This window comes from Phascolarctos cinereus, unplaced genomic scaffold, assembly GCF_003287225.1.
Source record: "Phascolarctos cinereus isolate Bilbo 61053 unplaced genomic scaffold, phaCin_HiC Scaffold_4;HRSCAF=312, whole genome shotgun sequence".
NCBI lineage: Eukaryota > Metazoa > Chordata > Mammalia > Diprotodontia > Phascolarctidae > Phascolarctos > Phascolarctos cinereus.
In genome coordinates, this window is record NW_027555847.1 from 145778900 (window position 1) to 145917128 (window position 138229).

The following is a 138229-nucleotide window of genomic DNA, read 5'->3' on the forward strand; positions in this document are numbered from 1 at the left end:
TTTTTCCTGTCCACACTACCTGTGATTTTATTACTGTAGGGCAAGGGTCAGCAAACTATAGCCCTCTTGGCCAAATATGGTATAGACTCGTTTTTGTATGGCCTATGGCTATAGAAATAGGAATGGTTTTTACATAACCACAACAGGATTTGGTAGCAGTCATCTGCCTACCCTTGGCAGGGAATTTCTAGTAAGGAAACTTCCTCTAATAATGCAGATGAACAACTGCTCTACAAAATTGCCTCTAATATACAAAGATCAAGTAATTTGCCTATGGTCATATAGTCAGGTCTTCCTGACTCTGGAATGGGTCTCAATTAACAGTGACCCTGATCCATCTCTATTGTTGTTCAGTACTTTCAGACTTAAGGGTTTTCTTGGCAAAGATACTAGAGTGGTTTGCCATTTCCTTCTCCAGCTCATTTTACAGATGAGGAACTGAGGCCAACAGGGTTAAGTGATTTGCCCATGGTCGCACAGCTACTAAGTGTCTGAGGCCAAATTTGAACTCCAGAAGATGAATCTTCCTGACTCCAGGCCCGGCACTCTATCTACTATACCACCTAGCTGCTGATGCATCTCTATAATCAATATAGAACTAATTATTTTATTTTAAATTACTGATGGTGTTACCAGTCTGTAAAATTAGTGAATGTCTACACCTGGTAGAATGGGGCAACCTAAGCTCTCACACAAGTAAAAGCTATGACATAAAGCTAGTAAAGGTTATGTGTTTAGTGTATCCATTACTATGGATGACTATTGTTATAGAGAGAGCATTCCCACTTCTTTGTGAATAGTCTATATAGTTACATCCAACAGAGGCCAGCTAAATATGTTGCTAAAATTTAATTCAAATAATTAATTATAACACTTACCCTAAATGAGAACTCAAGATTTTCTCCTCCCCATACTTCCATTCCTGTATCATAGGATCCAAGATACTCAAAATATTTCTTATTCACAGCAAACAGTCCACCAGCCATGGTTGGGGACCTAGAAAATATTTCCATATTGATTCTAATACAGGCAGAAAAAAGCTATTGACAACTGTAAAAAGTCAATCATGGATACATCTTTGATTCTGTTAGCATAACAGGCTTAAGCTCAGATTTAGATTGGAAGCAAAAGGGAGACATTTCCACTTATTTGAGCTTTTCTTTGTCTTCTTATATACAAGTGCTATCCCTCTCTCTAGAGGAGCCACGTTTAACAGCTTCTGACCCTTCTTACAGCTATCCATTAGCTTCTATTATGACTAGGTTTATTTTTTTCTACCACATTTTAATCCAAATATAGGCTGCCCTGGATATTGGCAAATTAGATCTCTCTGAAATGGGAAAAAAAATTATGTATAGGTACTTAATCCTTCAGGGACTTATAATATTGTTAGCATGAGTACACCTTGTACTGGCACAGACTGCAACCCTTCTATGACTCAGTAAAGAGTCTCTGAGAATCATTGTAGCTAAAAAAAAAAAAATTTCATCACCCTACGGCCAGCCTAGGGATGGGCCTCTCCAACCTTGGTTAGGCTAGTCCTCAGATTAACAGATACACAGTTTGCCACTGGACCTGTATCTAAAATCCTTTTGGCCTAATATCACCTGTTAACATCTGTACTCCACTGAGGCTCTGCAGTAGTATTTAGTAGAAAAACAATATCAATTACCAGCTACAATCAGCTTATATACGAGTCAGATTTTGAGGGGAAAATGGCCCTTATTCAGTCCAATTTGAGTTTTGAGATGTAAAAATTATCCTCCAAAAATTTGATTACTGCACTGATGCCACTTAGAAGGGGCAGATTCTTCTGAGGTGCCTGGATCCTGTCCTGTTTTGTGTGTCTATCAGTGACTTCAGCATATCAGATTTGGAAACCTGATCAAGTTTACAGTTGACCCAAAGCTAGAAATCAAAATTCAAAAAAAAAATTCAAAAATTCAAAAGTAAAAAAAATGACAGGTCAGAATGATGTCTAAACTGTCATGGTCATCAAATTTAAGAGGGATAAATTTAGTCTTGTACTTAATTTAAAAAATTAATTTGTACAAGTACAGGCTACAGGAGATGTAGTTTGTCAGTTCATTTAAAAAAAAAAAACCCTGGAAGTTACCATTTAACAAAATCTTAATATAAATGAGCAATGAACAATGTGACACATAGCTGCTTTTAGAAAATATGGCTAATGCGATCTTGACTCCATTAATAGACCGTGGTGTTCAGACTAGTGGAAACATAACAGCCTATACTGGTCAGCCCACATCTGAAATACACGGGTTCATTTCTGAGAGCCATATTTTAGAAAGATGTTAACAAACCAGATTTCGTCCCCAAGGGAACAACCAGAACAGTGAGAGTTCTAGAAATCACATCATAAGGAAAAACTGAAGTAACTGGGGATCTTTAATAAGGAATCTTATGGGAAACGGGTAGGAACAATCACTATCTTCAACTAGTTAGAGTTTTTAATACCAGTTTACCCAAAAGAACCGAATGTTCTTTTGGCATGGTTTGTTCTTGGTGAAACCATCATGGCTCTTACATACCCAGAATTCCTGCCTTCTAGCCCCACCTTGATTGATTGCTGCTTCAGTCACCCACTACATCAAGGGTTCACTGCCCATGCCTACAAGACCAGAAACAAAGCTCCAGTGGACTTACCCCTTTTATCTCCAGAATTCCTACCCCAAGACTCCCATAGTACTTATAGGTATTTGTCCTAGTCACCTACTACAACTAGGCCCAGCTTCAACTAAGCTTTACCTCACTTTCCAGCCATCTACTTCTAAAACACTGTGGACAACCTCCCCATCCCCATCTACTTTCCAGTTCTAGAACCATACTCCAGAGTATGCCAGTCTACTTCTCCTTTGGCTTTATGTACTTTCCTTTTAACTTTCCAAATATAAATATCCCTCTTTGGTATCATTCTCCTATAGGTTGGAGAATATAAGCTCATAGAGTGTAGGGACTGTATAGACTTTCATAGTTATATATCCAGCACTTAGCACAGTGCTTGGCAAACAGTTACTGCTTAATAAATGCTTTTGCATTCATTAATGATCACCGATCTCTTTTAGAAGTTAACTTTTGCCTAGTAATCCCACATTTATAATTTTGTTAAGGTCCAACATTAAACTTACAATCAATAGTTTTCTGAAACTATTTTTTCTCCCTTTCTGAAAAGTGAGACATTACTTCACTGTCCACAGGCTTTTGGCACCCCTCATTCTCCATTATTCCTCAAAGATCATTAATAGGGTTGCTATGATCACTTTTACAAGTCTTTTCTGAGTATTCTGGGACAGCATTAGCCTGGAGACATAAAATAATTTAAAAGTGCTCCCTTTCTATAATAAATATAGCATCTAACATTTATATAACACTTTAAAGTTTTCAAGGACATTTATATATGTGTGTGTGTGTGTGTGTGTGTGTGTGTGTGTATGTATAATCTCATCTGACCTCACAACTGTGAGATAGACATTATTATTATGACTATTTTACAAATAAGGAAACTGTGGCCCAGAGACATTAAGTGATCAGATTAAACCCATGATCACACAGCTTATAAGGTTCAGAAAGGGGATTTAAATCCAGGCCCCTCCTGACTCTGAATCTAACACTCTTTCCACCATAACAGGATGCCAGTAGGCTTTAATTCCCCCTTTTATGATACTTACTTTGACCTTTCAAGTTTGACAAACACTTTCTTTCCAGGAAAAGACAAACCCTACAGAGCCAACAAAAGTCTTAATCAGGGGAAGTCACTTCTCAGGCCACTGCTTACTCCAGTATTAACTTGTCACCTTATGAACTGGAGTTTACACAATTTATCAACTTGCCAAAACAAAAAACTTGCCAGAACCCCATAATGGGGGCTGGGGTAAGAGTTCAATGAGAACCTAAGCAGTCTAATGGAAACTCAAAAGAACACATAGTTTTCTTAACCATTATTAACTTTTCTTCTGTACCTGTCCACAAGCTTACCCAATTAAATGGGGTTAAAAAGGGTTTAATTATGATTTAACTGGAGTTTCATAGGATTACAGGATTATAGATTCATAAATAGAAGGGACCTTATTAGGTTTTTATCCATCTTTGAAACTAACAGCTCTATCCAAGATATAATGTACCTGATTATTCAACAAACACATATGCACACACGCACGCGCACACACACACACACACACACACACACACACACACACACACACACACGGGAACAAGGATAGCTAAACAATAGGTAGCTCAAGAGCTTGCAACAATAATTTTTTCTCAAGGAGGTCAATGGAAATAGTAGTCCAGAAAGGGCTGACACCAAGGTGGCAGACAACTGAAGATTTTTCTCATGAAGTCCCCTGGGCATCCAAGTATCCAAGTCCAGGGGTTTGATACTCCAGGTCAAGAAGAAAGACACAGGTCCATGATAAGAGTCATAGTTACAGTTGATTTGTAAAATAATAAGCATGAAAAATCATGTAAAACAGAGATAAATGATTCCTGACCTGATGACATCAATCTTGGAACTCCTTCGTTTTTGCTCCTTCTCTGGCACTACGTTCCAAATGAACACCAGTCTCCAGTCAAAACCTCCAATCTGTGGCTCCCCTGAATTTCCCAAATACTCAAATGTATTCCAATCAATGACATCAATCACAGGACATACAACTGCTGATTCTTCTTCATGAATCCTGAAAATAGCAGATATTTGTCCCTTAGTAAATTCGAAAATTGAAGCTCTGTTTGCACTTCTATTTTGAAAGATAATTGTCCATAATTTTCAATAAAAACTTACACTTGGAATAGACTTGTCATGCTACCATGACCAAAAATGGAACTGGCCACCCACTAGCAGTGAATTTGCCATCACTGTCAGTGTTAGTGTAGAATTTTGTTGATAATGTTGGGGATATTGGAGACAGGATTCCTGTACTGGGTAGGTGAACTCCAAAGAGAACCCCAAAGTCTCCTTTGAGACTAAAATCCTACGAGAATATTGTTTAACCTTTAGTCCTTGCTGTAGGACATAAGAAAGCTAAACATATTTATTCATAGTCAATATTTAATTAAATATTAGCCATGACAATAGCATTGTAAACAGAACCCCAAAGTGATTTTTATCATTGCTTTTCCTGGCTACCATAGTCTAAGCTTGGTCTTTAGCTATTCGAATTAGTCACACACCAAGCATTTATGAAGCACCTACTGTTTGCCCCACAAATGTGCTAATGCTGCAAAAGATACAAAAGATATAAAAGATATTCCTCTTTTTGAGGCACTTATGGTTATATTAGGGAGCCAGTAAAACCACTCAAGAAAATTCAAGTCAGTCCAAGTGTGAATTCAGGCTACAAAAACATAACTGCCATATGGTAAGGAAAAGACCCTTGTGGACCAAGTATAAGCAGTCTAGAAAAAGTTCACGAAGAAAGTAAGCCTTGAGTTGGGTCCTGAAGGAAGCACAGAATTCAATTCAACCAGTATTTGAGTCCCTACTTTGTACAAAGTACTATGAAGAGGAGTAAGGCAGAATTTCTGCCTTACAGCGCTTAAAATCGAAAAGGGGGGTATAATACAAGTATGTAAATCACTTTAACACAGGGCACAACGTGGTAAGTGCCTTGGCAAAAGAACACTGTGTTGCGGTTTCAGAGGAGGAGAATCTGACATTTAGTTGGAAGATACAGAAGTTTGTAAAGGTAGAACTTGAGATAAACCTTGAAAAACAAATAAGAGTTTGGCAGGCTAGGATTGGGCAGAGGGAAAGCATGAGTAAAGCACAGCCTAGATGTCAGAAGAAAATGGGGTCATGAAGAGTCAGACACAACTGAAAACAACTAAACAGCAATAAACACCTCTAAATAAGAGATACGGTATGGATGATGACTTAGCAAAGAAGACTGAGAAGGAGCAGTCAGAGAGGTTAAGGAGCAGTGCCGCAAAAACCCAGATTGGGGAAAGTATCCAGGAGGAGATGGGGATCAATAGTGTCAAAGGTCACAGAGAGATCAAGAGGGTTGAGGACTGAGAAAAGGTCATCAGTTTTGGCAATTAAAAAAATCAATGGGAACTTTGGAAAAAGCAGCCTCATTTAAGCGATCAGGTCAGAAACCAGATTTATAAAGTGGGCATAATAGTGCCTTGCTTTGACTTTCTAATATTTTTATCATCTTGATCTTGTCATTAATATAATTCTCATGAAGCCCACCTGCCTATTTTTTATTGGTTATATTTCCATCTGGTATAGTAACAAAATAAAAGCTTATTGATGATTTTTCAAGTAACCATAACTGTGAATTTCCTAGGAGGGTAATCAGAAAATTAAGGTCTGGGGCAGCTAGGTGGCACAGTGGATAGGGCACTGGCCCTGGAGTCAGGAGGACCTGAGTTACAATCTGGCTTCAGACACTTGACACTTAACTAGCTGTGTGACCCTGGGCAAGTCACTTAACCCTACTGCATAGCCAAAAAGAGAGAGAGAGAGAGAGAGAGAGAGAGAGAGAGAGAGAGAGAGAGAGAGAGAGAGAGAGAGAGAGAGAGAGAAGAAAAAAAGAAGAAAATTAAGATGATAGGCTTCCTTGGATCCTGTTTAAAACTTGTTAAGCAGATTGTGTTTTATACTTCTGTTACTGATTGATAAGTTAATGTATGATTTAATACAAATAAAAAGTACAAAACCCTCTTTTGTTCAGCTCTGGAATCTAATCAAAGTCTATTTGTGTTGTTGACAGACATATATATTTCCTGGCCATTGCCCAGACCTTCATCACTTCGGGCTCAAATTGATGTAATAGTCTCTTAACTAGTCTCCTGTGCTCTATGGTCTTCTTCTGCATAATCCTGTCCAAAAATACTACTTTCATTATGTCTCTACCCTATTTAAGAATTTATAATGGCTTTGCTAGTGCTCATGTATAGGATCATATTTAAACTTGTTCACTTGACATTCAAGGACTGGTGTCTTCCTCTGTTAAATAGGGATAATAATATCTGCTTTACCTACCACAAATGGTTGATGAGAAGATCAAATGAAATCATGTATATGAAAGCATGTTGGACAGAACTATAGAACTTCACAGTTTACAAATATTCACACTGTGCTAGGCACTTTAATATAAGGAAATATAAAGCACGACTCTCGTCTTCAATGAGTTTATGATATAACTGAGAAATAACATATATAAGCATATATATGAGCTGTTAAGTAATAAAAGAGCTAAATACAATAATCATATCCTGCTTGTGGTCTACAGAATTAAAACTGAAACTAGAAAATGGGAGCATAGCTAAGGCACCCACAGGTTCTAGTATTTAGAAGGTCCTTTCTGCTTTATCTTCTATTTTGCACCATATTTTAGATAACAATGGATTATAAAGAATAAATACTAGCAGAATATAATAAGACAAACTTGACACAGGTAAGTGAAGTGGTGTGGCATAATGGATAAGAGTACTGGATTCAGTTTCAGGAAGATTTGGGTTTAAATTCTACCTAAACAATCACCAGTTCTATGACCCTGAGCAAGTCACTTTACCTCTCTTAATCTCAGTTTCCTCATCTGTAAAATGGGGATAATAAGAACAACCATCTTGAAGGGTTGTTGTGAGAATCACATGAAACATGTAAGGTGCATGACAAACTTTAAAGCATTAATTAAGTGTTCATTATGACTACCATAGCCAAGGCAGTTCTGATTCTGGTCAAACCCAATGGCTCAAATCTAGGCCACTGTGGTCTAGAATTATTGCCACATTAAGCAGATGTTAGGGAAACCAATTCAATTCCAAAGATATCCATGAGGGTTAGATTAATATTCTACAGGCTTCAAGTATACATAATAGTACAGAACCCCGAGGGCCAGTGCAAAAACTGTCATGGAGCCTTCTAAATGGACCTATTCTCTACAGAGAAAGCCTGCCTAAAGACTCCCCCTGAGCTTGGTCTAGTATGGCCTGGTCCAGATCCAAATTCTGATTCATGAATTTCCATCAGAAACAGAACATCCTCAACCTGCTAGATACTCAGCTTCTAAACTATTAACACATCTGATGAATTAACAGCAAATAGCTTTGCTTTGGATGTGCTTTACTGAGTTAGATTCCGAGGTCAACAGCACAGTGATTTGGCTCTGAGAACCTTCCAACCAGGGTCAAGGTTACTCTCAATGGTTACTCTCAATGTAATGGCACTGTCTGGCCAAAGTAGAGCTGTCCTTGGTACCCATCACCTTCCCAGTTCCTCTCAAGGTCTTAAGTAACTTTTTCCGCAGCAAAAAAATGTTACTCACATCACATCCCTACATTTCTTATTGCAGATGTTGTTGTTCAGAAGTTTCAGTCATGTCCAACTCTTTGTGACCCCATTTTTGGTTTTCTTGGCAAAGATAACTGGAGTGGTTTGCTATTTCCTTCTTGAGCTCATTTTACAGTTGAGGAAACTAAGGCAAACAGGGTTAAGTGACTTGCTCAGGATCACACAGCAAGTAAGTATCTGAGGCTGGATTTGAACTCAGGTCTTCCTGATGTCCTGATTTCCAGAGCTCTGTCTACTGTGCCACCTACCTGCTCATATCCCTATATAATATGCAACTATTTTCTTCCATTTGTGAAGTAGGAAACCAAGACATAGGATTAAAATACCTAGTTAAGATTACATAGTAAGATGAGGCCAACATGGCCAGTGTGGTTGTCCTAGGATATAGATTGATATGACATTAAAAAGCACTGAGAGTTACTGCTGGTAAGAGATATAATCCCAGTAGAGGCAGAGCCAAGATGGTGAAATAAAGGCTCTCCCCCAAATGCCTCCAAATACCTCCAAAAAATGACTTTAAACAAATTATAGAACAGCAAAACCCACAAAAAGATGAATTGAAACAAATTTCGAAACCCAAGACAACTTCAAAGGTCAGCAGGAAGTATCTGTTGCACCTTCGTGAGAGTGGAGCACAGTCCAGTGTAGGCCATGCTAGCACAACCCCAGCCCCTGCCCCAGGAAACCAGAAATAGGCCTTGGGAGATATTGAATCAGCAGCGGCAGCAGCTGCTTCCAGAGCTCTCAGCTTACAGACAGTAAGGAGGTCAAACAACTGGTCAGAAGGAGATGCCAGGGGCCTTTTTGCTGAGGCAGAACTCTGCTGCTTTGCCCATACTAGGATCCATGTCACACTCATGGTGGCAGTCCCAGGGCAAGGAGGAGCACCAGCATGCCAGAGTTTGCATCCTCAGTGGAACAGGACCCTCATCACAGTTCCAGGGCAGAAAACAGTGCTGTAGTTGCTCACAGACCAAAGCACAGGCCAGGAGAATAGTAAACACCTCTCCTTAGGTCACCTTAGAAAAATGCAGAACTTACAGGTCCCTAGAAGTATCTCTGAAAACAATTGCACAAAACCCCTGAAGCTTGGGACTGTATACCCTCCACTCTGGAAGCAGAGCCCTTATTTTAACAATCAGTTAAAACTCAAGTAATTGGCTGGGAACATGAGCAAACAACGGAAAACACCCTCTGACTATAGAAAGTTACTATGGTGACAAGGAAGATCAAAACGCACACACAAAAGAAGACAACAAAGTCAAAGCTCCTACATCCAAAGCCTCCAAGAAAAATACAAATTCATCTCAGGCCATGAAAGAGCTCAACAAGGATTTTGAAAGTCAAGGAAGAGAGGTAAAGTAAAAATTGAGAAGAGAAATGAGAGTGATAAAAGAAAATCATGAAAAATGAGTCAACAGCTTGGTAAATGAAACACAAAAAAATATTAAAGAAAATAACACATTAAAAGACAGACTAGGCAACTGAATCATGGGCAGCTGTGGAGGTTTCCAGACTTCTCAACCTCCAAAAACCAAAGACAACTTAGAGGGTCAGTAGGAAAAGTCTGTGACCATGGTCAGAGAGAAGCTCGGTCCCAGTCCCAGTTCAGGCACAGCCATGGGACAGCAGCTGCTTCCTGAGCTCGGCCCACAGACCGAGAGGGAATCTAGTGGCTGATCAGAAGGGAACTGCAGGGATCTTCTTGCTGGTGCTAAGGCAGGACTCTCTTGCTTTGCCCATGCTTGGATGTGGGCTGCAGTTCTGGGTGGTGATCCTGGGGTGAGGAAGAGTGCTGGCATGGTGGAGTTTGTGGTGGTAGGGAAGAGTAAATCCTTTTCACAGTTCCAAGGCAGAAAAGACTGCTTGTGGTCATTCATAGACCAGAGCCCAGGCCAAGAAAGGAGTAAACACCTTGCCCTTGATTGTACCACCTTGGAAGAACTGAAAATTTACAGGTCCCTAGAAGTATCTCTGAAAACAGCTGCACAAAACCCCTGAAGCTTGGGACAGTATATTCTCCACACTGGAAGCAGACCCCTACCTTAATAAAGAGTTTAAAACTCAAGTAACTGGCTGGGAACATGAGCAAACAGTGCAAAAAAAGTCAGACCATAGAATCTTTCTTTGGTGACAAAGAAGATCAAAACATACAACCAGAAGAAGACAACAAAGCTAAAGCTCCTACATCCAAAGCCTCCAAGAAAAATATGAATTGGTCCCAGGCCATGGAAGAGGTCAAAAAGGATTTTGAGAAGCAAGTAAGAGAAGTAGAGGAAAAACTGGGAAGAGAAGTGAGAGTGATGCAAGAAAATCATGAAAAACAAGTCAACAGCTTGCTAAAGGAGTCCCAAAAGAACACTGAAGAAAATAACAATTTAAAAAATAGGCTAACCCAAATGGCAAAAGAAGTCCAAAAAGCCAATGAGAAGTATGCCTTCAAAATCATATATAAATCTATCCTGCCCTACAGGAAAATAGAAGGGGAAGGGGATAAGAGAAGGGGGGAAGAGATAGAAGGAAGGGCAGATTAAGAGGAGTATTCAGAATGCATACTATCTCGGGGTGGGGGGAGAGATGAGGTGGGGAGAAAATTTGGAACTCAAAATGTTATGGAAGTGAATGTTGAAAACTAAAAATAAATAAATTTTAAAATAAATTTAAAAATTAAAAAAAAAGACTAGGCCAAATGATAAAAGAGGTCCAAAAAGCCAACGAGAAGAACGCCTTAAAAAGCAGAATTGGCCAAATGGGAAAAGCTCACTGAAGAAAATAATTCCTTAAAAATTAGAATGGAGCAATTGGAAGCTAATGACTTTATGAGAAATCAAGAAACAATAAAACAAAACCAAAAGAATGAAAAAAATGGAAGACAATGTAAAATATCTTATTGGAAAAACAACCGACCTGGAAAATAGATCCAGGAGAAATAATTTTTAAATTATTGGACTACCTAAAAGCCATGATCAAAAAAAGAGCCTGGATAACATTTTTCAATAAATTACCAAGGAAAACTGCCCCAACATTCTAGAACCAGATGGTAAAAGAGAAATTGAAAGAATCCACTGATCACCTCCTGAAAGAGATCCCAAAAGGAAAACTTCCAGGAATATTATAGCCAAATTCCAGAGTTCCCAAGTCAAGGAGAAACTATTGCAAGCAGCCATAAGGAAACAATGTAAGTATGGTGGAGCCACAGTCAAGATAACACAAGATTTAGCAGCTTCTACATTAAAGGATAAAAGGTCTTAGAATATGATATTCTGGAGCAGCTAAGATTACAACCAAGAATCACCTACCCAGCAAAACTGAGTATAATCCTCCAGGGGAAAAAATGGATATTGAATGACATAGAGGACTTTCAAGCATTCTTGATGAGAAGACCAGAGCTGAATAGAAAATTTGACTTTGAAATATAAAACTCAAGAGAAGCATAAAATGGTAAACAGGAAAGGGAAACCATAAGGGACTTAATAAGGTTAAACTTCATGGGAAGATGATATTTGTAGCTCATAAGACCTTTATCATTATGGTAGTTAGAAAGAATATATATATGGACAGAAGGTACAGGTGTGAGTTGACTATGAAGGGATGCCATCTAAAAAAATAAAATTAAGGAGTGAGAGAGGAAGGTACTGGGAGAAAGAGAAAGGTAGATGTAGAATGAGGTAAATTATCTCACATAAAAGAGGCAAGAACAAGCTTTTACAGTGGAGGGAAAGGGGGAGTAGGTGAGGGGAATAAGCGAACCTTACTCTCATCAGAATTGGCTCAAACAGGGAATAACATACACACTAAATTGGGTACAGAAATCAATCTTACCCTACAAAAAAAAGTAGGAGGGGAAGGAGATAAAAGAAAGTGGGTAATAGAATGGAGGACAGATTAGGAGAGAGGCTAGTCAGAAGCAAAACACTTTTGAGGAGGTATGCGGTGAAAGGAGAGAGAGAATAGAATAGTGGGGGTGGGAGACAGGATGGAGGGAAATCCAGTTAGCAACAGTAACTATGAAAAACATTTTGAAGCAAGTTTTTTTGATAAAGGCCTAATTTCTCAAACACATAGAGAAATGAGTCCAATTTATAAAAATAAGAGTCATTCCCCAAATGATAAATGGTCAAAAGATATGATCAGTTTTCAAGTGAATAATCAAAGCTATCTATAGACATATAAAAAAAAACATTCTCACCCACTACTGATTAGAGAAATACAAATTAAAACAATTCTGTGGTACCATCTCATACTTTTAGATTGGCTAATAGGACAGAAAAGGTAAATGACAATGTAGGAAGGCACTGGGGAAAAGAATAATGCATTGTTGGTGGAATTGTGAACTGATTCAACCATTCTGTAGAACAATTTGGAACTATACTCAAAGGGCTACAAAACTATCATACCCTTTGACCTAGCAATACTACTACTAGGTCTATATCCCCCAAAAAATAAAAAACAAAAATGAAAAGAGCCTATATGTACAAAAGTAATTATAACAGCTCACTTCTAGGGGATTGAGGGGGGAAACTGAGGCAATGCTCATCAATTGGGGAATGGCTAAACAAGTTGTGTTATGTGATTATGATAGAATACTATTGTACTATAAAAAATGATAAGCAGGATACTCTCAGAAAAACCTGGAAAGACTTGCATGGGCTGATGTAAAGTGAAATGTACTGTGTACCAAGTAACAGCAATATTGTAAGATGATCAGTTATGAATGACTTAGCTATTCTCAGCAATAAAATGATCCAAGACAATTCTGAAGGACTTGTGATGAAAAATGCTATCCATCCCCAGACAAAGAACTGATTGTGTTTGAACAGAAATTGAAGTATATTTTTTTAATTTTCCTTGTTTCTCTTCAATTTTTTGTCTATGTGTTCTTTCACAACATGACTATTATGGATATATTTTGCATGACTACACATATATAACCTATATCGAACTGCTTGCCTTCTCAATTAGGGGGTAGGGGCAGAGGGAGGAAGGGAGAGAATTCGGAACTCAAAGTTTTAGAAACAAAAGTTTAAAATTGTTATTACATGTAACTGGGAAAAAGAAAAAAGAAAGATCAAACAAAAAAAAAAAGAGAAACGGGGAAAAAAAAGAAATGTAATCCCAATATGGCGGTCAGAACTATGTAAGAGTGCCATTTTCCTGAGTGGCCAGGGAACACAGGAACAACCAGATATACAGATCACCAAAATTTTTCCTTGTACCCCCTGCCAGGGGCAGAGAACCGATAGCATTCTTTCCCTAGCACTGGCACTTATCACAGTTACAGATTTATTATGTAAAGGAAACCAGAAAGAGAATTTGACACATTGGTCACATTCCAAGATGCCATTACTTATTTTAAAGTTTTTTTCCTATGGAAAAAGTGGATCTTTTTATTTTAAAGGAACATAAGTAAACTCTAACTTGTTTCTTCTAATGTAAGTTTGTATTTATATAGTGTTTTTAAGAAGAGGCTAAATTTCCCCAGAAATTACAAAGTTCCTTTAATAACTCCAAGCTTTCCAAATGTCCTACTGTCTAATATGAACATCCTACCAGAGCTGCTGTATTGCAGTAAGACATGGAATACAACAATTTTCCAAGAATTAAAAATAAATATCACACAGAGGGTATGAGTAAACAAAACATATAACCATAAGCAACTTCCAAGATGAACAGCAGTAAAAGATGTCATCAAGGAAATCTGGGATAGGGTGAGAAGAGGTGTCAAGAGGTCAATAACTCAACAAGCATTTGGGAAACACCTGCTATTTGGTAGAAGAACAATGGGACTGTCATGTGGCAAGCGCAGGGGACAAGCGGACACAATTAACTTTGCAGAAGAAAACAAGGAGGGCCTTCAGTACTTTGGGGTGAACCTTTTATCATAAACTATTAGAGGATATGGACAAAAGTCCTACATAATGGACATGCATGGAATATCCAAACTGATGAGATTACACATCTATTTGTACATTTCAATGTTGAAAGTCCTTTCCAGTCATTTGATCTTCCTAATAATCCTATGAGTTAAATCTATCCCCATTTTACAAATAAGGAAACTGAGGCTAAGAAGGACTAAACTCAAGGTTACACAACTATTAAGTGGCAGAGCCAAGAACTGAACCTAGGGTTTTCTAACACCAAAACATGCATATAAGGCAATCCAGGACTATAGGCTTAGCAACTAATCAATCAAAAAGCATTGTTAAGAGTTTACTATGTGCCAGATATTGTTTTAAGCCCTAGGGACACAAATAAAGGCAAAAAGAGTCCTGCTCTCAAGAAACTGATATTCTAATAGGAAAGATAACATGTAAATAACTAGGAATATGTAAGATATACACAGAGTACATGGGAGGGGATCTCAGAAGAGTAGTTGGAGGGGCTTTGAAAACCCTCCTTCCAAAAGCAGGATTTAATCAGGGACTTGAAGGAAGCCAGGGAATCCAGCAGGCACAGGAGTTGAGAAAGAACATTCCTGGTATCAGGGACAGTCAGGGAAAAGGCACCAAGTCAAGAGACAGAGCCCCGAGTAAGAACGCAACCTGAATAAACCAGTGAAGCTGGATCATAGAATGTGTATAAAGGATGAGAATGGAAGAACACTGGAATGGTTGGAAGAGGCCACATTATGAGGAGCTACGAATGGCAAGCAGAAGATTTTTTCATCTTGGAATAGGGAGCCACTAGAATGTATTGAGTATCAAGGCTGACACGGTCAGAGCTATGTTTTAAGAAAATCAATTTGGCAGCTGAATAGAAAATGGATTAGAGTGAGGACAGAGAGAGGAGATGGGGAGAGGGAGGAGGAGGAAGCAGAGATGAGGAGGAGAAAGGGGGGATGAGGAAGAGGAGGAGACCAACCATGTAGAAAGCTATTATAATAGTCAAGACAAGAGGAAACCGAGGGCCTGAACTAGTAGGGTAGAAATGTGAATGTAAAGAAGGCCACAAATTGCCTAATAGCAAGGAATTCCAAGGTTCTCAAACTACTCTCAAATGTCCACCTAAAGACTAATTAAGTCCTTGTTGGTAGTGGTAAGTGCAAGTCAGTTTACTGATATGAGCACCTTAAATGAGCAACATTAAGGAAAGAAACAAAGATGAGAGTTTCTTGAAAGATTATTCTTGGTTCACTAAATTTCAAATCTTTTGACTAAAACAAATTCTCCTACCTTTCCAGCAGTGGCTCCAACCAGCCTTCGTGACATTCACAGTGACAGTCAAGGAAGGTCAGAATCTCCCCAGTAGCTATAGAAGCTCCCAGAAGTCGAGCTCGAACTAGTCCTTCCCTTTTATTTGCCCGGATTAAACGCACCTTATGCAGGCCAGACAAATGGTTTTCCAAAGGCTCCTTTAAATGTTCTAATAAGAATAAGAACAAAAATGACTAGAAGCTGAGCAAACTGCCTAACTCTAACGTAAATGGTTTCACATTTCAGAAAAATGAAAAAGTTTTCTAAATAGTTTTATTTTGTCTTAATTATTATATATCATTTCCTTCCAACTGAAATTTTAAGTGTTTTGCAAAATAAACTGAAAAATAACCTCAGTAGTTATAATATTTCCATATATCCTGTTGAAATAAAATGCCTTAGGAGAATAAAGGATCAAAGGATGACAGATCTAGGGTGGAAGAAACTTTGAAGATCATCCAGTTGAGCCTCCTTCGTTTTATAGATGAGAATTCTCAGATCCAAAGAGGTTGGTGACTTACCCAAGCTTACATGTGCTAAAATTAGTAGAGCCAGAATTTGAATCTAGATCCTCGGACTTCAAATCTATGTCCCTTTCCACTGAATCACATTGCCTCCTCCAGACCCAGTTGTTTCCTGTCTTTTGAACACAGCAAACCACATATACTATTCTCATCAGGTATTTTCAGTGATTTGAATTGTCTACTTTCTTCCCACATGGAATAATTCAGATGAATGCTGGACTTAGATTCAGAAACATCCAGGTTCAAAATCACCTGTGTGACCATAAGCAATCCCTTAACCTCTCTGAGCCACAAACCACTCAGAGATGTATCTGCTAAGTTATAGATCATTTGCAATATAAATTGGTAAAAGATATTTATTTTGATCCTTTGATGGACATCCAATTGACCCATGATGTATTGTCCTCCATGCCAATTTAAAGTTAATGGTACATCATGTACGTATAAGAAAAAAGCAATTCATCAACAACATTCAAATAAATGTACATTAACGTTCTTTGCAATCTTAAGTACCAATTTAGTCTCAATTTCCTCCACTAAAAAACAGGAATAATACCTTAGGATGCCAAGAATTCAATGAAAACCACTTCTCCTTGTGCATAGTAGGCATTCAATAAATATTTGTTAACTGATCTTATATAAGCTGTTAATAACAATTAGGTGTGGTACTTACACCTAATTGTAAAAGTTTGTAAAAAAAATTGTAAAACAAATTACGCATGGTATATATTCATACTATGTATTTACAATACAATACAATAACCATTACTAAGCTTCTACTATGTGGCAAGTACTGTGCTGAGTGCTGGGGATACAAATAAGAAAAATAATGACAATTCTTGCCTTCAAGGAGCTTACAATATAATGGGGGAAGACGACACAGAAGGAAGCTAAAAGCAGAGGGAAAATGCCAGAGGTACCAGGCACAGGGGCATAATGAAGAGGACAATGTACTTGAAACAAAGCAGAGCAGCTGGTGACAAATGAAGGATCTAATTACAAATATTATAATCTTTATATATATTGCTGTTGATGTCATATTACATTTTACATATGAAGATATTAAAACTCAGGTATAGTAATCTAATTCACTATATGTGTGTGTGTTCATGTGAACTGCATTATAATGTTATAATTGGCCAAAAGCTTAAAGATACTAAAAAAAAGATGTGGATCCCCCCCCAAAAAAAGCCATTAGCCCTTAAGACCAATTCTAGTAATGCTTTCTCGGTGTTTTGATCACAACTTGAAAAGGACGTCCTTTCCTCTTCAAACCAAAAGCTCCTATTGTCTTCTCCAGAATTGGATGGTTTTCTTCACTCTGAGATACACTGAGCTGCTTTTGAGCTAAAATATACTTGTAACACCAAAACTACCCTTTGTTATTCTCTCTGTACTCTCTTGACCCCTCCACTTTCTTGGGAGATTCTGAAACTTGAATCATGGTGCCTGACTAGGAAATGGTGGTTTTGATTTGTGGTCTCTCTCCTTATTTCTTTAATTGTGGATTTCAAGTAATTTATCAGCCAAGACAAATAAGATTCTATAACTGAATCTGTCATCAGAAAAACACTCAAGTAAATCTCTCTTTCACTGCTTTTCTTACTGATAGTAATATCTCATAATGATGCCATCCATGATTGTCTTTAATGTAGGATATAGAAGAGACAATGAAGCCAATCTCATTTCTGCAGACTGGTGTAGCACGGGTACATCCATCTCAGTGTAATGGCCAGCCCCAAGCTTTTCATTTGACTACAATATGTGGTTCTTTTTGCTAAGACCACTAAGCCACCTACTGCCTAATCTATTGATTTCTTTCTCTCCATTGAGGATACTCTGATATCAATCAACAAATATTTGCTGGTGATGAATGTGACCAACATTGTGTTGGATTCTATGGGAGATATAAAAGCTGCATAAGATATTTATTAATTAAGTGCTCACCATAGACTTGTTTCCTACTGCTGTCATCAATGAATTTACGACCTAATTCACTTTATGGACATTCATGTTTCATTGAAAACATCCTTACATAAGATTAAAGGATCCCAACTCTACAGGTAAGGATCTAAGGTAGGATTCGAAACCAGGTCCTCTGAGTGCAGAGGACTCTTTCTACTATCTAACACACTGTCTCTTCAAAATGTTCTCTTCCTCCTCTTTTGAGAAGATATCGGAAACAAAATGGGGAAATAAATCTTGCCCTGAAGACATAGTGTGTTTGCTATGCTACTGTTAGGTTACAAAAATTTGGTCCAGGTATATTTTTGTCTTTGAATCCCCAGAGTCTTCATAGGACATACCTGGCATATAGTAGGTGCTTAAAGAATAATTATTGATTGTTAATTTATTTTTGGATCATAGATTTAGAGTTGCAACAGACTTTAAAGGTTACCCAGTCCAATCCCCTTATCTGTAGGATGGAACTAAGTTCCAGAGAAGATAAGTGATTTGCCAGGGTCACAGATCCAGTAAGTAATTGAGGTAGGATTTGAACCCAGGTTTTCCTAACTCCTGACTAGCATTTCGTCTACTTTACCATACCGGCTTTTATCCAAGATGCTTCATCCACAGTTAAAGATTTCAAGTCAATTCAATAAACATTTCTTAAGTGCCTACTGTGTGCCAGACACTGTGGATACAAAAAGAAGCAAAAGACAGCCCATCCACTCAAGGAGCTTACAATCTAATGGGGGAGACAACATTCAAACAAATATATACAAAGCAAGCTATATACAACAGAGAAAAGCTCCCACAATGTGAGCAAGAAAGCTCAGGAGGGACCTATAGAAAAAGTTGTTTGTTTGTTTGTTTTTCCCTGCAATGACTTGAAAGGTGGATCTAGGAAAGGTACTGTGTATCTGTCATCTTGCCTTCCTGTTTTCACTGCCATAGTTCTGTTATTATTTATCAGTGCTTCAATATGAGTGGGAGGCAAGGAAAGGGTGGCACCATACAGGAATGTCCCAAATGACACTGCCCTAATAGAAGTCATTTTGCAATAAAATTCTTAAGACATTGGAAACAAGTGTGAAATGATTCTTCAGTGACTAGCGTAGTACAGCTGCCATGCCTACCTTCCTAGTTTAGGGATTCTTGCCATGGTTACTCTGCTCAGTTCTGTTTCTAAGGAATTTATTCCTCCTATAACATTGTTTTTACCTACCATTATATTCCCTTGGAGCCAGTTAATGACATTAGGGAGGCAAGTGAAGAACTGATATTCTGCCAACCTGTCTTTATCTCCTTTCTTAAAGACTGCCATTAGGACACGCCAGAGGCCAGATGGCATTCTGCCATACGCCAGATCCACAAGATAAAAAGTTAATACAACATGCTCTGTTTCCCTCCTCACCTGAGGTTTCTGGCAGGGCCTTGTGACGGTGATGGAAAGTTTACCTTATTTTACTGCTTCTTTTGATACTTTCCCTTGAGGATCAGAGGAATTCTGAGCTCATCTAATATACAGGTGGCATGATGTAACAAAGTCTGGCCTTGGAGTTAGGAGACTTGGATTTGAATCCCAGTTTTGACAGATATTAACTGGGTGACCACAGGCAAGTTATTTAACCTCTCTAAGACTCAGTTTCCTAACCTATGTAATGGAGATAGTAATACTTATAACTACCTTCCTCATCAGAGTTGTTGGGAAGGAAAAAAAATACATAAATCTTGAAGAATTAAACTTTTTTTTGTTTTTTTCTCTTCCTTCCCTTCTCTCTTCCTCCTTTCTTTCCTTCCTTCTTTCTTCTCTTCCTTCCTTCCTCTCTTTCTCCCTTTCATTTCTTCCTTCATAGACCTCCCCTACATCTCACCCAAGCTGAAAGTCCAGCCACCAGTCACAAGCACAACTCCATTGTTGATCAGCAAGGAAACTTTGGCCTGATCAGCTTCCAAACTAAGCCAGTTCACCCCCTCATTAAGCAGGCCAGTGGATACCTCCCCCCAACCCCCACTCACTATATTAGTGCTGGACTTAATATGGACAACTGATCAGCTTTCATGCTATTCCAGTACAGAATTCCCAAAGTCAAGCAATCCACCAGCCTCAGCCTCCTCAGTAGCAGGGATGACAAGTGTGTGCGTCATGCCAAGACACCTTATAAATTTGAGTTATTATAATTATGACTTTCTAATTATAGATGGTGCAATAGTGAATACTCTGAAAAGAGTCTCAGTTGAAGTCTTCTGAATAATGCTTCTAACATACACTGAAAGGTTTTCTCTTTGAGCAGATTCCTACTCTCCTTAGATTCCTAGGAGGACTGGTCTCAGAGTTCACACCACAGAATTCTTTTTCTGCCACAAAAAATCCCTGTGTATCCAAATGTGCTGTTTGCTTTGCCTTCCAGTTATTCTATGGAATAATCCTTCTGTGACTTACCAGTTTCATTTTTTTTCTACGGTTGATATTTTGCCAAGTGCTTAAAAAATTAATTTTACATTTACAACACTGTGTCTCTTCATCATTCTCTCTAAATGTATCTTGTTGTAGCTATTCAAGTATCTCAGAATTGTTCTAACTCTTGAGGAAAACCATCAAGAAAAGGAATAAAATACAGTTAACTTTTCTCATGTACGAGGATGATGGACTTCAATTTCCACTATGGAAATTGTTCCATTGTATCTGGTTATAATTGACCAGCTTGAGATTGACACATGGTGAAAAATGTCTTATTTCAATGAATTCTTGTGTTAGCAATCACAGCTGGGAATTTCAAGTTTGGCCTCTTATGACCTGACTTAGCAAGGTCATGCTCCCATAGCTGGGTTGGGGCAGTGGATAGATCATTGAGCCTGGAGGCAGGAAGACGTGAGTTCAAAGTTGGCCCAGACACTTACTAGCTGTGTGACACCCAGGCAAGTCACTTAACCTCTGTTGCCTCAGTTTCCTCAACTGTAAAATAGAGATAACAAAAGCACCAACCTCCCAGGGATGTTGTGAGGATCAAAGAAAGTAATATTTATAAAGCATTAGTATGTAGAAGGTGCTTAATAAATGCTTATTTACTTCCTTCCTTTCTTTCACAGCATCTAGTAACTAGTCCCTGCATCCCACAAAATGTGAGATGTGTATATCTTGCAGGTCAGGGCTGCCAGCACTTGTGTAGGGCAGGTATGCCTTTTCAACCATAAAAGTGGTTGCATTGTGCCTAGGTATTATATTTCTCTAAATTTTCCTTCCAATAGCATTTTCTCTTAATGTTTTTGTCATCATCATTCAGTCATTTTCAGTCCTGTCCAACTCTGTTACCTTATTTGGTATTTCCTTATCAAAGATACTCAAGCAGTTTGCCATTTCCTTCTCCAGCTCATTTTACAGAGGAGGAACTGAGGCAAATAGGATTAAGTGATTTACCCAGGGTCACACAGTAATAAGTGTCTGAGGCCAAATTTGAACTCAGGAACATGATTCTTTCTGACTTCAGATCTAGCACTCTATCCACTGTACCACCTAGCCACCCTCAAACTCTTCTCTTCCAATAAAAAGATTATCATCAAGATGAATAAATTATAGTCACATGTGCCCTTGGGGAAATTACAGTGTACTTGAGAATAGAAGTCCTGAATCCCTCCTCTTCATAATGCTCATTTCTCTTTCCAACACCTCCTTTATAATGAATAGATCGTTTACATTGTTAGACATCGTTACTAAAACAGCCCCAGAAATCTTTATAACTTCCATTCCGAATCTAAGATCAATTTTGAAAAAGTTATCTCTGTATATTTGTAAGCATAGTTTTAATATGAAAGAAATTTTTAGATGCCATTACGATGAAGTTTCCTTATAACTTTCGAAAAAAGTTGCCAGTCATCACAAATGCACACTCTGTTTATTACACAAAGTGAAGGATGGCTTTTCCCCATTGTCTTTTACCAATGGTTCCAACCCAGAGATTCATGTGTCTTCCAACTTTTTGGTTTAAGTCCTTCAGAAAAACAGAACAGCCTTGGGGCAAAGTGACATAGAATTCCTTCCTGCTTTAAGCAGTGACAAAAGTCAGACTACATACTCTATGCAACACACACACACACACACATATGCATATATCACCCCAGAGATGCAGGTACTAATCAAAAAAGTACTACCCTATTTTTTACAATATTTTTTCTCATTTCTGTGCCAAAAAAAAAACTATGTCTTCAAATAAAATTCATTCTAAAAAGTTGCTTACCTCTGTCACTATAATCATCCACAAGGATGATTTCCTTAAGCAGAATATCTGGAGATGTCTCAAGAACACTATAAACTGTTCGTAGAAGAGTTGACCAAGCTTCATTATAAAAAGCTATTATAACAGATGTTTTTGGCAAATTCTCATAATCATATTTCTTCTCTTTGCACCTGCAAATTAAAAAAAAACTCATTAATTCAGACTCCACTAATTTGTAAGTCAGAAATGGAGCTAGACTGAAAGTGATTTATAAATGGTAATAGTTCACATTATAGAGCATTATGGTTTACTAGTGTTTTCCTCAAAACAACTCTGGTGAGATAGATACTGAAAATTTTATTACTTCCATTTAACAGATGAGGAAACCTAGCTATAGGAAGTATAGGTACTTAAAGAGTACAGGCATACCTCATTTTATTGCACTTTGCTTTATTGTGCTTTGCAGATATTGCATTTTATACAATCTGAAGTTTGTGGCAACCTTGTGTCAAATAAGTCTATTGGCACCATTTTCCAAACAATATGTGCTCACATTGTGTCTGTGTCACATTTTGGTAACTCTCACGATTTTTTGAACTTTTTCATTATTTTTATCTGTTATGGTGATCTGTGATTGGTGGCCTTTGATGTTACTACTGTAATTGTTTTGAATTGTACTCATATAAGATGGAAAACTTATTGATAAATGTTGTGTGTTCTGACTGCTCCCCATCTCTCTCCCTCTCCTCCAATCTCCCCTATTCCCTGAGACCCAACAATATTGAAATCAGTCCAATTAATAACCCTAAAATGGCCTCTAAGTGTTCAAGTGAAAGGAAGAGTCAAACTACGAGGCAAACTTCATTGCTGTCTTATTTTAAGAAATAGCCTCAGCCATCCTAACCTTTAACAATTACCACCCTGATCAGTCAGCAGCCATCAACACTGAGGTAAGACCCTCCACCAGTAAAGATTGCAATTTACTAAAGGCTCAGATAATGGTTAACATTTTTTAGAAATAAAGTATTTTTTAAGTAAGGTATGTACATTGTTTTTTTGGGGGGGCGTTGTTTGTTTGTTTTAGACATAATACTACGGGCAGCTAGGTGGCACAATGGATAGTGGGCTAGGCCTGAAGTCAATAAGACTCATCTTTCTGAGTTCAAATCTGGCCTTAGACACGTACTAGCTGTGTGACCCTGGGCATGTCACTTAACCCCATTGCCTAGCCCAAAAAAAAAAAAAACAAAAACCCTAAATGCGGTCACAAGGAGTCAGACACAATTCAACATACTTACTAGACTACATTATAGTGTAAACATAACTTTTATATGCACTAGAAAACCAAAAAGTTCATGTGACTTCCTTTATTGTGATACTTGCTTTACTGTAGTAATCTGGAACCAAACCCACAATATCTCTGAGATATGCATGTCTTTGGCAACACTGTTCTCCTGGTTACATTATATACCTGAAGGTAACAAAATGGCATGTCTTCAAACATATTCTACATGTCAGACATTTCTCAAAAAATCAAGTTGGTCTGGGTAGTATTGGTATAAAAGTATCCTATCAGAGGTTCCCAAACTTATTTGGCCTACCACCCCTTTTCAAAAAAAAAAATTACTCAGTGCTCCCCACTAGGATCAAGTTAGGTTAACCCTTATTTTTATTCAATGCCCCCAATTGCACCTAAGGCTACCACCTCCCCCCATCATTCCAAGAAGCAGTATCACCTACTTTGGGAACCTATGGCAAACAGATACCAGAGATAACAGACTGAGTATCTGGAAATTAAATGTCTAAGAACCACATCGATGTTAACAACATTGGATAGAGGATTGCATAAAAAGGCAAATTAAGACTCTTCTGCTATCTATATACATTCACATATATCTATGTATATGTGTAGATAGATACTTTTTATACATACAGACTTCTGCTAACCATCTTTATGTGCATATATACATAAAGATGGTTAGCAGATAAGTCTATATATATATATATATACACACACATTTATATATATATATATGTATGTACATATATATATACACATACATACATACATACATACATATAATCTTATATGTACATGATGGTCAATCTATGCATCTAAACTTGTCCTATCATATATGTATGTATGTATGTATGAATACATACACATACACACATATGCACATATGTGTATATACCTCTTGATAAACCATAGCCACAAATGTTTTCAAAATCTAAGTGCTTTGGAGAAAATGAGGCAAATAAAAGGCATGTTATCAGATTTTTGTGGTTTCCTCTGGCCACAGAAGAAATCATAGGATCATATATCTAGTCCAACCTGCTCATTTGTAAAATGAGGAAACCAAATCCAGGGAGATTCATTGATCTGCCCATGATCACAGAGGTAGCAAGTGTCCAGGGGCTGGCTGGTAAAGATGACTCCTCCTCTCTATGGAATGAGATAGGAGAAAGCTGGCTAGCAAAGGATTAGCAGAGGTGGTTCACTTGGGTCAAATATTTCCAAAAATGGTAGGATTAAATGGCTAGGCTATCTGATTTTTATTCCTAACATCTAATACAGTTCGCTTGCAGGAAGAGTAAATGAACACTAGGTATATCTAAGGCAGTTGGACAAGAGTTAGAATTAAGCTAAATTAAGTTTGAAAGGGTACGGTCTTTTCAGAATGTATTGAGGATCATGGGATCATAGGATTTGGAGTCAGAAGGAGCTTTGGAGATCTCTCATCAAACTTCATTAAGAAGTCTTTTAATTAACTTAGCTGAACCTTCACCTCAGTGAGACAGAAAAATCAGTGTGCATCATTTTGTCTTTGAGACTAGCTTATTTGTCCTGTTTATCACTCAATACACTCACCTGAGCTTAGCAATTACAATTTTCAGAAAACAAGGACTGAAGACATATGTCATAATCAGGGCTCAGGCAGTATAGGATAAACTAGGATGGGCCAGGACTGGGAATTCTAAACGTGTACCCAATTAAAAGGCTTAGTTAAACCCTATATTCTAAACATAAGAGCAAGGCTGAGGGCCTGTTATTCTAGGGCAGTAGAGACATGAGTACAAAAGGCAGATGCCAACCCAGTAGATTAACCCAAAGGAGAACTAGACAGGAGGGACATAATACTATGATCCAAAGCCTAAACAGAGTCCAGGACCCAGGATGCCCATTCAAGTAGGGTAAGGGAATCAGGGAATGAAAGTGTAACTAGTTGGAAATTCAATCAGGACAGTCCATCCACCAAGTAATCTCCAGAAACCCAAAAGGGTAGAACATGAGTGGTAAGAGAGTTCTGGTTACAGGTTTTAAACATCCAGACTCTGGGAGACTGGTGTTCAGGAATAGGAAACCAGGGACTCATGGTTTACTCCCCAACATACTCTCCAATCCATTGGCCTCCTGGCTTTTCCGCTAAGAGGACACTCTATCTCTCAGCTCTGGACATTTTCTCTGGCCATCTCCCACACCTGGAATGCTCTCCTTTCTCCTCTACAAACTATTGACTTCCCCGGCTCCTTTAAGTTCCAGTTAAAATCCTATCTTCTACAGAAAGCCTTCCCTAACCCCTCTTAATTCCAGGCCCTTCCCTTTGTTCATTATTTCCTGTTTATCCTGCATACAGATTGCTTTGTATATATTTGTTTGCTTATTGTCTCCCCCATTAGATTATAAGACCCTTTAGGGCTGGAGCTGCCTTTTGCTTCTTTTTGTATCCTGAGAGCTTAGTACAGTGCCTGGCATATGATAGGCAGTTAATAAATGTTTATTGATTGATTGAGTTCAAAAGAAGGAAACCAGCCACTAAGGACTAGGATATCGAAATATCTTAATTTAAATTTGTACCTTGTTCAGCATGGATTTCTTTTCCCCCCCTTTTTAAATGTTTTATTGATCGTTTTTTCTTCTTTTCATTTTTCACTTCCCCATGATTCCCCACCACCACCATCACCACATTCCAAAAGAACCCTCCCTTGTAAGCAAAATAAATTACCACAATAGCCACGTCTGAAAAAGTATGCCTCCTTCCCCAACTACTGCCCACTCTCTCTGATACACAGAAGGTGATTTTGTATTCGGTCAGCTCTAGCAAGTTTTTCTACTTCATATTCTTAAGTTCCATTGTTATTTTCTTAGTGTGGTGAATCATAACCCTACCTCTGATGTGTGATCTATGGGACTATAAGCACCTCCATTAGCTTCCTCATCTGTAAAAGCAGGGAACTGGACCTCTGAGGTCCTTTCCAGTTTTGTTCCTATGAGTTGGGGATGTATAATATAAAAAGAAGAGACTTAGGGTAGATGTGATAGCTGTCTTCAATCAAATGAAGAGTTGTTACATGAAAGGCAGTAGATATGTTCTGCTTGGCCTCAGGACAGAACTAGGGGCAATAAGTAGAAGATGCCGATAAATATATTTAGGCTGGTCATATCAGAAAATGTACTAACAATTAGAACCATCCAAAAGTAAACTAGGCAGCCTCAGCAAGGACTGATTGAGTTCCTCGTCACTGGAGGTCCTCAAGCAGAGGTTAAACAACCACTAGGTGGGGCTGGTTACAGAAGGAATTCTTGGTCCAGTACAAGTTGGACTCGACACCTTCTGAGGTTTCTTGTAATTTTCAGATTCTGTATCATAGCTTTTTGATATTTCATCTCATAAGGTTACCTATAGCTAGCGCTGGAAGGGGTCATAAAAGCTATCTAATCCAATCCTCTCCTTTCATAGAGGAGAAAACTGAGGCACAGGGAGCTCTAGGGACTTGACCAAGATCATACAGCTAGTTAGCACCAGATGCAGAATTTGAACTCAGGTCCTCAGAATCCAGCCCTTTCTTACTCAAAGTTTATAGCATGCTATTCATTCCATAAAGTTGTCTCTCAATGAAAAGAGAGATTATAAGAGCTACCATCTGCCCTCCAAGGATTAAAATCACTAGTTTCAGGCAAGCTACTTTATATGGTAATAAAAGAACTAATAGATACTACCGCTGAGTGGTCAATGATCTTTGAAAAATAATAGAAAACAGGAGAGGTGCTGTGTTGCAGGATTGAAGAAAGGCAAACTTCATCTCACTTCTCAAACTATGGCTGATGAGCCTGACTTCAATTCCTGGCAAAATTCTAAAACATATTATTAGAGGGATTATTTGTGAGTGTTTAGAAAGGAAAGTACTGATCATTAAGAGTTACTGTGACTTCATCAAGAACAGGCCATTCCAGACTAACTTCATTTCCTCTTTTCACAGGGTTATTAGATCAGGGAAATGCTGTAGCTAGAATATAATGTGATTTCAGCAAAGCATCTGACAAAGTCCTTCATGTTATTCTTATATACAAAGATGTCAAGATATGAGCTAAATCAGTCCACTGGCTTTACAACCATTTGAATTAGCAGACCTGAAGACTAGTCAGTCATTAATTCATTAATTAATCAATGTCACCTTAGAGGAAGGAGGAGTGAGTGCTCTATGATGCTTCATATTTTTATCAGTGACTTGGAGAAAAACATAGATGCTAATCAAATCTTCAAATGATAAAAAGCTAAAAGAGAGAGAGAGAGAGAGAGAGAGAGAGAGAGAGAGAGAGAGAGGAGAGAGAGAGAGAGAGAGAAAGCTAATATTTGGAATGAAGGTCAGGATGCAAAAAGATTCTTAAAGGTCAGAATGATTGCCAAATCCTAATAGGATGAAATCTAACAGGATTAAATATGAAGTCCTATAATTGGGTTCATAAAATCAATTGCACAAGTACAAGATAGGGGAGACATGGGTGAATGACCATGTGGTTTTGATAACTGTTGTTGTCTGACTCTTCATGACCTATTTGAGGTTTTCTTGGTAAAGATACTAGAGCGATTTGCTATTTCCTTTTCCAGCTCATTTTACAGATGAGGAAACTGAGGCAAACAGGGTTAAGTGACTTGTCCAGGGTCATATAGCTAGTGTCTAAAGCCGCATTTGAACTCAGGTCCTCCTGACTCCAGACCCTGAGTTCTTTGCCATCTAGCTGTTTTGATAAAGTAAAGTTCAATAGTAATCAATCACATCAGATGATAGCCAAAAAAGCTTAGGCAAGAAAGACATAGTAATCACAAAGAGAGAAGTGAGGGTTCAGCTATATTCTGCCTTGACCAGATCTACATGAAATACACATTCTAGAAATGGAAATTAAGCTGAAATACTACCAGAAGAGGGTGACCTGAATAGTAAGAAATACAGAGCCATAGGAAAGTCCAGGAAATGGGGATAGTCTGGAAAAGAAAAAAAAAACTTTGAGAAGCCATAATTAGCTATCTTCAAATATATGACAGGACTATTGTGCAAAAGAACAATACAATCTTGTTTTTTTCTTGCTGTGCTTGGCCCCAAACAGCAGAGCCAAGACTACCAAGTGGATGTCATAAAGGTCTAAGGGAAATCTTTCACTTCAATTTCCTCATCTATAAAATGGAAATAAGTAATACAGTATTTATCTCTCTAGCAACTATGGAGGCCTCAGTATCATGTATCAGGAAACCCCCAAAGCCTCAAGGACACTTCTGAAGACTTATCTCATTCAGTAAACTTAAGTTTTTACTTTCTGGCATTGAGTATTAGATTTTTTGTTTTTTGAGCAAATACCTTCTTTGCTGCTAATGGTGCTAACCAGCTGCCTTTTCCAGCTTGGTTTCCTTTCCTGAACAATGAATATCATTCTGAGGTTGATATGTACAGTCTTGGAGTCGACCTTGTGAGTACAGAAGACTTGGATCCCATAAAGTCAGAGTTGACTGAGATCCCAGGGAGGATTCCCTCGCAATTATTCCAAATCTCTTGTAAAAGCCAACTACCAACAGGTTTGGCTCTAGTCTGGATGTTTTAACTGCAGGCTTGTACCAAGCTGTTTGATAAGTGCAGGGATATGGAAAAAATGCAGTGCCTAATTGGAAATCCCATAAAATGTATTATAGTCTAATAAGATTCAAGTATCAGCTTCCCGAATGATTGTTATCAGTGATTACAAGTTGAGTTATTGAATCCTGTTTTAAGTTTGTTTTTGTTCAAATGTGCCCTTGTAGCATTTAGCATTCCTTTTGTCTATTAGAGTAAAATACCAGTCCTATATCTGACTTATATTGTACAGTAGATACTTTATATTGCCCTCTTTAGGAAAACCCTAGATGTGAGCTAAACCTAAGCTTAAAATAATGTCACAGGATGTTGGGGCTTGACTAGGAGATCAGTGTGGAAAAAAAAAGGAGCCCTACCTAGACCTTTTGTGTGAAAAGTCAAAGGGATAGACAGAATGATAGAATGTTAGAGTCGGAAGGGAGAGATTAGCTGGCCCAACTCCACTCTCAGTTTTATGATTTCATCCATTATGAGAATGTCAAAATGGATATGGTTCATTTCTTCCACTAGTATATGGACTTGTTGATGGACCACAGACACACACGCAAACGCACACGCACGCGCGCGCGCGGTACTAACAGCTAAATTCAATCCATGTTCGTAGGGAAGGGAGCAGGATAAGCCCCAACGGGACGGGAAGACCGAGGCTGGGGAAGACCGAGGCTGAGGAAGCCAACGTGTCTTGTCCAAAGTCACAGCCAGGGCTAGCTAGGTAAGCAGCAAAGCCGGGCTGCCTTCAAAACCAGAGCTCTCCCCGCCACACCGGGGTCGCTGCCGCTCCCCTCACCACTAAACTTTCTGCAAAGGATATAGAGCCAGGGAGAAGGGCGTGACTTCGCCGCCGCGGTCACACCGTGAGCGCCTCGGTGGCAGGGCTAGCACTGGACCGGGTCCCTGGGCAGAGGGAGCCCCTGCGCCCGGGGCGCGTCACTCACAGCGGGTGCCACCGCTCAGGCAGGCGCCGGTGCAGCGAGATGCGGTCGCTGAGGTAGATGTTGATCTGGTGCCGCTGGATGCTCTCCTCCTGCAGTTTCTTGCCGGCTTCGTCCAACTCCAGGCGCACGGCGCGGCCCAGGTCCCCCAGAGCGCCGGGCTCGGGCGGCGGCCGCGGGTAGACGGGGCGGCGCAGCCGCTGCAACCGCTCCTCCGCGCTCTCGCCCGGCTGCGGGGCGCCGACCCTGGCCCCGGCTGGCTCAGGCTGCTGAGCGGGAAGCCGGGGCGCGAGCGCCTCCGGACCCCAGTCGGAGCTCCTCTGCAACACCAAGGCCAAGGCCACGGTGGCGGTGGCCGCGGCCAGCAGCGCCAGCAGCGGCAGCGAACAGGGGCAGCGCCGGGGGCCCCGCCAGAAGCGCCGCCGCGGCTTCCACCACATGGCCCGGGGCAGCGCTCTCACTCCGTGCCCCCGGCGGCCGCGGCAGCGGAGGGGGAGGAGGCTACTACCCGGATCCCGGAACCCCGCTCGGCCGCGGGTTCCCCGCCCCCACCTAGCCTGGGGCACCCCGCCCCACCTGCCCTCCTCCGGGCTCGCCCATCGGCGCTCGGCACTCCCGCAGAAGTCCCGCGCTTGCCCTGCCTTCCCTCGAGCCCACGCTCACTGGCACTCTCGCCCCGCTCCCTTTCCCCCGGCCCTCGCGGATGGCGAAACTGAGAAGTTCTCGGAAAGCTTGGACACGCAGAGCCTGGGCTGATTCTGCGGCTGCGGGAGATACTCCTCTCCCCAGAAAGGGGCGGGGGAGAAGGAAAGGAGGGAAGGGGGGGCTTTTGGAAGCGGGGTGCATCGAGGGGGTTCTAAAGCGACTCCGACCGAGGGTAACTTGTGGATTGAAACTCGAGTTGCCTTCATTTTTTTAAACTTTTATTTTTAAAAGTTACTGTATACAAAGTAGAGCGGAAAAAGGAATACAGTGGAACAAGGAATCGTCATTACAGTCAGTTTGCTTCAAGTGGCAAATAAATGTAATGTGTTGCTTTAAGGCTTTCTAATGTACGTTAAAAAAAATTTCAGTGACTTTCTTTTCTTTGTTGTTAAGATGAGGATAACTTTTCTTGTTCTTTTTTTGTTTGCAAAAAGTCGTCTTTATTTTTAATTTTAACAATGTCCACAGTTCCAGGCCTACCTTTTCTACTGGAAATGGAGTCCCAGTAATTTACTTTGAAAGGTGTGGAAGCACCCTGCCCATGCTTGTATTTGTGTTGAAGTACACACCCAGGATTTGTGGTTAGATTTGCGTACAGATGAATTTTACATTTTGTACCTCCTATATGCCAGCGCCAACGTTTTAATTTCTAGAAATTACTCATGGAATTTTTTTTAATGACTGTAATTCTTTATACCTCCTTGTATAGAATATACAACTCTCTTTCAAAGGCATATACAACTCCCACTCTATGGCAAAACTATTCAATAGCAACCACGTCCAGCGCCCACCCTATGGCAACCATATACAACTTCTGCTCAGTGACAACCACGTGCAACTCCCACTCAGTAACAAGAATAACAACTCCTACTAATCGAAAGCATGGTGAGGCCACATGGCACAAAGAAACTGAAAGACATAATCAACAATAAACACAAGCCTTTGGACACCCCTATTTCCATGAGTGTTGTTATCTGGCCTCCAGAGCTATTTTCTCCTTTTATAAGGAGGGATCCTACAAAAAGTAACTCTTGTAACTCAAAGTGTTACAGAATGACCTGGGCTCTTAACAGTAAGGGTTGAATTCCAGCAGGTCTTTCTAAGCCAGAAAGACTTTGAGTGGAGTCTTGGCAATAGAATGTTTGTCAAAGAAAAAAGTATTAATACTGTACTCTGTATTAATACTGTACTCTGCATTCAGACATAAGTTTGCCAGAAACAATTTTACTTAACATTAACCTAATACCTAAAATATCATTAGCATAGATACACAAACTGGTATTTTCCCCATGATCTTGGACATGACTCTGTGCCCTCCAAAATGATTTAAAGTAACATTTATAGGAATCTTGGAGAAATATTCAAAAAATACAATTTGGGGTTTATATTCCAAAATAAGTAACAAAAGTCACCATCCCATTTCTTCCTGGACCACCAACTTCAAGGTTTCAAAGAGATTGTTCCCTATGATAAATAGCAAGGATCTCTTTTGTATAAGAGAAGTCAGTGCTTCCCTTTGAATGGAATAAAGGGTACTTCTCTAGGGTGGATAAGCCACCACTGGTCAAACTTCAGTTTCTACCCTTAATCCATTTCCTTAAGAACAGCCCTTTTTGTCCTTGACAGATCACCTACTTTTCCAGTGGGGACAAGTCTGGAAAGAGTTTTTAGACCAGAGAAAATATTGTTTCTTATTATTTTCAGTCAAACTTAAAAAAAAAGGGGGTTTTAATATGATTCCACTCTACGAATGTAAAGTTTAGCCCAACACTAGACTGTTGGCTACCAATTGATTAATTGTTTTGGCCATAAAACAAGTGAAAATAGAAAATAGCCCTCAGTCCTTTACAATCCCCTGCTGCTTCCACAGTATTGATAGCAGTCACAGATAATGGGGACAGTGCTGAAATAAATATAGCTAATAAGGTCATGGACCTAGAACTGGAGGGGGACTGAGAGGCCATCTAGTCCATCTCCCTCTTCCTCCAGGAGAGGAAACTGAGGCTCGTGGGTGACTTGTCCAAGGTCACATACAGGGAAAAAGTCAGAAGTGAGATATGAGGCCATACATAGCCAATGCTCTGTTGCCTTCCTATAAACATGAATTTAATTCAGAGTACTCTTACTGTGTTGTGTCAATCAACCAAGTTGATATACACAAATGGTAGAAATAAATCATATCTATTTTGACATTCTCACAATGTATGAAACCATCAGATTTAAAATAACCATAAGATCATAGATTTACAGTGAGAAGAAACTTTAGCAGCCATCAATCCAACTTCCTCATTTTACAATTGAGGAAATTGAAGCTAGGAGAGTTCATATGACTTGACCAGCATTCTAAATCCAACAAGTAATGAGGGTAGAATTTGGACTCCAAGGCTAGTACCCTATCCAAGACACTACCTATTGGCTAATAGTTGGATTTAGAATCCTGGATGTAGAATTGGAAAGAGTATCAATGGATATCTAATCCACTCCCCTCATTTTACAGGTGAGGAAACTAGGCCCAGGAAGATTAAGTGACTTGCCCAAAGTTACAAATGTATAAAGCATCAGAGGAAGAATTTGAACCAAGTTCCTCAGAATCAAAAATCAAGTCTCTTTTCCATAAATAGCAAAGTGACAGCTAAATGGAAGTATATACCTCTTCAGAGAAGCAAATAAAGGTAATGGCAGAGTTGGTTACATCACATGTACAAAAGCAACATTAAACACCATTTCGTGGAACACTTGCTATGCATTGGTATCTGTTGCAAAGAATGAAGTAGAAAAATTCTATGATCAATTTAACAAGATCCTTCAAAACAAGTCAACATACAAGTTGTGGTTAGTTATGCACTATAAGAAGTCAGGCAAGTCCTTCCTCACTCTTCTATGGAAGGATTTGGGGGTACATGCTCAAAAGAGGAGTTGCTTCCTTCTCATTGGAGACACTTAAGCATGACAAGGAAGATACCTAGAGCAAAGCAAGTTCATTATGCAGAATTGAAGGACAGAGAGGCCAAGGTACATATAGACATGTAGCCCATATTGAAGGCGTTTGTGTCCGTATAGTCCTGAAGGGAAGTTACTGCCAGGAACCAAGTCCCAGATAAAGACACAAAGCCATACTCAGATCTAGAGAAGGGTTTACACCTTTTAGAAGCCACTACATCCACAAGAGCCCTAAGCAAAGCAACTGGCACCAGATAAAGCTATTGAGCCCCCAGTGTCACAGCGGAGAGCCATGAACCTGAAGACCAGAGGAAGGCCTAGAATACACTGAACTTTAGCATAGAGGAAGAAATGTGACTCTTGCCCTTTAATGGTACTCAGTCATGTGGACTTGTGCAGTTCTAGAGCAAGAGGAAAATTGATGCCTAAGAACTCCAAACAACCCAGGACAGTAATATTTGGAACTCAGAAGGATGGAAAGTAAGAGCATTTTCTTGATTGTTTATGCATAAAGGATCATTGATTTTAGAGTTGGAAAGGATCTTTTAGTCCATTAAGTTAAATTCCATTTTATAGATGAGGAAACTGAGGCACAGAGAGGTTAACTAACTTGCCAGGGTCACATAGCTAATAAGTGTCTGAGGCAGGATTTGAACTCAGGTTTTCCTGATTCCAAGTCTGGTGCCCTATCCATTTTCCCATCTTGTAGAAATAAAACATTTTCTATTTTAAATAACTTGTTAGCCTGAATGTCTACACAAGGGAGCCAAAGATTTTTTTGGGGGGAACAAAATGAGCCAGTCCTGAAGTTTCTAAAGTTTCCCTGGTGGGGGTCTAAGCTAGAGGGAAATTTTTCCGAGAGGTAACCTCAAAGTTCTAACTGGTTCCCCATTTCAGGAGATGCCATTTGGGATACAATCCTGATATCTGAGCTTGCCTTCTGATACAAATACCCAGATATGTTTTTAAAGGAGTCTCTTGCAAATCTTTAACAGTGCTTTATTGTTCAGCTATTATTTCAGCATCTCCATCTGTTGTCACCCTTCCTGCATGGATGTGATGTTCATCAGCCCAGGCCTCTCTCCAAATCCTCAAATGACTCCAGTTCTTTACCTTGTACCACCTTCTTCCTTCTGGATACAAAGACTGTTCTTGAGGTTAATGTATGCCTCAGAGTCTCCACTTCCTCTAGGCTGTTGGTGCAAGTCCATCAGGTGTGTGTTTATCTGTGTCTTCCCTCCCACACCCAATGTGCCAATTTCCCTGCAGGTTTTCCTCTGTGGGGTGCTTATCCCACACCTCTTTACAAATACCCTGAATTGGTACTCAGTGACTTCGATGTAAGAGGTGAACAAAGGGGAAGATAAAGAAAAAAAAATATGTTGGAAACTTGTTTTGGGATCAAGAAATAAGAGACCAAACCTTTTTGGATTCTTCTACAAGGCTTTATACCTATGTTGTAAATATTTTTTCAAGAAGAAAGCCAAATACAACTTAAAAGACTGAAGCACTCTGATCAGTGCAATGACCAGTTCCAATTCCAGAAGACCAATGACGAATCATCCTGCCCATCTCCTGACAGAGAGATGATGGACTCAAGAGACATAATTTTTCTAATATGTTCAAAGAGGGAATTTGTTTTACTTCACCACATCTATTTTTACAAGGGTTTTGTTTTTCTTTTCTTTTTTCAGTGGAGGAGGGGAGATGGGAAAGAAATAAAATAAATGCTTGTTAATTGAAAGAACAAAATTAAAAATTAAAAGGAAGAGTTGGAAACACCACACGCCACTCAAAAAATGAAATTGATCATATTTTTAGGCAAAAAATGACTGGTTACCCACATAATCATTTCACAATCATCTGAGTATGTCAATAAGACCCTTGCCAAAGCTAATCTGACAGGTGTCCTTGATCCCATTCCCTCCTGTTTTCTCCAGACTGCAATCTCAATCAACAGCTCCCCTTCATCTCTCTAATCTTTATCCTCTTCCTTTCTACTGATTCCTTCTCTGTTGTCTTCAAACATGCTCATCTTCCCCATTCAAAAACAAATGAATAAAAACCTTTTATTGCACTCTACCCTCCTCTCAAGCTACCATCTTGTATCTCTCCTGCATTTCTTAGCCAAATAGATAGCTTTCTTCATTCTCTTCCTCTTCTCTCACTTCCTCCTTGATTGCAACCTGGTTTCTGACCTAATCATTCAAATGAAACTTCTCTCTCCAAAGTTACCAATAAACTCTTTTAAAAATGTTTTTATCAATGAACAAAAATCTATTTTCTCTCTTTCCTACTTGTTTCCAACACCTCTTTGGAAAACAACAACAACAACAACAAAACCCTTATAACAACTGTGCATAATCAAGGAAAACAAATTCCTGCATTGGCAATGTCCAAAAAAATATGTTTTGTTCCTTAAACTGTGCCCATTGCCTCTCTGTAAGGAGGTGGGTAACATGCTTCATTGTGGGTCCTCTTAAATCACTGTCAGTCATTTCATTGATCAAACAACTTTCAAAATCATCATGACAACGTTGTTATTGTGCAAACTGTTTTCCTGATTATGCTCACTTCATTCTGCATCAGTTCATACAAATTTTCCCAGGTTTCTAATAATGATTTCTTAATTGCCAAATTTGATGTCCTAATTGATCCCTTCATTGACTTCCCTATCTCAAGTCTCTCGCCTCCAGTACATTCTCCACATTTCTGCCAAAGTGATTTTTCCTTAAGTGTACATCTGACAATATCTCTTCCCTAGTCTATTAACAAACTCCAGTCACTTCCTATTGGACAGCTAAGTGACACAGTGGATAGAGTGCCAGCCCTAAAGTCAAAAAGACTCATCTTCCTGAATTCAAATCCAGCCTCAGACACTTACTAGCTGTTTGACCCTGAGCAAGTCACTTCACCCTGTTTGTCACAGTTTCTTCATCTGTAAAATGAGCTGGAGAAGGAAATAGCAAACCACTCCAGTATCTTGCTAAAAAAAAAAACAAAAAAACAAAAAAACCCCAAAGAGGTCATGAAGAGTCAGACATGACTGAACAACAATATTTCCTATTACCTGTAGGATAAAATTGAAACTCCTCCCTTTAGTTTTTAAAGTTTTTCACAACTTTGCCCCAAACTATCTTTCCATCGTCATTGAACAGTATTCTCCATCCTACACTTTTTGATCCAACCAGCCAGTCCCCTGATAGTTTACATTCAATAACAGAACAAAATGAGAGACTCAGAGGTCATTTAACACTTAACAAAAAAAGTTTACTTAGCCAGAGCAGGAGGATATTTAACAACGATAGACATTGAGGACACTTTAATTTGATTCAACTGAATGAAGTTGCCTTGCTTGAGTTACCCATTGTGATTCACCAGCCAAGCATCAGAGTACCCCAGAGGTCCTTGTGGCTGTTTTTGTACTTAGATAATGAGGAAGAGACCTCAACAATCTGAGCCTTTAGTCCTCTGAGCCAAGAAGGCCTCAAGAAAGGTCTCAGTACCTTTTAAGTAAAATCTAGTTTAACTTGCATGGGAGCGAGGGGTTAGGATATTTCTCCTGCTAGACTCATACACAATACTCCATCTCCCATATCTGTGGCCACTCTCCAAGTCTAGAATTTACCTCTTCATCACCTTCACCTCCCAGAATCCTTCCCTTTTTTTCAAGACACAGCTCAAGCACCAATTTCTACCAGAAGCCTTTTCTGATCTCCTCAACTTCTGTCCTACCCTGTACTTAACTACTCTTCATTTATTTGAATTTATTCTCTTTGTGCTTATTTCATAAGTACACATTTACATATTTACTTTACAAATGTACTTACATACTTACATATGTACTTGTCTCCTCTGTTAGGACACAAGCTCCTTGGAATGGGAATTATTTCATTCTTTATAATTGTATCATCAGCACCTAACATAGTGCATGGCATCTAGCACGGACTTAATAAATGTTTGCTGATTGAGTGATTCATTGACTAGAACTAAGGTCAAAACAAATATCAAAATATAAGGGGAAAAATGTGGATTCATCTAATATATTATTGTAATTCCAACCCAAAATATTTGAGGGAACTATTAACTCCAAAAAGCTAAAAAATTAGTGAACACATTAACTCCAGGGGAAACCTTTCCACTGGCTTATGGATCTTGAGTTGGAAGGGAATTAAGAGACATCTACCTCTTAGCAATACCTTAAATACTTTCTAGGTCATCTTATCCCATCCTAGTTTTATAGATGGAGAAACTGAGCACTGTAAAGGTGAAGAGACTTGTGCCAACATCATACATGTAGTAAGTGGCACAACTGGGACTTGGCCCTTCTCCTCTGACTCCAAAGCTAATCTTCTTTCTGTTCCACCAGTTGCTTTTCCAAGAAAAGTTTAATTAATGCAAAGAAGACACCACAAAGAGAGCTAAGAATCAAGAAGCTAAAACACTTATTTGGAGTGGATGTGACTGCAGTCAAGAGATATTTTGAAGGATAAGCCAAAACTGCTAGAATTGAAAACTCAATTGACTTCTGTAGAAAATTGACTCATTTGCAAAAAATATTGAGACAGAGGATAACAGATTATGAGTAGTATCAAGTCACAAAGCAAGAAAAAGCAAAAATTGGGAAGATGGGGGTGGGAGAACCAATTTCTACCTTGATAACATCTCTTATAGGCTCCCTTCTCTTTTCTAATATTGTCACCACTCTGGTGCAGGCCATTTGCAATAGCCTATTGGCCATTTTTCTTGCCTCAGTCTTTTCCTTCTCCAGTCAATTATCCAAGGAGTTTGAACTTTATTCTCTAAGAAATGGGGAATCATTGTAAGTTTTTGAGTAGGGTAATGGTCTGTCCATAATTGCACGTTAGGTTGATCAATTTGAAAGTGGTGTGCAAAATAGATTGGAGGGAGTTTATTGCTAGAAGTAAAGACATACTTAGGGGGCTATTGCAATTCTCCAGGCAAGAGGTAATAAGCACCTTTACAGAAGGCCCTAAAAACAATAGCACTTGGACCCCAGATAATCAAGGAGGGACTAAAACCTGAAAGCATTGTGAGAACACACATACCATGAAAGGTAGAAGCCATTGGCAAGTAAATTAAGGTCAAGACCAAAAAGTAACTGACCACTGTCAAAGAAAAAGATAATAATACTGTCATTTTAGGGTTGTCTGCCAGAAACAATTTTATTTAATTTAGCATTAATCTAATAGCCAAGCTATTTCTGGCTTAGAGATAAAGATTCTAAACTGGCCTAGTTCTCCCATTTCTTCCAACATGACTCTCTACTGCAAGACAATTTGGGGTAACATTTATAAGAGTCTTGAACAAGGAAAAGATAGGTTAAAATACATTTTGGGGGTTAACATATCAGAAGAGTTGAGTAACAAAGTCACCATTTTATTCATTCCTGAGCCACCACCTCAAAGATTAAAGAAGATTTCCTCCCTGTAATCAATATTTTAACCTTGAATGCAAAAGCAGATACTGCCATTAGGTGGGTCTTGGGGCCAATTTTCTTAAAGGAAAAATCAAAAATGCATTTTATGATGGAGAAAATACTTTTTCTTAATATTTCTAGGGAAACTAAAAAGTTGTTGGGTTTTTTTGCTTTTTGTTTTTGTTTTTTGCTTCCATATCACCTTACTGAAGGGTTTGGGGACCCTGGCCCTGGCCCAAAGTCTCAAATCAGGAACTGAGACTAGAGATGTGAGGAAACAAAAGAAGACTATGAAGAAATATTATGGGTCAAGAGACACCCAAAGGGAAAACCCATTGAAAAAAAGAGCAACCCAGGGCAGCTAGGTGGTACAGTGGATAGAGCACCGGCCCTGGAGTCAGGAGGACCTGAGTTCAAATCCAGACTCAGACACATAACACTTACTAGCTGTGTGACTCAGGGCAAGTCACTTAACCCCAATTGCATCACTATAATAATAATAATAATAAAGATTATTTAAAAGAGTAACCTCAAAATTATAAGTAAAGGTCTAGAGAAAAATTTGGCATGGGAACAAAGATTACAAAAGAAAAACCATGGAAGACATGAAGCAACAGATTTAGAAAATGAAATCATCCATGAAATAAGAGCTCTGGAGAAAAGAATGAAGAAAAAACAACTAGAACAGAACATGGAAAGGCTTACTGAAGTCAAGGACTTCTTGAAAATTAGAATCAATTACACAGAATTCAATAACTCTCTGAGACAAAAAGAAATATTAGAATAAAGTTGAAAATGATTGGAAAAAAATAAAGAAAATGCCAAGTATTTACTATAAGAAACAACTGACCTGAAAAATAGGTCAAGGAGAGATAATTTAGGTATCACCAGAGTCCCTGAAAACTATGAATGATAAATGATATATGCACATTATGTATCAAGAAATTAGTAAAAAATGCCCAGTTCTATTAGAACTAAAGGGAAAAGTGGAAATAGAATCCATTGTAGATCACATTGTAAAAGAAATCTCAAAATGAAAACTCTTAGAAATATTATAAACAAAATACAGAGTTTCTAGGTCAAGAAAAAAGTTTGTTAGTTGCCCAAAGGAAAAAATTCAATTGCTAAGAAACCAGTGAAGATCACACAAAACTTGAAAGCAACTACTATCAAGGAGAGAAAATCTTGGAATATGATATTCCAAAAGCTAAAAGCTGAAGGCTTATAACTAAGAATAATTTACCAAGCAAATCTGCATATAACCAGAATTGTGGCAATATCGTAGTGTGTTAGAATGTAGGGGTCCTAGATGGCCCATAAATACCCACAATAAAATTCTAAAAATGCACCAGAAGGAATAACGATTAAGACAAAGAAAATCAGCTATAAACATTTCCATCCAGACCAGAACTGCACAAATTGCCAGAATACTGTGGAAGGGTGGAGTACAGACAAATGATGTGGAAGGCAATATAACCAATACTACAGCAGGAAACTGGATCATACCATCACCCAGCAGGAGTGACTCCGAGGCCCATATGTGGCAGAAGACAAGCCAGTCCAGTACACAGATTGTTTTTAAAAAAAAACTCCCTTCATATAATTCTATATCTTGATATATTGAGTATACTATATCTCAGCTGCTCCCTCTGCTACTAGATATGGTACATAAAGTCAGAATATACTCAGACATAAGTATATAGACCAAGGTGAAGTCAACTTTTATCAGTAGATACCAACCTTTTCCAAACTGACAAGCTCAGGACCTGCATCTAAATCCCTCTAGTTTCACAGTAAAGCTCATATAAAAGCAGAGCTTATCTCTTTTCTCTCCTCAAACAAAATGCACCACTTCCCTTCTGTAGCCCAAATCAAAGATCCTGCCTTAGGAAACAATAGAGAGATTTACAACACAGGGAAAAAGGAGAGATACAAGGTGGTTTTATTGTATGTTCAAATAGTACATTACCCAGGGGTTCTAAACCTTTCTGGGGGATCATAGACACTTTTGGGAAACCTAGATCCCTTCTCTGAATAATGCTTTTAAATGCATAAAATAAAATACATAGGTTTAAAAAGGTATAATCCCTCCCCTCACCCCCCAATTTCCTCATAACAGGATATAGTTTTCTCTAAAAGGCAGCAGAGCTGTCCTGGGATCTAATTGGCCCCTGGCCCCTTTGACAAAGCCCCTTGGTCTATTAAAGGAACTAAAAGTACAACTTACATGGAGTCAGGGTCCATTCAACTTGGTGGATGTTTGAAGACCATGCAAATAAGCATACCCTGCCCTGCTGAACAGATTTATTCCTATATGGAGAGCAGTGGGGACTGAAAGTGGTGGTTGAGGGGAAAATACATTTAAAGAAGCTAAGTACCTTCCTTTAAGCAACTTTCTTGTATGTCCTTATCATGTTAAAGCTAAGTAAACCTCTCTTTGTTAACTTTTCATTCACTTCTATTGGTGCCTCATTTCATCCCAAAATCAAACTTGAACTAAAAGCATGCTGGTGTCAAGCCTAGCCCTAACAAAAAGAAACTAATTATTTTGAAACACAGTTATCAAACAAGTTCACGGACCCCAGGTTAAGAATGCTTGACTTTACTTTTCAGAAATGCAGTTGGCAGCACAGGGTAGAAAATGATCACTATTTAAGTTAGTTCTTATAATTCTTGTAGCACTGTGATTCTTGCCTTTCCCAAAGTGTAGCAATAGACAATGGAGTGAAGAACAAACCTGCCTCTATCCAATACATTGGCTTAGGATTAGGATGGAAAGGAAACAACACACTCATAGAACATCTAACATTTAACAAAAAGAACTTTACCTAACAATAGCATGGAAGGGTTAATCAGCAAGGATACCATTTTGATCCAATTAGATGCAGCTCCCTTGACTCCGAATTTGCCATGGTCACTCAGAAGTTGGTCAGAAGCATGTATCAAGCCTGAGATGCTCCCAACTCCTTATGCACTGGGTTTTTGTACTTACATGACCAGGAAACTATGTCAGTGTCTCAAGCCTTAGTCTTTGGACCAAGTAAGTTGAGGATGGTTTCATTACCTTTAGGGAAAAACTGGTCTAGACTGCATGGGGTAGAAGTTGCTCTTGTCACAGAGTGAGAACCCTGGGCAGAGTATTAGTATTTACACAGGAAAGGAAACATAGAATATGTACAAAGTAAGTCCATCAATATATGAAAGTAAATAAAGATAAATTTATGTATTCTACTCTGTGTTTCAATCCAGGCACTAGTAGATAGATATAAAATCCTCAGGTGATTCCTGGAGAAGATATCTCATTGTTTCTTCACAAACAGATTTCATGAGGCAAGGGAGCTTGATTTTGTAAGGTTACTGGATTTATATGTAAATACTTGGGGTGTGAGGCTTCTTCTAAGGTGTGTTATGAATGAGGTAGGGAGAGGTCAGAAGGTACCCTAGCCTAAGTACTCTGGAATGAGTTGATAGGATGGACAATTAACTCATGATGACTGTGACCTTTAACCCTTCTTAGAGCTTTTCTTTCTAGGACCTGATCACAACTCAAGGAATCTAGAGTAATAAATACTTTTTGGAACAGGGGTTATTAATGTGCATGTGTGTGCATGCGTGTGTGTGTGTGTGTGTGTGTGTGTGTGTGTGTGTGTGTATTGGACTCCTTTGACACTCTAGTGAAGCCTACAGACCCTTTTTTAGAATGTTTTTAAATGCATAAAATAAGTACAGAGGATTATAAAGGAAACCACTCATCAACGTACTTTAAAAAACCCCAAAAAATAAAGCTCACAGACATCCAGGTTAAGAACCCCTGTCTTAGAGGCTAGGTGCTGTGGTAGTAGCAACCATCCTGTATTGATTTTGCTCATTTTAGCATGCCATATCTTAGGATAAATACTGAAAAGCTGAATCATGTCCAAAAGAAGACCAGGGTAGTGAATGAACTTAAAACTGTGTCATATGAGAAAAAAGTTGAGAGAACAAGGGCATGGTCAGCCTGAAGAAGAGAAGACTGGGGTAGAGAAGGTAGAGAAGAATGATAGATGTCTTCACATATTTTAAAGGCTGTTACATAGAAGAGTAAGACTACATATGTAGTTCTAATTTGAAAAGCTAGGACCAGTGGAGAAGATTTACATGGAAGCAGCTTTCAGCTGAATATAAAGAACTTTCTTTAAAAATATTTAAAAATTGATATCTTTTTCATATCACTATTATTATTCCCTTGCATCCTACCCCTATCAGGAAGCCATTCTTTATGACAAGGGATTTTTTAAAAAGAAAAAAAAATAGAAAGAGGGGGGGAAAACAGCAAAACACACACACACACACACACACACACACACACACACACACACACACACACACACACACTACAGTACATGCGAGTATTCCCTACCCATGGACCCCCTCCCTACCTCTGCAAAGGAGTAGGGTTAGAAGGAATAGCTTTTCATATCTTTTCTTTGGGTCCCAGCTGGTTCTTTGTAACTTTGTAACCTTCATTTTTGATGGTTTTCAATTACATGACTGCCGTCATTGTATATGTTTCTTGGCTCTGCTTCTGAAGAACTTTGCAATTATTGGAGTTGTCCAACAATGAAATGCCTTTGCCTTGAGAAATAGTAAATTCTTTGTCACTGACAGTATCCAAGCAGAGGCTAGCTAGATCACCACCTGTTAGGGACATTGTAGAGATAATTCCCACTTTTGAGAGCAAGATGGAGATAGGGGTGGGGAGTCTACGATATCATTTACTTAGAAGGACAGACTACACACATGTAAAAAGATAGGTCACAACAAAAGGTAATTTAATAAGTATCAAATGACTTGTTCAGAGGAAGAAGGGAGCACCATGGATAATCAAGTATAACCTCTCAGAGAAGGTAGGATTGAGGTAGGCCCTAAATAATAAGGAAGAATGGGAGGGCATTTTAAATACAGAGGTATGGAGGTGGAAAAGGGCAAGATCTTTCCTTTTTTTAAATTAATTAATTTATTTTTAGTTTTCAATATTCACTTTCATAAGCTTTTGAGTTGTAAATTTTCTCCCCTTCCCATTTTATAGATGATAACATTGAGGCAGAAAAGTTTAAGTAACTTCCTCAGGGTCAAATGGCTAGTATGATTTCAAGTTCAACATGCTAACCACTGTCCCTCACAGCTGCCTCACAAATCTAACAATAATATGTGACTATTTAAATAAAAAATGTCTTGAGAGTGGGTGTTTCTTTAAAAAAGTTTTTTGGAAATGATGCATAAAGCATCTCTTTTTGTATCAAATAGCCTGCTCCTTCTTAGCCCACCAATTAAGTCCCCTTTTCTGCCTGGAGGCATTCAGTTCTCATCTTTGTAAGGGTGTCTTTTATAGCTTATTGCTACATACCTGTTTAAAAAAATCAAGATGCATTTATTAAGTACCACCTCAAACATTAGATTCTGACTAGGTGCTGGATCTGCTCCACCATTTCACATATGCAATGTGTTTTAACGTGGAAAATTACACTTGCCATTTTCAAACAAAGCCTATTTCTGTGTGCTTCGAAATTCAAAAAGTAATTTAAGAGAAAAAGAAGCTAAAAGACACATTTGTGCATCAGGAAAATGATTGGTGGTTTTGTTGTTCAACAGGCAACAAAGTTGAGTTATTGCTCAACTTGAGACCTGTAGAAGTAGTTGGATCCTGCTTTTTCCTATGTTCCCATTTGTGATAATAGCATATGTCTGTGTGTGTGTGTATACATATATACATACATATACATACATACATATATGTCACTTTAAGGTTTGCAAAGCACTTTACAAATATTATTTCAGTTGACCCTCGAAATAACCTTGGGAAGTAGGTGCTATCTCCATTTTACAGTAAAGAAAACTGAGGCTGAGAGGGGTTAAGTAACTGGCCCCAGGGTCACTCAGCTCCTTAGTATCTGAGGCAGAATTTGAACTCAAATCCAGCACTAACCACTGTACCACCTAACTGCCTCTATTTGTATTTCTGAGTATGTTGTAAGCCACTTTCTTTCTATAAGCAACCTAAATATGAATGTCCTTCACTAAATTTGTGGAGAAAGTTATTCAGTATGACAAATTAACAAATAATATAAACCTGGGCTCCAACACCTCAGATTTCTATGTAGAAATATCTCAACTCTAAGGTTTGCTGGGCATTTTTCTTCACAAAAAGCTCATTAGGTAGACAATGCATGTTATAATAAGGTAGTAATAAGGCTTTTTTACAAATGGAAATTGAGGGTCAGAGACATCAGAGTAACCATACCTGATCATGGGGTATCAGAATAACTTTATTTGCATCTATTTTTATAACTGGCCAACGTGGAATTTTTTTCCTTGACTATGAATATTTGTTATTTTTTCCTTCCTTCCTTCCTTCCTTCCTTCCTTCCTTCCTTCCTTCCTTCCTTCCTCCCTCCCTCCCTCCCTCCCTCCCTCCCTTCTTTCTTTCTTTCTTTCTTTCTTTCTTTCTTCTTTTTTCTTTCTTTCTTTCTTTCTTCTTTCTTTCTTTCTTTCTTCTTTCTTTCTTTCTTTCTTTCTTTCTTTCTCCTTTTTCTTTCCTTCTTTCTTTCCTCCTTCTTTCTTCTTTCTTTCTTTCTTTCTTTCTTTCTTTCTTTCTTTTTTCTTCTTTCTTTCTTTCTTCTTTCTTCCTTCTTTCTTTCTTTCCTTCTTTCTTTCTTTCTTTCTTTCTTTCTTTCTTTCTTTCTTTCTTTCTTTCTTTCTTTCTTTCTTTCTTTCTTTCTTTCTTTCTTTCTTTCTTTCTTTCTTTCTTTCTTTCTTCCTTTCTCTCTTTTCCCCCAGTGGAGAGTATGTGGTAGGAAGCATAAATGCTTGTTAGTTGAAAAAATAATTTTATTTAAAAGGATAACTCTCTCTATACAGCGAAGGGATCGCAGGAAATCTTTTTTTGTGAGTCTAACAACTTCCACTCCTGAAACACGACCAGCCCACTGCAGGTCCGGAGAAGGGGTGAGGAAGGACAGAGGAATGGGCAAATGAGGATCCAAGGCTTGGGGGGGAAAGGGGGAGAGCCTGTAAGCGGGGAGGCCAGGAGGCTGGGCCAGGGCTGGGAGCCTGCTCCAGTAAGGACAAGAGGAGGAGGAGGAGGAAGGGCGAGTCCTGCTTGGTATCCGGGGGGCGGAGTCGGGGCTCCAGGAGCCAGGGGGCGCAGGAGGCGCGGAGGTCCGGGCCCTTCCGAGGCCGATGGTCCCGATGGGCGAGGGCGGGATCCCCCCAGCCTTCCAGCTCCTACTGCGCGCCTGCGATCAAGGCGACACGGAGACTGCGAGACGGCTGCTGGAGCCCGGGGCGGCGGCAACGGAGCCGGCCGAGCGCGGCGTCCCGGACGAGGAGGGGGGCGCTGGGCAGGCGGCGGTGCTGCTGGGGCCGGTGCCCGTGGACTGCACAGACGAAGCCGGCAACACGGCGTTGCAGTTCGCCGCGGCCGGCGGCTACGAGCCGCTTGTGAGGTTCCTGCTGCGGAAGGGGGCCTCGGTCAACAGCCGCAACCACTACGGCTGGAGCCCACTCATGCAGGCGGCGAGGTGAGCCCAGCCAGGGGCCGGGCCAGGGCGCTCAACGTCCGTGCCTGGGACCCCGGCGCCCAGGCGCCCGAGCGCAGCAGCGCAGCCCGGTCCGCATGTTTTGCCTTTCCATCCGCTGCTCCGTGGAGGATGAGAGGGGCCAACTGGTTCTGTGCTCCATCTAAGGGGACCTGCGTTGTGTGCAGGGTGTCTGCAGTGCTCACCCGTGTATGTGTGTGTGTGTGTGTGTGTGTGTGATGTCTGGGTGTCTGTGAGTCTATGTGTGTATGTCTGCATGTCTTTGGGTCTGTGTGTGGGTCTGTGTATCTGTGTTTCTGTCGGTCTGCTTATCTGTGTGTGTCTGTGTATTCATTTGTGTCTGTCCGTCTGTGGGTCTGTCTGTGTCTGTGTCTGTGTATCTGTCTGGGGATTCCACAATAGCAAAGTTGGTTTCAGAAGTGGTCAAAGGTCATAGTTGTCACGGGCACCACCTGTCCACTGCCCAGGTGGGGAATTTTGTTGGAAAGCATTTCACTTCTTTCATATCTGTCATATCACTTTGCTTGTGTGATGTTCAGTGGTGTATTTATTCACACAGAAAATTTAGACCCTGAAAGAAACGTGCCCAGTAGGTTCATAGGTACATACATAGATTCAATGCTGGAAAAGCAACTTAAAGGGGACCGAGTCCAATGCTCTATTTTTACAGATGAGGAAGTTGAGGCACAAAGATGTAGTAACATGCCAGTGGGATGTAAGGTCATGTAGGGCAAAGGCTGTTTTATTTTTGACAATGTATCCCTAGTCCCTGAAAGGAGAGGACCTGGGTTCAAGTACTACCTCTGATGCTGATTTCCTCTGATTTCCTGTGTGCCTTTCGACAAGTCACTTACCCTACCTTGAGCCTCAGTTTTCTCTGTACTAGATGGTTTCTAGTCCCTTCCAGCTTTAGAGATAGGCAACTATGATACATTGTAGGCTCTTAAATGCTAGTCGGATTGAATTGCCCAAGATTACCCAGACAGTAAGTAGCATGCGTGAACTTTTAACCCAGGTATTTTGACTCCCATCCCGGGTACTTTCCATTCTACAGCATTTCATCTGAAGAAACTGAATCCTAGAGACTTTGACTTGTTCAAGGTTATGCCTAATTGACATAAACAGCAGAATTCAGAATGACTCCCTGACCTCTAACTTCAAATCCAGTACTCTACATGCCATTATATGGGGACTATTAGGACAAGATAATTAGTAGTGAGGTACAATGAAAGGAGTGCCAATTTGGGGTCAGAGGATTGGGATTTGAGTCCAGACTCTGCTCCCTTGGTAACCTGTTTGACCTTGAATGAATCACTTCATTTCTGCAGATCTCAGTTGCCTCATCTGTAAAATAAAGAGATTGGACTAGATGATCAACACCTAAGGTCTTTTCCATCTCTTTGATCCTTGGATCTTCTGCTAAAGACTTCTCTGATATGTCATGTGAGAATAGAGGGAACCCTGGTGGATTCTTAAAGGCTAGGTCTCAGAGCAGAGTTCAGTGACTGGTAGGGCCTACCAACCTGGAAAGGCTTCCAGGAGGGGTCAGGTGACAGACTCATATGCCTGTTATCTGAGGGGCAACCTAGCTCAATTTGGAGAGGGTCATCACCAGGTTTTCTACAGTGTAAAGGATTTTTTTGGCCATTGCAACTCTGTTTACCAGGTCTTACTTTGGTAGAAGGAGTATCTATATAGCCACCAAAACCATGGATTGTTGACATATTGAGGTAAGGACAAGATTAATATGAATGATAGCCATTTGGAGTTAGGAGGGACCAGAGAGGTAATCTGAACTTATTTCCTATATAAGGCAACTCAGAACCAGAGACCTAGGAAATATACTCTCTAAGATAGTCTCTACTCCTCCCTTTTAAGTATTCACAACTTTAGTTGCCAATTAACTTTTAATAACAGATTCTCCGACAGGGATGCCCTTGCTTGCAATAGTTTTCCTTGGCATCTGAGTGGCAGCATCCATAGCGACTGAGATTGGTGGATCTCTTGAACTTGGGAGTTTTGCACTTAATAGCGAACTAAGCTGGGTGTCCATATTAAGCTCAGGAATGGGGGCTACCAGGCTTCCCTAAGGAGGAACAAATCTGCCCATGTCAGAAACTGAACAGGTCAGAGTTCCTGTGTCATGAGATCCGGCCTGTGCATAGCCCTTTTGCTTCCAGCCCCAGAGAAATAGGGAGATTCAGCCTTTTTTTTAAAAAAAAAAGTCTACTTGGAAACTGTCATACAGCTTATGATCAGCAGAACTGGGAATTAGAGCTGAGGTCCTCCAATGTTCTTTACTCTATAGTAGGCTACCTATCTTAGATAGACCAGAAAGAGAATGCTGAAGTTTGAAAAATGGACTAAAAATCAGTGCATCTTAAGCTGTGGGTCGTGAAAAAAATTTGGCAACACTAAAAGGTTTCTGAATGGGCAAGGCCCAAAATTTAATTAATTAATTAATTAATTTAATTAAACACTTAAATGTGTTTCTAGCAGCACTTGCCTGTGTTGCATCATGCAACTTCATTGCAGCCTTGGTTCTGAACACAAAGCATGCCCACTTTGCAATGCACATGCCCTCAGGCCACAGAACACCAGTGAACTGCTGCAGAGAAAAGGGGTCCTGAATGGAAAAAATTTAAGAAGCCCTAGACTAAATGGTACTATTTCTGATGGAATCTCCTATCCCCCTTGTCTTATGTCTCACATTGAAGCAGTGTTTGGGCTATCAAATGCAGCAGCCAGACTTCTGGTTTCAGTAGTAGCTTGGGAAGAAATACCATTATGTTCTTCATCTATTGATGGACAGCTAGGTAATGTAGTGAATAGAGAGCTAGACTTGTAGTCATGAAGACTTGTGTTCAAATCTTACCTCAGACATGTGGGACCCTAGACAAATCATTTAATGTCTCTGTGCCTCAGTTTCCTCATGTAAGATGGAAGGGTTGGGCTCAATGACTTGTAAATTTCCTTCTAGATCTAATTTGTGATCCTATGATCTTTAGGTGTGTGGCATATCAGAGTTATTTAATTTAACTGGAATTTGTTCTCTGTCTCCCTATACCAATGGGAGCCTATTGTGTACAAAATGTTTGAGCTTTTTAAATGTGGTGTTTCTATCTGCTTGGACTATTCTGGCTACAAAAATCTGTCTTGTATAGTTGGGCACATTTTTAGGTGCTTCTTAGACTCCTGGTTATACCAGAGACTTTTGCATGAGGAGAACCAATTAATTTCTCTTAACCTTAGTAGAAACGGTAACAGAGGTATACCAATCTGTACATCATTAATTGTACTAGACAAAGAATTAAAATTCATTTATTCATCAAACATTTTTTTCCTGCATCTACTGTGTGCAAGGCAACATGTTAAGTGTTGTCCTCACAGAGCTTACAATCAAATAGGGGTAATGAGACACATATGTGGATAAATATGAGATAAATTAGAATTTATAAGTGTATAAGTTTAAGGAGAGTACCAAGTGCTTTGAAATCAGATGATAAAGAGATCTTTCCAGTTGGGGGAATCAGGGAAAATTTCACAGATCAGATGGTTTTTGAGCTGGGTCTTAAAGGATGGGTAGGTTGTGTGACAGGAAAGGGAGAGTTTCAGGCGTCAAGAACTGCATGAACAAAGATTTGGAGGTGGGAAGATATAGGGGTGGTGCCAAACTTCTTTGATACTTCAAACCCTGTTCTAATCCAGGCTCAGCCCTTTCTTTAACAGGCACAGTTCATAACTTATGTATTAGCTTCTTCCTAGCTAGCTCCCCCATTCTGCCTGACTCTGCTCTTAGCAGGGGAAAGGGTCTTTGAATAAGCCATCTAATAATGTCCTTGTTTTTATGTGCACGGAAAAAACAATGGAGCTATTAAAATATGCAACTGGCTAAGAATCCCAAACTCTTGTTTTATAGGAATGTTAGAGGTCAAATGCTGGGGCAGATCGTAAATCTATTCAGAGAAGTGGGGATTCTACCTGAAGTATACAGCAACAGTCAGGGATAATATCCTTATAAGGATCTACTTATGCAAGGGTCTATGCCAGTGGTGAAGGATCTGCAATTTCATTAATGTAAAATTCTTTATCAACGTAGATCACAGCACATCTGTAACGTAGTTGAAGGTCTTAGTGTAGGCACATAGTAAGGCAGCTAAAAATTTTGTAAGGGAGGTGACAATGCAGAATATTATAGGAAATATTTAGAGAGGAAGAGCAATTGAGTGAATAAAGAGCTGGCCTTCAGGAAGCCCTGAGTTCAAATCCCTCTGGGTAAAAGAAGTCACTTAACCTCTCAGTGATCTAGGCTAGGCTAATATGCCAAGTCTTTAACACTGCCCCACTGCTTGATCAGATTAAAGCTAAATCAATAAGACCCCTGGAGGGATTCTAATGCATGGATTAGCCACCTCTATTTCTATTTGACTTTGACACTACTGTTCCAGGCAACTCTGAAAGACTAGAGGTGCCAACCTGTATTGGTAGAAGGAATATCTTTTATCTTTACCTAGAGGTTTCCTATTCAAGTGAATTCATATGTCTGGTTAGTATCCTCCAAAAAGGAGGCATGAGAAAGATTATTGAAAGCCATTGGGTATGGAGACTGAAAAAGATTGGGAACCTCTGGTCTAGAGCAAGCATCTGTTATCCAACAAGAAGAACCATTCACTGGTCCATGGAAGCCAGGCCACTTCCTCCAGTTAGTGCCTTTTCATAAGCAAAGGCCAAAGGATTAGTCTCTTTTCCTATTCAAAAACCAAAGTGTTTGTCTGGTAACTAAAGGTAACCTATTAAAGTTGTCTTGCTTTTTTTTCAGACATTTGTTCTTTCCTTAGTGGATACAGCCACTGCTGTGGTTTCTGTGGTCAAGAATGTAGGCATACATGGCCACATGAAGGCTGGGGTAAATAAGCTTACTCAGCTGTCAGTGTTAGAGCAATTAGCACAGGAAGTAAGCATGCTGGTGCAAAGTGAAATGCCAGCCAATAAATAGCCTGGGGTTAGCTGCTTGCAAATACAGCCCAGGGGCAGTGATTTTTAGTAATTACATAAAAGTTGACAGCAGAATCTTACTGCCACTGGATGTTGTTAGGGAAACCCCATGATTTTACTGAGACGCAATGATTTGAAGCATCATTGGGCTGCTTTTCAGGAATAAGCTATTGGGGCCAAGTCTAAGAAGAACTAAGTTGGACTTTTGCAGTCACAATGATGCTTGGGTCTTCTCTCTCTTTATTGCCTTTTGTGTGCATTGCATAGCAGTTGTCTGTGGATTCTGTTCCTTGGATCTGAACCACCAGGAATAAATAATGTCTATGTGTATCCTAGAAAAGTGAGGGTCTCTAGGGAGCTCCCACTAGTATTGACTATCTGTGTATTGTGGAAATAGACCAAGACCTAAATCAGTCAGGATCACTATGGGAATTCTCCATGGTAATAGCAGACCTTCAGCCTGGTTGGTTTGTATCTTCTTGAGAATGTTCTTGAAATATTTCTTTCTTTCACAGGTAGAATATAACTTTGGGAATATGTAGTAGCCAGCCTCAGTTGTCACTTCTGTGTACGTGTCCCCACACATACTTGGCCCTGATTTTTTTTAACCTGTCCTGTCATTCCACAGTTCTGTTTACAGTCTATCTGGCCTTGTATATCTCACTGTCATTTTAAGCTGAACTCACCCCTTTCTCTGCCCACCTGTTATCCCAACCCCCCAATGTCCCCACCTCCCAAAAAACAACACTAGCTTTCCAATTACTGGGTTTCTGTTGATGGCACCACCTGTCTGGATGCTGACTTGAAGAAGCCAGAGAGGATGTGGTCAGCCCTCACTGACTCATTGAAGAAAGTGTTGTGTGCTGCAAAGGTTTTTCTTCTTATTTTTTAAATGACAAACTTAAACTCTTTTATCTGAATATTCCTCGCCCACTCTTGGCTCTTTGTATCCTCTCTATGTGTGATATGATTCCTGATTTTCCATCCTCTTGACTATCTGATCATTTTATAGATTGGACATTTCTACTCTTTCTGTTCTAGCTGACCTTCTGGCTTCAAAGGATTTAGAGTATAGTGGGCAGCTGGAGACATAGTGGATATAGTGCTGGGCCTGAAGTCAGGAAGACTCATCTTCATGAGTTCAAATCCAGCCTCAGACCCTTACTAGCTATGTGACTCTAGGCAAGTCATTTCACCCTGTTTGCCTCAGTTTCCTCATCTGTAGAATGAGCTGGAGAAGGAAATGGCAAACCAAAGACTGCGTGGAAAGAGGTTAGAGTCAAGATTATTTTCCTATGAGGTTAGAGTCAAGGTTACTTGAGTTTAAATCTGCCATTTACTTCCTTGTGTGACCTTGAACAAATGACTTAAACCCTTCTGGGCTTCAGTTTCCTTATCTACAACCATGAGATCAAGGAGTATCTTTTGCCTCTTTTTGTATCCTCAGTTCTTAGCATAATGCCTGGCACATAGTAGGCACTTAATAAATGCTTATTGATTAATTGAAATGAAGTGGTTGGATTGGATGTCCTCCAAAGTACCTTGTAGATACTGGAATGGTTTGCCATTTCCTTCTTCAGCTCATTATACAGATGAGGAAACTGAGACAAACAGGGTTAAGGGGCTTGCTCAGGGTCACACAGCTAGTAAATGTCTGAGAGGCCAAATTTGAACTCAGGAAGATGAGTCTTCCTGACTCTAGACCCAGCACTCTATCCCCTGTGCTGCATAGCTGCCCTTTCCCTACTATATATACACTATGCTGCCTTCTTGCAGTACTGATTCTATCTTGAGCTGACCTTTATTTTATCACCACTCTCAGTTCTAGAATTCCAGTTCAGGCTTTGTCAACAGCTTTCTGCTGGGAATATGCACAGGCCCTCCCCAAGCTGCAAGCACTTGCTACTTACCCATTCCTCAAGTGTCATTACTCCCAATTTAAAAATGAGGAAACTGAGGGTTAGAAAAGTTAAATGACTTGCTTGTACAGGCTTTAACGTCAGGTAAGTATCAGAGTAGAGATCAGCATTTATGTCTTCTTACTACAAGACCTTTCTTCCTATAAAGGCTATGGAAGATATAAGGAAGAAAAATGTTAGTACCTACTGCAAAAAAGTTTACAATCTATGATAGAGACTGGATCTATTATTTTATTGATATATGAAACTCCCTCTATGTAGGTCAATGTTTATGCAACATAAAGTCATAAAACATTACTACTCTCAAGAGTAAATAACTTAACCAGGATGACACAACCTATAAGTTAGGGTGGTCTTAAACCCAGGTCTTCTTGGATAATAAGACAATTCTTTGTCCAATACACCTTGATGCATTCTAGCTGGCAACTAGCTAGACAAAGTATCATGACAAATTAGCATAATACATTTATAGAAGAAGAGAATTTCAGAATTAATAATTCATTTTATTTCTCATGATAGTTAGACAACCTCTTCTCATTGTTATGATATTTAAAGCACTCTTCACAGAGTAGGAATTGAATAAAGTCAACGAATTAATCCAATCATGTGTTGATAAGAATGCCAACTACAATATACTCCCAAAGTGGTCATCCAGTATTTCTTCTAAGACTTCCAATGGAAATGGAAAATCTAATCCCAAACTGATGCAGCCTATTCTACTAACAAGTGGCCAACTATTAGGGCATTTTCCTTACATTGAACCCCATCCGGCTTTCTATAACTTCCACCAATTGTATTTTGTCAGAGAGCTGAAGTAGAGTGAGCATCAATTCATTATTTCAAGGGGATGAAATTTAAAAGACACTGACAGAATTTCCCAGGGCATATTCCTTCCTGGCTAATCACTGAAGCAGTGGTAAACATTCTAGTTCTGTTTCTCCCTTTAAAATCATAGAAACTCTAGTGTATTTCAGAGTCCTCTTCCTTTACCACTTAATGGTATGTATGGTCTTACCTGTCCCCCTTCCCTAGAACTTCCTTAGCGTTAAAAAAAAAGTGGAGATCTTATACTCTACCCTAGTAGACTTCCAATTCCTTAGGCAGAACTTCAGAACTTTAGGGAGAATTTAGGACTCCCAGTCCATTCACTCCCAATCTCTTGCCTCATACAAATAAAAAATAACTTAAAAAAAGTTAGTTTCAGAATTCTTCCTAGTTCTTGCCTCCAGGGACTAAGAGAAGTCTAATCTCACTTCATCAAGACAGCCTTTCAATACTTGATGACAGCAATCATGTCATCCTGTCATCCTTTTTTTTTTTTCCTTTTCTCCAGGCTAAATATCCCATTGCCTTAATCCATCATTTTGTAGTTTGAATTCAAGGAGCTTCACCATCATGGCCTCCATCTTCTTAACTCTTATTAGTTTAGTAATGTTCTTCCCTAAATGTGGTACCCAGAACACAATGCCCTATGGATGGTCTAACTATAGATGAGTACAACAGAAACATCATATCATCCCCTCCTTTATATTGGCCAGTATATTTCTTTTCATTCCGCCTAAGATTACATTTCCTTTTTTGTCCCCCATATGACAGCACTTATAACCTGATAAATACCTCTGAATTCCCAAGTATGGGACATTACCATTCTTCAATAATGATAATAATAATAATAGCGTTTATATAGTGCTTACTACAATGCCAGGCCTGTGCTAAGCGCTTTGTAATTATTATCTCATTTGATCCTTACAACAACCCTGGGAAGTAGGTGCTATGATTTATCTTCATTTTACAGATTGGGAAACTGAGGCAAACAGAGGTTAAGTGACTTGATCAGGGTCACATAGCTAGTAAGTATCTGAGGCTGGATTTGAATCTAAGGTTTCCTGACTCCAGGCCCATTGCTCTGTCCACTGTATCTACTGGCCCCAGGCTAAATACCTCGGAGCATTTTTGATTCTGTCCTTCATTCTTTCTATCTTTTTAAAAAAATTCCTTCAAGGCACCATTTGAATCTTCCCTCCCTCTACCATTTTATTTTATTATTATTATTATTTTTGGTGAGGCAATCAGGGTTAAGTGACTTGCCCAGGGTCACACAGCTAATAAGTGTCAAGTGTCTGAGACTGGATTTAAACTTATGTCCTCTTGACTCCAAGGCCAGAGCTCTATCCACTGTGCCACCCAGCTGCCCCTTTCTGCTACCATTTTAATCAAGGCCCTAATACCTGGCTGATCTCACTGAGTCCAGTTTTTTCTCTCCAAACCATTCTGCACGTTACCAGGTTAATCTTCCCTGTAACCTGACTTTCATCATTGCTCAATGCATAAAGATCAAACCTCTCTGACTTTCAAGGCTTCTTACGATATGGCCTTACCTCAATCTATTCAACATTATTTCCCACCACTGCCTCAAATGTAACTTCTCCCCTGGGCAGTAAGGGCTACTTTAATGTTTCCTAAGCATGTCTCATTTTTTCCTATGCCTTTATTCATGTTGGCTGTCTTTCACTGGCCTGCCCCCCATACTGGCTTAGAAGGGTCTTTCTTCTCTCATTCATTTATTTAAATCTTATTCTTTGAGGCTTCACAACTCTGTCCCACACTGATCTCTCTTAGTTGAACTCTCTAGCACTTGGTACCATATTGGTTAGCATTTTTTCCCTGTAATTGTTTCATCGGTCTGACCTAACCTGATTTAATTACCTGTGGAAAACAGGGCAGAAATGTTCATCTTCAGTATGGTCCAAAATAATCCACGTGTTGTCATGTTGGTCTGGAGTGGCAAATGATGAGAAGAAGCTTGTGATCACCCAGTGCAAAGAAAATTAATGGGCAGATTTTTCTGGTCTGCTTATATTGCTGATGAAGAGCTTAGCAGAAGGGTACCCATTTACTGGAGGCAGTTTTTCACATGAAGAGTCATGAGTAGATCACATAGCAAGGATGACAGACAATAGATGGACTGTTCAATTGTACATTGACCCAACTTGGTAGGGTGAGCTACCAGGCTTGGTTGTTTGGAAATGATGAGCACAGAACTTCTCTAGTCTATTTAAGTAGCTAGCTGGCAGAGTGGATAGAGCACTGGACCTGGAGCCAGGAAGACCTGAGTTCAAATCTAGCCTTACCCTTAATAGATATGTGACCCTGGGCAAGTCATTTAACCCCTCTCATCTGAAGTTTCCTCATCTGTAAAATGGGGTTTCTGTAAAATGGGGTTAATAATAGCACCTACCTCCCAGGGTTGTTGTGAGGATGAAATGAGATATTTGTAAAGCACTTTGCAAACCTTAAAGCACTATGTAGATGCTAGCAGCAATTATTATTAAAAATTAACCTTAAATACATTAAAAAGGAAAAAAAGTAACAAAATTATAATGTGACATACTCTCTGGGCTCATTCCTTCAACTCACGCTGGCAGATTGGGTCTCTATGATGTTCAGGATTCTAGGAGATAATCCTGAGGGTTGCTATCCTAATGATATCTTGTGATTCCCCCCATTGCCATGCTGCTTCTTAAAAATCAGCCAGGAGACCAAGTATTCTTTGGACAAAGACATTTACACAAATGCCTAGCAAGAACAGTAGTTAAAAGCATTTCCCTCATAATCAGGGGTGCACCCTCCCACCACTACACACAGAGTCCATTGGGTGGGTAGGAGGGAGTGGGCACAAACTTAAAAGTACAATGTTAATGAGGTAGGGAAGGAACACACATGGCTAATGCAACTCAAAACTCAAGCTCCCTAGGGTCTTCATGTCATCACTTTCTCTGGACTGGTGTGGTATTAGTTGACTGACAAATTGCTCAGCTGGCTCTCCTCCTCAGAAGGGCTTTTTCATATGCCACTGAGCCTTTCTAGCCTAGGCCCCTTCCTAAGTGTGGAATGTTTATCTCTCACTATGTGCCCGGCACTGTGCTAAGCACTTTACAATTATCTCATTTGGACCTCACAATTATCCTAGGAGGAAGGTACTGTCATCATCTCCATTTTACAGATGAGAAAACTGAGGCTGACTGACTTGCTACTAAGTCACACAGCTACTAAGTGTCTGAGGCTATATTTGAACTCTGGTCTTCCTGACTTCAGGTCCAGTGCTCTATCCATTTTGCCACTCAGTTGCCTCTGTAATCTGCCTTACAATTGTCAGCCATTTTCAGTTTGTTGTGTGCTACATTTCTTGGGCCCAATTGGGTTTTTCTTGACAAAGATACTGGAGTGCTTTCTCCAGCTTATTTTAAAGATGAGGAAACTGAGGCAAGCAGGGTTAAGCGCTTTGCCCAGGGTCACACAACTAGTAAGTGTCTGAGGCTGGATTTGAACTCAGGATGAAGAGTCTTCCAGACTCCAGACCTGGTACTCTATCAATACACTGTGCCACCTAGCTGCCCTAAAACTTCTACCTTTGCTAAAGTCTGATTTAGGAATTGGGGGTGGGCAGCACCTTATTATAACAATTTACTAAAGGCTTATGTGAGAGCTAAGCAAGACAGTAGAAAAACCTGGTGCTCTAGAGTCAGAGGTTCTGGGTTCTGCTGCTGATACCTTCTGACCTTGGGCTAATTATTTAACCTCTTTGGCCCTCAGTTTCCTCATCTGTTAAAAAAAGGAAGGCTTCTCTAGATGGCTTCTGAGGTCCTTGCCAGCCTCTAGAGCCTTGATTTCCTGATCCAATATTTAGACTAAGAGAAATTGAAAGGGGTTAATGCAACTAACTGGAATCTTGGGGCAAAGTTAGATGTTGAGGTTGGTTTGCTTTAGAGGGGACCTAGGGTAGACATCAGAAGGGAGTGCAGGTTAAAGGCTGAATGCCCTGTGCAAAGTCTTTAACTCCCTCACCCCCTGGTTTTTACCTGAGCCTCCTACCCGTGGCTGGTGGCCCCACCTGGAGAGGAGGGAGAGGAGGCGACCCATATTTAGGCATGCGAAGAGTTCCAGCGACAGCTTCATGAACACTACAGAAAAGGAGCAGAACACACTGCCCTAAACCCTCTTTCCTTTGCTTTCCTTTTCTTTGCAGTAATTGATTAGACCACTTATTTCCAAGTGATTTGGGTAAATGATTTCCTAACTGAATGTCTTCATTCTTGTTTGTCTGCTGATGTAAGTAAGGCTCCTTAGCTCACGCCATGCTTCACTTGTTAAGAGGTATGTCCATTCTGTGTCTTTGTAACCTCCTAGGGGAGTTGTCTAATCTAATGTCACAAGGGTGTTATTTTACTAAGGCTTTGTAAAGGTGGGCTGGGGGCAGAAACCTGTTTCCAGAATGAAGAGCAGAGTTTTGTGCTTCTTTAACCACTAGTGGACGAGAATCACCCAGAATGGGGTGAGCACTGATGGGTTGCAGCTGACTGGCTGGAGAAAATATCCTCGTTTTTGAGATCACAGATCCATTTGAGTATTTGAGTGCCAATATATTAACAAAGGTGATAGAGTCAAAAGGCTGATTTTATTCAGTTTAGGAAAACAGATCTAGAGCTGGAAGGAACTTCAGAGCCCGTCTAGTCCAATCTACTCATTTTACAGCTGGGGAAACTGAGGTCCAAGGAATGTAAATGATTTACCCAAGGTCTTAAAGGTAGTTAGCCTTCTCTTGTTACTTACAAAAATTTAAAACTCTAATTACATTCCTTTTTTTTAATTGCAATTCAGTTGATTCAAGAAATATGTATTAAGACAAGTTAAAAATGCTACCAAATGGAGACTTTTACCCCCTAGATGCGTACTTAAAACAGTCATTCTTTGGACCAAAAATTACCCATCTGTTGCAAGTGTGTCTAGGTGATATAGGGAATCTCTCTCCTTCCGTCCCTTTCCAGATAGATAGATAGATAGGTAGATAGATAGATAGATAGATAGATAGATAGATAGATAGATAGATAGATAGATACATACATAGTTATAGGTATCTATATATCTATGTCTATATATAAACCTCTCTCTCTCTCTCTCTCAAGGGAGGAAGAGAAAGGGAGTATATAACAACAAATTGATTACATTTGTAATTCTCTGTATTTTTTATACATTTACTCTCCCTCCTGGCTTGGTATCCCATATCTTAGTGCTGGCCCTTCGGTTCTCTCTGCCATCCATCCCCAACCTGGCTTTGGGGTACTCCTGTTTCTCCAGCTCTGCTGCCTTAACCCAAGGGTTTTTGACCTTTTCTGTGTCATGGACTCCTTTGACAAGTCTGCTGAAGCCTAAGGTCCCCTTCTCAGAATTGTGTTTTTAAATGCATAAAAACATCACATAGTGTTTTTTTTGGGGGGTAATATAATAATATATTTGTAATAAAATAATGTAATCATTTATGTTGAAATAAACTTGTCAAAAACAAGTTCTAGGAACCCAGGTTAAGCACTCCTGCCTTAGGCTAAGGTAAAAACACTTTCTTTAATCCAAGTGTGAAATATAATAGGGTTAACAACAAGATTTTATTTAATAGATAATTAAGGAGAGGAAAAGTAACAAAGCAAAGTAAAGGACAAAGCTTGCTGGGTCCCATTCTGATAAGCATAGGGTTAATCTTGTCATTTAACCCTCTCTGACCCAATAAGAAAACAAAGCCCTCCTCAGAAGGAGTGCATTGTCCCAGGTAGGCTCAAGCAAAACCAGTTCAAGATCCTCCTTTCTGGGCATGAGGACTGAGCACAAGTTAATAATTACATGCACAACTCCAGAAACATTTCTGGCATTTCAGCAACAGAACCAGGAATGAGGCATTAGGCAGACCAGTCCCTGAGGGGACTTTGGGGGAGGCCTTGTTCAAGTCATCTAATCTTTTATTTCTCCCCTATAAAATGAGATGCCTTCTGGTTAAAAGTCTGCAACTGTGATTTTGGCTTTACATAGAACAATTTTTTCAGGATAAAAATCACATGTTTAGTGCCCGGTTTGCAGAGTTCTTTCTTTACACTGATGGTGAGGCTGGTAGTCAAGTACTTATTATCCCCATTTAATAGATGAGGAAACTGAGGTTCAGAAGTGATCAGAACTGGATCACACAAGTCATAAGTGTCATGAAATCCACTCTTGGGAGCAGTGGGTTTTTTTTGACTGTTCCACATCGACTTCTCCAAGAAAGTCCTCAACAGCCTCAGTTCTCAACTAATTTAATTGCACCAGATGTTTAGCTGGCAGGTGGTGTAAACACTTAGGCTTGGGGATGAAAATTGACAAGTAGAAAAACGTCTTGCAATGCAAAGGAGCCTTGCAATTAGGCTCAATAGCTTAGGGAAGATGCCTGGTAGAGGTACAAAGCAAATTCTCAACCAGAGGATAAACTATATTATAAATTTAGAGCTGGAAGGACCCTTGCAGATCATCTAGTTTCCTTTCTCCCCCCATTTTATAGTGAAGTAACTGAATCCCAGAGAAGTGCACTGGCTTGTTCAGACATCACAAAGGAACTGCTAGCAACTTGGTGCAGTGGTAAGACAAGTTTTAGAGCCAAGGGGTTTCGATTTGAATCCCAGTTTCACCTTTTACTACCTCTGCAACCCTTGGGCAAGTTGCTGCCCCTCCCTGGACCTCAGTTTTCTCATCTTGGATGACCTCTAAGGTCATCTAAATGACCAACTCTAAATGTATGATCCCAAGGATTTTTTGTTTGCTTGTTTGATTTTTACTAGGCAATGGGGTTAAGTGACTTGCCCAAGGTCACACAGCTAGTAAGTGTCAGGTGTCTGAGTCTAGATTTGAACTCAGGGCTCCAGGGCTGTGGCTCTATCCACTGCACCACCTAGCTGCCCTGATCCCAAGGATTAAATACAGGATTTGAACCCGGGTCCTAGGACTTCAAATCCAGTGTTCTTTCCTCTGTATGTCTAAGAGGTGGGATAAATTTGTCCATCAAAAATCAGGTGGGCTGATCCAGATTTAAGAGCTGTGATAAATGAATTAGATGAGGACAGAAGCAAAAGTGAGAATAACAAACAGTACCAGATCAGTCTGGGATAGGACATGAGCAAAAATGATCAGAAGATAGGCTGAGTTGTTGAGCAACAGGAGTCTGGCCTCCTAGGCTGGAGAGACAGAGATGACTACACCTTCCCTTTCTGCCTAATGGGGTTCTGTTGGGCTAGTGCAGGTGACACGGACCCCCGCATTTTCTAATCACAGAAAACTGTGTTTATAGTTATATCCTTATGAAGTACTTCCAGTTTAATAAACCGTTACACAAGCTTTGCAATTCTTGAGCCATTTGATCATGAGGTGATATGGCCCCTTATCAACTCTAGAATCAGATATAAACTTTTCAGTTTGACTCTTAAACCCCTTTACTACCTGGCTCCAGACTATCTTTCAAGCTTTATTACACATTACTCACCTTGATAAACTCATGGATTCGCCAAGTGAAACATCTTTACTGTTCCTAATACATGACACTCCCTCTCTTCTCTCTGATCCTTCAAGGTGTCACCCACCTTAAAATGCCCTCCTACCCTACTTCCCCCTCTTAGAGCCTTAGCTCCCTTCTAGTTCCAGCTGAAGGGACTAAAGCCTTTTCTGATATCTCCAGTTGCTACAGCTACCCTCTCCCTTTACCTTCTATCCTTTTTAATCTGTATATGCACCTCCTCCTCCCCGTCTCTGGGCATAAGAAGCATAAAGGGGGAAAGATGGTATTCACACCAAGGCAGCATCATCCCAATCTCTGAGGACTCAGCAGATCTATTCATTGTGATTACTATTATTTAAATAGAATGCAGTCTGGCACGCTCAGAACTTATTCTCTTAGATCCAGGCTTTGTTTCTTAGTGTTTATGTTTCCATAGATACAATGGAAACCAGCTCTTTGAGGGCAAAGATGGTCTCATTTTTGCCTTTCTAATCTCAGCACTTGGCACATGGTAGATGCTTAATAAATGCTAATTGACAGACTGATTACTTGAAATGTTTTCTCCTCAGCATCTGCATGTTCTCATTTGGATGAAAATATCTGAACTAAGCCATAGTACCAGAGAATGGTATCGATCATCTAGTCCATAGTCATGGATGAAATGATATAATATATCTAAAACACTTTGTAAACCTTTAGGCATTTTATAACTGTTAGCTATTATTCTTATTATAAATTATGAATTATTTTATTGTTGCTATTTAACCATGGAGGAAGTCAAGATATAGTGGGGTAAATAATAGAAGTAGGTAAATAACACTGAGACAAATTAACATATAATAAATGGTCAGGAGTGATATAAACAAAGTATTAGAGAAGCAGAAAGAAATTTTTGACTGGCAAAGAATCAGGAATGCTTCGTGTAGGAGGTGGCATAGCGTAGCTGGGCCTTGAAAGGATGGAAAAGATTTCAAGAGCCAGAGATTATGAGGCAGTTTTATGGGAAAAGTATATGAGGTGGAAAAGACCACAATTAGTTTGGGGAATAGGAAGAAGTTTGGCTTGGAGGGAACACACCCTTTTGTGAATGGGGGCAATGTGAGATAAGCCTGGGCAGGAAAATTGGTGTCTAATTGTTTAAAAGAACATTGACTACCAAGGTAAGGAGCTTGGACTCTTACTTGGTATGCAATACAGAGCCAACAAAGTAGCCATCTGAGTGGCCATGATCAGAGCTATGTGCAGGGTAAAGTAGAATCTGATGAAATCAGCACTCATATTTTCTAATCTCAGAAATAATATATTTATAGTTATATCTACAGAAAGTTATTTCCATTTAACAAAATACAGAACATAAGATCTTCAGTTCCTAGGATTTTTGTTTTTGCTTTTGTTTTGTTGTGGTTGTGATTGTTGTTGTTGTTTTTGGCTAGGCAATGGGGTTAAGTGACTTGCCCAGGGCCACACAGCTAGTAAGTGTTATGTGTCTGAGGCCGGATTTCAGCTCAGGTCTTCCTGAATTCAGGGCCGGTGCTCTATCCACTGTGCCACCTCGCTGCCCCCCTAGGATTTTTAAAAATCATATGGTGATATGACTGACTCCCTGTCAATTTTAGAATCAAATATAAATTCCGCTGTTTGGCTCTTAAAGCCAGCTGGAGGTTGTAAGACTAGCTATTATTGTTGTCTAAGTGAGGGATAAAAACTGCCTCAAGTAGGGTAATGAAAGGTAGGAGTAGAAAGTAAAGAAAGGATTTAAGAGGAAAATGAAGAGTTTGTTCTAGATTAGTGTTTTTCTGCCCATAAGCCAAGGACTATGTTGTACTTTTTTTCTTAGGCAATTGGGGTCAAATGACTTGCCCAAGGTCACACAGCTACTAAGTGTCTGATGCTGAATTTGAACTCAGGTCCCCCTGTGCCACCTAGCTACCCTGTATTGTTGCTTTTGAGTTGTTGCAGGGGTCCATGTCATTAAATGACAACATAATCCATAAACATACCTAATATAAGTGGAATAGATATGATGTCTCATATGTGTATAGATATACCTACATCTATAGCTCTGTATCTCTCCTTTCCTCCCCTCCCATCTCCTTGTCTCTCTTCTGTCTCAACACACCTTATTAAAAGCCGAACTTTTAAGTAGCTGACTGGTTTTTCATAGGTATTCCGCATTTGTTAGTTTGATCTATCAGATTGGTGGGTTTTCAGGGCAGTTGTAAATTTAGTATGGCATCTTACTGATAGAGGAGTGCCATCTTGTGGCAGAAAAGGGTAGCTGCAGTTTTTACTATGGCTCTACAGTATAGACCTGAAAACACTATTCCTGCTGCTGTTTCGATTAGAATGCCATTTTCCAAGAAGATATTCTGGCAAAAAGTGGAGACTGTGTGTCATAAGGTGTAAATCTAGCCCAATTTTCTATTTGAAACATGAATTCTTCTAGATAAGATAATAATAATGATATTATCTGATATTTACTTTAGTGCCTTATTCCAAAGACCTTGATATATGTTAGTTTATTGAACTTCACAGCAACCCAGTGAAACAGTGCAGATATTAACATTGAGAGGTGATGAAACTGAGACCTAGATAGCCTAGGTCTAGACTTTGCCCATGGTCACACAGCTACTAAGTATTAATGGATAGGACTTTGCTAACTCCTAGTCTGACATCTGGCCAAGTCACCACACTACCTCTAGTCCAACTTGCTGCACCTAAACAAGGGGACCCTTTATGACATTCTGGACAGGTTGTTATTTAGGATTTTTAAAAAATATCTTCTAGTTGGTGGAGAGGGCATCTCACTGCCTTTTAAGGCTGTTTATTTAACTCTACTCATTTGGAAGCTTTTCCGTGCATCAGTGCTGTGTTTCCCTTGAAACTTAGGTTCAGAGTGTAGGACTTAGAATCAGGAAGACCTAAATTTGAATCATGCCTCAGACACCGACCCTGGGCAAGTCCCTTCACCTCTCTCAACCTTAGTTTCCTCATTTATAAAATGAAGATAATCATAGCCCCTCCCCCCCATGGTTGTTATGAGGATCAAATGAGTAAACCTCAAATTTGCAAACCTCAAAGTGCTATAAGTGCTAGATGTTATTTTTATTATTGCTGTATTTATTTAATCCTCAGTTTTCCCATCTGTCAAAGACTTGGGCTAGATGATACAGGTCCCTTCCAGCTCAAAATCCTATAATTCTAAGTGCTCTACCTACTCTATTCTTTTGTCCTCCCACGGTAAACCTTTATCCATTGATATCTTTAGTGAACAGATTAAGAGCAGTAGAGCCACACAGGAATAGCAGATAACACAACTTTATTGTTACTCACAAGGGGAAAAGGAGACCAGATGCCAACAGGGAATAATCTTAGTGTGTGGCACCCATTGTTCTTTGTCATTGTGGGCAGCCTCCAGATGTGAAAGCTTGCAGACAGTGCTGCTGTGTGCTTCTAGGTATGCAGTGGCTTTCACACTGGTCAAAGACTCAAAGTCCTCTGGAGCTCAAACTTAAAAAAAACCCAACTTTTATCCCCCCCCCATTAAATGTAAAAACAATTTTAACATTCTTTATTAAGTTTTGATTTCCCAATTCTATTCCTCTCTTCCTCCCCTGATCCTTCCTTGAGATGGTAGGCAATCTGATATAGATTATATATGTGTAAGCATGTAGAACATTTCCGTATTAGTCATTTTGTGGGGTGGGAGGACTAGAAAGAAAGAAGGAAGGAAGAAAGGAAAAGGAAAGGAAAGGAAAGAAGAAAGGGGAAGGAAGGAGGAAGGAAGAAAATGAAAGAAAAAAAAGGAAGAAAGAAAAGAAAATGTATGCTTTGATCTATATTCAGACACCAGCAGTTCTTTTTCTGGTGGCAGACAGCATTTTTCATCATGAATCCAATGGGATCATCTTGGATCACTGTGTTGCTGAGAATAGCTAAGTCATTTACAATTCTTCATTATACAATATTGCTGTTACTGTGTACAATGTTCTTCTGGTTCTGCTTACTTCGTTCTATACCAATTCATGTAAGTCTTTCCAGGTTTTTCTTTTCTTTTTCTTTTGACATATAGTAATAATAAATTTATTTTATTTTTAATTTATGGAATAAAACAAGCATCTCCGTAACGTAGTACAATAAAAAAGATGATTGCACATGAAACTGCAAATCTACTACGCACAACTTGCTATTCCTATCAAATACACAACAAAATTATCATGTAAATATTTTTCTTTTTTTTCTTGCCTCCCACCTCCCCCTATCCTAGAGATGGCAGTCCTAAAGATTACACACAAATAGCTATAAGTGTGTGTGTGTACATATATATATATACATATGTGTGTGTGTATACATATATACACATATATGTATATGTATAATATATATGTATGTATATATGTGTATATATGTATATGTAAAATTACTCTATACATTACTTCTATTTATCAGTTCTTTCTCCGAGTGCAAATAGCGTCTTTCTTCATATGTCCTTTATAAGTAATTTGGATATTTACAGTAGACAAAATAACTTATTCGCTCAAAGTCATTCTCAAAACAACATTGCTGTTACTGTATACAATGTTCTCTTTGTTCTGCTTATTTTGTTCTTCTTTATTTTGTGCAAGTGTTTCCATGTTTTTCTAAAATCGTTGAGCTCATCATTTCTCATAGCACAGTAGGATTCCATCACAATAATATGACACAACTTGTTCAGCCATTCCCCAGTTGATGGGCATCCCCTCAATTGTCAGTTCTTAGCCACTACAAAATAGGTTCTTTTTGCTTTTTTTTTCTTAATTTTTATCTCTTTGGGATACAGCCCTGGTAGTGGTATTGCTGGATGAAAGAGTATACACAGTCTTGGTATGCTCTTGGGCATAGTTTCAAATTGCTGTCCAGAATGGTGGGGCTCAAACTTTTATAGCGTTTTAGACAAAGAGGCATCATGGCCCCAATAGGAGACTTCCCTGTCATCAATAGGGGAAGAAAAAATTGTATACCTGGGACTAGTGAAATTAGGCTGTTTTCTAAATTACGTATTATTATTATTATTATTATTATTATTTTTGGTGAGTCAATTGGGGTTAAGTGACTTGCTCAGGGTCACACTGCTAGTAAGTGTTAAGTGTCTGAGGTCAGATTTGAACTCAGGTCCTCCTGACTCCAAGGCCAGAGCTCCATCCACTGTTCCACCTAGCCACCCCTCTAAATTACATATTAAAGAATAAGGAATGAGGGACAGGCATGTAGGAAACTTAACTCTAGCTGTGCCATTCAGCAAAGGGCAAGGGGAGGGGGCTAATACCAAGGCTCTGGGTTTATCAGCCTTGGCATAACTGCATTTTGCAGGCTGGGGCCATACCAGTCAGATGAGTTCACCAATTCACAATATCTCATGGACTGATTGACCCTTTGGCAGGCAAGTATAACATTCAGGAATGGGCAAGGGAGGGGAGAACACTTGGATTCATATAGTTTTAGAGTTGTAAGGGATGTTAGGTACTAGTTAGCCCTTTAATTTTAAGGATGAGGAAACTGAGGCACAGGGTGGTCAAATGGCTTGTTTCAGGTCACACAGCTAGTTTCCATCAGAGCTAAGACTAGAACCCATATCTCTTAGACTCTCAGTCCAGTGCAGAGGTCTCCAGGACAAGGAGGTACTGTGAAAAGCTAGAGAAGTAGAGGACACCAAAGACAAATTTCATACATCACAATGTTTGCCTGGGGCTAACTAACCCAAACTGAGAATACCAAGGCAACTTTAAGGTGGTTGGAAGGGAAGGGCCTTGTGATTGTTAGGTAAGCTTTTTTTAAATGTCCTTTTTTTGGGGGGGGTATTTGTGAATACCCAAGGAACCAGCAGGTATTGTGCTATGGAATTAAACAGGAATCCAGAGATAGTCATTTCACTTTTAAGGAATTAGGCATTAAGGGAAGCAAGTGCTCATGAAATATCACTAATGTGGGTAATATATTAAGGACTTAGCTTAGCTATCAATGCCAGCCTTCCTTTGCCACCTCTTTCCAGATTGGTAGGGGAAGAGTGTCCCACTATATTAGCCCTTTGCTGTTGTACTCAGTCCTGTTGCTAAATGGAGATTTGCACTTCAGCCAACATTTCATGAACACTTAATCTGTGATTCATTTTGGGTGGAGGGAGAAGACGTGGTGAGCCCTGGGCTTTTGGCTGCCTGGATTTGTGGAAGAAGAAGTGGTCAGCAACAAGTGATTTTTACAATCTGACCACCATCATGAGCAAAGAAAGTGGGTCCTGGAACATCTTGAACCTTTAAACAGATGAAAATTCAGAGGGAAATAGGAACAGGATCTAGGTGAGACCCATGGATTAGGGAGTCAGACTCAGTTTTCCCCAACCTACCATTTTCTCCTCTGCATCCAAAAGCTGAGCTTCTCCACGCCCACTGCCAAGCCAGTCAATGGACATTTCCCCTGTATATATAAAAACAGAGAGCCAGACTTGACTCAGTCATTATGAAGGAGGAATACAAACTTATTATAAAACTCACTAAATTCTGTTGATTTAGGCTCAAACATTGGCAATCTACTTCCTGGTGGGAGGGAAAGAGTTAATGGATAGCTACAGCTGCCTAAGGCCAAGGATGGGTTGAGGTTGGAAAATAGGGTGGTGGAATAAGCCCAGACCTACAGTCTAGAGGCCTGGGTGTGGTGGACAGAAGGCTAGTTTCCAAGGCTGAAGGAAAATCCCAGTTCTGCCTGTTTTAGCACTGACATTTGTGTAATGCTTTCAAGGCTTGCAAAGGGCTTTATGTATGTTTTTCTTATTTAAGCCTTATAATAACCTTATGAGGTAGGTGACCCGTGTTTCACAGAAATTTAGTGACCTGTTTGGGATCATACAGCTACTGAGTGTCTAAAGCAGGAACCTGGGAAGGTCACTTAACTTGTATTAGACTCAGTTTCCTCATCTGTAAAATGGAGGTGATAATAGCATATACTTTCCATGGTTGTTGTGAGGAAAAAATGAGATAATATTTGTAAAATGTTTTATAAACCTTAAAGTACTACGATAAATGTTATCATCATCATTATCATTTTACATCTATTACTTCTTTTCTTTGTTTTTCTTCAGGCTCAACCTACTTAGTTCTTGCACCCAATTTGATTAGGTTATGTTTTCAACACCTGTTATCACCCAAGTTACCCTCTTCTGTACTCATTCTGGTTTGTTAATATTCCTCTTAAATATGGCAGGCCCAGTGAAAACTGGGTCTGGCAGGAGCAAACACAGTGAGCCTGTTTCCATGACCAGTCCTTACAGTCCTATACTTCTAGCCAATTGAATGATTTGATAGACCCTGGATTTTCTTTGACTTTAGTGTGTGCTGCAACTGACATTCTTTGTGCCTCTAGACAAATACAGGTGTATGTGGAAAAACTGGGCAGACTAGAATGATATTGGTTTAATATGGTTGGAATAAATAGACATGGTGGGCATGGTTTCTTTTCTCAGTATTTATTTAGTTGTGTCAGTTAGGAAACAGATGTGGTATGCTTGAGGGTGGGGACCTTGAGATGTCTGATCCACTTTGTCAGAAGAGCTGCTGGTCATGGGCTTCTACTGGGAGCCAGATTCCCTATGGAGACGCTTGGTTCTTCCCAGTACCAACCAATCTATTTGTTCTTTATCATTTTTTTTTTGGCATGGATCTATGACTTCATTGATCTGGGGAACTTTTACCACCAATGTAGATCAACAGCTGTTCTGCAATTATAGTCCTGGCATTACAAGAGGCATTACAAGATTAAGTGAATAACCCAAGGTCACTCCACCAGGATGTATTGGCCTGAATTTGAACTCAGTCTTCTTAGCTGAGGTCGTTGTTTATCTGCTATACAACAGCATCTTTCATCTTTCTTGATCCTGTTTGAATACTGGAACTAGGGCCATCTGAACACTTTTTATCTATTTGTTACCCAAACATTAACTTTTAGGATTGGCAGCAGGGCAGAGTAGTGTAATTTGGAGGGCCTTAAATGCCAGATCAAGGAATTTATATTTAATCTTGGAGTCAACAGGAAACCTCTGAAGAAGCTTTTTGATCAGGGGAATGACATTGCCAGACCAGTTATTTGGGAAGATTATTTTGATAATTATGTGGATGATAGACTGGGGAGATTCATGGAAACCAATCAGGCAAAAAGTCACGAGGGCTGAAACTAGAGGTATGGCTGCATGAGTGAAGAAAAGAAGACAGATGTGGAAAAAAAAAGGTTGTAGAGATATAATTGGTGGGATTTGCTATTTATTGGCTATGGAAATAGATCCTGAGCCAAAGAAGGACATGCTGAAAGTGGAGGCTTCGGAAGGTGAATCTGTAGACATGCAGGGTACTTTTGAGAGGGGGAGAAATGAGAGCAGGAAGGTCAGGGCAGCAGACATTGTAGTTGAGGCTTGAAGCTGTTAGGGCCTGCCCAAAGACAATGACAGTGGCAATGGAGGGCACTGGATTTCTGATATGTGATGTGAAAATCCATAGGAGATGGAGGGACAAAGGAGAGGGAAGGAGTAGAAGGTAACTCAAAAGTTTTAATGCCTGGGATAGTGTTGGCACCAAGGAGGAAATGAGGAGTGGGAAGGTGGTTCAAAAGCATTCCTGTTTGAATTGGGATAAGATATTTCTTTAGAAAATGGAAGTGAATAGCACCAAATGACACACTGCTTGGTGCTTTTATTCCAGGATATCAAAGCACTGAGTGGATTTCATTACTGATCAAAAATTCTGACTCTTTAGTTCAGCCTTCTTGTGGTCTCACTGGTGGCCAATCTTGGAAAAGATTTCTAGACTTTTTCTCATTCCAGTTAGAACATTTGTAAACTCCCAACAGTATTTCAACCACTAGATGCAGTACCCAAGGTTTATTTTTGTTTACTTGAAGATATATGCCTCTGAACACAACAGAGGCAAAATTAATATTTGGTTTCCTGACAATTTCAGTTATCTCTTCTTTGTGGCCAGTTTTAACTTTAAAAGTGGCAGGTCACTTTTTTCATCTGTACTTTTTTCTTTCTCCATAATTCTAATTTTCTGCTTAAGGCAATCCTTTCCATCCTTTTTGTTATTTGTTTTCCCAGGCAAACTCCTACTTTTCCCATGAAACTTTCCCAAATTACCCCCTTTTTGACTCTTTATTACATTTATTCCAGCTTCCTCTGCCTTTTAGGTCACTATAAAGCTATAATTAATTTTACAATCACCTATACATTGTTGTGTGTGTCTGCTTTGCCTGTATTTGTCCTATGTTTCCCTTCATGTTGTAAGTTCCTTCAGGTAGCTCCCCTTCCTTTGTATCATGGCTAGTACCTACTAGTACTCTGCATCTAATGTATTATTTATCTACATATACATATGTAAATGGTGGAGGATGTTGGAATTAATGGAACAATGAAATCTAAGAAGGATTGGATCTGGAAAATTTTTTTGGAGAAAGTGGAAGTCTGGGAAGATAATGAAAAGGGATGGAAGGAATCATGTATATGTGTATTCATATACCTATGTGTATACATCTCAATGTTAACATATGCTGTTACTGTTACACATTCAGTGTACATCAGAGGTGAACTTGAAGCCAGGTCTAATTGACTCTGAGGCCAGGGTTCTATCTATTGTACCACACAACCCTTCATATATCGTGTGGCATAGTGCATAGAGCATTGGCCAGAGAGTCAGTAAAACCAGACCTGAAGTCCCATTTCTGACACGTAGTGGGCAGGTCACTTAACGTCCCAATGCCCAAAACAATCTTCTAAGACAAAAAATTGCAGAGCATTTGCCAATCTGCATTGGTAGAGGGAGTTTTTTTAACCAGGTGTCCCATATACCAATAAAATCACAAAGGTCTGGTCCAAAATGTTATATTTATAAATATTATATGTAATGTGTATGTTTATATATAGAGAGATACCTGTACATAGATGAATAAAGTTGCATAAATATGTAAGTTGACTAATGGTCTATTTCCTTGTCACTTATTATGGTGTGTTTAGTTGTTGGATTCTCTAATTGTTTCCCTACGCTTCTTACAGATTTGGACATATAAATGTGCTTCACATACTGTTGGAAAATGGCGCAGACGTTAATGCACAGAACAGACTTGGGGCAAGTGTGCTCACAATGGCCTCCCGAGGTGGTCATCTCAGCGCAGTGAAGCTCTTACTGGAAACAGGAGCCTTCGTTGACAATTATGACCATTTTAATCAGAGTGTACTTGAGGATGGCAACAAGGGGGACCTGCCAGACATAACTGCCCTGATGATAGCTGCCCAGCATGGACATGAGGCAGTGGTCCACCTCTTAGTGGAGTGGGGAGCTGATGCCAATTACAGTGTTAAGACTATGGGCTGGAGTCCGCTGATGTTGGCAGCTCTTAATGGGAGAGTGAGTGTGGCTCAGCAGCTGGTGGACAAAGGAGCTAACCCTGACCATGTCAATGTGCTGGAGAAAACCTCTTTTGAAATTGCACTTGATTTCAAACATAAAGAAATGATAGACTATTTGGATTCTGTTACAACTGTTAGACCCAAAACAGGTAAGGGTCTCTGTCCTCTTGTTTTTGTTTGTTTGTTTATTTTGCATTGCAAAGCTAAAAAAAAATTGCCATTTACTTTCTGTTGGTTTACTTAAGGGCAGTGCATGGAAGTCTAGTTGTTGATAGCATGGTAGAGTAGAAGAATCACAGGGCTAGGCTTGAAGATGTCAGGTTGATGAGTAGTGAGAATTCAAATCATAGCAGTTACTAGGAGTTAGTGTACCCAGGGGGTGACTGGGTCGCACAGTGGATAGAGCACTGGGCTTGGAATCAGGAAGACTCATTTTCATGAGTTCAAATCCAGCCTCAGATACATACTAGCTGTGTGACCTTGGGCAAGTCACTTAATCCTTTTTGCTTTAGTTTCCTTATTTGCAAAGTGAGCTAGAGAAGGAAATGGCAAACCACTCCATTATCTTTGCCAAGAAAACCCCAAAATGGAGCCACAAAGAGTTGGACATGATTGAAATGACTGAACAACAACAAAATTTGCATCTAGACCAAATGCAATTGTGCGTGGGTTAGTGGGTGGGAAGGGCATAAAACAATCCAAATATAGGTGCAGTTGTTCTGGGAGAAGGAGTAACCCTTCCCCTTTGAGAGCCTGGCCCTTGCCCCTATGGGAATTAGGGGGAAAAGTGGACTCCAAGAAAGAGATACCATGACAATGGCAGACTGAGGTGGCAACTACTACACCATGCAGAGGGCACAGGTCAGGGGAGGACCATGAAACTTATGCATGGAAATGAAATGGTGGTTGCTATGGAGAGGAAGCATACAATGGATAGGAAAGAAGACTCATTCAACACCTCCCCCTGCCCAGCTAATTATACCTCTATTTCTAGATTTCTCTTTGTAAGGATAATACTTAAAGAGCTCTTTATTTAGTTTCTAGCTACAGTACTCAGACTTCAAGTAAGTTTCTTTTTTTTATTTTTAATGAATTTATTTTAAATTAACAACAATCATTTCCATAAGCTTTTGAGTTTTAAATTTTTCTCCCTCTCCCTTCCCAAGAAGGCTGTCAATCTGATATAGGCTATACATATATATTCCTATTAAACATATTTTCACATTAGTGATGTTGTAAGTAAGAATTAGAACCAATAGGAGGAACCACCAGAAAGAGGAAACAAAACACAATAGAAGAAAAAAATAGCAAATAGTATGCTTCGATCTGCATTCAAACTCCATAGTTCTTTCTTTGGATGTGGATAGCATTTTCCAACATGAGGCCTTTGGAGATGTCTTAGATCTCAAGTAAGTTTCCACAAAATACATGATGGTACGTGGACTATAATTATATATTTGAAATAATTTTATTTGTATAGGTATGACTAATTATATCAAAAGCCTTTCAACAACTCGCTATTAAAACCTCAAAACAATTACTCACTTGTTATAGTCAAAATCTGTTGCATAATTTAGAATAGGAGTTCAAGAAATGCAAACACTTAGGAACAGGTACATTTCTCCCCAAACTTTAATTGTTCTTAAACAACAACAACATTCTGTTAACTGTTCTTATTCTTCAGTCTACTGTGGTTTTCTTTAACTTTAAGTAGATCTAACTCACTCTGAATCTTTATTGCCCTGTTCGACCTGTCTACTAACCAGTTTTGGCAGATGTTAAAACTTTGAAGTCTTTCTTCTCCTGTTATACAAATGGTCTTAATGAAAGGTCCTTATTTAGTGCTAACCTTGAAAGGTTCATCTTTCCTGTGCCCTCTAACTCTAAGTGCTCAGGGTACCTGAATCTGCCTTCTTCATAGTTAAAAAGAAGCAGAATGAAAATAACAACAACAACAAAATTGTGGCTATGTACACCAGCATGATTTATACATGAATATTGCTTTCCAAACAGAAATTTTCTTCCTGATTTTTTTCTTTTTTTGCTCTTCACAATACCTTCCCAACTTTCAGTTCAAATCTCTTTTTATAATAACTCACACGTATATAGTGTTTTACAGTTTACAGTGTTTTCCTCATAACATCCTTATAACATAGATAATTTAGGTATTATTACTGTCATTTTACAGATAATGTAACCTAATTTCAGAGAGATTAAATTACTCCCTTGAAGGTAGATGGCTAATAATGGAGGTATTAGGACTTCAACCCAGATCTTCAGATTCTGGGTCTATTATCCTTTCCACTATGGCCCATGCTCCTTCTAATAACTAATTTTTCCTAAAAGTACTCCATGATATTTTTGGTTTTATATTTAAATAAATTAAAATTTGATTTTCAAAAATTTTAAATATTCATTGAGAAAACTGGAGATATCCTGAGGTGCCACCAACCAGAACAAGGAATCAATCTACAATTATAAATTGAAGTGTTCTGTGATTAAGAATATGAGAGAAAATGATTAGTACTAATGTGGTATTAAAAGTATGGAAAGAAGAGGCTATTTTTCAAAGTGTAATTGGAAAATATTTTTTTCTTTTTTTTTTATTCTGGAAATAAAACAAGCATTTCCATAACAAAGTAGAATAGAAAAAAAGAGGATTGCATATGAAACTGCAAATCTGTTATGTACAACTTGCTTTTTTCTTTTAAATATATAATAAAGTTATCGTGTAACTTTTTTTCCTCTTTCCCTCCCTACCCCTTGCTCTAGAGATGGCTACCATTAGAGACAAATGTGTGTACACACACACACACACACACACAAATTTGTAAAACCATACTATACATACTTCTATGTTCTTTCTCTGGATGTAGATAGCATTATTCTTCATATATTCATGTATTTTTAATAATCAAAATGACTAGGTCACTCAAAGTTGTTCTTAAAACAATATCGCTGTTAGAGTATACAATATTCTTTTGGAAGAGGCTATTTTAATGATTCTTCTTAGCCTGGTGTTCAAGACCTAAAATCTGGCTCAACAACAAACAACACTCTGATCTAGAATGTCCTCATCTTTCTGCCTATACAAATTCTGTCCATCCTTCATAGCCCACTTCAAACTTCACATCTTCCTTGAAGCCTTCTTGTATCATATAACAGACTTTCAAATACTTTTCTCTGTGTTGCCAAATCAGTGCTCTATTCAGTCAAGATCTTTTTATATTCTGACTCTGTCAGCTATTGTTTTAACTTTCTTTTCTAGTGCAATCTGCAAATCTGAGATGCATGTCTTCTCTGCCTTTTCCCAGGTCATTCACAAACATATGCTAAACAGCACACTGAGCAAACCCAAGCCATCTCTGTGGCATTTCACTAAGACTTCCTTCCAGGTTGACATCTGACCATTAATGACTCCCCTGATGTGGCCTTTAACAAATGTTTATTGAATTCTTTAACTGAATTGTGCCAGTACCATTCTGCTTTGCTGTACTATTGTCTCACATCTCCATCTTTTCTACAAGAATTACATGAGAGACTCCCAAATTCTTTACTAAAATCTAGGTAAGTGGTACTTACAGAATTTCACTGATCTGTCAAAAAAGAAAATGAGGTTAGTCTGGCATAACTGGTTTTAGTGAAGTCCTTCGGTCTCTGTGATTACCACTTCCTTATCTAGATATTCACTAACCACCCTTTATAATATGTTTTAGAATTTTGCTGGGAATTAAAATCATGTTCATCAGCCTAAAGACTTCTGACCTTTAGTCTTGTGGCATTTTCCCCATTTTCCTACTCTGTCATATATCACTGAAAGTGGTTCAATTTCAGGATTATTCTTACAACCTCAAGGGGTAAAGTGATTAGTTGGGTGCTCAACCTGCTAGTACAAGTTGGAAGAGTGAGCCTGGAGCCTGGGCTGCTTAGAGATCTTAAGCAATCTAGTTTCAGAAAAGGAAACTGAACTAACTGTAAATTAGCTGCCAAAAGCTTGGGAGAAGGACTCTGTTCCACACGAATTTTCTGGAGAATTCTATCAACCTTATAAGGAACTATTAACAGCTATGCATTAACACCTCTGTATGAATTGGGCTGCTATGCCTCTATACTTTTGAGGGTAGCTGAAGCTAGAAACTCTTCCTACTTTCCCTTTTTTTCTCCCAACCCTTTGAAATTCCTTTCACTTTTTGCATGGGTAGTCCCACCTAGGATTTTACACACTAGATGGTTTTAGCTAGCAGCAAGTAAATGAGGCTGGCCCTTTAAGAAAGTAGGAATTTTTCTGCCACAAGAAGAATGAGAGGGATGCGGGGGTGATTGGATCAGATAATGGTGAGCTTTTATTGCTTGTGAAAAATAACACCTGATTGTTGGCTGTGGAGGACTACTGAGCTTTCCTTGCCTTCTGGACATTCTGAAGTGTTTCCTGACCACCTGATGATTGTGGAATATCCTTTTAACTTTGAAGTTGCCTCCTTTTGATTGTTAATTAGTAAAGTTGTTTTTAATTGTTAAAAAGAATCAAAGTGGTTCAGTAAACTGGTTATTCTAGGGTCCTCGAATTCAGTCCATCTGGGCCTGGTGACTTGAACTCATCAAGGGCAACTAGATGCTTATTTACTCTTTTTTTTTTACTAGTTTGGGATTTCAAAAGCCCATCCATCATTTTTGTTTTTTCCATTCCAGTCCAAAGACTGGTTTATTCTTCATATGATAAAGGACAACCTCAGCATGGTCCTTTATCACTGTTCTATCCATACTGAACATTGGTTCTATCCCTTATTTTGTGATCTTTTTGGCAATATAGCTAATAAAACTTTTTTTTGTTGTCCTGTGTCAACTTCAGAAAGTGGCTAGAAGGGTCCAAACTGAGCTAAAATTCAATAGGAGAAGTAAGCCCTCAAGGGAAAGGAAGCTACCAAGAAGAAAACTCTGAAGACACAAGCAAAAATGAATCTGACATTTAGGAAATGGGAGTTGCCAGAGGAGACTAGTGTCCATACACAGGGAATGTGTCTGCCAACTTATATTTTAGGAAAACATACAAAAGGGGGTTGCTGCCCATTTGTGGTTTCTTTAAATGTGGGAGGGTTAATCTTAATTTACTTATTTAGCTCCTAAGAGAGGAACAATTATAGTTCTACAGGAGTAGAAACGGATTCCTGGATGGGTAGTGAGTTCCCTGCCAATGAAGGACTATGAGTAAAGGCTGGATGACCACTTGTTGGGAATATTGCAGTTTCAGGTGTGGGTTGGTCTAGATGGCATCTTCCAAATATGAACTTCTGTGAGATTCTATAATCTGCAACACCCATTTGTTTGTACCACCATCCACAGATAAGGAACGGACTGTCAAAATAATCACAATCTCAGAGAAGGCCATCCCACCTAAAGCAGGAGTCCCACCTATAACAAATCAGACAAAGGGTTATCCAGCCTCTGTTTGAAGACCACCATTGGCAGGGAACTCACTACCCGTCCAGGAATCCTTTTCCACTCCCATAGAACTATAATTGTTAGGAAAATCTTTATATTAAACCCAAATCTATCACTTTATACTGCCTTGATATTAGCCTTTGTTCCTCCCTCAGGTGCTAAATAAGTTAATTAAGATTAATCCTCCTACATTTAAAGAAACCACACATTTGGATTTTCCATGATAGCTTGCCATACTGATCATGTAAGAGAAAGAATGTGACTGAAGAAGGCCTAAGGAGTGGCTCTCTTCCTTGGTGGCCCTGGGCCCTTCAAGTTACAGACAGAATCATGAATATGCTTCATTGGAAGTCCACTCCAAAGAAGTACACCAAAACCCCCCCAGGTCCAAACCACCCCCTCCCTACTCCCATGGCAGAGAAAGCCTTGAAATTCTTAGGGAGATCCCCATGATACAGAAAAACATGGAAGGCACCCTTTAGTCACTAGTTAGAAAACTAGGACTCTTCTGAAACGTTAAAATCACCTTCTTTAATAATAAGGAATTTTATCTCTAGAATGGATAAAATCACTTTAATCATACTTTAGATATGGCTAAGAAAAAGGATGCTTTCTAGAAAAAGATTATATGTAAAATTATGCTGTTATTTTGAATTCTCCATTATATTAAATTGTTCTGATTTCAACTTTTTTAGTCTAAATGTTTTGTTTGTTCAGATGAAGAAAAAAGACGGCCTGATATTTTCCACGCTTTGAAAATGGGTAAGTGCTTTGGAAAATACTTTTAAGCATATGTCTGTATAAACGTATGCACGCATGTATACATGCACATATGTAAGTATGTATACATGTATAAAATGCTGGGTTTAGTATTTCAGCTACCTTTTTTCACCACTAGATGGCAAATTCATGCAAAAGTAAAGCAAATAAAGACACTATTAATGGAACGGTATCACTTTTCAGAAATGTGGGCAACAGACCAAAAAAAGCAGGTTATTTTTGCAAGAAATATATAGTAGCCTTCTTATTTTTTAGAATATAGGTGGATGAGCAGACTAGCCAAAAAATAAACATGGAAAAATAAAGATTGTGTGTGTAGAATAACAATAATAGCTAATACTTTAAGGTTTGCAAAGGACTTTATAATTGTTTTCTTGTTTTATCCTCACAACAACTCTTTTAGGTAGGTGCTATTATAATTTGCATTTTCCAGATGAGGAAAATAAGGCAGACAGAGGTTAAGTGACTTGCCTAGAGTCACATAGCTAGAAAGGCTGGATTTGAACTCAGGTCTTCCTGATGTCAGGTCCAAAGCTTGTATCCACTGTTCTACCAGGAGTCTTCCATATATAATATAAATTAAAATAACAATGATAGCTAGCATTTACATACTGCTTTAAGGTTTGCAAAGCAGTTTACAAATAGCTCACTTTATCTTCAAAGCAACCCTAGGAAGTAGGTATTATTATTACTCTGTATATAAACTATGTGCTCACATTTTTACAGAGTATTCATTTAGCAGATATCTAACTTTTATATGCAACATTATTCTATTTTCAGGAAACTTTCAGCTTGTTAAAGAGATTATAGATGAAGATCCCAACCAAGTAAATATCATAAATGGGGACGGAGCCTCACCTCTGATGCTAGCAGCTGTCACTGGACAGTTGTCTCTTGTGCAGCTGCTTGTTGAGAGAAATGCAGATGTTGACAAGCAGGATAATGTTCATGGATGGACAGCACTAATGCAGGCCACTTACCATGGGTAAACTGCTTTTGGGAGGAATTGCAGCTCTTATTTTCTTTCTTAGAGCTAAATGCTATAAAGTTGCTTCTTTTATTAAATCAGAAATACCCGGGTTTGGGCATTTTCTTCAGGGATGTCAGGGCATTCATGATAAGGAGCCAGCATGCAATAGTGGAGAAAGTACTGGAGTCAGAATGAGAGGACTTGGGTTCAAATCCTGAATCTCTTAGTTATTCGATATATGAACTTGGGAGTCCCTTAACCTCCTCAGGCCTCAGTTTCTTGATCTGTAAAATGAAGGGCTTGAATAAGGTCATCACTGAGTTTCCTTTCTAGTTAGAAATCTCATAAGCCTAAGTCTGGGGAAAAAAATGAATGCAGTCACAAATTGTGTGTGTGTGTGGGGGGGTCTGTGTGGGTCTATGAGTGTGTGTGTGTGTATGTAGTTTCAAACTAGACCTGGTATTCCATTAGCGTAGAGTACTCCCTCTATTGTGGCAAATCAGCATCAGTTTTTCAACTAATAGAGCTGCTTGGGACCCTGGGATCTTAAGTGACTTTCCCAGAGTCACCCAGTTAGTGTGTGTCAGAAGTTAACATGTATCTTGAGTCCAGATCTTCCTGACCACTATGACGCACTGCCTCTCACTATATTATTAGACCTTACTTCAAGAGGCATTTTTTGACATCCTATTTATTCTGTAGATTTTTATCACTTTCACAAAATTTTATCCATATCCATAAACAATCATTGAGTGAGATTTTTTTTTGCAGAAAATGTTGTATTACAAGGCAATCGCTCATAAATGGGTGATTTAATTGGACTTTTCACATTTAAAGTTATAACATTCTTTGGGTTGAAGGACTCTAAGCACCAGCTGAATGATTTTGGTAGCAGTTCACCATCATAAACTATTTAGGAACAGATTAGTTAGCACATTCAACAGGTCAGTCATTCAATATGCATATATTAAGCACATGCTATGTGCTGGGCACTGAGTTATTATGCACAAGAGATAGAAAGAAAAAACCAAACTAGTCCCTGTTCTCAAGGTGCTCACAGTCTAATGGGACAAGACAACATGCAAACAAGCTACATACAAACAAGATATAGATAGGATACATTGGAGGGAATCACAGAGGATGGTCACTAGAATTAAGGGGGATGAGTAAAGTCTTCCAGAAAAGGCAGGATTTTATCTGGCACTTGAAGGAAGCCAGAAGACAGAGATAAGGAAGGAAGAAATTTCAGGCATAGGGGAACAGCCAGTGAAAATGCCCAGAGTCAGGAGATGGAGTATCTGGTGTGAGGAACAGGAAAAAAGTTAATGTCATGGGATCACAGAGTATGTCGGGGGGGGGGGGGGAGTAAGTTGGAAGAAGAATGAAAAGGTAGGAGGGGGCCAGGTTATAAGGGGCTTTAAAAGCCAACTTATATATTTGATCCTGGAGGTTACAGGGAGCCTCTGGAGTTTACTGATTGGGGGGCGGTGGTGACATGGTCAAACCTATGCTTTAGAAAGATCAATTTTACAGCTAAGTTAAGGAATGGATTGGCATAAGACTTGAAGCAGGGAGACCAACCGGGCTCATAGCTCTGCATAAACACATCTTAGACCTGGAGGAAATTCCAAGGCCATATGGTATCCCTGAAAGATATGTCTTTTGTCACTCATTGGGTAATGTCTTGGCCTTTTACTTCTTTAGTATGTAAATTAAAGGCTATTATCAGAGGAATGTATGACTAGGAAAAAAGTGGGCCTGGTTGGTTAGTGGGTGGGAGGGGTAATTGATAGCTTTTGTATTCCCTTGGTGCCCCTACAGGGTCAAGACAGCTAGAGGAAAGCAGTAGGGTGGGCCCCTAGTGTGACTGATTTATAAAAGGATTTCCATTAGTTGGTCGGCATTAATGGACAGCAGTTTTGCATTGTTATAGTATTCACTTCAATCAGGTCATAGATCTATTAGAATATTGGAATAAATTAAGGGTATCAAATATAATTAGATTAAATAATATAAGAGATCTTCCATACAAGGGTAGTAAGGATTCACTTACACAACAATCATTTGTTAAATAACTACTATATGCACCTGTGTTCTGGTTATAAGAACAGAAATGATGTAGTCTCTGTCCAAAGTGATACTTTGAAAATTTCCAATTAATTGTGCTAGTTAGTAACAATATATAGAATGGTCTTTCCAAACATTCCATGTATTGAGTTACAGTGACTGCTACGGTATCTCTAGTGACTCAGGAAAGGATCAGTTTTTTACTCTTAGCAAATGTGACTTTTGTTTTGTTCTGGTTTTGAATAGGAATAAAGAAGTTGTTAAATATTTGTTAAATCAAGGAACTGATGTTACTCTTCGGGCAAAAAATGGATATACAGCTTTTGATCTAGTCATGCTGCTGAATGACCCGGGTATGTTATTTAATAAATGTTGTCTTTAATTAAATAGACCTTTGCTTAATTATTACAAATTTATTTCTTCAATGCAGTCAATCAGTAAATATTTATTAAATGCCTACTATGTGCCAGACACTGTGCTAAGCAAAAAGAGGTAAAAGACAATCTTTGACCTCAAATAGCTTACAAATGGGCAGACAATGTTCAAACAAATATTTACAAAGAATGCTATATACAAGATAAATAGGAAATAATTAACAGGGGTGGGGACATTGGAATTAGGAAGAGTTGGGAAAGGCCTTCTTTAGAAAAATGGGATTTTTTTTTGGCTAGGCAGTGGGGTTAAGTGACTTGCCCAGGGTCACACAGCTAGTAAGTGTTATGTGTCTGAGGCTGGATTTGAACTCAAGTCCTCCTGGCTCCAGAGTCAGTGCTCTATCCACTGTACCACCTAGCTGCCCCAAAAATGAGATTTTAGCTGGGCCTTAAAGGAAGCCAGGGAGGTCAGTTAGTGGGGCAGAAGAAGGAGAGCATTCCAGGCATGAGGAGCAGCCAGAGAGAATGTCTAGAGCTGAGAACTGAGCATTTTCTTGGTGGAATAGCCAGAAGGCCAGTGAAACTGAGTAGAAGAGTATATATTGAGGAGTAAGGGGTAAGAAGACTGGAAAGGCAGGAGGGACTAGGTTATAGAGGGCTTTGAATGCCAAAGCAGAGTATTTTGTATTTGATCTTGGAGGCAATAGGGAGGCACTGGTGTTTATTGAGTGGGAGTCTGGGGGGAATGGCGGGAGAATGGGGTTGACATCAGATCTGTGCTTTAGGAAAGTCACTTTAGTGGCCAAATGGAAGATGGATTGGAGTAAGAAGAGACTTGAGGCAGGCATACCTACCAGCAGGTTTTTGCAATAATCCAGACATAAGGTGAGAAGGGCAGAGTTTATATGCCGAAATATTTAATTGATGAAGAAGAAAAACTTAAGCATTTTTATTTTCAGCCACATTTTAATTATGCTTTTGCTAACTGAAAAGATTCTCAAAGGTAATTATAATTTTATTGACCTAACTGATCAGGTGACATCCTAGTATACAGAATAAAGTCCTGGGCTAGGAGTCAGGAAGACCTGGGTTCAAATTCTGCCTCTGATTTATTAGCTGTGTGATCCTGTGCAAGCCACTTAATTTGCCTGACACAACCTTCTAGAACTTAGAAGGTAACATGGTATACCATAACATGGTATATGTTTAGAACATTGGTTCTGAAGTCAGAGGACCTGGGTTTAAATCCTACCTTTGGTAGGACATACCAGTAAATCTTGGACTAATGATACTACTTAGAGGTAAAATGTCTCCTTTTGCATTTATAGATACAGAACTTGTACGGTTGTTGGCATCAGTCTGCATGCAAGTAAATAAAGACAAAAGCAAGTCAATCAGCCAGTCGTCTTTGCCCCATTCCAGGATTAGACAATCCTTGAGTGTACCAGTGTTGCCAGATGACAGAGGTGGATTGAAGGTTTGCCTTTTTCCTTCCTTACTAGTGAGGAATATACACGTGTAGATAGATAGTAGAGGTATGACTACCCATCACTTGGTTATCTAGGACCTAAGTATGCATTGCCCAACAAAAAAGAAAGGAGCATATGTGTGACCAGTAGACTCTTACTTTAGGCTTGTTTTCTTGCATAAAAATCCTTTAAAATTGCAGCATTTCATAGAACAACCTTATTTCCATAGCAGGCAGTTGCATCTTTCTGGAGGAATTGAAAGCAATATGTTTACCATTTATCATCATATATCACTCAGTTTGATTATCTGTGGTCTCTTTTTCCCCATTTCTTTACATTATAGTCAGTAGTATACTATAGTCACTAGAGAATTAGTACTTACATATTCTTCTGTGGATGGTCCCCTACAAAAACATGAGCTATGCTCAATAAGACCTCATTTATCTAGAGGTCAGTTAGTCACTGAGTTTTTACGAAGCACCTATTATGTACCAGGCACATAAGAGATGGGGATACAAAGAATGGCACAAATAACCCCTGCTCTCAAAGAGCTCACAGTCTAGGGGGGGAAACAACATACAAACAACTTTGTATGTACAAGATTTATCCAGGGCAAACTGGAGATAAGCTTAGAAGGAAGGCTCTAGTATTAAGGGGGATCCAGAAAGACTTCTGGCAGAAGGTGGGATTTTTGAAAGAAGCTAGGGAATACAGGAGGCAAAGTCAAGAAGGGAGAGCCTTCCAGGGCTTGGTATCAGTCAATGAAAATGCCCAGAGTCAAGAGGTGGAGCATCCTATTTGAGGAACAGCAAGAAGGTCACTGGATATGGAAGGGAAATAAGTGTCACATTGGAAAGGTAGGAATGGTCCAAATTATGAAGGGCTTTAAAAACTAAGGATTTTATATTTAGTCCTGGAGGTGATAACAACAACAACAACACATTTCCATAGTGCTTCATGATATGCAAAGCACTTTCCTTGCAACAAACCGAGGGAAACTGAGACTTAGAGAGTTTAGATGAATTGCTTTAGGTTACACAGCTAAGTATCAGAGCCAGGACTTGAAACCAAGTCAAAGGATCATAGAGTTAGAGCTAGGGAGAACTTTAGAGATTATTACACTCAGTTTTCTGACAAATGAAGAAACTGAGGCCTCCAGAGGTTAAGTGATGTATCCAGGGTTACACAGGAAGTGGCAGAACCCAGAATTTTTTTTATTCTAAGTCCAAGGCTTTTCCCTATTATGTATTGTGCATGTATATCCTTTTTGAAAAAGTTAAGTATGTAAGGATATATTTCTAAAATATTTTCTTCAAAAAAATATGGAATAAAAAAAGTTTTGACACTTGAAGGGGTATCTCCATTTATCAGGAAAATATCCAACTGGAAAAACTTCCCATGAACATGCAGGGTATCCAAGGGAAGCTGGCTTGCAATTCAGAAAGATTATCTGTGGATAATTCACATACATGAAGTCAGGCATTAATTTTGTTAATATTTGCTAGATTATCTGGACCATTATTGTTTGGAGAAAAGTTTTTTCTTCCCAAGTGAGGTCTGTTCTATTTTTGGTGTTGTCTGAACTTGTGGTTTTATCATACTAGGGAAGCCCTGGTGAGGAAGGCCCCTTACCAATGTAAAGGGCAACTACCCTGTAATTTCTAGCATTGGATCTCTTCCTGGGGCATGGAGGGATTAAGTGACTTGCCCAGAATCACACATGCATTACGTGCTAAGGGATGGACTTGAGCGTCATCGCGGCTTTGAGGCCTGCTCTCTCTATTAACACACACTGTCTCTGTGCATGATGGTCTATACCCCCTGAGAATTCTGGGTAATTTGTGCTATTCTTTACAGGGACCAAAAAAAGGATCATGAAACAAAGTGTAAATGGGTCAAAAAGAGCAGTAACTAAGATTGTTCTGAACAGAAAGGATTGGGGACAGTGATTATTTATAGGAGGAAAAATAGGGAAGAGAATGAAAGCCTGGCTAGATATCAGATTGAAGAAATACTGACTGCTGAACATTTAGAAAAAAGAAATCAAGTCAAAAAATTGAAAGCTAGTCTTAAAATTTAGCCAAATATCCTGAGAGGTGATTGTCAGGAAAAAAAGAAACTAAACTGATAAATTAATTTTGATTATAAAGACTCTTCTTACACACTGTGTCAGGTTATTTAAAGCCCACTCTCCAACTCTTTTTTTTTATTAATTTATTTTGACTTATCAACAATCACTTCCATATGCTTTTGAGTTGAAAATTTTTCTCCCCCTTCCTCCCCCCCCACCATCCCCCAGAAGGCTCACAATCTGATATAGGCTTCACATTTACATACCCATTAAACATATTTTCACATTAGTGAAGTTGTAAGTAAAAATTAAAAGCAATAGGAGGAACCATCAGAAAAATGAAACAAAACTCAACAGAAGGTAAAAATAAGTGAGAGCGATTTGACTTCCATAGTTCTTTCTTTGGATGTGGACAGCATTTTCCATCCTGAGGTCTCTGGAGATGTCTTAGATCCTTCTAATGCTGAGAAGGGTTCAGTTTAACAATCTTAGTCATTGCATAACGTGGCTGTTATTGTGTACAAAGTCCTCCTGGTTCTGCACACTTCACTCAACATCAGACCATATAAGTCTTTCCAGGTTTTTCTGAAGTTAGCCTGTTCATCATTTCTTATAGCACAATAGTATTCCATTACATTCATATATCACAACTTGCTCAGCCATTCCCCAATTGATGGGCATCCTCTCAATTTCCAATTCTTTGCCACCACAAAAAGAGCTGCTATGAATATTTTTGTACATGTGGGTCCTTTTCCCATTCATTTGATCTCTTTGGGATATAGCCCTAGAAGTGCTATTGCTGGATCAAAGGGTATGCACATTTTTGTAGCCCTTTGGGCATAGTTCCAAATTGTTCTCCAAAATGGTTGCATCATTTCACAACTCCACCAACAATGTATTAGTGTTCCAATTTTCCCACATCTTCTGCAACATTTATCATTTTCCTGTTTTGTCATGTTGGCCAATCTGATAGGTGTGATGTGGTACCTCAGAGTTGTTTTGATTTGCATTTCTCTAATCAATAACAATTTAGAGAATTTTTTCATATGACTGTAGATGGCTTTAATTTCTTCATCTGAGAACTGTCTGTTCATATCCTTTGACCATTTATCAATTGGGGAATGGCTTGTGTTCTTATAAGTTTGTCTTAATTTTCTATATATTTTAGAAATGAGGCCTTTATCAGAGAGACTGGTTGTAAAAATTCTCTCCTAATTTTCTACCTTCCTTCCACACTCCAACTCTTAATACATGTCTGATAAATACGAGCATATCATCATGTCATGACTTGATAGACAACTTTTGCAAACTGAGTTTGCTTGAAATTATAGTTTTTAATTCATAGGCACATATTCTGAGTAAACATGAATCATCTGTTTTTTTTCCTGATTTGCCTTTGCTTTAAAAATTAAGACTATTTAGTTAATTTAATGAACATATAATAAATACTTTCTATGTTTCAGGCACTGTGCTAAGGGCTGGGAATACAAAAACAAAACAGGAACTTTCATTGTATTGGGGAGATCCAACTTATACACAGACAAAAAAACAGGTTATCTGAGGAGGGGTTATCTTATACCTTTTGTCTTATCAATGGTGGGAGGAAAAATGGGGGGAAATGAGAAATAAACCTGAATGGATAATATGAAGTTGAAACCCTGACTATGGACCATTTATCATAAAAAATTGAAAAATGGCCTTTTGCTAATAATTAAGGGAATCAGAGAAGGCATCATGTAGGAGATGGCACCAGAACTGTCCTTCATGTGAAAATACAGTTTTCATTTGTCTGCTGGGTTGGGTAGAGTCTATTCCAGATATGAGAGACAGCCTATATTAAGACTTGGAGAAGGGAGAGAGATTGCTGAGTTTGGAGAAGAGAGACATTTATGTTGTTAGAAGGAAAAAGGAACCAAAACTAAGGACTCTCTAAAAATGGATTACAGGGTCCTTGCCAGCTATTATTGGAGGTATGACTCTTACCATCTGTTGTTCTAGGAAAAACTCCCAGGACATAATCTGATTACATGGAAACAAGCTACCTCCAGCTTCCAGAATGTCTGCTACCTGATAGGGACTTTTTTTTTTCATGATTTTTGTCTCTGACTATGAGACTTACCTGTGCTGCAGTTAAGCTGGGTACTTTGGAGGACAAGAGTGGAAAAAAAAGATACCCTATAAATCTCCCCATTATCCCCATGACCAGACTAATTTTTGTTTTCTCTGTGGGGAAAGCCTGTTTGGGGACCTTAAATTCCTTCTTGTAAGTTTTATGTTTTAAAAATTTGTGTAGCAGTCCGAATCAATTCAGTTAGTGAATTACTGAAGAAAGGCAAGACTTGGCACAGTCTGAATTGCCTGTATTCACTACTGTGAACACCCGTTCACTAATGCCATTGTTGTCTTTATACTGGGAGCAGACACAGGACCCAATACATTACACCTCTACTAAACTGTAATCTCCTTGAGACCAGGGACTGCTTTTTATCTTTGTATTTATTCAGCTCTTAGCACAGTGCTCTGCACACAGTAGCACCTAATAAATGCTTGTTGTTATTGTTGTTGTTGATATAAGATGGTAAGGACCCCTGGGAGGAAACGGAGACATTTCTTTAGGTTTTTCAAAGAAAATACAATATTTTGGTTCTAGTCCTGGCTCTCTCTTAGATTTAGATTTAGATTCTCTTAGAATTCATCTAATCCAACCTCTCATTTTACAGATTGAAGAAACTGAGGTTCAGCTAGGTGGCTCAGTGGATAGAGTGCTGGACCTGGAGTCTGGAATGCTCATGTTCCTTAGTTCAAAGCTGGCCTCAGATACTTACTAGCTGTGTGACCCTGGGCAAGTCACTTAACCCCCTTTGCCTCAGTTTCCTCATCCTTAAAATGATCTGGAGGAGAAAATGGCAAACCACTCCAGTATATTACCAAGAAAACCCCTAATGGGGTCACAAAGAGTCAGACACAACTGAAAATGATTAAACAACAACAACAATGAGGTTCAGACAAATTAAGTGACTCATCACCTAGTCAGTATGTAGCAGAGTGTGGATTCAAACCTGTTTTTGCTGCCTCTAAATCCATTGCTTTTTATTCTACATCATGAATGTCATGGAATTCTTCTGGTACTCCATTTCAGTATCTGTAAAGTGAAGAGTACTACATCATCTTTGCCTCCCTCAGAGAATTGCTACAAAGATCAATGGAGATAATATGTGTAAAGTGTATTACTTCAAATCTTTAAAATTAGTGTCTCTATTAAAGCAATAGCTCAAAGGAAAAATGTGAATATTTAGCTAATCTGATTGTGGCCTAACCAAGCTTTTACTGGGTGCCCCTTCCTCAGTCATGGTGGAATAGAATGTCCAACAGATTCCGAAAGCTCAAGTTGACCCAAACGTTACATCGGGGGCTTTCCAGTAATCACCCTATGCCTTTCACCGATGAATCTGAGCCATCTCTGGATTCTACAATGAAAGCAAGTCCCCAGGATGAGACAAGAAATTCTGGAATTCCCGACATTGCTGCCCAGAGCAAGGACACTGGTAAAGTAAAAACTGTGCAGTTGAATAGGCTGTTTTCCCCCCCACTGATATAATTTGTTACAAGGATTGTGTGACTGTCATTATTGAAATTCAGAGAAAATTAAAAAAAAATAAGCGTGAGTCTTGTTCCTATTATTCAAAGCAGAGAATTATTCTTTAAGGAGCTGGCCAGAGAGAAGACTTGGAGGGAACCAACATAGTTGTCTTCCAAATACTTGAAGAGGAACAATCAGGCTTGTTCTCCTTGATTGTAGAGGACAGAACGAGGAACAGTAGCAAGAACTTCCCAAGACAGATTTGGGCTTAACACAGGGAAAAAAGTCTTCCTAATAATTAGAGCTGTTCAAAGGCTTAGGACTTAGGATACCTCAGAGGACAGTGGATACCCCCTTCGAGGTCTTCAGGCAAACTCTCACTGGGAACGTTGTAGCAAGGTTTTGGTTGATTACAGGTTAGACTAAATGGACTCTTGAGGTCTCTTCCAATTCACAGTTTTGGTGCTTCTGTGAAAATCCCTAGCTGTTTTTCCTATGGATTTTATAGTGGTGACTGACCCATCTTGTACTTGTGGGGTTGGTTTTTTTGGAAACCAATTACAGCACTTTAAATTTTTTTACTGTTGAAATCTATCTTACCTTTAGTCCCTTACACCAACCTTTCAAAATCTTTTGGGATCTAATTCTGTTATATAGTGTATTAAGTATCGCTCCCAACTTCATCATTCACACACTTTGATGAATGAACCATCAGTGCCTTTAGTGAAATGTTAGACAAAAATACTGAACAGAATGAGGCTGAAGATGGAACCATGGTGCTTACTACTAGAAATATATCTCCTGGTTTATAGTTATCCATCAGACAACATGGATTAGTCAGTCAAGATCAAATCTATCTAGTTGCTGTGTCAGTCCACATCTCTCACTCTTATTTACAAGGCTTTCATAAGACACTTTTTGTTTTTAAAGTGAGGAAGGTAGTTATTCTGCATCTAGTCATTTCAGCAACAACATTTCTTCCAGTAAAAGTTTGGAGACATGACATTTTATCACATTTCTTATTAAATATGTAGGAAAAGTCCACTTTTGGATACCATAGTATAGTGTCAGGGACCTCCTTCAGCCTCTTAGTTATTGAAAACTGAAAGTAAAATTCTGGGAGTTTTTTTCTAGAAAATACACATTTTCTGCCCTATTTCTTGGAGAGTTTTAATTTTTATTCTTTCTGTCTTATCATTTGGTGGGGGAAGGTAATTTCTTCTATATACAATACTTCCCATTCTTGCTCTGAAGACCAAGAAAAACATTAAAAAAAATTGGTACCTGTTAAGTATGGTGTGGTATAGTGAATGTTGGTCTTTGAGTCAGAAAAACCTGCCTCTGATACCTATGAGCCGAGTGAATCTGGGCTAGTCTCTTAACTTCTATGCCTCAGTCAACCCCCTAGCTTTATTATTAAATCATCCCTATGTTAGGATCTATGTTGGGGAAGGGAGTGCCTCATGCTGTAGAGATCCCAAAGCCTTTATCTATTTGCATTTTATATTTACTTTCTGAAAATTAAAGCTCATCTACAGTGGAATGGGCCACCCTGGATGGCAGTGAGTTTCCCATTACCCCTGAACCTTCAGTGCATGGAAGAGGAAACATGAAAAAATATTCAGGAGGCAGACACTTACAAAAGTCGGTCAAGGCTTGGTAGGATTAGGAAATAACTGTGGTCTAACTGATTTGTAGTTAGAGGGACTAGGAACTGGTGATAGTCAGGTTGCTTAATCTCTCTGGGAATTAGTTTCTTCATCTGTAAAGTGGGGATGGGGTGGGGAGGGTGTTTGTACTAGATTATCTCTGGGATCTCTTCTGGCTCCAAATCTTAGGATCCTAAGTGTTCAACCAAAGGTTGGATGATCACTTGTCAGAGCTGCTATACAGAAGATTCTTGCCTTGTGCATGAGGTTGGACTAGGTCATCTTTTCTAACACTAAAGTTCTATATTCTTTGGTGACCCTGTCACCATGTATGTGATGTTGTATTTCCTAGTTTACTTTTGGAAATCTCAAAAGCATGTATTAAATTTTTAAATGCTTTTCTTCAATTAAGAAATTGAATATTATTAAAGAGCTAAAAAATCTAAAAGTGAATATTTTCAGAATTTAAAAACTGAGGCTTATACTTTCATTCATATTAATGTCCTGGGGATATTGATTATCAGGTTTCCAAATGTATCTGCTTTGCTTTTCAGGTTCTACCAATACAAGAATAGAAAAAGAAGATACATTATTGACAACAATGGTTAAGTATTTTAAAATTATTATGTATTTCACATTAATTTTCTCCATTATGGAAAGCAGCACTGGAAAAGGCTCATGCTTAAAGTTTCCTAGTGTTAGTCAGCACCAGATCCCAGTAACAGGTAGGCCAATGTAGCCCAGTCTGTCCTGCCTGTTGTTTTTCCCAGTCTTTTCACCTTTAGCTTCAAAGCTTGTCATTCCCACAACAGGGACTGGGAAGCCACTTGTAGGTCTTATTCTGCAATCCATTTCTTTCCCATCTCTCTTTTTCTCTTTTCTCTCTCTATCCCCCTTACTCTAAATACTTTCTCCATTTATCCCTCCCACTCTGAACCTTCCCTAGCACCTGGGGCTTACTCACCCTGAAACATCTATCTACCTAAGTGGCCTTCTCACTCTTGAATATCCCTCTGCCATGCCAGTTCTCTTTTCCCATTGATGAGTTCCTCCTGGGGCCTTCACTCTGTGAGGGGTTTAGGCTGGACAACTTTGCTTCTGACTCTTTAGATTAGAACATAATAACCTCAAAGGGTACCTTGATCCTCTTACCACCACCTCCTTCCCCCTGCCCCAACCCACTTTTCATCTCCCTTTTGTGTGTTACATTCCATTAAACACAGGTTCCCAAAGTGGGTGATACCACCTCCCTCCCTCCTCCCAGGGGTACTGAAATGATCCAGGGGGGTGGTAGTAGCTTTGGGTGCAATTGGGGGGGCACTGAATAAAAATAAGGGGGCAGGGAAGCACAAGGAAAGAAGAGAAGATGAGAAAATTTTGAAAAACTGTTTGTATATGTTTCATCTGTTGTGTACCAGAGTTAAAGTCATAGTGCTTACATTATTTTCCAAATAAACACACAAATTGCAAGTTATAACTGATCAGTGATCAAGTCCACAGACAGGTCTTAACAAGCAAGCATTGGTAGGCTAGAATGCCACGTATTGTTGAGAAGTCCTGAAGGCATCAGCAGGAATATGTGCATGTAATGACTTGTTTACAACATGATACTATACAGTTCCAAGATGCAATATTGCATCATCAAAATTTCAATGCAGGAAAAAACCCATAAATTTACAATAAATTATTAAATTTAAGATACATCATTTAAAAAATTTTATATTTGAAATGATACAAATTTCAAAAAACTATTAAAAGGTTAAAGAAAGTAGATTCCCTGGGGGAGGGGGGCGTTGAGTAATTTTTTTTTAAAAAGGGGTGGTAGGCCAAATCAGTTTGGGAACCTCTGCATTAGAATGTTGTTGTTATTTGTTCTTCATTCTCAAAATCTTATAAAAGTGAATGTTGAAAAATAAAAATAAATAAATATATTTTTTAAGAAAAGTATTTTGCAACAAGGGCAAAAGGAGATCACTGTACAAAGTACTTTTACGACACTGATGTTCTCAACCTCCCCTTCCCTTACCATCAGCCTCTTCACTCTAGAACCAAAGAAACTGTCAGTAGCTTTTTAAAAATCAGGTTTGTTTTCTGTTTCAGTTAAGAAATAGTGCTCCTTTTACTAGACTCCCAAATGACAAGCTGAAAGCAGTGATCCCTCCTTTTTTACCACCTTCAAATTTTGAGCTGTGGAACTCAGATCGGACTCGGATAAATAGAGATGGTCAGACAGAACAAATGAAGGCCACGTTGCCACAAAGATCTGTTAAATACCATCCTGTTGGCAGTGGAAACTCTGACATGGTAAGTAATGAAGTTCTATGGTCAAAGCTTGTGATTACAGTGTGGTATCATAGAAAAAAGCACTAGAATTTGAGTCAAAAATCTGGGTTTGAATTACAGTTCTACTACTTAGTAGCTATGTGACCACAGGCTACATTACTTGATTTAATTTTTTAAATTAATAAGCATCTGTCCTTTCTCTCTCCAACACTTACCTCCTCCCCAACCCCTGCCCCCACCTCCCTCAGGGAAAAACAAAGACCCATGCAACAAATATGCATAGTCAAGCAAAACACATTCCTATATTGGCCATGTCCACAAATATGCATCTCACTTTGCATATTTAGTCTGTAACCTTTCTGTCAGGAAATGGGCAGCAGTCTAAATCATTATTCCTCTGGAATCATGGTTGATTATTGCATTGATCATAATTCTTAAGTCTTTCCACATGTGGAGCCAGCTCAAATTGACCGGTGAGAGCCAGTTGTTAAATTTCCAGTGTGTGCATTTACACCTTGGAAACCAGCAAATGCTTCAGATCAGAGCTTGATTTGTTGTGTTGTTGATTGTTTAGACTTAAAGTGATGGTGAAAATTTTTTTTTCCTGGAGAGCTGATTATTAAACATTATAACACATCCTTTAACAATGTTTTTTATAGTATTAAATTGGTCTCATTCTGCTTACTTCACTCTCTGTCAGTTCAAAGAGATTTTCAAGTAATACCTGCTCCTCCCCACCCCTTCCTCATTTGTATACATTTCAGCTTGCACCAGATTATATGAAATAAGTCTCTCTTCTATTCTTCTACTTTTCTTCCTTAGTATATCCTTCCCCTCCTCCACTCCTTACCTTTCTGTTCTTCTTTTAAGATCATGAAAAAGAAAAAGTACTCCCAGACCTTCCATCTTATTTGACTCCTACTATGGTCCCTGCTGACATCATGGTTCTTAGGGGATGCTTGTATCACCCCCCTTCCCTCCCCATTAGAATGCAAACACTTCATTCTTATAAAGTCTTTTTTGATGGCTAGCTTGAATTTACCTTTTTCTGTTTCTTTTTACTTCCATGTTTATATTTCAAAGTTTCTACTAAGCTTCAGTTTTTTCATTAGGAATGCTTGAAAGTCTTCTATTTTGCCAAAGCTCTCTTTTTCCTTAGTAGGATTATATTTAATATTGCTTGGTAAATTATTATTATAAGCCTATACCTTTTGCCTTTTGTAATATTTTATTCCATGTTCTCTACTTCTTTATAGTAGTAGCTACTAAGTCTTGTGTAATGGGCAAGTCACTTGGAGAAATGAGACCCAGACAGGTTAACAAACTTACTCAAAACCACAAAGGTAGTAAGGGACTGAACTGGGCTACTTCTTCATCAGAGACTGGAATAAAGGGAGGAATGGGGGATATCAAATAGTTTGAGGCATAGAATGGAAGTAAAGAGGGAGCTCATGATAAACTGCTTCGGTTTTCTCAGTAAAGTATGAGGGTGAGGGGAGGCTGGAGGAGAAAAGAGAAGCTTTGGAACAGTTTGGGGAATATACTAGAGAGCTAATTGGGAAAAATAAAAGCAGTGCCTTGTGGCTGTGAGGGCCCACTTAGCTAAGATTAGTTAACATAAGTTTATGATGGTCCTAGTTAGAAAAGTGGTGTGACTTCCAGTTCTGATAATTATATATCCATATCTGTAACTGATTTTCTCTTGTGAGACACTTGTGTGGGAGGTCTTTTTGTATGATCTGATCTAATTTCACATTCAGAATTTCTTTCATATTGAGAACAGATAAATATAGATGGTCTGATTGGCTTTTAATTGGTGTAGAGTGAAATCAGACCCCTAACCAAATCATACCAATAACAAGTGATCATTCAGTCTTTACTTGAATGCCTCAGCCACTTCCACTTGGGGATGGCTCTCATTGTTAGGGCTCCACACAGTCCTGTTCTGATGCCTCCATGTGATGCTGAGGTGACCTCGGGTTCTTGAAGGTCATGCCGTGAAGCACAAACTCTAACAAGAAGCTAGGAAGGCTTTTAATATGGTCCTAGAAATGGACTATGGCTGCTCTTTGAGGCCCAGTTTAGTGAAGTATGTAAAGATTCATCATAAATAGTCTGGCCACCTGGTATTGAACTCTTTGACCATGCTAACCCATGAAACAAATAAAAATAAGAATTATCTCTCAGTCCTTTATAGCTCCAGTCCAATTCTGTAGTCACAGTGGTAATTGTTGTGAAATTGGAGGTATTGTTGTGAAAATGGAAGAATGTTCTAAGAATCACACAGGTAGAATAGAGAGACACAGTAGATAGGTAGATAGATAGATGGATGGATGAAATATTTATTATGTATTTGCTGTGTGTTAAGCACTGAGGATATAAATACACACAAGCAAGATAATCCCTGCCCTCTAGGAGTTTACATTCTTATGATGGAAGACAGCACATAAAAGGAAATTGGTAGGAGAGGAATATGAGAATGATGACCAAACTATAAGCATCATGTTGTAAAAATGGTGGTCAAGAAATGACATGGAGGCATGGTTCCCAGCAAGATAAAGTGAAAGCTCATATCCTTATTAGATTGTCAAATTAAGGGAGAGGGTCCCTGACATGGGCATCATTTCCAATTAGCTCTTGGAGAATATTTGTGTAACTTGCTACTTAAACTTTAACTGCTCTTCATTTTCATGTTGTTACATAATGACTTTAATAGAATCTTATAAATTCAAAAGTATGTTCTTCATTAAGGATTTATCCTCCTTGTCATCAATTACAAGATTTCCTTTTTTCTATTAGAGTGGCTACTAGTTGGCGCCATAATGCACAGAGTGCTGGGCCTGGAATTAGGGAGGCCTAAATTCAATTCCAGCCTCAGACACTTACTACCTGTGGGACCCTGAGCAAGTCACTTAACCTCTGTTTGCTTCTTCCTCCCAAGGCTGTTGTGGCAATCAAATAAGAGAATATTTGTAAAGTGCTCAGTAGAGTGCCTGGCATATAGTGGATGATTAATAAATGCTGTTTCCTTCCTTGTCTGAAAGTTTTATATTTCTATTTGTATCAGTGGGATTGGGGGTGGGAAGAATATACTAAGTATAAATATACTAAAATACAATATTACTCTTTCAGACATCTGTCAGGCCTGTTAAATTTCCATCTGTTACGAGAAGCCCTACTTCTCCTACAAATTCAGGAAATTTCAACCAATCACCCCACTCTTCTGGTGGGTCCAATGGCATAGGTGGAATTAACAGACATGGTGGAGAACTACATAACAGATCAGGTATGTATTTTCTTCAAATTTATATAAAAAATGAAAAACATCAAGACGTTAACTCAAACTTTATGGAAACAGAATCTTTAGATTTCTTTTTTGTCATGTTTGTTTTTATATCACATTCATTTTCAAATGTATCTTTCCTCTCTTCCATATCCAGAGCCATACTCTTTTCACACAGAATTAAAAAAAAAAATAAGTGGCAAAACAGTAGTTCAACAAAACTGACCAGCACATCAGCAGAGTCTGAAAATGTGTACAATGAGAAAGCAGAATCTTAAGAGACAGAGGATAGTCTATTCCAGGGTGGGGAACCTGCGGCCTTGCGGCCACCTATGGTATTCTCTTATCTGATACATTCTAGAATATCTCTTACAAGCGGTTATCTAGCTCTTGCTTAAACATCTCCAGTACTAGGGAACTCACTACTACATGACGAAATGTATTCCATCTAAATGTTATAAGTTGTTAGTGATGTTAAGGCAATATTTGCCTGCTTAGAACTACTACCCACTGTTCCTAGCTCTCCCCTCTGAAGTCAAACAGTTTTATCCCTCATCTATGTGACAGTCCTTTAGACATTTGTAAACAGCATCTATGTCTTGCCCCTCTTCCCCTATCATCACCACCAGTATTCCCCGGATTCTTTAATTAATTTTCATATGACATGGTTTGTCATTTGGAGTCCCTTTACCAGCCTCATTGCCCCTTCTCTGGACCCATTCTAGTTTGCCATTTTCTCTCCAAAAGAAAGAAGACACTTCTTAGTAGTTGGATGAGCACTTTTAGCTATCAACCTGAGCAGTACTATGGACTTCACAGGCCAATCACATCATAACTCTTGCCTTGATTGTTTCCTCTGTGTTTCCTAATGACTTTGAAATAACCTAGAATCATATTGTATGTGGTAGATTATGTTTGGGTTTAGCATCCACAATGTTAAATAATTTGTCTACAGTTGTACAGCCAGTATATATCAAAGGCAGGACTTAAATCCAGGATTCCATCACTCTAAGACTGACCCTCTATCTTATATACACCATGCTACCTCTCTCTCTTTTTTTTTTAACATTGAAGGCAAACTATTTGGGCTTTACTTGGAAGAATTATTCTTAAAAATCCCCATTTAAAGCAAAAATTTTTAAAAAGGAGGCCTGGAGCCTCCCTTTTCTGGTCTTTGCTGCTGTCTCAAAAAATGAGACCGCTTTGAAAGCTAATAGATTGTAGGTAATTATATTATCTGGGTCTTTCTGCTATCTGTTATCTAGCTTGATTAGTGGTTTGCTTTTGTCAAGATTCATATTTGCTCCCTCAGCATTAGCTTGATACCTGTCATGAGATTCTTTATAGTGTTAGGACAGAATTGGTACAAAAATGCTATATGTGATGAAATCCTTTGAAATGATTTTAATTTATTAGATAAAAATCCCTTCATATTTGAATGGCAGTGTCTGACAAAGATAAGTAGTAAGTTGCTGCTATTTTTTGGTTGAGGAGAAGAGAGTTTTTTCCAGTGACTCCAAATATCATTCTTCCTGTGATCCATACTGAACTCTACTGTTATAGAAATGACAGTCCTGGTTTTATTTTTTTTAAGGGGAATGGGTGGGGAGTGTCATTTAAGGAGAGGAACACATTTCTTCTCTTTTTTTCTTAGATTTTTATTTATATCTTTCAGTTTTACATAATCTAGCTTTCACTTTGTATCCCATTTCTTCCCCCTTCCCAAATAGCTCTCCCTTATAATAAAGGATTTTTTTTTAAGAAAAAGGTGAAGAGAAAAAAAAACCTCAGCAAAACCAATCAACATATCAAAGAATATTTGACATCATGACATCATATGCAATATTCCAGCCCCATACACCACCTACTTTTGCAAAGGAGTGGATTGAAGTGTTTTCTCATATCTCTTCTTTGAGGTCAAGCTACTTCTTTATAAATTTTGCAATATTGCAGTTTTAATTGTTTTGTGGTGATTGTTTTTCATCTACATAGTTATAGTCATTGTGTTTTCCTGGCTCTACCTACTTCCTTTTGCATCAGTTCATATAAGTCTTCCCATGCTTCTGTGTATTCATCATGTTCATTGTTTCTTATAGCACAGCACAATAATATTCCATGATCTGCCACAGTTGATTTAACCATGTCCCAGTGGAAGGGCATGACTACTGAAGAGCAATTGAACTGTGTTTCTAATTCTTAGCTATCACAAAAAAGTGCTGCTATCAATATTTTGGTGCATATGGAGCATTTCTTCTTGTCAGTGATCTCCTTGTGGTATAAGCCTTGTAATGGAATCTCTGGGTCAAAGGATATGGACATTTTAGCCACTTAACTGTATAATTACAAATTGCTTTCCAAAAGATTGTACCAATTCATAGCTGGGGAGAGCAAATTTTGATAGTGTTGGTCCCCTTCCTTGTACCATTTTTATTGCTTCCCTTGTACCATAATAATCATATAAATTAAGAATTAGGATGAGGAGATTAAGTGACATGCTATTGCCACTGACATGTACCCATTTCATATATTTCTTTATAACTCCTTAGGTGGCAGCATAGATAGTGTTTTGTCCCAAATTGCAGCACAAAGGAAAAAAGCCGCAGGATTATCTGAACAGAAATCCAGCCAGCAGCATAGTCCAGTCTGTACAGCTCCTGGGTCCACCCTGCCTGATGTCCAGGGTTCTCCAGTTTCAGGCAACATTCATAGTGGAAAGGTGTTTGTTTACCTTACACCTTCTCCTTGTTAACATCACTGTACTAACCCAGGACCTGAATTTATGTTGAATCAGGGGGAGTAGAATACTTAATGCAAACAAGGCATTCCTCTGAATTCTGAGTGAACACCTTTAGTTAGTTAATACCTTGGACAAGGTAATTTTATGAAATCACATCTTCACTCAGTGGAAGGGCCATTTACTCCCCCTGGCTCCATGTAGAGTCAGGCCCAGCACATGCATGCTCAAGTTGGAATGGAACGTCAATGAGTGCATGCTGTTTACTCCTCTGCTTTTTTATGTAGATGCTGTCACTGCTATAGGAGTCTCTTGATTGATAAGGAAGCTGACAAACCTTTGAATTATAGTAACTTGCTCCTATCACTTCAGCCCTAGAAGCTCTTTTTTTTTCTCTCTCTTTGCCCTGTTATTTCTGCAGGGAGATGTAATAGTATAAACTCCAGGGTCATAACGGAGGCTGTTGCATATTTAGATATTATTAGATATTATATAATTGTTATTTATATAGGATAATCTTTTCACATGTATACCCTACTTTAAGGAAACCTAAATTCACCCAAACACAAATTTGAGAAAATTATTAAAAGGAACTCTTTCCTTAATGTATAATAACTGATATCCCTGATCAAAAACAATACTGGAACCTTGTTGGACTTAATTAAAAAAGAGGAGGGGGTGCTAAACTTCCTTTAAAGTACCAACATCTCTGGTTGAAAATTCTTATTTTTAAAAACATTTAAGGGAGATGAAATATCAATACACGGGCCCTTACCTAGAATTTTAAATGAAAATACTTTACATAGAGATGGCCTCTTAATCTATTGAGAAGGAAATGTAGTGGAAAGACCCCTGGAATAAGAGGCAAGAGAGCTGAGTTCTCGACCTAGCTCTGCCATTTACTGTGGGACACTGAGCAAGCTACAAAAGTGTTCTTCAAATTATAAATTTGTCTAAATTTTACGCAAATGAATTTTCTTTCTATGCTTCTATAAAGGGAAAGACACCCCCACAGGGTACAACTCCTTCTTGTGTAGATACAATTCTAAGAGAACAGTTTCAGAAGTTTGGTATAGTAGATACAGTAAGAGACTTGGAGTCAAGAAGACCTGGGTTCCAAATATACCTCTGATCCTTAGTAACTGTGTGACTCTGGGCAAGACCTTTAACTTCTCTAAGCATCAATTTTCTCATCTATAAGATGGATCTACTACTATCTGCAATATATGCCTTGGATAAGATAGGACCCATGCACAGAGCTTAAGAGTAAGGCTACCTCTTCCTCTGAGATAAGGAGGAAGAAGTAATGCTGAGAAACTTTTGAAGAGTGAAGAAGGGTAATTGAAGGACCTCTTGTCAGATTGCCTCAACAGTTTCAGTGCAGTAGGAAACTAAGTCATCTACTATAAGCTAGGTTGGTGGAAAGGAGGGGTGCGAGAGGTTTGGGATCTGGAGTAGAAAAGTTTGGAACTGTCACCATGGGGGATAAGGAAGGAAAGCAGTACTCTAGAGAGATGGCTAAGCACCTGTTAGTGCCAAGTTGAAGTAACATAGCATAAATTTCATCAGTTTAATTTTGTGACTTACTCCAGCAATCCTAAGCAACCTGAATAGAGCAATCAGTGGTGGCAATTGAGCAGGGGTGTGCTGGTAAATGTTTAACAACCAGCTCTCTGCATCATTAACATTTTCTCCATTACTTTCTTAAATCTAACCAATAAAAACCCCCAATAAATCAAGCTTTGTAACATTTGTAACATTTACCAATTTCTGGAGTGTAAATAAACACTCACACTGAAAATTTATCAGTTGGCTCTCGCAAGCCATTTGGAGGGCAAGAGATCTTACAGTGATGGTGAACACACAAACTAATACAGTTTTTAAACTGTTACACAGTAGTTTCTAGACACATTTTTTCCTTAAAGCATAAAGTGAATGAATAACTCCATTTTAAATTCAATTCAATTTCAATTCAAAAACTTGTGAGTGCTCATTTTAAGTACACTGATCATGGTCCTAGGTGCTGGGTGATAACAATAAATAAGACAGTCTCCTCCTCTCATGAAGTGTACAGTTTAATAGGGAATAAATGACCAATGTTTTTTTAAAAAAAATAATAAAAACAGAGCAGAATAAATGCACACAAGAAACACAAGGACTATGTGAGTTCCAAGGGGTAAAAGATACAGTATCTCAGCAGCAAGGGAAGAGGAAATGAGAGAAAAATGAAGTTCTTAAAGTCACTAGCTTAAAATTTGGAAAACTTTTGTATTTTCAATCAACTTAAATAGTAAGGCATGTAAAAGTCTTATTTTTGAAATGGTTAAAAACTAGCATGGGCCGAATATTAGAAAATGGGAAGTGGTATCGGACCAGACCATCAGTCAAGCAACAAGTAGTTATTAAGTGCTTGCTGTGTGCGAGGTGGTGATCTAAGTGCTGGGAATTCAGAGAAAAAAATACAAAAATAGTTCCTGCCCTCAAGGAACTTACATTCTAATGATGGGGGGTGGCAAAATCTATGTAAATAGGAACATATAAGGTACATAGAAAATATGTAGAAGGTAAGTTTAGAGGAGTTTTATAATTCAAATAAACTTCAGTTCATCATTTTTCTACTCCCCATTTAATACAAAGGAAGAAAATTAAACTATAGAATATCAAGTGACTTGCCCAAGGTCACATGGCTAAATAGAAGCAAAGCCAGAATAGAACCCAAGTCTTCTTACTTAAAGTCCAGGGCTCTTTCCACTACACCACATTGCCTCCTTGTCCCAGTGGATCTTTTTTTAACTTACAGTTTTATTAAGCAGTTACGACTTTTAATTTTGCATTTGATTAATAATACTTTTCATAGCCTTGGTTAGAAAATGCATTGTCAGGTTCAGTATGTGGTGGATATGTCGCTGTATATTTCAGTAATTTCTAATTCCTTTTTTTCCCCTTTGTTTTTGTCCAATTGTATTTTTACTTTTATTTTTGCATCAGAAATTGGAGACAAGCAAAAGACCTCTATCTGGAACCTCAACTACCTCCAAAAGCACCTCACCAACGCTTACCCCATCCCCATCCCCAAAAGGGCACAATGCAGAATCCTCTGTTTCCTCTTCTTCATCTCATAGGCAGTCTAAGGGGAGTGGTGGCTCTAGCAGTGGAACTATTACTGATGATGGTAAGTGATTGCTGCATACATCAGACTGCATGGGAGGGAGAATATATGTAGGCACAAGGTCCCTAAGGGTGATCATTTTAAAGAAATTAGGAATTTTTAAAAACATTATGTTCCATGGGTTCAGGGTCCAGGATCAGTGGGAGCTCTATCACATTTACAAGGAATGTTCACTTTGTCCTGTGATTCACCCCAGTGGCAAAAATTTGTAACAGTAGCTGAAAAACATACCTGAATTATAATGCTCAGGACAACATCCATTTCCTTTCACTCTCTGTTTCTTTCACCCTGCCTTTAGAGCAAAGGTTCTTAACCTGGGATCCTTGAGCTTATTTTTATTATGTCAGTAACTATGTTTCAATGTAATTTGTTTCCTTTGTAATCCTATGTATTGTATTGTATACATTATAAAATATTATTCTGAGAAGAGGTCCATAAGCTTCACCAGACTACCAGAGGGGTCCATGACACAAGAAAGGTTAAGAATTCCTGCTTTAGAGGCTAATCTTTTCATCTTTTTTTCCTCTTGCACTTTTTAAGTGTTTAGCAACATTTGAGGACAGTCAAGCATTCCCACAATATGTTTACCAATTCTTCCCTCTCATTCCCTGGCCGCCTTCTAAAAGCCATCCTCAAGCATTTCCTCAAACATGGCCAGATATACTGCATATATAGCTTTTTCATATGAATTTTTTCAGTAACGTCCCTGAGCACTGAGGCCAAAATGTCTTCAATATTTTCTTTAGCTCAGAGCAATCAACGGGCAAGCCATAGTAATTAAAACCTACTCTTAGAAGAAAAACAAGTTATCCTAGTATTGAAAACTCTTAGAACTTTTTGCTCTTAGAGTTGGTATTTTAAAAATAACAGGTCAGAATTAAGGTTGATCCTGGTGCTTCTAGATTTGTGTACAATATGTTATCTTTTACAAAATTCTAAATCGGTATTATTTTGAATCTTTCCCTTTTTAAGATGAGCTGACTGGAATCCTTAAAAAATTATCACTTGAGAAATATCAGCCAATTTTTGAGGAGCAAGAGGTAAGGGCTTTATCTATTTTATATGTCTTTACTATGGATCTAAGAACATTATCAGTACATTTTAATATGATATTGTCAGTAGAAAGGCTGAGGAAAGAAGAATAACCAGCATTATATGGACACAATTATTATTTATCATAACTAATCAAGTCATTCAATTACAGAAAAAGTCAAGGGAATTTTTTTTTCTGTTGTTATATTTGAATTCTGTTATGACAACTATTTCTTGGAATGAGTGGGTCCCTTGCTCAGGGATTATGTAACACATAGATTACATAAAATCCCCATAAGAGTGGAATTTGAATTGCCATGTTTGAATACATAAGATGTTCTCTATATTATCATCTTTGTGTTGTTTTCTTTTTTTTTTTACAATAACACTGAGGTAATCAAAAAAACATCCTGTTTTTAATTAAGAACTACATAGGCACATTACCATTAAATGACATATGTGAGGTTCACAGGAAATAAATGGCAAAGTCAGGATTTATATTTTGTTATCCCCTGATTCTTGCATTTATTTTTGAGCTCTAAAATCTGTTTTCCTTCCTATCTGCCAAAGGATGGGAAGACAGGGATAGTTTTCTCCATTATAACTTCTAAGCTGCTCTAGACTCACAGTTACCTCAATCAAAGAAAATTAAAATGAAGGATGAATAGATAGGTAAAATAGACAGATATAGACAAGCACTATTCTTTGACTTTTGGTCATATTTCTTGTGTCCCACTTTCACCCTTCATAGCTTCATTTCCATAGAAATTACTATGGGGATATTGCTATGTCCTTTTTTTCTCCTAATCAATTACTTTTTTTTTATTTTTTGGCTTTTTTAGGCAATTGGGGTTAAGTGACTTGCCCAGAGTCACACAGCTAGTAAGTGTTAAGTATTTGATCTGAGGCCGGATTTGAACTCAGGTCCTCCTGGCTTCAGGGCCAGTGCTCTATCCACTGCACCACCTAGCTGCCCCTCTCCTAATCAATTAAAAGTAAATACTTCAACTACAGTCTTGGCCTTGAACTCTTCATATAACCTTAACGCTGAAGATTTACAGGAGAAAAGGAGAAACTTATGGTGTGAAATGAACGTTTAACTCAGCACTCTGGTGTCTCTGTGAGTCCAGTGAATATTAACATGAGTGTACATAAGTTTTTCATTCCTAACATGGTATTTTACACATCTCTTATGCCCTTATCACGTCCTATTCTGGATTATAGCCATTGGATAGTTATAATGTATTCATGTAAGGTTGTATCTTCTACCACACTGAGTTAACACAGAGTAGCCAGTGTCTCCTGTGTTGAACAGTAGGAGCATGGGCTTAGCTAAGTATCAAACATGGCCCTAGCAGCTTTTAACCACAGAGAACTTCAGCAGGGAAAGAACAGAAAAATAACAACAGCATATTCCCCAGACTTACTAATCAATGGTGACTTGCTGAGAGAGTTGTATGGAGGAAATGGAATAGCAAAAGACACCAGGGGAGGCCTAGAAGAACAGCGCAGCATCACAATGCAGTGGACTCAAGTTCCTAGCTATTTCTGTATTACTATTGCTGGGAAAGGTAGCTGGAAGTCTGAATGGTGTATGTGTTTGTTTCCTTTGGGTATCTATGTAGTCCTGTGATTGTGTGCTTATGTTGCTCTGGAGCTCAGATGCAGATCACACCTAAGAGGGAAAGTGAGTAAAGATGAGATGTCTAATATTACATATAAAAGAGCTATAAATATGAATTCTCCCACTGGGTTCACACTCTCCATTTCTGGAGAGTAGTACTACTGCCTGTGAACACTGGGATATTATAGATTATAAACACCATGAGGGCAGGGGCTGTGTCTTAGTTATCTTTACAGCTTCCTCTGTCCCTAGCATAATGCACTGTATAATGTAGGCAATTATACATAGTTAAATGAAAATTCATTTCCAGGATAGGTGATTTCAGAACAAAGGAAATAAGTAACTTATTTGAGAATTATATATATTTTTATACTTCCCACCCCTTGTTTGTGAGGGTCCAAAATGTTCGTTCTTATAAAGGTCTAATTCTTCTGAATGTGTTATTGCAATTTTAGTATGAATTATCTTGGAGAATTCAAAAATTTAGGAAATTTAAACTGAAAGTTAAAACCAGCAAAAAGGACTTAAATGGAATGAATTTCCATCTAATCATGTCTATTGTAGTTTAATTGACATTCTCTATCACTATATAAAAATCTTTTCCCCTCTATTTTTTGAAAGATAATTTAGTGTATGTCTTTTCTTCAAGAATACACTTCTGTGTGAAAAAATTTTAACCTATCATTTTCCTTCCCTCTCCTATTTTCATATAATATTCAAATATTTTCTTATGCTGCCTTACTGCCATCTTGTCTCCGGGGTTTCTTCATAGTTCTGTAGTCTTTGTAGTAAACAATTAAATAACCACACATTTGCTGAACTCCTAATATATGCCAGGCACTGTGGTAGGTGGGTATTAAGGAGACACAAGTCAGTTCATGAGAAGGATGAAATGAATGGTACAGACATTAAGTGCTATAAATTGAAAGGAAAGAGAGATCACTGTAGGCTTGAGTGGTCAGGGTGGTGGGACTTAAGCTCAGTCTCAAAAAGTATACATGATTCAGGTAACTAGACAAGAGTAGTTGAGAGCATTCTGGGAGGTAGGATTGCCATAAGCAAAGGTACTGAGGCAGGAATTGCCCTGCATAGTCTTCGGGGGAAGAGTGAACATTCCAACTTGGCTCTATCACAGGGTTCATGTGGAAAAAAGGGAGATAAGGTTAGACAGGTGGGCTAGGAGCCAAAATATGGAAGACTTTCCACTCTAGACCAACTTGATCTTCTTCCTGCTGGATTTTAAGTAAGCTATGATCACTGATTCAGAATTTTAGAGCTAATGGGAACCTGAGAAACAATCTAGTCAAACTCTTCAGTTTTATAGGACAGAAGCCTGGCGTCCAGAGAAGGGAAATGATTTACCCAATGTCACACAACTATTTAATGGCAGAACTGGACTATAATCCAGGGATAAGAATAGTATATGAAGAAGACTAGTTTGGCAATGGTAGGCCAGATGTATTAGAGAAGGAAGAGAGACAAGTAGGGATGACAATTACAACAGTTAAAGTTTCTCCAAAATGCAAGAATTTTAAACATTTTTAAACACTGTATTCTTTATTTCATTGACTAAAAGGTAACAAATCTTGCCAGATAAGGATACTAGAAAATTTTTTTTCTGTAGTTCAAAGAAAAAATAAAGTCAGGTGTTGGCTCTTCCTGATAGTTAACACAAAGGTTAAGGCCCAAACAATATGTAGTTTTTGGCAATACTAAAGGTGTAATATTTATAAAATTATAGAATATTTGACATAGAGGGAAAGTAGAGATCATTTGGTCTGACCTTCTATAAATTTAAGGCAAGCTTTAAGAAGCTGGAACTGGATCTCTCGTTGGGGAATGCAAGTATATTGAGCTTCTTTGAGGACATTATATGGAGTATTATAAATCAAGTATACAAGGTTTACTTCATTTACTGAAATGTATTATGTGCCAGCAAAGTTGGCTCTGAAGGCAAGTCAACAAGCATTTATTAAATGCTTACTGTGTACCAGGCACTATGCTAAGTGCCGGGGAGACAAAGAAAGGCAAAACAAACAAACAAACAAAAAACAGCCCCTACTCTCAAGATGTTCACAAGCTAATAGGGGAAATAACATAAAACTATATACAAAAAAGATGTAGACTAGAAAAATTGGAGATAATCTCAGAGAGAAAGCACACTGATCAAGGAGGACTAGAAAAGCTTCTTGTAGCAAAGGGGACTTTAGCTGAGACTGGAAGGAAGCCAGGAAAACCAGGTAAAGAGAAGGAGTGAGAGGGTTCCAGGCATGGGGGACAGCCAGTGAAAATGCCCAGAGTCTAGAAATGTTCATTAGCTTGTTTGTATAAAGTGGATCTCATTTTCCTCTGACTCTCATGAAATTGGACATATGTTCTTGTGAACGTATCTCCAGATAAACTAATTTGAAAACCATTGGTGAGGAAGGGGTTTTTAAGTAATGACAGGGCCTGTTGCATGTTGTATATTAAAATGCTTGAATAACTTTTTGCATCATTTTCAGAATTTCAAGATAATTATGGGTCTCCCTCTTTATTATCACTCTCACCTTTGCTTTCTAGTAAAGAATGCCTCCTATTACTCTTCTCTTTATGCCACACCAGAGCCAACACTGGCAAATAGACTGGCAGATAGAGGAGATCTAGCCAGACAAAAGTGAAGTCCAGGTAGGTCAGCTAAGTCAGAAAGGAACAAGAACACTGCAGGTCTGGAACAGAGAGTCAGCAAGAGGCCACCAATAAGCAGGGTTGAACTTAGACTCCTGATTTTCAAAGAATTAGTAGGATACAGTAAAAAAAAATCTATGTTACACTGTTATAACAAACATAAGTTCAGATTTTTTGGGAAGGAAATGTGGCACAATGGAAAGAATGAAGGATTAAGAACCATAAGATCTGGGTTCAAATCCCAGTTCTGACATTTATACCTGTGTGGCCAAGGGGCCAAGTCCTTTACCTCCTAAGACCTCAGTTTCCTCAACTGTAAAATGAGAGGCTTGGACCAAATGACCAACTCCCTCACCCTAAATCTGTGTTCTTCTAATGAGTCACAAATGCTTCATGAACTTGAATTTTGTCAGTTATTATTTAATTACTGATGTAGAAAACATGGAAGATAGAGCTGAAGTTACATTGGTTTTATGGCATTAAAAAATTTCATTTTATTAGCTTGTATACTTTCATGAAGGAAGTGTTTAGAATGCACTGCCTACAGTGTAGATTCTATAACCATAACCTAGTGTAGACTGTAGTAATACTAATATTACTTAGTGAAACTTTCTGATCAAGAGAATTTTAAATTAAACCAATTTAATGAGACAAATATAAAAGTGTTATTTTTATATTATTTGTTGTTGTTGTTCAGTTGTTTTTACTCATGTCCAAATCTTTGTGACCCCATTTGATGTTTTTTTGGCAGAGATACTGGAATGGTTTGCCATTTCCTTCTCCAGTTTACTTTACAAATGAGGAAACTGAGGCTAACAGGGTTAAATGACTTGCCCAGGGTCAGACAGCTAATAAGTATGTGAGGCCAGATTTGAACTCAGAAAGATGAATCTTTCTGACTCCAAGCCTGGCACTCTACCCACTTCACACCTAGCTGCCCAGAGATAATGCTATACCTATATAAAACAAGTTTAGGGAACAAATCCAAAGATATGTGTCTATCTATCTATCTATCTATCTATCTATCTATCTATCTATCTATCTATCTACACAAACATATGAAAGAGCATGATAGCATGTAAACACTATATATATAAGTAGGAAGGGAGTTATCAGCATAGGCTGAACAGGACACATTTTGGGCACTGTATTTTTCTTTTAGTGCTTTATTATTCCCCATTCAGTGGTCAAGATAACCATGGAACCTCCTGAACTTCCAAGGAGAATCCATTTAACTTTAGATCTTAAATCAGCTTTCTTTAAGTAGCTGTTTAGTATTAGTTAAGAGTTGTACAGAGGGTTACATTTGACTTACACATGTTTTTCATAGTGAAACAACCAAGAACAGAATCAAATAAAGTAAATGTCAATATATGAGGATATTTTTGAAAGCCTAATTATTAGGAATCACCTCAAATAGAAAAGCCTTTTCACTTTAATTCCAGTTTTTGCTCCTCTAATTGCCTCAATCAAGCTTGTGGTGAGGGATGGATAGAGGGAGCTTTCTAATCCAACTTTTAGTCATTTTTCAGGGAAATGGCATGTTACCATTCCTGCCGGCATTAAGCAGCCACTGATTTTGCCTGTCATGTCTGGTAGGCATGGATGTGACCTCTCATTTATTTAATTATTGAAATGAAAGATTATAATGTGCTCATATAGCCTTATTTACAGTAACCATTGGGTAGATGCTCTATGGAAGGTACAACGAATAATGTGGCTGAGAGTCACAGGGGATGACACAGTGTAGAGGGGTTGTGATCTTTGTCTCTAGAAAGGATACTCATGCAAAGAAAATCACAGATTTTCCAAAGTACCAAAGTTATGTTGTATTGTTATAACCAGAGAAAAAACACACCTCCCTGATCCACATAGTCCTTCTTTCTTTTATTGCTTCTGTTGTTTAAGTTCACATTCTGTCTTTCTACAGTCTTCATCTCTCTTGTCTTCTTTGGGGAAATTATGGTAAGTACTGCCAAGTAACAGAATTTACCTATAATGTCATGAGACATGGAAACAATTAAATTGTCACATTTGTAATGTAATTAAAAGAATTTTAATTAACTGTCTTAAGTCTAAAAATGTTGTAGCAATGGGAGTTTCATTTTCATGATTCTAGCCACTAAGATAATTGACCTGACAGATTTTCTTAATCATCTCACTGGACTGAAAATCCAATTCAGTAGATATTTGTGATTAGAGACTTTTCTCCTTTTTTCTCACCATACTGAGGGCCTAGAATTGGCCCATTCTAGGAACTTAATAAATGTGGGATTGTATTATATAGTATTATATTCAAGCAATATTTATTGAATGCTTGATATATATGAAGTCTGAGGCATAAATCAAATCAATCTAGTTCAACAAACAATGAAATGCCTGTTATGCTAGGTACTAGAAATATAATTGTTGAAAAATGACAAAACTCCCTCTCCTTAGGAGCTTAAGGTTGAACACGAGTATGAGACATGTATGTACCTGTAATTGTATCACAACAGACTCAATTGCATATCTCTCACTTTATCTTTCTGTAGGTGGACATGGAAGCGTTCCTCACGCTTACTGATGGTGACTTGAAAGAGTTGGGTATTAAGACAGATGGTTCCAGGCAGCAAATTTTGGCAGCTATTTCTGAACTGAATGCAGGCAAGGTATTGTCCTAATTTTTTCCCCTCCAAAAATTTAAATATTTAATACAATCAGAGAATATTACCAGTTGGTGAGATCTTGGACACGATTTAATCCAACTTCCTATTCATTGCAGGAATTCTTTCCAACATATATGTCAGATGATCATCCTGTCTCTTTGAGATATATACCATTTTGAGGCAGCCTTATCCATAACTGAACAGTAATAATTAGAAAGTTATATTTTATACAGTGCAGAAATCTGCCTCATAGCTCATACCCATTTGTTCTAGTTTGTCTACAGTCTGCTTTATACTACCCATTCTTCTATTCTTCATACTACTCCTTTTCCATTATTCCATTCCAAAATATTTATAGCTTTTATCTATTTACATCCAGGATACTCTTCAGATTTTATCATCATTTTAATACCTGGCCTTCCCTTTTACCCTATCCTCTTCTCTTATGCTTAAAGATATCAACATTCATGTTGCTCAGCCCAAATAACAATGTGACTATAGTTTCTCAGTCTTCTGAACTCTTGTGACCTCCTTCAATCCACTCCAGCTATACTGGCATATAAATTGAGGTTATCTTAGACTTCAGCATCTCAGACAATGAAATTCCATTGTCCAAACACAAGTGCCCATCCTATTTCTCTCACTAAATCTACTCTGCTTTTATCATGACTTTTAATCCCATATCCTACCCCTGCTCTCCCAATCTATCCATCCCACTATATTTTCATTTATTTTCTTACTCAGCCTTGACCTTTATGATCATAGACACTTTAATTTTTTCCTAGATCTTCCCTATCATCTGGTGTTTTTTTTGTTTGCTTTTTACTGCTGATTCTGCTGATTCTGAGTGTCACTGAGAAAAATCACAAAATCAAGCTGATTTCTTCACCCATTATAGATGTATGGTACATAACCTCAGCTAGGCACTCACTGCTGTGAAAGAGTACTTCTATATTATCATCTCCTTATTTCATCCCCATAGCAACTATTTCAGATGCTTCATCTCTTTTTTCACTTCCAACTATATTCCTACTCCTTCCTATTCCTTCCCTTAGAGCAGACAGGATCACAGATTATTATTACTATTAAACTAGCATTTATGTAGCCTCTGAAGTTTTGCAGGTGCTTTACAAATATTAAAGTAGTTTATCCTTACAACTACCCTAGAAGCTAGGTGCTACTCCTGTTTTCATTTTACAGATGAGGAAACCAAGGCAGACAGAGCTTAAGTGACTTGCCCAGGATCACACAGCTAGCAAATTTCTGAGGCTGGATTTGAACTCATATCTTCCTGACTCTAGGTCCAGCATTGTACCATCTAGCTGTCTATTTTTAAAAATAATCTAGATCTGGAAAGGACCTCAAGAGGCCTTCCTTATTTTAGAAATGAGGAAACTGAGGCACAGGAAGGTGATAAGTAATTTGCCCAAGGTCACACAGGTAAATGTCAAAAGAAGGATAACTTACCCTCTTACTACAGTGAAATTGAAGCAATCCAACGTGAGCTTCAAGCTCCCCTATTCCACTGACTCCTTCCCAACTGCCTCCAAACTTGCTTAGTTTTTCCCAGTTTGAAAAAGGCCTTTCCTTGACCCTTCTGTCCCATCTTTTTCCTGCCCTCCACTGCTACACTTCTTGAAAAGCTTCACCCAATGACTCCACTTCCTCACTACCCATTATCTTCTTAACCTCTTGTAATCAAGCTTACATCCCACCTTCTACACTCCTGGAATTATACTAAGGTTACCAATTGCTTAATTTTTAAAAAAGTTTTCATTCTTCACCATGCTACAGTGTTTTGACACTGTTGACCTCCCTCTCCTACTACATCTTCCTTCCTCTCTTGTCTTGAGACAGCAAATTCTTCTAGTTCCCTTCCAACTTTTCTAACCAGCCATTCTCTGTCTCTATCACTGTACTTATGTTTTTTCTGCTCCTTTAATTCAGGAGTTCTCCAAGGTTCTGTCTGGCCCTCTTTGGTTCTTTCTCTAATCTTTCTCCAGTATCATTCCATATCAAGCCAAGAAGAATGCTCTGCAATCATTAGTGCTTTAACAGTTAAAATTTTATATAGGATCTTAATCAATAAAGTTTCCAGGGGGAAGAACATGCAAAGAAAATTTATCCAAAAATAACATTCATCCAGAAAGAGGTTGTCTGTGGGGAAAATTGTTCCCAAATTTTCCCAGCAGCTCATTCACCACTGAAACAATGAAGAATATGTTGTCCAGACACAGAAATACCAGAAAACTCTCCCTCATTTTGGGGGAAGGAATAACTTTTTAAAAATACTTAAGTGACTGAGTTTACTTGGTGCATTTAAGCATTAAACCTATCAATTTTAACATGACATTGAAATAAACTTACGTGATGTTTTGTTCTGGTGAGAGAGAGAGAAAGTAAGTGAGAGAGTGAGAGACACACACACACACACACACACACACACAGAGAATGAGAGAAATGCTCTGCCAATAGAAGGCACTTAATCATTTTTAAATTAAACATTTCTGTCTGTGGAAGCCACATCAAACAAGACTACTTTCTCATCTACAAGACAACTCTTAAGTCATCAGAAGTTGGCAGTCAAGACTTGGTTTCTTTTGTCTTCTCAAGTTTTCCACATTGTTCAGGCATTCCTCATTATCAGTGCTGAGTGCTCAAAAGTACTCCTCCAAAATGGTCAAAGGATATGAACAAATAATTCTCCAAAAAAGAATCGTAACTGTTAACAACCATATGAAAGAATGATCCAAAACATGAATAATAAGAGATAAGCAAATTTAAAAAAAAACAAAACAACCCTGAGGTTTCACCAGACTCCTCGAAAATTGGCAAAGATGAAAAAAGATGGGGATTGTTTCTGTTAGAAGGGTTGTAGAAAAGATAGGCACCTTAAAGCATTGTTGGTGGAGCTGTGAATTGGCACAACTGTTTCTGGAAAACAGTTTGGAATCATGCAAATAAAGTGACTAAGATGTTCATACCTATTGATTTTACTGCTCAGTATATACTCTAAGGAGATCACTGGCAAAAAGAAAGGTTCCATATAGACCAAAATATTTGTAGCAGCACTTTTTGTGGTAACAAAGAAAGCAGATGCACATAGATAAAGGACTTGCTAAACAAACTGGGGTTCATGAATGTCAGGGAATATTACTGTGCCGTAAGAAACAATGAACATAACGCATACAAAGAAGCATGGAAAAACTTACATGAACTGATACAAAATGAAATATAAACAAAGCCAAGAATACACAATGACCACAACAATGTAAATAGAAACAACAAAAGAACTGTAAATAGGGTGTTTTGAAATTATAAAGAACAAGTTTATAATTTAATTACACAGAATATTATAAAGAATAACCCAAAGATATTTTCCTTCCCTACCCTCCCAACCCCTGCCCACCCCTTTGCAAAGGGCAGGATCCACAGGTGGAGAACATTACATATAATGTTGTTTTTTTTATATGTTTATTGGTTTTGCTAAATATGTTCCTCTTCTTTACAAAAAAAAATTTCTTCATTATCAGGGTTGGCTGTCTAGGACAGAGAAGTGGGAAAAATTCAGCAAAAAATAGTGATGATATAAAAAGAAAAGATATCAGTAAAAATTTCTTTTAAAAAAAAAGCATTAGCCTCTCCAGTAATGACAAGGCTGTATGGGACCACTGGAGAGGTATTTGGAACAACATGGGGAAATCCCTACCTCATTGCTTTCACATCTTGAAGTGAAAGAGAGGGGAACTGGTTGGAAATTAATTTAGTGGAGGGTATTAGAATATTTTAAGTAACAGAAAAGGCTGAATAAAGAAAATATAAAGGAATAAGGTTGGGTGGGAGAAGTGGGTAGGAGGGTATTTTGGTGGTAGTGAAAAGAACCTCTGCCCCCCTTACCACACCCCCCCCCAGTACACATGAGGACCTGCAGAGGTAGACTTCTGCTTACTTATATGGGCAGAGCTCCCAGTGGAATGGATAAGATTCTGGGTACAGAAGCAAGAGATACAAAAAGACTCTGTTTCATTGTGTTTTTATTAAATCAGATACTCTTTATCTTCATTAACCTAGTCTCTCAAGACACCTATGGACTTTCCAGTATGAGTTTAATATTCTGAGTATTTTTAATTTCCTTTGCAGGGACGTGAGAGGCAAATATTACAGGAAACCATTCACAGCTTTCATTCTTCTTTTGAGAGCAGTGCCAGCAATACCAGATCTCCTGGGAACTGTCAGTGTAAGTATGCTTGTGTGAACTCCTAAATTACCCAGGACTTTCTGGTGGCTGGCTGACAACGTGGATAAAGAGCATAGGACTTTGAGTCAGGAAGACCCAAGTCTGAATTTGGCCTCAGACATTTACTAGCTGTGTGAACCTGGGCAAATCACTTAACTAATATGTGCCTCAGTTTTCTCATCTGTGAAACTGGGATAATAACAGCACCTACCTCCCAGAGTTATTATGAGGATTAAATGAGTTAGTGTATGACCTTAAAGTGCTATATCAATGCTAGCTATTGTTATTAGCTATTATCAGATATGAAGGTAAGATAGACTAATAACACATGGTGGTAAAAAGGATTTGGTATCCCTTTAACGTGGGCTTAATATTTCAAAGTAGTGAAATATCTTGATCTTCAAAACTGAGATTGCACTTTGGTGTTCAACTGCCTGTTGTTAGGTGACTCAGTCTTTTCAAAACCAATGACTGTCTTGATTTTAGACACTGAACACAAATAATGTCTCCATGAATAGAATGGGTGGCACCATGGATAGAGTGCTGGACCTAAGGTGAGGAAGATCCAGATTCAAATCTAGAGACTTATTAGTATCTAGGGCAAGCCATTTAATCTCTGTCTCCTCAGTTTTCTCATCTGTAAAATAGGGATGATAATAGTACCTACCTTTCAGGATTGTTGTGAGAATCAAATGAGATAATATCTGTAAAGTAGTGTGCAAACATTAAAGCACTATGTAAATGTTAGAGATCATTATTGTCATTAATAGTAATAATAAAACATAGGCAACACTTTAATGTGAAGTCTGCCTATCCTTTTGTAGTGCCTGGCATATAGCAGTCACTTGACTTCTATAGTGCTTTTCCATAGCAATTTTGACATAGCATATGGGGTACCAGCTCCAGTCCTTCCTAGCTGGGTGACATGGGGCAAGTTGATTACTTTTTCTTGAGCCTCAGCTGCATCTGCAAAATGAGGCTGCTGATACTTACATTACCCAAACAACAGAAGTTTGCCCCTTTATGTACTATGACACTTAAAAATAATCTTAAGTTGTGGTGCCAAGATGGTGGAGTAAGGAAGGAACGCTCTGAAGCCCTCCTCAATTCCCCTCCAAACAAGTAGGAAACCACCACAGAACTGATCTAGGAGCGGGGAAGCAGCTTACCAGCCTGGTGGGAGGGAAGCCAGGTCCAAGAGCAGCAGCAGCAGCCATCCTCTTAGCAGGGGGCCTACAACAGGGCTCAGAGCCTGGGGCAATCCACTGGTGAAGTTCCCTCCTCCTGCAAACCAGCAGACCCCTAGGTGAGTGAGCAGTCTGTGCAGGACAGCAAAGTCTCACCCCAGGGACCCCCCCCCCACCATCAGTGAGGCTTTGACCCCACAGCTGACCAGCAGTGAAGCCTTGTCCTGGGGCCAGCCAGCAGCCAGACTCTACCCCTGGGGCCTACCAGTAGAGACCCTGTTTACATAACAAACCAGCAGCTGGGTCCAGCAGCAGGGTCCAACCCCTAAGGCAGGCCAGCAGCTAAACCCCACCCCCAGGGGAGGCCAACAGAGAGGCCCCGTCTCTCCCAGTATAAGCCAGAAGGGAAGCCTATCCTCCAGAGAAAGCAAATAGCTAAGCTCTGAAGCCCAGTGAAAACCATTAATAAGACCCAGAGCCCCAGCACAAAAAAAACTTGGGGCAGTGCAGGACCAGAGTCCAACTCTCACATAAAAACACTGTCACAAAAAAAGGCAGGAAAAAAAGTGAGCAAAAATTGAAAAAAATATATTTTGACTACAGAAAGTTACTATGATGGTAGGGAGGATCAAAGCATAAACTTGGAGGACAATACTGTCAAAATTGCTACATGTGAAACCTCAAAGAAAAATGTTATTTGGTCTCAGGCCCAAAAAGAATTCATGGAACAACTTTAAAAGGCTTTTAAAAAGCAAATGAGAGTAGAAGAAAAATTGAGAAAAGAAGCGAGAATAATGCAAGAGAATCATGAAAAGAGTTAATAATATGGGGAAAATGTACAAAAATTTACCAAGGAAAATAGCTCCTTAAAAAAATAGAATTGGCCAAGTAGAAAAGGAAATATAAAAGGTTACTAAAGAAAATAATTCCTTAAATATTAGAATTGAACATGTGGAAACCAATGACTCTATGAGAAACAAGGTACAATAAAACAAAAGCAAAAAAGTGGTAAAAAAAAATAGAAGAAAATGTGAAATTTTTCATTGGAAAAACAACTGACCTAGAAAATAGATCCAGGAGAGGTAATATAAGAATTATTGTCCTACCTAAAAGCCATGATCATTTGAAAAAAAAAAGCCAGGACATCTTTCAAGAAATTATCAAAGAAAACTGCCCTAATATATTAGAATAGAACCAGTGGGTAAAATAGAAATTGAAAGAATTCACCATTCACCGCCTGAGACTCCAGGAACATCATAGCCAAATTCCAGAGCTCACAGATCAAAGTGAAAGTATTGCAAGCAGCCAAAATGAAACAATTCTAATATCATGGAGCTAAAGTCAGGATTACACAGGATTTGGCAGCTTCCACATTAAAGAATTGGAGGTTTTGGAATATGATATACCAGAAGGCAAAGGAATTAGGATTACAACCAAGAATCACCTACCCAGCAAAATTGAATATAATCTTTCAGGGGAAAAAAACCAGACATTTAACTAAATAGAAGACTTTCAAGCATTTCTAATTAAAAGAGCAGAGCTTAATAAAAAATGTGACCTTGAAATACAAGTCTCAAGGGAAACATAAAAGGTAAAAAAGAAACAAGAAAGGGGAAAGAAATTTTATATTTCTGATTGCTTATATCAGTAAAATAGATAAAAAGCAGATCAATGAATTGGGCATACAACTAAAAAAAACTAGAAAAAGAACAAATTAAAAATCCCTAATTAAACACCAACTTGGAAATCCTGAAAATCAAAGGAAAGATTAATAAAACTGAAAGTAAGAAAACCACTGAAATAAAACCAGAAGCTAGTTTAAAAAAAAACACAATAAAATAGATAAACCATTTGTTAATTTGATTTTAAAAAAGAAGAAAATTAAATTACTAGTATCAAAAATGAAAGGGGTGAACTCCCCACCAGTGAAGAGGAAATTAAGACAATTGTTAGGACCTATTTTGCCCAATTATATGCCAATAAATTTGACAAACTAAACAAAATGGATGACTATCTACAAAAATATAAATTACTCAGATTAACAGAAGAAGAAATAAAATACTTAAATAACCCAGTCTTAGAAAAAAGAAATTGAACAAGCCATCAATGAACTTCCAAAGAAAAAATCCCCAGGACCAGATGGATTCACAAGTAAATTCTACCAAACATTTAAAGAATAATTAATCCCAATATTATATAAACTATTTGGAAAAATAGGCAAAGGAGTCCTACCAAATTCATTTTATGGCACAAATATGGTAGTGATACCCAAACCAGGAAGAGCCAAAACAAAGAAAGAAAATTATAGACCAATATCCCTAATGAATATTGATGCAAAAACTTTAAATAAAATACTAGCAAAGAGATTACAGCAATATATTACCAGGATCATACATTATGACCAGGTGAGATTTATACCAGAAATACAGAGCTGGTTCAGTATTAGGAAAACTATCAGCATAATTGACCAAATCAATAACAAAACCAACAAAAACATATGTTTACCTTAATAGATGTAGAAAAAGCCTTTGACAAAATACAGCACCCATTCCTATTAAAAACATTAGAAAGCATAGAAATAAATGGAGCTTACCTTAAAATGATAAGTAATATTTATCTAAAACCATCAGCAAGCGTAATCTATAATGGAGATAAGCTAGAAGCCTTCCCAATATAACGAGGGTAAAGCAAGGATGCCCATTATCACCTCTGGTTTTTTAACATGTACTAGAAATGTTAGCTATAGCAATAAGAGAAGAAAAATAAATTAAAGGAATTAGAATAGGCAATGAAGAAACAAAACTATCCTCTTTGTAGATGCTATGATGTTATACTTAGAAAAACTAAGAGAATCAACTAAAAAACTACTTGAAATTATTAACAACTTTAGCAAAGTTGCAGGATATAAAATAAACCCACATAAATCATCAGCATTTCTATATATTACCAACAAATTCCAAAAGCAAAAGCTAGAAAATTTGAAATGACTATAGACAATATAAAATACTTAGGAGTCTACCTGCCAAGACAAACCCAGGAACTATATGAACACAACTATAAAACACTTTTCACACAAATGAAGTCAGATGTAAACAATTGGAAAAATTTTAATTGCTCATGGGTAGGCCAAGCCAATATAATAAAAATGACAATTCTGCCTAAATTAATCTATTTATTCAGTGCTGTACCAATCAAACTATCAAAACTTATTTTATAGAGCTAGAAAAAATAATAACACAATTCATCTGGAAGAACAAAAGCTCAAATGGACAATGACTTTTCTTTTCCTTTTCTTTCTTTCCTTTCTTTTTTTTTCTGGCTGCCTCTCAGAAGTCTTTGGAGCATAATGCCTGTTTTTTCCCTTGGTCCCAATAATTGAGTTTTTTGCATGCAGCCTTTGGATAAATAAGGTGACAGTGTAGTTCTATCTATAATCTTTAGAAAGCTTTGTGAATTACTGATATCTTCCTTAAAAATGACCATTTCCTTACCTTTTTGGAAGCAGTGTGGAGTGAGACAAGGAGGCGTGACCAGGAGAGGATGCACTTAAATAAAAACCTCTTCCAAAACCCAAAAAGTGGCCTATGTGACAATTTCCAGGACTCATAAAGTTTTTGCAAGATTATACAAGCTTTGTAAGATTGAGGAATATGGAATTCTCCCCATTGGTACAAAACATACATTTTTTTCTAGCTTGTAAACTGGTTGCTTTGGTAACTAAGGAAAACTTGTATCATTTGGTGAAGTCCAGGCCTCAAACTGTATTCTAGGACAGGATCTCTTTGAATTCAGAGTGAAAAAATGGTAACAAGGAAAATGTCTTCTGATCTTAAATGTAATGTTCAAGAGTAAAAAATCCTTAAATTATTAACAAGCTCTTACTCTTCTTTAAAATGGAGCGTTGACTTCAGAGTAAGAAAGACCTGGGTTCAAGTCCTCCTTCTGCCACATACAAGCTGTGTGTGAACGTGGGCAAAATGACCTAATTTTTCAGTGGTTCAGGCAATTTTCTAAGACTATGTGTTGCAGAGCTGGGGATGATCTATGTGTCTTAGTACTGTACTGATGAAGTCACAGGTCCTAAATAAATTGTTTAACAAATCAGTTTTTCAGTATAGTTTTTGAATGAATAGCTACTATATTAGAGTTTTTTGTTGGCATGAACCTGAGATTTCACTGGTGTTGGGAACTGCTTCCATTGATAAAAATGGGCAACTCATCTGTAACTTGTAGTCTTAGTTCTCTGGATTACTGACAGTTGAAGTGACTTGTCTGTGGTCATACGACTAGTATATGTCAAAGGCAGCACTTGAATCCAGTTGGTATTAGATGTGATACACTTTTTTTATTTAGAAAAAAAATCTATCACTGTTACAGTATCATCTATATACTTGTATTTAGTAAGAAAAACACTAATTTTCCCAAATTTTAAAATATTTTCTTTTACTTATACAGTAAGTGTATAACATTGGTTGGGGCTGGAAATTGTGTGGGTGGGTAAGCTACCTTATTTTAGATAATAACTCTGAAATGCCATATTTTTTATGAATTTTAAAATGTCCGTCTTTTTATCTCTCCCATCTGTAGCCACCACATGTTGGGTAAGGCAAGAAGAACCAGTCTCTAACAAAAGGTAGCAGCAGCATTGATGTCCCTAAAGCTTGGGAGATTGGTTGTCATTACACAGAGCACCATTTTCCAGATGTGGCCAAACTCTGCTCCTAATGCTGCTAAAATCCCATGCATTCAGCCAAGAGGAAACAGCAACAGTTGTTTAGAGAGGAAAAAAAAGTCTCCCTTTTACTTGCTGCATGGATAGGAAGAAGAAGAAACTGGCAAGAAGAGCCCACTTGTATGTTTCTTTCTTAGACCGAAAGAAAGAAGAGCATCTCCCAAAGACAAAACTGGACAAGTAGAAAGCAAGTGATGGGAGAAGGTGAATGCATGCCTATAAAGCGTGTTTATAAATTAATATAAGTTCTGAATAATAATACATATTCATAGCATAATTAAGCAGCCATTAGTAACTATTGAATAGGCTTAAAGAGTTAGTTGAAGTATCAATAGACATACAGTGACACTGAGCAAACCATGTATAATTTGAAGTCAACAATCATTTATTAGACACTTACTATTTGCCAGACACTGTGGAAAATGTTTCCTCTCCTCAATCTACTTGGAGGGAGACAAGGCTAACACGCATAAAGGAGTGAAGAGTATGAAGAGAATAAATGAATAAAGGCTACATAAAGTTGGGGTGAGGGCTGGACCTGTGATTTCATTTGTATAGAAACTCCAGGTGTGGAACCTCCTTCTGTCACTCCCGGTCTGTAACTTCTCTACAATTTAGAGACTTAGGAAATTGTCTAAAGCAGAAATGTCAAATTCTCTCAGTGCCACTGGAACCAGATCAAACTATAATTAGGAAATATTTAACAGAATAAATAAAAATACAATAGAACATAATGTTAATATGTGGTTTTCTAAGTGCTGCTAGAACTAGATTAAAATATATTTGGGAAATATTTAACAGAATAAATAAAAATATAATAAAACATAATGTTAATAATGTGGTTTTCTCAGTCGATATGTGACCTGTTGGGATCCCTTATGTATGGCCATTTCTACTTGAGTTTCACTCCTCTGGCCTGAAGCACTAAGTGGTGAAATGTGTTGCTTGGGGTCACACAGACAGTATGTGTAAACAGCTTGCAAATTGCCACCCATATTCAGAGAATGGAGGAGTTAAGAAGAGGTCTTTATCAAAAATGATTTAAAAATTTTAAGCCTGAATTCCTGGGGAAATGGTAGTGCCACAGAAAAACAGAAGTGGGGAATGAATGAAAAGAGCATTTATTAAATGCTTACTGTGCACACAGTAAGCGTCTTCAGTTTTGAAAAGTGAGTTCAGTTAGCAGTAGGAAGTAATGTTCAGTTTTCTATACCTCCAGATAAATTGTAAACAGTAAAGTTCATAGTAAGTAAAGTTCAGTTTTGGATATGGTAAGTTGGAAATGACAAGGTGTACAGGTGGAATTGACCTATGGGGGGAAATCCAAGGCAGAAATCCAAGGGAGCGTTGAGGACTAAAATTAGATTTAAGTGCCAGAATAGAGGTGATTGTAGAAGTTATGGGAATAGATGAGCTTTCTAAAAAAGATAATAGAAAAAGAGAAAAGTAGAGGTTCACAGATTGAGCTTTTTTATGGAGCATAAATATAAAATATAAAGGACAGCCATTCTCTTCCTTTCCTCCCTCCACCCTCACTACAAAGGTATCCTTACTCTGAGAACAAAAAAACAGCCTTGAGTAACCCTTGACTGGGTCACTCAAATTATAGAAAGTTTCTCTGTTTTCCTCAACATCTTTTTATATACATACACATACAGACATATGTATGTGTGTATATGGATTCCCTCCTCAAATATTAAATATTTGGCTTACATGATTTACATAAAATTAGGGAAAAGGGACACACAATAGTATAGTGAACACTGGATTTTGAGTCAGAAGCTTTGGGTTAGCACCTCTCCTCTGCCTTTTATTATGATACTGAACAAGTCACTTAATTTCTTGGAGCCTCTGCTTCTGCATCTATAAAATGGAGAGAGTATTACTTGTACTACCTACTGCAAGGCTGGGAGGAAAGTGTTCTGCAAATTGAAGAGGAGCATTCAGTGGTAGGAGAACTACCAGAAGAGCAAAGTGTTACACAATGACCCAAGAAAGGAGATGGCTCTAAGTAAGAAAGCTGTTCAACAAAGCCAAAAGCAGCTTAGACATCAAGGAGAATAAAGATGGAGAAAAGTTCATTTGGCTCACTCTTCTGGTGACCTCAAGAAAACAGTTTTAATAGAGTGGCAGAGATGGAAGCTAGATTGTAGGAAGTTACCGAGGATGCACAACAGCCCTAGATGACTTATTTGGAATATTCAGCAGTAAAGAAGAGAGCAATTATTGTAGCATAATAGGTGCTTAATAAATAGCTGCTGGTTGATAAATCCATAAAATGGCCACCAGAATAATGAGAAGACCTAAAACCATGCCAGAAGAGTATCACCTGAAAGAACTGGGTATGTTTAGCAGAAAGAAGACTTAGTAGGGACATGATAGCAATTGACCATGGGCCATAATTTAACTGTCTGGACCTTAATTTCCTCAATTGTAAACCGTACAGACTATATGATCACTAAGGGCCCTTCTAGCTCCAAAGCTACGACTATAGATAGATATTTGAAATGCTGTGATATGGGAAAGGGATTAGGTTTGTTCTGAACACTCACAAGGTAAAACTAGGGGAAGTAGTGGAAGAATTTAGCTTAATCCAAAAAAGAACATACTAATGAGCTGCTTTGGGAAGCAGCCAATTCCCCAAATCTTTGGAGGGCTTTAAGTAGAAGATTGTGACCACTTCTTAGGAATACGGGAGAAGGAACACCTCCTCATGAACTACATCACTCCTGAGATCCCTTCAAGCTTTGAGATTTGACAGAAAGAACAGGATTCAAACTTGTTTCCTTCCTGATGGGATCTACAATGAATGCAAAAACTCTGCCATTTAGGCAGCACCCTGCCCCAGCCTGTCCTGAATTATTCATATGAAAGGCAATTTGGTTTGTGTAACATGCCCACATCTTACTCTCCCTTGTTTTCTGTTTATCTCTACATATGTCACATTTCTACATGTCATATTCCACACTTCCATATAAGCTTGAGAGTAGGGACTGTCATTTTTTCATCTTTGTGTCCCCAGCGCTGTGAATTGAACATAACAAGCATTTAATAAATTTTTGCTGAACTGGCTTGGTTCAAAGGAAGCATATCAGCTACAAATCATGATATTTAATGGTACCTGGGCTTCATCTCCAGGCTCTGAAGTAGCCATAGTCACAATGAGGAAAATCAAATCTTGGAACTGTGCCCTGCTGTCCCAAGACTGTCTAGAAGGATTTTGATTTACAACTTCTCTAGATCATAGGTGAGTAGCAATTCTTTTGGCAGCATGGCAACCAGAACTGTTCCATTTGCTGGCTTCACGTATTGTCTAGATTGTGAGTACTTAACCTAGAAATTACAAAAATGAGGAAATGAGACTGGACTGAACAAGAACAAATTACAAGTGCTCACTGTTAAATTCATGATGTCAGCATAACGTGGTAGATGATCTGGGTAGGGGTAGCTTCTAAAGTCAGACCAAAGGGGATCACAGGCAGAGGAATAGTTGCTAAATCCCCAGGGCAAGATGACCCTAGCTCTACAACATTGTACAACCTGAGTAACCGGAAAATCATACCATTCTGCCCTCAAAAAAACTGTTCTCCTTGTCCTATCTCTTCCATCTGTAAGTCAGTGCACTTCAATCTCAACCTCTACAAAGGGTGGTACAGGGTAGGTAATTAGATGACATAATAAGATCCTTTCCAGGCTAACATTACATGAGTTAACCATGAAATCTCTGGTTGGGGAAGAGAGGATATCTCTCTCCATTAGACTAACCCTTGAGGAAAAAGGAAGCCTCTAGGTGAACCTGAAATTGAGAAATCTAGTAGCACAATGATGGAATTCAGGGGTCCTTCTTCACAATGTCTCTCTTCACTCTCCAGCATTCAGGCAAGAAAGATAAAGCATTTACCCTTATCATGTGCATAGTACTAAGCACTGGGGGTACACATACAAGCAAGCCAACCTATACCCTCTAGTTTATAGTCTAATGGGGGAAGACACATAAAGGCGTCAATAGAAGAAGATTGGTAGGAGAACTGGGAAGACAGCAGGGAAGTAGGGGGGAGGCCCGGTCCCTGGCAAGATAAGGAAAAGTCTCCCCTGCCAACTTCCATATACTGGAAGAGGTCAGACTCTGTGCCAAGGGCAGTGCACAAGGATTCACATAACACCCACTCGATACAGGGATGAATGGGGACTCTAGTGGAAATTCCATTCCCACTTCCTGTCACTCACAGAAGCAGCAACACAGGTGGGGGTGAGGAACAGAATTAGAACCTGGCTCTACTACACACTAGATGTATGTATGGTATGTATGTAGTATGACTTTCGACAAGGCACTTAATATGTCTAAGGTCTCAATTTCCCCCAATTGTCAAACGACACGGTTGTACCACAAAAAGTCCCATGTTCCTACAAAGTAAAATACGTGCTTTGGAGCCTTAGGCCAGGGCCTTCAGTCCAACAGCGGGGGGGGGGGGGGGGGGGGGAGATATACTATGGTGGGAGTCACGTGACGCGTGAGGCATGTCTGATTGACCAGTAGGGCCTGCAAGCCCCCGCCAGAGCCCAAAGAAAAGTGAACGTGGTGGGGGGACAGAGGGTGGGAGGAGGGGAGGTTTAGGAAACGGATGGGGGAAGGTAAGGGCCTAGCACCAGCAGAAAGGAGAACGTGTAAGCGGGGAGCAGATAGTACCTAGGCAAGAAAAAGGAAGGACGGAAGAAGCTTCTTCCTATTTGGACTGATGACGTCACGGCCCGCACTTTTTTGAGGCAACCTTTTATGTCTTCTAACTCCGCCAGCATCGAATGGACTAACGCGGACATCTCCTACGCATGCGCCATCGCAGCACCGGAGCGTCTGCAGTTGCCAGGCAGAAAGAGCAGAGGTGCCGCCGTGGACCAGATGCTCCTATAGGCTTCCAGCTGCCTTAGCTGGAGGTCCGACGTAGCGGTAGTGGCAGATTCACAGATTAGCCCAACGATCATGGCAGGAGCAGCCGTTCTCAAAGACAGAACCTTTCTTATTCCCGAGCATGATTGACAGAGTGCGGACCACCCCCACCTCACTGCCTGGTGCACGGACTCGCTGGCGCCCTAAGGAGGCATAGCCCAGCCTGACAACTCGGATTCGAACCCGCGGCTCCTGTCTTAGGGTCTGGGGCTCTTTCCTCTGCAACATAGGCTTTTCCCGTAGTATCTATGCCACATCTGGTATTTATCCAGTACAGTCATGGGGAACACGGAACGAACATAGAACATATTCTCTGTCTCCCAGCTTTCCGTATAGTTGGAATTACAAAGCACGCGCATAAAATAAAGGATAAGTAAACAATTCGGACCAAGTCACAAGCATTTATTAAGCGCTTCCTCTGTGTCAGGCCCCCAGCCTAACGTTGGGGATAAAAAGAAAGGCCCAAACTGCTTTGACCTCTAGGAACTCATGCTTTAATTTCTAATTTCCCTAACAGAATAGGGGAGACAACATGCAAACAACTACCGAATGTACATACAAGATAAATACTGGGTAAATTCTAAGGTAATATCTTACAGCGTGTGACTAAGCAGCAAAATGTGTTTCTACTCAAGACGAATAAAGAGCAGAAGTAAAGGGTAATTCTTTCTTAGGAAGCTAGGGACTGAAGTCAAATCTGGCCCCAGATACTTATTTGCTGTGTGACTCTAGGTAAATTATTTAACCTCTGCTTGCCTCAGTTTCCTCAACTGTAAAATGGGTATAATAACAGCACCTGGCTTGCAGGGTTGTTGGGAGGATCAAATGAGATATTTGTAAAACACTGGCACATAACAGGCACTATATAAATGCTTGTTCCTTTCCCCTTTCACCCTCTTACTGCAGTACCTTGGGACTTCACATTGACAGGCTAGGGACCCAATAATCTAGAGATATTAGGCTGGGCCTGCCCCCTCCAGGGTCCTGCACTAATGAGAATGAGGATGATGAAGATGAGGATGATGACTTTGGCACTGATGATGACAACAATAATAATTTTAAAAGGTTCTCTAGCACTACTGAATAGTAACCCCAGTGTCTCAAGATTAAGGTGCTTTGTCATAGAGATGGTTTTTAGTAGTTAAAGCAGAAATTTAGAAATTACTAAACCTGATTTACCCCCTAGGCATAGAGGAAATGAGTAGACTTGTTACACAATACTGCCAAAGTTGGGATATAACGAGACAGGATGTTAGACCATGTTCCTAACCTCCTTCCTAACCACACTTCAAGCTATGAGCATCATTTAATGTTATCTGTGATATTCTTATAGTAGCTGTAACACACACACACACACACACACACACACACACACACACACAGAGGAATGTAGTTATTAAGTGTTTTGCAAAGACAGCATAGTGCAAAAATCTGATAATGCACCTTTAATCAAATTACTTAAATTAAAATTACTTTAAAAAATGATGAGGCTATAAACCAGGCTCTATGCCAAGGGATGTTAGTTAAGAAAATATATTATTGGGGTAGCGGTAGAGGGAACAGTCCTGAATCTTAAAAGTTGTAGTTTCATGGTATGTTGTGGCAGCACCATCTCAAAGAAATCAGTCAGACCCCCTCTAATCAGCATTTATTGAGACTGGTGCTTCTCATGAAATAGACTAAGTTTCAAGAGGAACCAGCAGCTTAGTAAGACAACACAGGAAAAGTTATGGTGTAATGATGCTGATTGCACAACAGAAATTATGAATATTAAAAAAGCAGGAGGAGTTTGTTAAGGGATTAGGTAATAGGGAAGGGGTCCCTTCTATGGTTTGGTGGTCAAACATCTTGGTTGTGCTGCTTTCTGATTGGCTAGCTATTGCGGTCCTGTCTGGTCAAGATGGATAGTTAGGCATTATGGTTCTGTCTTGGGTTAAATGGATGATGTGATTGTGGTTGAGTACAAGAACACACCTGTTCAAACATGTGAATTGGATCTGGGGGCAGTAGCTTGTTAGGGGCAGTGGCTGTATTGAGTCTGGGGGCCTTGTGGCATGGTTAAATTGTGTGGTTAAATTAGGACATGCCTGCTGTTCAATGGGGCCCATAAGGAAGTAGAATATTGGGACCAGGGGCAGCTTTATTAGGATTCCATCACTAAACTTAGGCAAAATACCATCAGCAACAACAACAAAAAAGAGAATGTCAAGGAGATCAGTATATCCTTTGAAAGTTTGCAAGAGAGCCCTAGATAGGCTGATAACCAAAATGGCATCAAATGTCAGATCAAACTAATAAAGACTCCCGGGGGAATGTAGTTTACAAAAATCCACAGTGTTTTCTCAGGAAATCCAGATGGTAAAACAAAATGTGCTCCATAATCTTTTCTCCCTTTAAGACTTCTCATGAAGCCCAGAGAGCAATGACTTTTACCTAAAATGGGTTAAATACTAAGTCTTGAATAAAAGCCAAAGAAATATCATGACAAAGAAGTAGGAAAGAAACTGCTTTTGTTATCCCCCTTTTTGTGTAGCCTCCTCTCCCTGCCTCTTTTCTGTCTTCTGACTTTCATCATCTCATGGTTATGTTATAGGCTTAACCCTAATCTGCCTCGATTTTCTCATCTGTAAAATGGGGATAATAATAGTATCTATTTCACAGGGTTGTTGTGAAGACCAAATGAGATGTTTGTAAAGTACTTTGCATACCTTAAAGCACTATTTAAATGCTAGCTATAATTATTAGTAGGAGTAGAGGAGGCAGGAGAATTGTGAGGTCTGAAGAAATAAATGAAGGTCTGGTTTAGTCATGAAGGGGAGTGGCTTCAAAGCCAATCAAGGAAGAGTAAACAATTGGCCATGCAGTAGGAGAGGGCTCAAATGAGATTAGAGAGCAAACATTTGTAGTGGTCTTAAACAGTGGACCTAAATGGCATAATAGTGTGACTACTTAAATCCTGTTTGAGTAGCATCATTCTTATCTTGAAGACAATATGGGTCTCTAAAGTTTTGGAGCAGGGGCATGACATAATGAAAACATTTTTGTAGGAACATTAATCTTTGAACAAAATAGTTTAGTTTAGTATTTAAAGAGATGGGAGATAATGGACCTAGTTAGGAAAGTGTTATAGTAGGATGAGAAAAGCCTGGACTGAGATGGCAACAATAAGAATGAAAGGAAGAAATGAATCTTGGAGATATTTTGGGGAAAAAATGGTAGGGCTTGATAAAACCTGAGGTGAAGAAGGTAAAGGATAGATAGGAAAGAGTTAAAAATTGGTCTCATGAGAAGATGAATAAAGAAATTGGGAGGAATGGGTGAATTTGTAAGGTAGATAATAAATCAGAATTAAGATATTATGAGTTAACAAAATACCCATGTGGAACTGTCCAGTAGATAATTGATGATTTGGGAATAGACTATGACTTATAAAGGCTATAGTTAAAGCTAAAACTATTTGGTCATTTCAATAAATATTCACTGAACACCTACTTTATACAAGGCACTGTGCTAAGAAAGGGAGTTAGACTGCAAGATCTAGTCTAAATCCTGTGGTCCTATAAAGTTAAGCAAATGCCTCAGCCTCTCATGTTGCAACTCTCCATTAGTCCATCCAGGGGCTAGGGATACTAACAATGGTGGCAAATTCAGTAACTGACTACTATGTGTTTCAACTATGTCAAGGGGAATATAAAGAACAGTACATGATTCCGTACCCTCAGGGAGCTAACATTCTGATAGAGAGTGGATGAGCTGCTTTAGCAAGAGGATGTGAAAAGAGAAGGGCAAAAGACTAGAAGATAAACATTGAGGAACGTCTAGATTTAGGGGTTGAAAGGAAGAAGTGGAGCCAATAATAAATACAGAAGTACCAGTAGGAAAAGAATTGAAAGAATAAAGAATAATTAGAGTCAAGTAGGAGGAAAGGGACATATAACTAGTAGATTTCAGTGTCACAGAGAGGCAAAGAAAAACGATAACTGTGAAAAGAAGCAATTTGACTTGGCAAAGAAGTCATTAGTGACTTTTGCACTTTACATAAAACTGTACTAGTTTTGGTAGATGGGAAGAGAAGTCAGGCTTATAAGAGCTAAGGAGGAAATGGAGGACTAGGGGCAGACCACCTATCTGAGAAGTTTCACAGTGAATTAGGTGAAACGAACCAATGGAAAGGGAAAAGGCAAAAGTAATAAAGAGCAAAGGAATAAGCATGGGAGAAAGGTCCAGCTATCCACAGAGTTGAGCTTCCACAACTCTCCTTGGAAAAAGTCATACCATGGGTGAGTGTCCCACGATCTGTGATTTATCATTGCCCCAGATGACTATGCAGTAAGAGCTTGATTATTTTTTCTTCCCATCCTCTCCTGGCACCTGGTAATGTCAGGGGAATAGTTGGCTTCCTGCCACTCACCTATCCCTCTAGATCTGGTATAAAGTAATTCTAGGTCATTACAATAATCTTGTCTAGTTGACTCTAGAGAAGCTCATGGGGCTTGGGGAACAATGGGGGAGTAACTGGGGTACTTTGTCAAATCTCTAGGCCCTAGGGAATTGCTCACTTGGGATACCTAGATAAAAGAGGACATTAGACTTTGCAATCACTGTTTTCATAATTTAGCATTGCTGATTAGATATGAGGGGCCTAGAATGCATTCCTGACATAGGGCCAGGGGTCAGAAAGAATTGCATTGTGAGTAAAGGAGAAGAGTGGAAGTCCTTGTAACGGCACTTGAACCATTACACAAGAAGAAGTTATGTATTCCATCCAAAGAAAATTTCTGAAGTTTTGACTCTCATCAATATTTGGATGGGACCTATAACAGAGAGGTGGTGGCTAGGTGGTGCAATGGATGGAACCCCTGCCTGGAATCAGGAAGACTCCTATTCCTGAATTCAAATTTGGCTTCAATTCAAAACGCCTTCAAAGAGGACAGACACAGCATCAAAGTCAACTACCACACTGATGGTAAAATCTCCAACTTCTCTGAAAAGGCTACATGCCAAGACCAAAGTGAAGGAGTGTTGGTGCATGACTTTTTGTTTGTAGATGATCGTACACTCAATGCAGCCTCTGCAGCTGAGAAGCCACAAAGTATGGATTGTTTCTCTGCTGCTTGTGCTACTTTTAGCCTAACAGTTAACCCCAGAAAACACAGGTGCTCCATCAGTCAGAATCATACCACCCATATGTGGAACCATTGGTTACAGCAAATGGAGAAGTTTTGAATGTTGTGGAGAAGTTCACTTACCTTGGCAGTATACTTTTTATATGCATAGATAATGAGATTGACACACATTGCCAGAGCTAGCTCAGAGTTTGGGAGTCTCCAAGGGAAAGTGTGGGAAATAAGAGGTATTAGACTGACTACCAAACTGAAGGTCTACAGAGATGTTGTGCTGACCTCATTGTTGCATGTCTGTGAAATTTGGACAGTATACCAGTGCCATGCCAGAAAACTGAATAGCTTCCATTTAAATTGCCTTAGGAAGATTCTGAAGACCACCTGGCGGGATAAGGTACCAAACTAAATTGCCAACCATCCAAACTCTACTAGAGACGGTGCAACTCAAATGGAAGGGGCCCCATTGTTTGAATGCCAAACGTACAGTTGCCAAAAAGACTATTTTAGGGAGAACTCACCCAGAGCAAGTGCTCACATGGTAGTCAGAAAACTGATTCAAGAATATTCTCAAGGTCTCTTTTAAGAACTTTGGAATTGATTGTGTGACGTAGGAGACAATGGCACAGGACTGCCCAGCATGGTGTGCCCTCATCAGAGAAGGTGCTGTGTTTTGTGAGCAAAGCAGAATTGAAGTAGCTCAAAAGAAACGTGACATGCGCAAATTTAGAAAATCCACCCCAAATGGTCACATGGACTATGTGTGCCTGACCTGTGGTAGAGTATTCAGAGCTCATATTGCTCTGATCAGCCACAGTCAGATGCACTGTAACTTGACTCTAACATAATGATGTCATTTTGGTCCTCTTCAAGAATGAAAGACAACAACTAACCAACTATCTGGAATGAAATTTGTTACTCTCATGGGGGAAATTTTGAGTTGCTAGTGAAGTGATTTAAACTGTGGTGCTGAGGTTGTTATCCATCCTCAGGGAAATGTCTTTTAGGTTAAAGATACCAGCTAGAATTGGAGTAAGATCTGTTAAGGAAGGAAGAGAGAGAGAGAGAGAGAGAGAGAGAGAGAGAGAGAGAGAGAGAGAGAGAGAGAGAGAGAGAGAGAGAGAGAGGGAGGAAGAAGGAGGAGGAGGAAAGGAAGGAAGGAAGGAAGGAAGGGAAAAAAAGTCTGGGCAGAGCTTGTCTGGGGAATGGAATAATAAGTTAGGTAGCCTTTCAAGTTTAGGACATAGATTATCTACTAACTAGATTGTCACCCTTTCAGTGGTGATTCCCAATCCTCATTTGACAGAATAAAAGTAAATAAAGTAACAGTTTAAAAATTAAAATAATTAATATGAAAGTTAATTAATAGTTAGTTGGATAAAATTGTGTGTAACTACAGTCTCAAAACCCATTGGTATGGAACTCTGTTGGTGGAGATCAATTCCCTCTCACCTGAGTGAGGGGTATGATGGAGTTGGTGAGAGTAGAAAGTGGGAATGGGGGGAACTCTTAAGATTTCTTTGAATTGCTTTGGGTTCTGCAGTAGTTTCTGTTGCAGAAATTCTTGCTTCCAACTTCAAGACAGAAAACAGACAGTGCAGACCTCGCTTCAGGTTACTGAAGGAAAAGACTTTGGGAAGAAGACATGAGAGGAGCAGGCAGTCTTCATCATGACCCTATCCCCAGATTGCTATACTAGAGACTTCAGGGAACTTGCCGTTGGGTGAGATCTAGGACTCTCTCTCTTCTTCCCAAGGGGAGAGCTCCTTCACTCTGTATTGTCTGATACATATTCTCATATCTATACTTTCTCTGATTTCTGTTTTGCTATCAAATTGTATAAATGAGTTTATTTGATAATTCCTCTGTGTGTTCATTGGTATTTGGTAGGGAGTCAAGCCTTGATTATAAAGCTCATGATCTTGATTGTCCCAATGATGAAATAGCGATCAGAAGTTAGCTTGAACCCGAAAATCACATCCCCTAAACTAACAATATTTAAGGGAGTAAATAGATTTAATTCTATCCTCCTGTCCCCTTTCTAAGGAAAGTAGAACATCCACAGCTTCTGGCTCCAACCTCCTGCTTCCCCTACTGGCAGGAATTAAAGGCTGCCTTGGAGAAGGGTGGAGAAGAAGAGGTTAAAGATGTCTGTCTATTCTGCCTCCCTTTGAGCCGTATGATGTCCCCATTCGACATGTGGAGGACAGCCATCCCAGCAAGTGTAATAACACATGCTACTGTGGACCTCATCTTTTGAAAGTCAGGTAGGTTAGATTTCACTCCTCCTTTAGAGTTCTCTGGTACCATTAAGTGGACTAGGGTAGGAGAGATCTAGGCTCTACAAATGGCTCAGACTCTGAAAATAGTAATCCCCCTCCCCAAAGTGTAGGAGGTAAGCCCCCTGGACTCCAGAGTCATTGAATCACTAACAGCCAGATTAGCTTTTACACACAAATATTTACTTCTAAAGGAATAATCATAAATATACAAACTTACTCCCCCAACATGTGGGAGACATAATCCCTCCCTCCACTTCTACCACCTCAGTTTCTGGGGAGGAGAAGGGAGTTAGGTTCATAGTTTAACTGGATTCCCATAGTCCCAATTCCTAGTCCAAAGCTCCCTTTGGCCTCTAGGTGCAGGCTTCCTGGCTTCTTAGGGGTTCCATGCCAGGTGGTCTGGCTGCACCATCCCACCTGCAAACCTGGCTCCAAGGTCTTCATGGCTCAAACTGGCAGGTCCCATAGGGATCGCTGCTGGAATCTGAAGCTGCTGAGGATAAACACCCCCAGGACCATTTCTCAGAGCCAGGATAAAAGAGGGAAAACAGGAGAAGGAAGTCCTTTGCTTCTCACTGGTTCAGTTTATGGCAACAGAGCTGTGCTTGAACTGGGATCTTTACCCTCTGGACAAAGCAGAAAAGAGCTGCAGAAAAACAAAGCAACCATCTCAGTCTCTCCAATTTTAAAGATATAGACAGCCAATCACAGGAGGCTACACTCACCCAGGGGAAGGGAATGCAGAAGCCTCCACATTAGGCAGTGTGGACATACTCCAGAAAACTCAAAAGGTGCCTGCACGTTAGGAGCCTATATGTTGGCACTCCCAAACAAGCCCTGGTTACAACAGTAACAACAACAAAATATCCCTGCTATGGTAGAAAAAAATACCACAGGCCACTAACAGGTGTTTGGGCAACTAAGGAGATAAAGTTGGATTTCTTCATGCTAGGCAACTTCCTGAAGGACAAGTTAATTGAATTTCATTGAGAAGACAGAAGAATTCACATTAGTTATATAGTCTACAATATGCTACTCTATGAGATATATCTATCTTACGTTAAATTGCTAGAGTAGGCATAATGCTTTTTCTATCAAGAGAGGAATGTTCCTTCAGGGGCAGCAAGATGGTATCATGGATAGAGTGCCAGGCCTCAAGTCAGAAAGGCTCATCATCCTGAGTTCAAATCTGGCCTCAGACACTTCCTAGCTGAGTGACCCTGGGCAAGTCACTTAACCCTGCTTGCCTCAGTTTCCTCATCTGTAAAATGAGCTGGAGAAGGAAATGGCAAGCAGCTTCAATATCTCTGCCAAGAAAGCCCCAAATGGGGTCATGGAGAGTCAAATACAACTAAAAAAACTACTTAACATTTTCACAATGCAAGTAATCCATTCCTCTAGTATCCACCAGGTGGAGTATTACCATTTTATATTTCTGATTTCCCTTTCTTTAGAAATAACAAATGCAAAATAAAAAGAGAAAACTCTAGAATTTACTTCATGAAGGAATAAAAATTTGGTCCTGAGAAATGTTCGTCTTTTGTAATTATGAAAAGGTAAGGCAACAAAGCATTTATTAGGCACTTACTATGTGCCATGTACCATGCTAAGTGCTAGAGACATGAACGCAAGCAAAAAAACCAGTCCCTATCTTCAAGAAGTTTACATTTTAATAGGGGAAAACAATATACCAGGCCTACACAACCTATGGCCCTCAGGCCACTTGCAGCCCACCAAGGATTTTGAGCAGTCTGCAAAAAACGTAGAGGATGTAAAAGAAAGTAAAGATGTAATGAGTGCTTTGTCTGTGCCCCTCTTGACCTGCCTTCCATTAGTTACTATTGTGCCCATCATGTAACTTGGTGGGTGGGTTGCCACTATGCACGTTCTCCTTTTTGTCATGTGACAAACATTATCAAATCAATCAGGTCAAATCATCAGTCTGTCTCTAGTTTGAGAGGAGCGAGAGTTGTATCTTTTTGCTGTATTTTTGGTCATTACTGGCGTTGAACAGGAACAAAGTGAGTGCAACTACACAGCAGCGTAGCTGACGCCTGCTATATGATGAGAAGCAACACATGAGGGCTTCCTCCCATTCCTCACTGCACGGCTGCCCTCCAAGTTACATCCATGTCTGGCACTGTCTCCAAGGTCAGACAGTCAGTTCAGTATTTCTCTGTATGTGAACAGTTGCTGTGGAGATTTTCTGTTTCTAACATTAAAGTTTTTGGGGTGACTTTGTAAAATGGGTGGTAAAAAGAAATGGAAGATCGAATCAGAGCATAGGCTGTTAATTCAGAGTAGACAAATAGATACTTGTTTACTTACACAAGAGACAAAATATTGTGTCTTGTTTGCCAAGAAGTAATAGCTGTTCTGAAGGATTACAATCTTCATCGCCATTTAAAATAAAATTGTACTGAATTAAGCACACTGGACACCAATGAAAAACAAATTAAAGTGTCCAAATTGTTGAAAAATCTCAGTGGAGAATGACACTTTTTTCAAGAAAGTAAACTCAGAAAACGAGGTGGCTACTAAGGTTAGTTTTTAGATTTCTAAAGAAATCGATTTCAAACATGATTCCAGAGTCCAATAAACTGATTGCTGGCAAGAAGTATAATATGTCCCATTAACTAAATGCAAACAGTATGAAAACCTGAAAAAAATTGTTAAAACTTGTACCACTTATCAAAGTAATTTTTAATATTAATAGGATTTCATGATGAATAAAAATTAAGTAATAAGTGTAATTAATTGATATTAATTGAAATTTTCCTTTTTAAATATGGTTTATTTGCAAAATAGTTTAATCATTAATTATACCTTTACTTGGAAAATGAGGCATTAAAAACCTATCTGTGGCCTGAAGAAGTTTAGTCTATTTTAATTTTGGCCCCTACCCACTGCCAAGTTGTGCAGGTCTGCAATATACAAAAGGGGGGAGAATTTTAGTATCATCAACAATTATGTTGATGATACTGAAATCACTAAAACTAAAGATACTGAGTGAGGAAACTAAAGAGTAGATATTAAAATTAAAGTCACCATTTTTAGACACAAAATATTTTATTACTTTTTTCTCTTTTGAATCATATCCCCTGACTAAAGTTCCCTGGAATTGTAATGGATAGTTGCTGGCTTCTCTTTATAAAAATGTCTAAGGAGTCATAGGCAACCATTTTTTAATTTCCCACCCTCTCCTACCCTCCTCATTTGATGGTTGTGTGACCCTGAAGAAATAACTTAGCTTCTCCATTGTTGCTATTCAGTCATTTCTGTTGTGTCCCATGTTTAATGACCCCTTTTGGGATTTTCTTGGGGAAGACACTGCAGTGGTTTGCCATTCCCTTCTCCAGCTCATTTTACAGATGAGGAAACTGAGGCAAACAGGGTTAAGTGACTTGCCCAGGGTCATACAGCTGGTGTCTGAAACCAGATCTGAACTCAGGAAGATGAGTTTTCCTGATTCCAGGCACAGCACTCTATCCACTTTGCCACCTAGCTGCTCCTGACCTCTCAGTACCCCTAGAAAACAATCTGAGACTATATGTTTCAGAACTCACACATTTGATCCTATAGAGATGAAATCACCTGTCTGAGCAAATACAAAGACATAGCTAACATTTCTATGGTGCTTTACACACATTTTCTTATTTGATCCTCACACCAAACCTGTTAGTTAAGTATGACAGCAACTTTTGTTCCATTTTACATATGAGTATGCTTAGGCAGAGAGAGAACAAGGGACTTTCCCATTATCATACAGCTCACACATGCCAGAGGTAAGGTTCAAACTTCAGTCTGTCCTAAGAATAGGCCAGTACTTTTTCCCACCTCACATTGACCCTTGAAGACCTCTTAGTCAGATCAGCACATGGATAATTGCTGCTAAGATCAGAATGGTATACATTACCTAATTAAACAGAAAGAAATACTAGATCTGGGAACAGAAACCATTCCTGCTGTGTCCTGCCTGTGTGTCTTTGAGCAAGTCACTTCCTGCAACCTTAGTTGTTTATTCATCTGTAAAATGAGGAGATTGGACAGAATGATCTCTAAGGCTCCTTTCAGCCCATATATACTTTTGTGTATTGTACTAGAGAAAGTATTTGGTATTAAAACTGTATCTCTGGTATAAAAGTATCTCATCCATTTGTTTCTATTTACTACATATATGTATATATATATATACATACATATAAACATATATGTCTGTGTGTGTGTCAGATTTGACTATTTAAGAAGATATTTACTGTTAGGTTATTATTTAGTATATATTTGTGTGTGTGTGTGTGTGTGTGTGTGTGTGTGTGTGTATATATATATATATATATTTTTTTTTTCCCCCAGCCAAAGACAAGGTTTATTAGAACATTGATCTAGGGTGGGTGAGATTAAAAGAATCCTCCATATTGGCCAGACTCTTATGGAATCTAAGCATTTGTATCACTAATGCAAGCGGGCCAGATCTTAAGAATCTGAGCCACTTTGTGTGTGTGTGTGTGTGTGTGTGTGTGTGTGTATACCTACATATATATATACATACATACATATATATATATATATATATATATATATATATATATACATATTTCAATTTGTATACATTTAGATCATTATTTAGTAGCAATTAGGGATATCTCTTGCCCACTAGGTGCCCCAGACAAGGTTACTTCACATTCAAAGTACTCTATGGATCTGTATCTACTCCAAAACAGCAACAAAAAAGCCTTGCTCGTGAGCGCTCAGTGATGTGCTAACTTTTACTGGTCAGCCAGGGATGTAATTAATTAAGCACAAAGGCATTTAATGAAGCACCATAATAGAAAAGTAGCAATAAAACATCTTTCCCATAAACTTGGTCACACTCTCCAATATATACGCATACCATCAATAGTAAGAATAGATACATGCAAGGAATATGTGTGGTGAGGCACATATATAGGGAATAGAGATAAAGAGGCAACTTGTTCCTTTGATGCCACAGTACCACTATTTTCTCCTGATGATAACAGGCTGATTCTGCTGGACATGTTTCACCTTGTCTTATGTGACATTTGTATTTTGTTAGGAGTTTGGGAGTGGTGTCTAACCTCTTCTGGGCATTGTTCTTTGCCAATATCACATGGTTGCTACTTTCTGTGGTTCCACTGGTTTCATGGTTTCTGCTGATTGTTGGCAAAATGTAGTTCTGAAACTAGACATGCAATTGTGAAGGGTTTTTTTCTCCTGCTTCCAGTTTCTGGCCTCAACGGCTGTCTTCACATAAAATACTTTCTCATAGGATGATGAATGTCCTCTCCCATTGCCCGTTTTGCTAAAGACCAAAATCTTTTTGCTATAGCTCTTTTATTTTTTTTTTTACAGCTTTTTTAGAAAGGCACAAACCTCAAATATCCAATCATTGGACTAAGAAAAAAAAATCCTTATCAGCTTTTCTCTCATAACGGAAGGTATGTTTTTCTAAACCTTCGCTGAAATAAGTGTTGGCTTCCTTTAAGTCTCAGC

General features: G+C 38.9%; 2 protein-coding genes across 2 annotated transcripts in view; one reads left to right on the plus strand and one right to left on the minus strand.

The window, feature by feature from the left end:
• GALNT12 (polypeptide N-acetylgalactosaminyltransferase 12) overlaps positions 1 to 30569 on the minus strand; it is a 49261-nt gene extending 18692 nt beyond the window's left edge. Inside the window, exons 1-5 of the mRNA XM_020995593.2 lie at positions 30037 to 30569; positions 22217 to 22386; positions 15493 to 15682; positions 4512 to 4697; positions 879 to 996 (exon numbers count right to left, since the gene is read on the minus strand). Of these exons, the coding sequence (XP_020851252.1) occupies positions 879 to 996; positions 4512 to 4697; positions 15493 to 15682; positions 22217 to 22386; positions 30037 to 30473 (1101 nt within the window). The 5' untranslated portion in view covers positions 30474 to 30569. The remainder of the gene's footprint in view (positions 1 to 878; positions 997 to 4511; positions 4698 to 15492; positions 15683 to 22216; positions 22387 to 30036) is intronic.
• Positions 30570 to 46261: 15692 nt separating this feature from the next.
• On the plus strand, positions 46262 to 121199 carry ANKS6 (ankyrin repeat and sterile alpha motif domain containing 6). Its single transcript, XM_020995526.2, has 16 exons — positions 46262 to 46677; positions 72023 to 72525; positions 78533 to 78577; positions 79376 to 79580; positions 81879 to 81985; positions 83335 to 83483; positions 88893 to 89091; positions 91330 to 91379; positions 92876 to 93079; positions 96191 to 96344; positions 98888 to 99057; positions 102064 to 102247; positions 103217 to 103284; positions 110102 to 110218; positions 114356 to 114452; positions 120227 to 121199. The coding sequence occupies exons 1-16, from the start codon at positions 46337 to 46339 to the stop codon at positions 120274 to 120276; spliced, it is 2643 nt and encodes an 880-aa protein (XP_020851185.1). The 5' UTR covers positions 46262 to 46336; the 3' UTR covers positions 120277 to 121199.
• Positions 121200 to 138229: the final 17030 nt, after the last annotated feature.

What these genes read in the sequence shown, in the direction of transcription:
- ANKS6 (XM_020995526.2), top strand. Translation starts at nt 46,337, where the DNA reads ATGGTCCCGATGGGCGAGGGCGGGATCCCCCCAGCCTTCCAGCTCCTA. An exon ending in TTTCCACGCTTTGAAAATGG is followed by an intron (nt 78,578 to 79,375) that starts GTAAGTGCTTTG and finishes TTCTATTTTCAG; the next exon opens with GAAACTTTCAGCTTGTTAAA. An exon ending in ATACATTATTGACAACAATG is followed by an intron (nt 91,380 to 92,875) that starts GTTAAGTATTTT and finishes TTTCTGTTTCAG; the next exon opens with TTAAGAAATAGTGCTCCTTT.